The 111181-nt window shown below is 43.7% G+C and overlaps 4 protein-coding genes across 4 annotated transcripts; all 4 read left to right on the forward strand.

Moving 5' to 3' along the window:
• The first annotated feature begins 49764 nt into the window (after positions 1-49764).
• erich1 (glutamate rich 1) lies at positions 49765-56972 on the forward strand. The gene is made up of 6 exons (XM_085343325.1): positions 49765-49864; positions 50197-50337; positions 50418-50564; positions 54398-54784; positions 55205-55402; positions 56785-56972. The coding sequence occupies exons 1-6, from the start codon at positions 49846-49848 to the stop codon at positions 56919-56921; spliced, it is 1029 nt and encodes a 342-aa protein (XP_085199451.1). The 5' UTR covers positions 49765-49845; the 3' UTR covers positions 56922-56972.
• A 3396-nt stretch (positions 56973-60368) lies between these two features.
• Positions 60369-61539, forward strand: LOC146611842 (uncharacterized). The gene is made up of 2 exons (XM_085379209.1): positions 60369-60428; positions 61255-61539. The coding sequence occupies exons 1-2, from the start codon at positions 60378-60380 to the stop codon at positions 61537-61539; spliced, it is 336 nt and encodes a 111-aa protein (XP_085235335.1). The 5' UTR covers positions 60369-60377.
• A 4275-nt stretch (positions 61540-65814) lies between these two features.
• On the forward strand, positions 65815-77804 carry LOC146611843 (uncharacterized). The gene is made up of 12 exons (XM_085343108.1): positions 65815-65955; positions 66501-66634; positions 68453-69049; positions 69289-69341; positions 74033-74574; positions 74829-74925; positions 75039-75102; positions 75643-75703; positions 75870-75966; positions 77080-77196; positions 77278-77337; positions 77429-77804. The coding sequence occupies exons 2-12, from the start codon at positions 66595-66597 to the stop codon at positions 77516-77518; spliced, it is 1818 nt and encodes a 605-aa protein (XP_085199234.1). The 5' UTR covers positions 65815-65955; positions 66501-66594; the 3' UTR covers positions 77519-77804.
• A 1742-nt stretch (positions 77805-79546) lies between these two features.
• LOC146611844 (CD109 antigen-like) lies at positions 79547-98347 on the forward strand. The gene is made up of 32 exons (XM_085343564.1): positions 79547-79626; positions 79759-79913; positions 79998-80026; positions 80124-80357; positions 80459-80581; positions 80671-80710; positions 81485-81566; positions 81658-81748; positions 81862-81985; positions 82065-82174; positions 82251-82442; positions 82684-82785; positions 82866-82928; positions 84841-85011; positions 85105-85257; positions 85903-85969; positions 86054-86138; positions 89449-89566; positions 89703-89816; positions 90013-90231; positions 90360-90501; positions 90939-91115; positions 91264-91345; positions 91448-91679; positions 91786-91957; positions 92070-92260; positions 92416-92565; positions 92652-92717; positions 93160-93296; positions 93754-93910; positions 94124-94226; positions 98160-98347. Exons 1-32 carry the CDS (start codon positions 79547-79549, stop codon positions 98345-98347), a joined length of 4149 nt encoding a protein of 1382 aa, XP_085199690.1.
• The last annotated feature ends 12834 nt before the right edge of the window (positions 98348-111181 follow it).

A 111181-nucleotide genomic window follows, 5' to 3' on the forward strand; every position in this document is an offset into this window, starting at 1 on the left:
ATTTTGTGACCTTAACAACAAACATGCACCAATGACATTTACATTACTTTATGGTAACTTTACTTTATTACTCCTGAGTGCAACAGGAAACACGTTATAGCTGCAGAAGGCCCAGCGTGTATGTATACTGTAAGAAGATCCACTCACACGAATAAATTACAGGTTTCTAACATTTTACTTTCCTTGCCTTTTTATCACAGCCAATAGCACAACATTTTCTATACAAGTGAACATTTATTTAAACTGCAAATCCATGAATTGTTCCAGCGAGCTGAAAGGACCTGAAAGCCTAAAACTGAACGATGCTTCTGTTATCAGTGGATCTCGGTTAGAGCCAGAATTTCTGTGTGAAAATCTGTGTTCATACATGTACCCTATCGAGTGCATCTCTCCGCTGCTGCTTACTCTTGTATCCGCCTGTTCTCCCAGCTACCGTCCAGCACAGAGGGCTGTGCTCGGGAGACCTGCCTTCCTCCACACAGTCTGTATTTGCCCGTTCTCCTCTTTCTTTGCAAATGCTCTGTCTCTCCCCCCTCCTGTGCTTTCATGCCGATCCGCCTGTTCATCTCAGCGCCCAAATGGCAACAGGCAAACCGAGCAGCATGACTCTGACAATATTACAACACTAACGGAGCATTTTTGCCAGAGATCTGGAAGACTCTGATTTTAAGTGAAGGTTGTGGCTTTCTGCAGGTTTTGAAAATGGAGGGCAAAGGTTTGCGCTGCAGGACTGTACAGTAAACACAACATGAGGTGGTGTAGAAATATAGGTAGAAAATGTAAGTCTGCATGAAATTCACAGTACCAACAATTTGCAAAAAGACAAATTTCCCTTTGGCTGAGACAAAGGTCAGAGGAGTGCTGAAATCCACAGAAGAGGAGAGGACAGCCACTCTACGAGGACTTACTATAATCCTTCAATTTCATATTTTAGCTGAGTGCGATAACGGGGCAGCGCTATCTGCCACACGCTGCTGGTACTGTCAGAAAACAAAGACAGATGGTCAAAAGATCACTCTCCTGCAATTAAGATTTTCCTTCAAGGGTCAAATGTGGTAAACGTGAGTGAGTGCCAACGTGAGGCCGTGCGGTACAAATATAGGCACTGTATTCTGACGTTGCTTGGAATAAGAGATTAGAGCTCCCCCATGAGAAAGGACGTTAAAATGACATGAAAGCAAAAGAACATTTAGAGAGACAAAGACGGAGACTCAGACATGCGGAAGCCCGGCTGTGCATCAGTGCATACGTGGAGACGCAACAACAGTGTTTTAAATAGAGAAAAGGGAGAGCCGAGTGGCAGCATACATCTGAATCACGCAGGGAAGGAAAAACCCAACAGCGTGAGGAAAAGGAAGTGGTAGATAAGATGAAGCGCACAAGGGACATTTGAAAAAAGCAACGATTTGAAAATAGGTTTCAGTCCAGGAGCATTACTGAGGTGTATCCCACTGTGAAAAGAGTCGTTACCGGCTGCAACAATGCTGCCGCTATTGTTTTGACCATACCAAAATGTGATTTTAGAGATACTCACAAAGGCAGTTATATCTGTGTGTCTATGGACAGACGTCACAGTGTGCAGTGAAGGGCAGAGTTCAACCACTGAATGCTGAGTACCGGACATGGGACAGGCACATAACATGCTCCTCACCAACGCGATGGCTGATTTTGTTTTCAGCTTGAGCATGTGTGTGTCTGTGTTTACAGTCACATCATGAGGATTTCTTTCCTTCAGTAGAACATGTTATTAGGTTTGGTACGGCCTCAGTCACACAGCCTTAGAGACCAGTTGGCATCCAAACGGTAACCATCAATTACAAGGGAAAAACATTTATATTCCCCAACCGGTTGGCGAGTGAATGCTGCAGGCAACTGTCATTCGCTGTGAAATGAACCAATAAAACCCCATTTAAGTGAGTCTAAATACCTAAGGAAAACCCGTGCATTCATTGGCTGGCTGCCGAGTGGTCGCTGGAGGTTACCAGCAGTCACTAGCTGTGATTATCAGCAGTTTGCACAGTGGGCATAAACATGTCTGCAAATACTCACAAACTCCTGCAAAACAGAAACAGACAGTGTTGGCCTTCAAAGTAAAAGCTGCACATTTTAATGATTGTAGTGGTAAGACACAACTTTTACTTTGAAGCCTAATGTTCTCCGTTTCTAGTTTGCAAACTTTTTCAAGTTCCTCCATCGCTCAGAGAGTAAATGCAGGTGTCTGCAGACACATCGCCATGTTTTATGAAAACTATGTGTGACTGCGGCAATCTGCTAGTGAACAACAAAGCAAAGCAATCAGACTGAGGCTTTTGATGCAACACCTTCTTTGTAACCAATATTACCGATTTCACATAGCCACACAAATTTGCTACCAACTAGTCTCTGGGCCTGTGTGCCTGAGGCCGAAGGTAAGGAAAGACAAAGAGACGCAGTACTCAGATAATACTGAATTTAAATGTACAGACAAAATTCATAATGAGAACAAAGGTTGGCTGTCACACCTACCCCCAAGGAGCCAATCAACAGCTCCCTTCTGATTCATTTAAGGAGCATTTTCAAAATATTTGCCTAAATATCTGTCTAAAGGCAAGACCCTTAATAGCTACAGAGAGACTTTGGACAGCTCAAGTTTAGGTTTAATTTAGATAAGAGTCACAGTTCTGTCAGATAGTCCTTTAAAGTGTTTAAAAATGTAGTAATTACGAGAGTTTTGCACGTGTACTCAGCACGATGATGCGCCCTGTGGCTGATTTTAGCCCACCACAGGAAGGTCCTTTTTTTTAGTTCTCCCAGAAGAAATAGATTTACAGCCCCTAGCCAGACACTTCTTCTTTTCCCTTACACACAGAAAAAAGCCACGCAGCCAAGCCAGCACTTTTCATCCTTGCACCCCTTCTCTCTGGGCCTCGGGCCAGCATGGATGAGTGGCAGCTACAGTCATCTCTAGCATCCTCATGTTCCCCCTGCATGGAGGCTTGTTCCATTACAAAAACTGGCTGGAAATGATGTGAAAGTTCGTTTCTGCAAAGTACTCTTCCTAGAATAAGTCTTTACACCTCAGCAATTTCCCAAATTCCAACACAACACCTGATTTCTACAGTGGGATGAATCTATGGGATTAAATCAGAAAGCATCCGTGCTTCTCTTATCAGCGAGAAAACAAAATGCATTTTGCAGAAAGGAAATGAGTAAAGGCTGCAAGCTGCAAAGACAGAAGTCGCTGCGGGCTTGTACTCAGCCTCTGTCCTCTCATTATGTGCATCTTCTGCCTCGTTCTTTCTTTTTGCTGAGGAAATCCCCGGCTACAGGGCTTAGGCGTAAGACGGCCTATTAATAAAGTATTTAAATGGACTTTCACCAATATACAGTGGGGCAAAAAAGTATTTAGTCAGCCACCGATTGTGCAAGTTCCCCCACTTAAAATGATGACAGAGGTCAGTAATTTGCACCAGAGGTACACTTCAACTGTGAGAGACAGAATGTGAAAAAAAAATCCATGAATTCACATGGTAGGATTTGTAAAGAATTTATTCGTAAATCAGGGTGGAAAATAAGTATTTGGTCACCTCAAACAAGGAAAATCTCTGGCTCTCACAGACCAGTAACATCTTCTGTAAGACGCTTTTCTGTCCCCCACTCGTTACCTGTATGAATGGCACCTGTTTGAACTCATCATCTGTATAAAAGACACCTGTCCACAGCCGCAAACAGTCAGACTCCAAACTCCGCCATGGCCAAGACCAAAGAGCTTTCGAAGGACAACAGGAAAAGTATTGTAGACCTGCACCAGACTGGGAAGAGTGAATCTACAATAGGCAAGCAGCTTGGTGTGAAAAAATCAACTGTGGGAGCAATCATCAGAAAATGGAAGACATACAAGACCACTGATAATCTCCCACGATCTGGGGCTCCACGCAAGATCTCATCCCGTGGGGTCAAAATGATCATGAGAACGGTGAGCAAAGATCCCAGAACCACACGGGGGGACCTGGTGAATGACCTGCAGAGAGCTGGGACCAAAGTAACAAAGGTCACCATCAGTAACACACGACAACGGCAGGGAATCAAATCCCGCAGTGCCAGACGTGTTCCGCTGCTGAAGCCAGTGCATGTCCAGGCCCGTCTGAAGTTTGCCAGAGAGCACATGGATGATACAGCAGAGGATTGGGAGAATGTCATGTGGTCAGATGAAACCAAAGTAGAACTTTTTGGTATGAACTCAACTCGTCGTGTTTGGAGGAAGAAGAATACTGAGTTGCATCCCAAGAACACCATACCTACTGTGAAGCATGGGGGTGGAAACATCATGCTATGGGGCTGTTTTTCTGCCAAGGGGACAGGACGACTGATCCGTGTTAAGGACAGAATGAATGGGGCCATGTATCGTGAGATTTTGAGCCAAAACCTCCTTCCATCAGTGAGAACTTTGAAGATGAAACGAGGCTGGGTCTTCCAACATGACAATGATCCAAAACACACCGCCCGGGCAACAAAGGAGTGGCTCCGTAAGAAGCATTTGAAAGTCCTGGAGTGGCCTAGCCAGTCTCCAGACCTCAACCCCATAGAAAATCTGTGGCGGGAGTTGAAAGTCCGTGTTGCTCGGCGACAGCCCCAAAACATCACTGCTCTCGAGAAGATCTGCATGGAGGAATGGGCCAAAATACCAGCTACTGTGTGTGCAAACCTGGTAAAGACCTATAGTAAACGTTTGACCTCTGTTATTGCCAACAAAGGTTATGTTACAAAGTATTGAGTTGTATTTTTGTTATTGACCAAATACTTATTTTCCACCCTGATTTACGAATAAATTCTTTACAAATCCTACCATGTGGATTCATGGATTTTTTTTTTCACAGTCTGTCTCTCACAGTTGAAGTGTACCTCTGGTGCAAATTACTGACCTCTGTCATCATTTTAGGTGGGGGAACTTGCACAATCGGTGGCTGACTAAATACTTTTTTGCCCCACTGTATGCTGACTCAAGTCAATTCTTGGCACAGTTTAATGGTAATAAAGGGCGTCCCTACCATGATTAATAGCCTTAAATCTGCAAGTGGTTTAGCTACAGCAGCAGAGTAAATTCAAACGTGTGGTCAAAACACTGAATAACAAACAGGGGACAATATAGAGGATTACTGAACATGAGAAAACATTATGACCTGTTAAAAATGATCTAAGAAGCCGTGACATTCGAAATGAGCCTGACATGAAATCAAATCCTTCCTGCCTGTCACTTCTGCCGTTTTACGCCGATCACTCCTCCAAACCTGCACACGACACCTGACAGCGTGCTTAAATTCACTCTTCTGCAGCGCTCGTGTTGACCTTGCAGTGTTTAGGCAGGCAACTAAAACCTCTTCAGGTAGCTGTCTGCGTGCAGCTGGTGGGGGGGCTGAGTTATGGAGCTGATGTGTAGTGATGGCACACAGGTGGAACGCTTCACAGCTCCTATATGCCGGTGCTTTTTCCTCCCCAGTGCTCTGTGCCACGAAAAAGTGATGTAAATCTATTGCAAAGGCCTGTTCGCTGCAGCCGGAGATTCACCCTCTTAGTCGTGCAGACTAAAGATTAGCTGACTCACAGTGCACAATAGGTGAATGCTAAGCAGCATGGGTGAATCTTATTATGGGTCTGGGGGAAGAATTGGGTAAGAGAGGTTTTCAGAATCAGAATCAGAATCAGAATGGGTTTATTGCCAGATGTTGAGGTTTACAACATTAGGAAATTGCTGCGGTGCTTCAGTGCAGACAATAAGAATTAAAGTGCTATGTAGAAAGAAAGATATGTGCATGAGATATACATGAGATATATACATGAGAATAAGAATTATGAGTGCTACGTAGAAAGATATATACATGAGTGCAGGTGGTGATCAGTGCCAAACATGAAATGATGCAGTGACACAGCGTAGGGTCATGTGTTAGTGGCGGGGACAATCATGTGGTTATTGTTCATGTGTCCAACAGCAGAGGGGAAGAAACTGTTCTTGTGGCGAGAGGTTCTGGTGCGAATGGACCGGAGCCTCCTGCCTGAGGGGAGCAGGTCAAACAGACTGTGTCCAGGGTGAGAAGGGTCAGCTGAGATCCGGGCTGCACGCCGCAGTGTCCTGGAGGTGTACAGGTCCTGCAGAGATGGGAGTCTGCAGCCAATCACCTTCTCAGCAGAGCGCACAACACGCTGCAGTCTCTGTTTGTCCCTGATAGTGGCTCCAGCGTACCACACGGTGATGGAGGAGGTGAGGATGGACTCGATGATTGCAGTGTAGAATTGCATCATCGTCCGTGTTGGCAGGTTGAATTTCTTCAGCTGCCTCAGGAAGTACATCCTCTGCTGGGCTTTCTTGATGACGGAGGTGATGGTGGGCTCCCACTTCAGGTCCTGGGTGATGGTGGTACCCAGGAAGCGGAATGAGTCCACAGAGGTTTTTGTCAGCAATGCAGGTCCACATATCCTTGCAGAGTCCTTCACCTGCAGCATGCGCCTATCTAGTTGGATCATATGCAGAAAAAACAGACATGAATCCTGAAATCAAAAACATGTGTATCACTCAACTCGAGCTGGGGATCACTGACGTTATGTGCACCATGTATTTCACTGTGATGACTTTTCCCCCAGTTTAGACGCATAGCACCATCTTATGGTCTTACACAGAAATTCATCTTTAAAGAGAGATGTAATGCAAACAGCCAAGAGTGACACTCGTGTTTAACAGTCTCCTTCTATACTGAACTCGCTAAAGCCAACTTAGCTCCTCCAGCTTTAATCTTTACAGGTCAAATTCAAGAGGTTAAAACTTCCTCCAACAGCAGTTACACACGCTTCTGTTCACCCTGCCATTTACATCCCACTCTTTCATCATGTGAATACAATCCAGCATCTTTAAACAGTCTTTCAATATTTACGATACGATATTAAGAATCTTTTGGTCTGCCATCTCACAGACTTTGAAGCCCTATCAAAGCTGCCTGTGCTCACGCTGCCATGCAGCAACCTCAGACACATACATGTAACCCCTATAGACATGGTTACTAGTATTTTCTTGTTTTTACCTGGTAATATTATTTCCGACACCCCTTGAACACACTTTGATTTTCCGTAGTTCAGTGAATGCAACAAAAGCACGTTGCTGCATTAAGCTAGGCAAAACGGAGCAAGACACCGAGAGCAAATAACAAGCTACACAAGGCCTTTATGTGTTTTACTCTCGACCAAAACCAGGCAGAGCGTGTATTTGTTTCTTGGGAATTCCGACTGGTTTTTTGTGATCCTGGATCTGAAGTGGTTCTGGATATGGATGGCGAGCCAGACCCTGTGAAAACTCTTGGCGAATCCAAAAGCAGTGTGGCCAGCTGTTCTGGATGCAGGAGTAGAGCTACAGTCTGAATTACTTCGAATCGCAGGATTTCAGATAAGCAAGAGCAAAAACTGCTTACTTCATACGGATTGTTTCTCTGGGAAACTATTGAACTCCCAATATCCTGCTCATCAGGAGTCAGGTCTAAAGAGACTACTTATTTTATTTTATTTTGTTGTTATTTTCAAAAGAGCGCTCTTCTCTGTTGATTTTCTGTTAATTTTCTATGCTGTTTACATTGGGTTATTGCACCACTGTAACATTGTAATAAATCTGCCGGCTGTTCAACACTCAATTCTCTCAAATTTATTTTACTCCTCTCGAATCTAGTCTATAAGTTTAACCCTACTATACTAAGCAGGTGTTACATAAAAGTGGCGAGCCAGCCAGGAGGAGTTTGGCTATTTAATGCCTTTAATCCAATCATTGGCACACAGTTGGCAGTTTTATGACAATTTTTGCTCATTTTTCCACTGAAGTAACATGGATGTCATTGAACGTGAACGTATCAAGGTACCAAATGCTGTACTAATCAGTGGGTTTTCTGGTACAGAGACTGATGAAGAAGTTGTTAAGTTTTTGCAACACTATGGTTCTATTGCACGAACAGTGAAAATTGCTAGTTCTGACCCTGACTTTAAAGATACAGTTATAGTTGAGTTTGAGTATGGCACAGCCATTGAATCGATTCAGGGTGAACTACCCTGTCACAGAACAACATCTGACCCAAATGTAGTTCACAGCATCCAACTCTTATCCCCAATTTACAGTGCTAAGCTAATGGCTAGTACTACAGAGTCTTACCTTTCTAATTTAAAGGGTATTGCTAAGGTGAGTGGGGTAGATTATGAGAAAATGCTACTCAGTGAACTTAACAAACTTCAGGCCTCTGCTGGGGAAAGGGAGGGTACAGCCCCCTCTAAGGTCATTTCAGTAGATGACCCAGTCCCTTTAATACCTGGTTCTGTTTTGAGACGACCAAGCAATGAAACTATCCCACCCACTGTGACCACTGACACCATCAATCCTTCCCTTACTGACAGACCAGCTCCTATTTTGAACCCTGAACACTTGACCACACCTGAAGTCCAGAGGGTCATTGTGGAGCACATTGTCAAAAGTACTGACATGTCCCAATCCTATCCAAGCTCTGCGAAATTCAGGTCCTTTTCTGGAAAAACTCCATGCCCTAATACGGAGGTTGACTATGACACTTGGCGAAGTCATGTTGAGTTTTATCTTGCAGATTCTTCTGTTCCTGAAAGACAAGTAGTACGGAAGATCATTGATAGCCTCTTACCGCCAGCTGCAAACATTGTTAAACAATTGGGTCCCTTGTCCAGCCCCAAAGACTTTTTGAGCTTGCTTGATTCTGCATATGGAACTGTAGATGACGTTGATGAGCTGTTCGCAAAATTCTTGAGTACAAACCAAAATGCTGGCGAAAAACCTTCAGCCTATGTGCACAGGCTGCAGACTACCCTTGACAAAGTTGTAAAAGGGGGAGGAGTCCCAGTTAGTGATTTCGATCGGCAGCTTTTGAAGCAGTTCTGTAGGGGATGCTGGGATGATAACCTAATCGCTAGCCTCCATCTAGAGCAAAAGAAATCCAGTCCACCCTCCTTTTCTGAGCTGCTTTTACTCTTGCGAACAGAGGAAGATAAGCAGGCAGCCAAGTCAACTCGCATGAGGCAGCACTTGGGAATTTCAAAAGTAAAGGTGCAGTCCAATCCTTTAAATGTTTATCCAAACACTGAGTTTCAAGCTGCTGCTGCTGCTGACAGCTCCGCTCAAGCATCTGCCAAGAAACTGCAAAAGCAAATTGCTCAGCTGCAAGAACAGTTAAGTTCCTTAAAAGCTTCAATGGAAACCATGGTTGCAAAGAAACCTCAGGCAAAGTTCCCAAAAGCTGTAAAGAAACAGCAGCTAAAGGAGGCACAAACACAGAACTCTCCGTTGAAAAATGAAGGCTTTGGCAAAAACAAAAAGCCTCGCCCATGGTTCTGCTTTAACTGTGGCGAGGATGGCCATATAGCTCCCTCTTGTGACAATGAGCCGAATCCCAGTACTGTTGAGGCCAAGCGGAAAGAGCTAAGGGTAAAACAAAAAGCTTGGGAAGACCAATGTGACTCTGATTTAAACTAGTTCCTGTTTCAGTTGAGGGACAAACTGGAACTAGAAGCGACAAAAGTCCCACTCAAAACCGCCCAACAAAAAAGTGTTGTGCACAAACAAGTATGCGTCATTCCAGCTTTCCAAAGGGCTTAATTGGCAAGAAGTGCACAGCTAATGTCAACATAGCTGGAGTGAGTTGCAATTCTTTGTTAGACTCTGGGTCGCAAGTAACGACTATTTCACACTCATTTTACCAGAGACATTTGTCTGATCTTCCCATCCAGCCAATCAGTGACTTAGATGTTGAGGGTGCAAATGGACAAGTTGTACCTTATCTAGGGTATGTAGAAGTTCCAATTGGCTTTCCAAAAGAGTTTGTTGAGTCTGAGCCCCAAATTTCTACATTAGCTCTCATTGTCCCTGATTTACGTTCCAGCACAGACTTACCAGTTTTAATTGGTACAAATGCCCTTGATGTTTTATATGAGGAACACTGTAGGGATACTCCCATTTCATCAGCTGTCTATGGCTATAGTCAGATTTTAAAAATCCTTGAACATAGACATGAAACAAAAAGCACAGGAAAGCTTGGACTAATGACACTGAGGGGCAACACACCTTACGTAATACCAGCTCATGAAAGGGTTTGCCTAGAGAGTTACGCCCACCTAAATTCACCACCCACTGACAGATGGGCAGTTGTAGAGCATCCAACTTCCTCAGCCCTTCCGGGAGGAATCTTTGTCGATTGCTGCCTTATCACAGTGCCACGTCAAAGTCCTTACAAGCATCCTATTTGGATCAGAAACGAAACCGATCATGACATCATCCTTCCTGGCAACTGCGTTCTTGCTGAACTACACATTGCAGACCAAGTCCTTGAAACTCAAACCACGTCGAGTGCAAACTCTGCAGGCTGTTGCAGCCTGTCTGCAGACTCATGTTCATCACCCAGTGACCAGTTGACCTTTGATTTTGGCGATTCACCTCTGCCCGAGGAATGGAAAAGTCGGGTCACGCAGAGTCTTAGTGCCTACCGTGACGTTTTTGCATGCCACGACCTCGACTTTGGCCATGCCACTAAAGTTAAGCATAAGATCAAGCTTAAAGACGAAACGCCTATAAAACAGAGATCGCGGCCCATTCGTCCAAATGACTACGAAGCAGTCAGGAAACACCTTAAAATGCTTCTCGATGCTGGGGTAATAAGACAGTCAGAATCTCCCTTCTCATTCCCCATCGTTGTAGTCAAGAAAAAGAATGGTGAGGTACGCCTCTGTGTGGATTACCGCAAGCTTAATGTGCAAACGGTTAAAGATGCTTACGCGTTGCCAAACCTCGAAGAGACCTTCTCCGCCCTATCTGGTTCAAACTGGTTCTCTGTCATGGACTTGAAGTCAGGCTATTACCAGATAGAGATGGAGGAGGAGGATAAAGCCAAAACAGCCTTCGTATGCCCACTGGGGTTTTATGAGTTCAATCGAATGCCCCAAGGCATCACAAATGCTCCCAGCACCTTTCAGAGGTTAATGGAGAGGTGTATGGGAGACATTAATCTCAAGGAGGTACTCGTCTTCCTAGACGATTTGATTGTTTTCTCAGACTCCCTCGAGCAACATGAACAGAGGCTAAAGCATGTTTTGGACCGTCTTCGTGAATATGGCTTAAAGTTGTCCCCGAAAAAATGTCGCTTTTTCCAGACATCAGTTAAATATTTGGGCCATATTGTCTCCAAAAATGGTGTGCAAACAGATCCTGAAAAGGTTGCTACTATCAAGACCTGGCCAGTGCCACAAAACTTGAAACAGCTGAAGTCATTCTTAGGGTTCACAGGCTATTATCGCCGATTTGTTAAGGACTATTCAAAGATAGTCCGGCCCTTAAACGATCTCACATGTGGCTATCCACCTCTCAGAAAAGGCCAGAAGCAATCAGGCACTTCCAAATATCTCAATCCTCGAGAACCCTTTGCAGACAGATGGACGCCTGTTTGTCAGTCAGCCTTTGAATGCATTAAGGAGAAGTTAACATCATCCCCTGTATTGGGGTTTGCAGATGCAAAGCTCCAATATGTTCTGCACACTGACGCTAGTACCACGGGCCTGGGTGCCGCTCTTTATCAGGAGCAGGATGGTAAAATGCGCGTCATTGCCTATGCTAGTAGGGGATTGACACCAAGCGAGACCAGATATCCAGCTCATAAGCTAGAATTTCTAGCTCTGAAATGGTCCATTGTCGAAAAATTCCATGATTACCTTTACGGTAACGAGTTCATCGTTGTAACGGATAACAATCCGCTTACATATATTCTGACCACGGCAAAACTTGACGCAGCAAGTTATCGCTGGTTAGCAGCGTTGTCTACCTTCAACTTCCAAATCAAATACAGAGCTGGGAAGGCTAACCAGGATGCCGATGGCCTATCACGGAGGCCTCATCAAACTCTGGCTGCAGATAGTGTGACATTGGAAGAGGAAAACAGGATTCAACAACTCACCTCACGTCTTCTCGGATCCCTTCCAAGCTCTAACAGTGTATGCCCTGACACTGTAGCAGCTATATGTAATAAGCATCTTCTCAATGAGAACAGTGAGAACTCACCTTGTGTCATTCTGGTTGAGTCCTTGGCTATGAGTGCTGATGCCATTCCTGATGCATACAGTGATGCTGAAATATCTGGTCAAGTAGCTGCTCCCTTGTTTTCTGAGCATGAGCTTAAAGAACACCAAAGATCTGACCCAAGCATAAACCACGTCATTCAGTTACTGGAATCTGGTGCTGATGTTCCACGTGAAAACAGGTCTGAAACATTTGATATAAAACTGATGCTCAGAGAATGGAAACGTTTTGAAATGAGAAATGGCCTTTTGTATAGGAAACGACAGTGTGACTCAGTTACAACTTACCAGCTTGTACTCCCTGTCTCTCTTAGGTCTACCGTTCTCAAGCTGCTCCATGATGATATGGGTCATATGGGGTGGGAGAGGACTCATGATCTAGTAAGGGCAAGATTTTATTGGCCTAAGATGGGTGCTGATATTGAGACTAAAATAAAGAACTGTGGTCGTTGTGTTAGAAGGAAGTCCTTGCCTGAAAAAGCAGCACCACTGGTTAACATCAAAACCACACGCCCAATGGAATTGGTGTGTATGGACTTTCTTTCTATTGAACCCGACAGTAAGAGTACCAAAGACGTGTTGGTCATCACAGATCATTTCACGAAATATGCAGTGGCCTTGCCCACCCGAGACCAAAAGGCAACCACTGTGGCAAAAAACCTTTGGGAAAACTTTTTAGTTCACTATGGGTTCCCCGAACGCCTCCATAGTGACCAGGGGAGGGATTTTGAGTCACATGTGATTAGGGAATTGTGCTCAACCACAGGCATTAAAAAAGTAAGGACCAGTCCTTATCACCCAAGAGGTAACCCCGTTGAGCGATTCAATCGCACCCTGCTTGGTATGCTGGGCACCCTGAAGGATGAGCAAAAGATTCATTGGCGTGATTTTGTCAAGCCTCTTACCCACGCCTACAACTGTTCAAAGAGTGAGGTTACTGGTTTTAGCCCTTACGAGCTAATGTTTGGTCGAAAACCCAAGCTACCAGTCGACCTTGCCTTTGGGTTGCCAGTTACAGGGGACTCACCAACATCCCATTCCCAGTATGTGCGCAATCTGAAAGCTAGGCTTGAGGAAAGTTACCAGATTGCACTCGAAAACTCCAAGAGAGTTGCTGAGCGAAACAAGAACAGGTTTGATAAAAAAGTCAGAGAGTCCACACTTCAAGCTGGGGACAGAGTCTTAGTCAAGAACGTTCGTTTGCGCAGTAAACACAAACTTGGCGATAAATGGGAACACATGGTGTACCGTGTTGTTAAGAAACTGGAAAATGTTCCTGTGTATGTGGTCCAACCGGAGAAGGGTGGTGGTCCGAGCAGGACTCTTCATCGAGACCTTTTACTTGCATGTGGTGATCTCTCAGACATTGAGGATGAGGTTGAGACAAAGCCCAAACCTCCACGTCGACCTAAGACTCGGCAGAGCCCTTCTGAACCTAAAGATACAGAAATGTCAGAGTCTGAGGAGGAGTATGAATGCATTTCAAGTCATCCCTCAATCCAAACCAAGACGTTTATCAGAATTTGTGACCAAACTCAAAACCATTCCCATGTGCAAAATGAGACAACAAGCTCCGAAATTCAAAATGATCCATGTACGCTCGAAAGTGACAACTCTTTGCTTCAACCAATAGAGACAATCTCGGACAAGAATGACCATGGACAGGGAAATCAAACTGAACCTGAACTGCTGAATGAGGAATCTCACTCTAACATCATGGGAGAGAATCATAATGTCCAAGTTCCAGGAGAACCAGATGTTGAGATAGAAAACACAGCGCATAGTGAAAATATCACTGACCAACATGCTGAACAAACACCTGAAATAACTCCCGAAACACCTCAAGTGAGAAAATCTGAGAGATTAAAGCGACCCCCAGGACGGTTTCATTACCCCCAGTTGGGTCAACCCCTTATATCCTTTGCACAACGATTTCTGGATAACTTTAACCAAGCTCTTGAGTCGTTTAGTAGCTATGAAAACACTCAAATCTATGATGTTTAGATACATTTTAAGTACATGAAGGGACTCATGTTTATTCAAAGGGGGAGGGTGTAACCCCTATAGACATGGTTACTAGTATTTTCTTGTTTTTACCTGGTAATATTATTTCCGACACCCCTTGAACACACTTTGATTTTCCGTAGTTCAGTGAATGCAACAAAAGCACGTTGCTGCATTAAGCTAGGCAAAACGGAGCAAGACACCGAGAGCAAATAACAAGCTACACAAGGCCTTTATGTGTTTTACTCTCGACCAAAACCAGGCAGAGCGTGTATTTGTTTCTTGGGAATTCCGACTGGTTTTTTGTGATCCTGGATCTGAAGTGGTTCTGGATATGGATGGCGAGCCAGACCCTGTGAAAACTCTTGGCGAATCCAAAAGCAGTGTGGCCAGCTGTTCTGGATGCAGGAGTAGAGCTACAGTCTGAATTACTTCGAATCGCAGGATTTTAGATAAGCAAGAGCAAAAACTGCTTACTTCATACGGATTGTTTCTCTGGGAAACTATTGAACTCCCAATATCCTGCTCATCAGGAGTCAGGTCTAAAGAGACTACTTATTTTATTTTATTTTGTTGTTATTTTCAAAAGAGCGCTCTTCTCTGTTGATTTTCTGTTAATTTTCTATGCTGTTTACATTGGGTTATTGCACCACTGTAACATTGTAATAAATCTGCCGGCTGTTCAACACTCAATTCTCTCAAATTTATTTTACTCCTCTCGAATCTAGTCTATAAGTTTAACCCTACTATACTAAGCAGGTGTTACATACAGTAAAGACAAAAGCAATACGGAGAGCTAAATTATTCACTGCTGTGCCTAAAGTGAGGCAAGGACACAAAGTAATTTAAAAGCAGGAGGTTCAAACCGTCTCCGAGCTGAGGATGTGTCAGCTTGTGGAATTACATAATCTGCCCGGCGCAGCCTGGAAATACTGGCAAAGATAAGATGTCACCTTCTGATGAAAGTAGGCTTGAGTTAAACTTATAATAGTGTAGTAATGTATGGGTTGGTGGTGCAGAAAATTAAATAGATGTTGATGCAGCTTCTTGGGTAACGCATGGACTGCAGACGTGGAATATTTATTTAATGTTAAAAACCTAATTATAAAGGAGCACCATATTAGCTATAGGTGATGATTCTGTGAGGTGCTCAGCGTGTGATCCAAATCGACATTCATCTCTTGGCACTCTCCTGCTGTGAGTATGATGGCAGCTGTACGCCAGGCTGCCTGCTGTCTGTGCCGTCCAAAAAGAGAGCCGTCAATCCCACAGATTGGATGTCGACTGCAGACGCATTATGATGCACGAGCCACTTTCCCATTACCGTTAACTTGGACGTATTTTGTGCATTCTTTACGCATCTACTTCCTCAAGATGTCAGTGCACCATTAGGAGAACACAGTGAGGTTTGAGCTGCATCAGAGCTTCATCTTCAGCATGCGGTAACGTAGAGCCGGGGAGTCTTTCCACTGATTAGCTGTGATGCAGCGCAGCAGACAAACCAAAGCTGTGAATCACCAATAATGAACTCTCTCGCTCTAATCCCCAGCACATTCTGCTGAGGCAGGTGTGCAACGGTGAAACACCATTACTGTCGTCTTAATGAGAGTCCCGTGTGCGTTTCCCCATGTTTTGGTCCCAGCAGAGCTTTATCTGGGACCGCGCCGCTGGACACGCTAGATGGGACAGATAACCTCCATCTGTCTTCATGACTGTCTGGGCTCTATTGCTTTAGAAGAAGTGCTGCTACAAGCTCTTCCTCTGCTTGGCCAAGAAAACCAATATTTGGTTTGTATCTGACCTTGCGCAATTTGTAACAGGAGAAGTTACATCATTTGAGTCTCACTCTCTCACACACACACACACACACACACACACACACACACACACACACACACACACACCTTTAACGTCCTCTCGCCTCATCATTATAGCACGCTGACCCAGGTCACACATTAACTACACGATGATTAAAAAACATGCTTCAAAATGGTCTGTTGCCTTGTTTGTGACCAGAAACATGCACTCATACATCAGTGAGGCTTTAGGCTGCTGTTTCAAACTTCCAGGTTATTGTACAGTTTGTTGATGTTACCTTTCAAATGGACATGCACGTCTGTCCATGAAGGTCTTATATCTTACATCTCTTTTTTTAGAGACATGGTCAGTCTCAGTGTCTGCTGGGTCTGACCGCTACCTCTGACCTGACCTGGACCTCTGACATGTTTGGGTTGATGTTTCTGAAGCATTTTTTATTAAAATGACCTGATAAATAATATGACTCGTAGTGCAGAATGGTAAATGGCCTGTATTTATATAGCGCTTTTCTAGTCCCTAAGGACCCCAAAGCGCTTTACACAACCAGTCATCCAGCCATTCACACACTGGTGATGGCAAGCTACATTGTAGCCACAGCTGCCCTGGGGCGCACTGACAGAGGCGAGGCTGCCGGACACTGGCGCCACCGGGCCCTCTGACCACCACCAGTAGGCAACAGGTGAAGTGTCTTGCCCAAGGACACAACGACCGAACCAGCAACCTTCTGATTACAAGGCGAACTCCCAACTCTTGAGCCACGATCACCCCCTAACGGGGGAGACAGACTACAACTAAAGAATTGTGTTAGTTTCTTATTCAGCACCAATTAGCAGGTATCTGTTGTTGTGCATTGCACATGAATGCAACTTTCTAATCAAGCTTGGTAGTGTTAGCTCACAATTCACCCTGTCATTCAAATATGAGGCACAACTACAACTTTAAGACAAATACAGAGGCATCTATGTTCTCTTTTCGTGCAGTCCACAGAGATCTGTCAGCTAACTGGCCAGTTGCTAATAAAGTGTGAGCGAGGAAGTCTTTAGGGTTCACTCTTGTAGCTAACGGGAGAAGACCTGGTGCACTCTCGTTTTAGAGACCGGAGACAACTGTGCTGGGGAAATAACGGCAGGAATATCAAACTAGCAGCTGTGCAGATCTGCATTTCCCACATCAATGTCTCATCAGATTTAATAAGACTGTTAAAACACAACTTTCAATCTGTACCTTTTCATGTATATTTGAAAACTAACAAACTATTTATAAGGTTTATTCAACAATTTAGGAGATTGTTATCAGATATAATAAATAAATCCAAATAGTTGGTGTTCCTACAGAATATCTCCGTGGCCGCTGATGCTGGCTGAACGTTGTGTCTTTTGAAAAAGGCTACAAAGACATGACTTCACTGTTAACATCACTCACTCTTCAAGACTCTTCTAATCAGATGACTCAACGGGCTGCATTAAATTAACAGCCTAACATAATATACTTTCTCTTTCCCACACTTAATTTGTTGGTAAAAGCTCTGAAATTTTCCACAGACAGTAAAATGAAAACATCAGGCTTTTTTTCTCTTTTGTGCTGCTCCACCTGTTTGGCTAAAAGGGAGAAAGAGAGAGAATAATCAAGGATAATGTAGAGTGACAGACAGAGTCTCATCTACATAACTTTGGGTCACATGTGCTAAATTTCTGCATTAATGCAGAGCAGGTTGTTTTTGAGAGCTAAATGATTAAGACAGACAGAAGAAAACAAAGTAAAAAAGATCCATTAAATGACTGTTTGGATTGATGAAGTAATACTTTGCTCTTTCAGTGATGATGTTTGGATCTTTTTAGCCCATAACTGTCACGGCTACAGCAGCAGACGTGTGGAGTTGTAGAAGGACCCAAAATGCAGCCACTGGCTGAGATGCGAGTGAACTTTATTCCAGAAGGGGTGAAAACACGAACAGAAGCGGAGCTAGAACAGAACTAAGAGCGACCTAGACTGGGGATAACTAACCAAACCAACCGGAAAACATGAAAGCAGAGAAACACGGGATGGTAAGCAGACGATCCGACGACAAACAGAGCTAACCACACACTAAATATACACACAAGGTAACAAGGAAACGGCGCACAGGAGGGAGACATGCCTGGACCTAATTACATGAGACAGGGAGGACGCAAAACAGAACACACGGACGTCAGACAAAACCCAGAAGAAAACAAAGATTAATAACAACAACAACAACAACAACAATAATAATAATAATAATATTATGCTAACCACCGTGCAGCACGGTGGCTAGCACTGTTGCCTCACAGCAAGAAGGTCCTGAGTTCAATTCCACCATCAGGCCGGGGTCTTTCTGTGTGGAGTTTGCATGTTCTCCCCGTGTTTGCGTGGGTTCCCTCCGGGTACTCCGGCTTCCTCCCACCATCCAAAGACATGCAGCTTGTGGGGATAGGTTAATTGGATAATCCAAATTGCCACTAGGTGTGAATGTGCGAGTGAATTTGAGTGTGAATGGTTGTCTGTCCCTGTGTGTTAGCCCTGCGACAGACTGGCGACCTGTCCAGGGTGTACCCCGCCTTTCGCCCTATGACAGCTGGGATAGGCTCCAGCGCCCCCCGCGACCCTGAAAAGGATAAGCGGAAGCGAATGGATGGATGGATAATAATAATAATAATAATAATAATACAAAAAGTCAAAACACTGGGTCACCGGCCCAGGACAGTAACAACTGGAGATTTTGTTATACGATGTTTCATTTGATATGTTAACTGTGACATTTACTTTGTGATAAAGAGACCATGCAGGTACATCATTCAATACATCACTGAAATATCCAATCATATGTCTTGATGTATGCTCAGTCATCCCATACCCAGGAAGTTGATTCTGATCATGTGACTGAATCTCAAGGTGGTGATAAAAGATACCTCCAGATTAACAATCAGCTCTCTGGGATCCAGTGATAGAAATGATTAAGTAAAAAGTTTGGACAACTGTGTGTTTCATAGATATGTAAACACATTTCTGAACTGCAGGGCTTGTGCCAAGAAAACGGCAGCATTCAGTCACCATATGTGATCATGATGACTGCTTATATTCATCTCATTACGCTAACTGAAAAGATAGGAGTCAAAAATACAACTGTAGCTTTACTAGAAGTACCGACGCTTGTGTTGAACCATTCTCTGGTGAGTTTTTGACTTTTGTACTCAAAGTATAAAAGTAAAAAGCTCATTACTCGAATATTAATGTCATATGAATATAATGTGAAAATCAAATGACATTCTAATTCTAATGAATGTGCTCAGCTTGAACATTTTCCTTCACAAGTAGAGAAAAACGAGCAAACAGCTGCGTCTGTTGGTGCCTGCATCGTAGAGAAATGATTTTCCCTTCACACCTAAACAGAACAACGAGTACGGTCAGAGGATAAAGTGGTGCAAGTACGAATCACTTCAGAACCACGTCTGCTGTGGGCAGCAGGGTTAGAGTACACGCTGCATTTACGCACTGCAGCACAGCAGTTTCTCTGCTAACAGTAAAAACTGACAAACACTCAAATAGAAGCACAGATCCCTGAAAATTCTGCTTCTTACATCGTACTTTTCTACTCTGCTTGAACACTCAGAGTACTTTATATAACGTGCCTCGTTCACCCATTCATGCAAACACAAACACTAAATGCTTTCTATGTAACACTCACACACAGTCGCACTTTAGCATGCACCTACTCCACCGCCTGAGCCTCAAACACCCCAGCTCTGAAGTCCAGCCCTACTTAAGAATAGTAACTTTAGAAAGTTTTGGAGTTGTAGATCTGCTTTCAAACTTTCTTGGTGATTCCAGAGTGAAACGTCATAACACCAACTCATTCACATGTCTGCGAAATGACAATATTCCTCATGCTCCCGTCCTCCCAGATATTATTCTGGCCCTTACATATGCAGACATTGTATTCAGGAATGCCAAACTATAGGCTTCTTTTGTCGCACGCCTAAGCCCTCGTGATATCAAAGCCTTCTCCGTGCATGCGTTCATGCTTTTTCATCCCTTCGTCCTCTGATCTCAGCAGGGATATATCACAGTGAGTCTCACAGAAGTTTGGATGGAGGGAACGAAAGCCTGTTGTCAAACATCTGTCGCATCGCAGCAGCAAAGGAAGTGAATTTGCTGCTCCATAATCTTCTCCCAGTTATCTCTCCCAGAGCATTAATAAAGCATCAAGCGAGTACTCTAGCAGATTTACTTTCTAAAGCAATTTGATGAAGTTCAATGCGGCCTCTGAACTACTGAGAGCTTGAAAAGAGCAACTGCTGTCGGTCATCTCTTTGTCCTCAGTGGCACTATAAAAAAGTGCCAGATTATAAGCCTGACATTTAGCCCGTCCACTTTTAACGTCGACTTTGGTGATCCACATAACCGAAACAAGCTCTGGCACTTATATTAAGTGCCACTGAATTTTCTCTAGTACTCTTTATAATCATTTCACTTTCACTCCTTTAATAACGAGCACCAACGTATGTGTAGTTGTCCAGTTTGAAGTTGAAATTTTGGAATCTGATTTGGACGTCCGAATGTCAATTTTTTATTTCGACTGAAGAACATTTTCAAGTCAAACTCTTGAATCTCCCGTGTGGCGATGAGATTACAGAACATCAGTGCTTAATGAAAAATGTCAACACTAGTGTCTTGACGAGATAATGCTGCCGCTCATCACAAAGACAACTTCAGCATTTGTCCCCTACATGAGCATGTCTGAGCTTCTCCTCAATAAATCAATTATCAGAAACATTTAACTTCTGCTTTTCGACGGATTTAAAATAAAGTTGATTATGTTCGATGATGAATCTGGTGTCTATTTCAATCCCAAACTTCCTGCTGTCTCTCTGTCTGCTCCATCCATCCATCCATCTTCATCCGCGGCCGGGTCGCGGGGGCAGCAGCCTAAGCAGAGAGGCCCAGACCTCCCTCTCCCCAGCCACCTCCTCCAGCTTATCCGGGGGAACACCAAGGCGTTCCCAGGCCAGCTGAGAGATATAATCTCTCCAGCATGTCCTGGGTCTGTCCCGGGGCCTCCTCCCGGTGGGACATGCCTGGAACACCTCACCCAGGAGACGCCCAGGAGGCATCCTTGTCAGATGCCCGAACCACCTCAGCTGGCTCCTTTCGATGTGGAGCAGCAGCGGCTCTACTCTGAGCCCCTCCCGGATGGCCAAACCTCTCCTATCTCTAAGGGAGAGGCTAGCCACCCTTCGGAGGAAGCTCATTTCCGCTGCTTGTATCCGCGATCTCGTTCTTTTGGTCACTACCCACAGCTCGTGGCCATAGGTGAGGGTAGGGACGTAGATCGACCGGTAAATTTACACTCAGCTCCCTCTTCACCACGACGAACCGCTGCAGCGTCCGCATTACTGCAGCTGCAGCCCCAATCGCTCTGTCGATCTCCGGCTCCCTTCTCCCATCACTCGCGAACAAGACCTCGTGCCACTTCTTCTCAAATACAGACTCAGCTTTAACCCTGAGCAGTGACTCATCGCGACGAGCTGTGGAACGAGGTCGTCCTTTATCATCTGGCCAGTTGGAGGTCTGACTCTGGCCTTAAGGCCTATCAGGCAGGCAGGACATCATTACAGAAAGAGAGGGTGATGATGCCGCCCAGTTATTCCCGACATTGCTCTGCTTCAGAGCTGAAACAGCACACACCCGTCCTCTCCTATTTAACTTCCTGTCATCACTCTTTAAAGGACCGTCACTGTAAGCTACAGCTTCACACCTTCCTCTTGATGTTGTTATATCGAGAATTTGTCATGCAAGTCTGCTATTAGTTTTTATTGAAGTCCAAAAAAATTCTATTCAATTACAACGAAATGAGAAATGTCTCTATACTCTGTTGTGTCTGGTTTATTTTTCTAAGCTGAAATAAACTGAGCCACTCACCCTGCAACCTTGAAAAAGGTATTTTCAGAGGATTTCTCCAAAGAAGCAAAAATGCTGATTTGCATGTGGAAACAGTTGGAAGATGCGGGGGATCACTACAGACAGAACGATTCCCCCACCTCCCTAATAAAGAGGAAGAAGAAGAAGAAGTGATGACACGTCAAGAAAAATGTGAGGAAATCTTTGAATTGCAAAGACGAGTCCGTCAGAACTTCAGCTGATGTCTTTCTTTCTGTGTCCTTGAAAACAACAAGTGTCTCTCCATGTGTGTTTCTCATTAGTGAACAAACAGCATCAGCTGAAGAAATGCTAATGAACAGTGTGAGGGATGATTTCCATGCTGTTTTCCTGATTATCATTTTCAAGGGGGAGCAGTAGAGGAATGGGCTCGATCTTCTGCTCCCTCTAGGCATAAGCACATTCAATTATCATCAACAAATGGCATTTGGCTGGATGGATGAGGAGTGCCCCGATGGACTGACCCCAAGAAAACATTATGGTCAAAGAGTTAAGACAGGCAAGGAAGCAACAGAGAGTGGAGACTACAGATGGTAGACTCGAGGTGAATTTGGCTGAGAGTATTCTAGAACAGCAGTCCCCAACCCCCGTGCCTCGGACCAGTACCGGTCCGTGAGTCGTTTGGTACCGGGCCGCGAGAGTTGAGGCTCAGGTGTGAAATGTATGGTTTTCAGGGTTTTTAAATCGGTTTTCAGCGTTATTTTGTTATCGTTTTTATCGTTAACTCAGTTTTCCTTGGTCTTTTCACGTGTGTTATGAATAAATCTTTTTTTCGGTACCGGTACTAGTTTTATTTTGTTGTATTTATCCGCGACACCTTAAAGGCCGGTCCGTGAAAATATTGTCGGGCATGAACCGGTCCGTCGCGCAAAACAGGTTGGGGATCGCTGTTCTAGAAGGTCGATGAGAGACAAGAAGGGAACGAGAGAAAGTTTTAAATCCCATAAAATTCAAACACTGCAAAATATCAGCCATATTAAGACCACAAAATGTGGCAGGAGACCTGGAAAATATCCAGATTTGATTCTGTCCATCTGGATGTTTCATCACAGGGTCGGTCTGAGTCTTCTTCCACTGAAAACACAACGTCCAGATGATCAGAATCATCATACTGGGATTTCCTTATCTGGATGATCGAGCATGCATCAAAACACCAGGGTCCTACAGCAAGCTCGGACTGCCAGCATACAAAGGCTGATCAAGCAAACCAAAGGCGCTGATCATGTGAAACATGGAGGGCAGAATCCCCAAAAAAAACTGGTAACTGGTGCCAGCCACGAGGGGTACCCACAGTTAAAATTCAAGGATGTATGTAAGCATGAAAGCATGCCACATCAACATGGATGCTGGGAAGAAGCAGCTTCTGATCGTGCAGAATGGTGGACTATCAATAAAGCTGGCATGAAACCTGCAGAGGAGATAAGGACTAAAACAACACAGCAAAAGAGCGAAAGCAGCAGAAGAGAGCAAGGCAAACCCGATCGTCATTTGAGTGCATCTACCACAACTGCATGAAGGATGACCCTTCCAGGATAGGCCTACTTAGTCAAAGCAGTCATTGCAGAGTCCATCAGACAGGATGGATCACCGACTCATAAGACAGATGGATGTCAAGAAAAACCATTTCTGCTGAAACTTGATCTTAGAGTTACAGAACGAAGCTGGTGGTGAAAGTGGAAATAATCCAGTCGTTAAGTCTGACGTCACTAGCCGTGTCTGGGCCTAAACTCCGCTGCAGGTCCATATATCAAACGATCACTATGGCATTACTGAGAGTTGAAAAACTGTCTTTCATCTTTAATAAAATGATCAGCGTTCTGCTCTACCAGGTGTAACAATTGAGTTTAACATCCAGGCATCCATGAAAACGGAATTTATGACATTTAACGGAGTTAGAAGTTAGCAGGAAGTTAGCTCGCTAGCTTCTATCTAAATACAATATAGCATGTCCTGACTGCGGGGTTTTGGAAACAAATTAAAACATACAGCTCTGTTATCACTTCCAACATAAACGAAGACAGAAAACTAAACAGCAGTGACGTTTGTAGGGTTACTGAAGTTTGGCTAGCTGGTATATAATGATGTGCTACGTGACCGCTAGCGACACAGCTATGTTAGCATAATATAAACAAGCTAACTTGTTTTCCACTCGATAAAAGTTAACGTGAGTGTTCTCGGTGGTCGGGAACAAATGTAATCGCATGGCAGGATGCTGTAAAAGGACCAAACTTCAGCCAGGAGGACAACTGAGATAATCCATCCACAATACGAGGTGAGTCATTCATATACTGCTGCATGGGCTGGGCTGTAGTTACATCCTAAGGTTTTAAAAACTGAGCTTAAATAAATGATTAGCGGTAATAAAAGCCGAGGGAGGTCAACAGTGATCACTGACTGTTTTAGGAGCTTTTTGAGATTACATAGAAGAAAATAGATAACATTAAACATGTTAACAACACAAAAGCCATATTAAACGCAGACTACTTTAGGCCCGGAAGTAGGATTCGTCATGTCATCACTTAACGACCAATTAAGTTAGGAAACCAAAGGTTTGCTTTGTTGGCCTCTGTTTCAAAAACAACCTGAACTTTATTGATGGACAAAAACGTGTTTCATATACCAAATAGAAACATTTTATAACAAAACCAGGAAGCGAAAGAAGATTCACGGATGTAGTGAAGCAGGACATGTAGAGGGTTGGTGTGACAGAGGAGGATGATCTGCTGTGGAGGACTCTAAAGGAAGCAGATAAAAGAAGCAGAAGCAGATAAATGTTCAAAAATGATTTGCTACAACTGCAGTACTGATGGTCTGTTACAAAATGAGAGACCAAAGAGCATTAACTACTGGCACGACATTTATATCTACATTATATCCCAAAAGAAAGAGCAATAGAAGAAACCAAACAAAAGCAAAGTTGTTCTATTTGGTAACACAAAAGTTAATCTATACCTATATTCAATTCTTCACTCATTTATTTTTAATACACACCAGAGAATTGAGGTCAGAACTGTGTAAGGTGTTGCTATTTGACTTCCTGCCTTCTATTTGTTGTGGCTGATAATCAAATCACAGCTCGCAGCCAGTTCACGCCCGCTGGCTACAACTCCTCCACACATAATGTGTGTCCTCTGAAAACAAACCGATGTTGCGGTCACTGCTATTTGTCACAGCAACAGCACAAAAAAAATGTAATTTGAACTGTGGTAAAAAGCAGAAAGATAAGAATGGTGGGCGACAGGCAGAGAAAATGTTTCTTTGGGTAAAAGTTAATAGAGTGAGTTATGAGTACCTGAACGCCTGACAGAGCACACGGTCAGACAAATGTTTGCATTGACATCGACCCGTGTAGCTTTAATATTTCACTTATTCTAGAGCGCTGGCAATGGTTGCACACACATCAGCAAAGAGAGACAAGCGCTCATAAATGCAAAGAGACGAGACTAATAAAACACACTGTGCATAAACAGGAGAAATACAAGTGTTTGCCTGCAGCAGGTTCAGACAAACAGGTGGAGCTCGGTTAGACTCGCTCGCCAGGTTTCGGGGAGCTCCGGCCTGCCAAACGACTGCCATCTATTCAGCATAGCCGCTGTGCTAATAATGAGGGCTGAAATGGATGGCGTTGCTTTGGTGTAATTGCAGCAGTGGGAGAAACATGTTCGGAACATTGGGTACAACAACAAGACGGGCAACAGGGGAACCAAAGAGACAGAAATAGAGGTGGAAAGCACAAACGGGGATTTTTGATGTAACGTTTTCATCTAAGGCTGAACTAGGCAGCTGTTCAAGGCATAAACCTTCAATGACAAAGTAACTGGCAGAATATTTACAGTCCCATCTGGATGTTGTGGCGTGCAACTTTCTAGGCTACAGTAGTTTGTGCTGTAAAGAGGAGGTTCATCAAAATGTCCTTCTTTGTTTTCTGTCTCTGCTTTCAGAAATGATACCATACATGGTATATAAAAGAAAGTTTCCCAGTCTAGAAAGGGAGGTACCTGAAACATGTGTTCTTTATAATCACCGACCCCTCTCAAAAGAGGCTTGATAGTACAGGACTCTGAGAAAATGGCACCAACGCTGACCTCAGCAAACGCATCTCTCAGTTGCTGGATTTAAGTCTGTCTGTCTCGGTCCTGAGTCTGTGGACTCAGTGGTTTTGATTATCTTATGTTTCAGGTTCATGCTTGTTGCCTTGTTCTGTTTTGTATTTAAGCTCCCTCTGTTCTGTGTCGAGCCTGCGTCCCTTTACCTGCCCACATGTTCCTTCCCTGTTGCCATGTCTGATGTGTTAGTGTTAAGCTGGTGTCTGTGTGTGCCTGTTGTATTTCCTGTTTTACTTTGAAGGTCCAGGTCTCATGTCTATGTGTTCTGTTTCGCTCTCCCCGTCTCGTCTGTGTCATTAGTGTCATTTGTGTCTCTCAACTGTTCACGTCTGTATTTAGTGTCTAATCTTTGTAAGGACAAGAAAGACATTGTGGACAAAACAGGACACCCCACCCCCAATAATCTTTAGTTACAATATTATAGTTAGTTAAATTGTTCTGATTGTTCAAATATGTATTTTCTTTGATTGTTGTAAAATAATGTGTGCCCCAGTCTCCAAAAATGACATAGTGCAGGAAGGGTAGTTATTCCTCCGTTACACCACAAGAGGGAGTATCCCATAAAATGAGCAGCTCTAGCGGGAGTAAATAAGCCCAGCCACTAACCATAAGGCAGTGCGCCTGTAAGAGTTGTGTGAGACTGCAGAAGAGTGTAACGTTGTGCTATGTCTACATATATATTTGCAGATACAGTAAAGGTGAACTCACAAAGCCACACTGGTTTCAATTCATTTTAAAGTGTGCAACATCTTCCTACTGCTCGGTGTCGTGTCGTACCCTCAGTTCGCTGTGTGCTCTCTCGTCATGTCCTAGTTGGTTTTTCCTAGCGTGTGACTGTTAGCTTCCGGTTCCTGTTCCCAGTCTAGTTTCTAGCTCTGCAGTTGAGGTTTTGATTTGTTTTTGTAACTTTTGTTTTTAAGAGTTTCCAGAATTAAGGTTAGTTACTAAGTTACTCCCTGTTTCTGAGTCCTACATGTTGGGTCCTTCATCCTGCCCGCCTGCACACAGCCATGACACTAATGCAGAATAATCTTCATCTTGTAAAATGTGTTTCCATTTAGAATCAAAGAGACGATATAAGAGCTTAACCATTGGTTTTAAATTGGCTACAGGTAATGATGTGTGTCCATCTTTCTGTGATGGACTGGTATTCTGTCTGAGGTAGATTACATCTTTCCAATATGTATTTACACTGATCAGACACAAAATTATGACCAGTAACACTGATCATCTCTTCACCAGGGCACCTGTTGGTGGGTGGGATATATTAGTAAAGATTATATCCTCAAAGCTGGTGTTTTGGAAGCAGGAAAAATGGGTGACGCAAGGATTTGAGTGATCTGAGATTGTGATGGGCAGACGACTATGTGGGGTGTTCCCAGTGTGCAGTGGTCAGTATCTACCAAACATGGAACAGTGGTGAACCAGCGACAGGGTCATGGGCAGCCTGGGCTAACTGATGTGCATGGGGAGCAAAGGCTTGACCCTGTTGTCTGATCCAACAGACGAACTTCTGTAGCTTAAACTGCAGAACAAATTCGTGCTGGTTCTGACAGAAAGGTCAGATTACACAGAGCATCACAATGTGCTGTGCACGGGGCTGCAGCAGACCCATCACTGTGCCCATGCTGACAGCTGTCGAGTGCCGAAAATGTCATCAGTGAGCATGTAAACATCAGAACCGGACCACGGAGCAACAGAAGAAGGTGGGAACACCTGGCACCAGGATGCACTATGGGAAGAAAGCGAATGATGCTTTGGTCAATGTTCTGCTGGGAAACTTTGGGTCCTGCCATCAACGTGGATGTTAGGTTAACACGTACCGCCTACCTAAGCACTGTTACGGACCACGTACACCCTTTCATGGAAACAGTATTCACTGCTGTGGGCCTCTCTCAGCAGGATAATGTGCTCTGACACAAAGCAAAAATGGTTCAGGAATGGTTTGAGGTGCACAACAACAAGTCTGAGATGTTGACTTGGCCTCCAAAGTCCCATATTTCCATTCAATCGAACAACCTGCAACATGTTGGATAAACAAGTCTGATCCATGGAGGTGCCACCTCGCAGGATGCAGGTAGCACAGCATATGGATGGATGGTCGTCTCCATGTGTATATGTATGCATGGTTTCTCATTTTGGTGAAAATAAAAAATGCTGCCATAAACTGACAGTCAAGACTTCAAAATTTTGCTAGTTGTGTTTATCTTTTATGTACAGTCTTTGAATATTTCTCATCTCAGCTACATTAAGCAGGCTCTGCTTCCGAGGAGGACTGAAGTTTTCTGTTTCTGCCCCACAATGTGATTTAAAATGATCAGGAGAGTGCCTTTTACATAAATCTTGTTAGGTTCTGCTAACCAAGGATCACGGGTTTGGTTACAGTTAAGTGGAGAAATAATAAAACGTGATTTAATAATTTAAATTAATCTATGTCTGTCACGGCTGGCGGAGGGAGCCGGGTGGTGTGGAGGAAAAGGAGGACCCAAGATGCAGCAAACTGATGATACGAGTGATGTTTTATTTACAAAGGTGGTGGTGACAAAAACAGGCAACGAGGTATGAGTACTTTACAAACGGAAACCTAAACTGGGAGAAACTAAATAGCAAACCTGAGACCGTACAAAGGGGGTGCGGGGCAGAGGGACGCAGAGACAGGACACCATGGAACGCAGATGAATGCAGAGATACGCAGAAATACACGGATGAGTGCAGACGACCCGACGAGGAGCACAGGCAGACACCAACTATAAATACACACACCAGGTAATGAGGAAATGGCACACAGGAGGGGACACAGCTGGAACTTAATGGGCATAACGAGACACAGACCTACAAAGTAAAACAGGAAATCTAGAACCCGAACCGGACACAAGGGGGGAGGACACAGAATAACTAGAACAGAGGGAAATAGTCACAAAACACAAAACGCTGGGTCAACGACCCAGGACCATGACAATGTCAGCTATAAAATAATAAATTATGATGAAAGTAGTTATTATACTTTCTATAATATTGTTAGCGTAGCAAAAAAAAAATTCTGCATTATGTTGCACTAAGCAAATAATTGAGTCAATTAATTTGATGAATGACCTTTTTTCAGTCTCAACAGTGAACTTTTAAACTCAGCTAGAGAGAAAACGATGTCCTTGCAAACAGCAGAGAGGAAGTACCAACTCTAGGTCTTTATTATTTTAAAATGCCAGCCAATAGGAAACCTGCACATAATCAGAGACAACAGGACTCCACTGAGGAGAGAGCTGCACAGACAGACAGGGATGCTGAACGCTACACACATGCTGTGAAACGTTCCATTAGAGCCCAGCCTGGCGGCTTGAAGCTACTTCTCACTATCACCTCCGTGCACACACAGACTCTGGCCGACTTTCTTCGGATGATCTATCTGGTCAAGCACTACACAGATTTCTGATAAGCTTTTACAATCACCCCTCTCTGTCACCGTGTGACCCCAATTTTTTTCTCAAGCTATTCCACGGAGACATGCAGGAAGTAGGCGGCAGCTTTTCCTAAAATTTCCTTATGGAATGAAAAACGTCTATACGTGTTTTCTTTCTTCTTGCATATACAGTATTGGCCATGCTACCTGCATGCATTAAATTGAACATTAAGCATGCAATGATCGCTAATGCAGCATCAAAGTATTAGTAGTCTCACTTGTTTTATGCTTAATTATTCAGTTCATTCAGCTTCAGCAGGTATGAGATGCTCCCGTCTTACAGGGCAACCGGTCTCCATGCAGAATTAAAGGTATAACTGAGTGTCTGGATAGAGTCGACAGCTCCATCTACGTCTCCCATTAGTTAGAATAAGGCTGTGAACTGATGTTTGTGAGTGCAGTGTGTCATCATAAACTATGATTATGTGTGTGTGACTTCTGATTAAAAAGGCAAAGGGGGAAGGAGAGTTTATTAAAAGGAATTAAAGGTTTGTCAGCACAGAAACAGGGAGAACCTCCCATTTCCTTCACTTCCTGCCACCGTCATTCATCCATTAACGAGCAAGCTGGAAGTGAGTACTCAGCGTTAAATCAAAGCTTTCTCCCAGCTTGCCCATTATGTCAGGGACAAGCTGAGACAGACAGTCCACGGAGACCAGCTGTCCTCCAGTCATATACTATACAATTCAATGACAGGAGTCCCCACAGACAGATGCAGCACATACTGAAACACATTCATGCCAGGTAAGTGGGCTGCACACAGCTACACACCGAGAGTGCAACACTGTCCAATGACACAACAAATAGTATTTTTTTTCCACCATGTACATGTCGTGAAAACACGGGAGGTACTGAATAGTCAACATTTTTATATATTTATCTTTTATTAGATTAGAAAAATAAGAATTAGTTTCCACAATTACGGTCTGCAAATCCAGTCCCATAGTCACAGCGATCGTCGTGCTTAGCTTGTGAAAGACATGCACTTCAGTGCAGTCGTTGCTTGTAGAGAGCATGCATTCCAGACAGTCAGGTTTTTGGCTCGCAGTTCCTCACACAGTTAAGTAGAGGTGAGTAGTAACAGCTGGAAGAACCTTCTGCCAGCACAGTTTGGGATTTTTACTGATTTTTTTTGAGATCCTTTAAAGAATCTGCAAGTGTGCCTGTGCACAGTCTGCAGGGTCACCTAGTGGCCACTTCCTGGTGACTGTGTGAGCTGATGCCAGGGTGAAGATGAAGTTAATGAGCTCCAATATGTGAGGTGACAACTGCCAGCACAAGCAGCATGAAGTTGTCTGTAAATATTCAACACCAGAAGCAATCGCCCTGTTGCTATTACGAACACGTTTCCATAATGTGTGCATTCAGCGCACACACACACACACACACACACACACACACACACACACACACACACACAGAAACTATGGCCACAGTGTGCTGAACGGCATCTTGACCACAAGACACTGAAATGTTCCTGAACTCACAGGAACTTAAATTCAGAGTTTGCATAATGAATATTCAACTTGACCAGCATGTCCCACTTTGGAGATCTCTGACACCTCGTGGGAGACCTTCAAACAGTGGAGCAGAGTTTCTCTCTAATACATTATGTTTCTGTGTCACATTTGTTTATGATCAACTTGCTGCACGGACGTGGAGGACGTTGCCAGGAGCTACAGTCTACTCCTGCAACAGTTCAGTGGCTACACTGGGGGGGAGTGCAGAGGAGGAGAGAGCAGGAGAGTGGGAGGAGGCGAGTGTCGAGGGTCTGGACTAACAGTAGGAAGTGGGAAAAGCTGAGGAGGGGAGATAGTGTAGGACTCATTATCATCTTGTTAAGGAATAAACATATTGTTAATGCTTATTTTCTGATTATATTGTTTTATGTATTTTAGTAATAAAAGCTTGTAAAGCAAGGCCAGTTTGACTCAGACTAAGTGCTCAGCCAGACTGGAAAACAGGAAGTTAGTGTAGAGCTGTACAAGCATATAAATAAAAACAGGAACTAGTAACATATAAGGAGTTGTTTGTATCGAGGCTGTGTGTGACCAAAATAACACCTATGAGAGACACATTTTTAGCTTCTAATGTTAGAGATTCTGCAACTGGCTTTGGGCTGTGCAGGGCTCTCTCTTCCCGAAGATGATTGAATAAAGAATTATAAATGTTTTGACCACCGAGTCGGGTTTTCTCTGTTCTATCATGGGGATCAAAGAATCGGGTTTAATAATCTATAGCAGCTGAGAGTTTAGCAGGCAAGAGAAAGCTGCTGATGTCCTCCAGCACGCGCACACTTTCATATCTTAGTGAGGACATCTCATTGACATAATGCTTTCCCTAGCTACTCTAACCCTAAGTCCTAACCCTCAGCCTAAACCTAATTGTAACCCTGACACTAAAATCACATTTTGAGCCTTCAAAGTTGGGTGACGGGCGTTTTGTTACCATAAGTGACCGTTGGTCCCCACAAGTAAACTAGCATGCTACTTTTGTCCTCAGAAAGATGTCCAAACATGTGCACATGCACACACATGCCGTCAGCATTCGCTTATTAGCTCCTTTCAAAATGCAGTATTTGTATTTTTTTCCAAGTAATTTTCTCTGTGAGTTTCCTTCTGATGAGCAGGTGTGATATACAGACCTGCCATCGAGGTATCTGAGAGCCATCAGAAGGAGACAGGCTCTCCCTCGTTGTCTCGCTTTGCTGCAGACTGATATCAAGTGTGTTGAAGGACACCATGTGTGCAGCGGCCGGCTGTGCATGTGTCCAGTGTGTGCGTGCGCGCATTTAGGAAAACAGGCCGGGCACACTCACACGGAAAGGGACAGCCTGCCCGTTAATTACGAAAGCTAACAGAGCAGCTGCTGATTCACTCCGGTGTCAGTGAGATTCACAGCAGGACGGAGAAGCTCAGGCGGGACAAGAAGCATTAAGATGGACATGCTGTGACTCACATAAAGTGAAGAGTAATGCTATCAGCTCATGTAGTTCAGGGACTTTAGCTGTTTTAGACGGAGACGCATCAGAAACTTCTCATGCGGTGCAGATAGCTTGAACTTGAAATGTGCCCAATTTCAAGTGTACGCATGAATTTACTGTTTAGAATCTTCTCTGCCAATCGAATAACATCTTGAGACCAAAACACTCAAAGCACTGTTTACAACAAGCCTCATTCACCCAATCATACACACATTCATACAGGTGCTGTTTGTCTTCATCTTTCTTGTACTTAGTCTGATATTTGAATACACATCCACACTCTGACGGATGCATCAGGGTTCAGTATCGTGCTCAACGATGCTTTGACATCCAGACTGGAAAAAGCTGGGAAATCGATCCTTCAACCTTCCGATTGGTACATGACCGTACATCACCCATACATGTTTTCTATCTCAACATAACACCTGCTGTAAAGTTGGTCTGTTTTATACATGCCATGATAACAATGATTTTCCTTACTGCTCTCATACAAAATATGATGGGCTTGTGTGTGTTACTGCTATCAATTCATGCATTTAAAATTGTGTTTAATAAGGTAAGTGAACATCTATATGTAGGAATATTTATTACTATTATTAACAGCTAATTTTCTACTAATAAAATGCAGAAGACTTGGGGTGAAAACTGAGAATGAGTAGTGGAAATGTGTGTGTGTGTGTGTGTGTGTGTGTGTGTGTGTGTGTGTGTGTGTGTGTGTGTGTGTGTGTGTGTGTGTGAGAGAGAGAGAGTGAGAGATACTGTTAGAGAGTCTCGTGAAGCTCGAGGAAACTAAATATGAATGGATGCAAAACATTAAGTGTCCAAACGCTGCAAAGGCTGATAGACGTTTGTGTGTTGTGACTTTTATGTATATATTGTGCTATTCTTAGTTAGTGTATTGTCTGTCTTTGTTAATGTTTGTTTATAATGGAGCACTGTAATGAAAAATTATTTCCCCTAAGGATCAATAAAGTATTCTGATTCTGATTAGACGGGCTTCCCAGAAAGAAAGCTTTGCACAAACCTCAGCGATCGTAAAATGTTTGCAAAAGAGAGAAAAGCGAGAGCAATGCAAGACACCGTAAACATGCCATCTACAACAAAATCATCCTAAAACTCATTCAGTGGATGTGAAGATCGAACCAGTTTATGTACCAGTTGCTAAAGTCAAATATGGAGGTTTTATAGAGAATCACATAAAAGGAGCGTTTAGTTACAATGCCAGAGTACGAATTGGCAAGTGTCTTTAAACCTGGGATAGTACGAGATGATAATAGGAGTACAGATATGAATGTTGAAACAGTCTCACGCTAATTAATGTCTATAAATAGGACAAATCTGTGAATGTGTGGCATAGAAATGCTGAGTGCTCATCAGCACAAGGGCTTCTGCTCATGGAGTACTGCAGGAGCAGAGGGACACGCTGATAACAGTGAGAGTCTCAGATTACGATAAGCCTCATCCTTCCAGCTTCTACGCACCGGCTTTCACCGAGCAGAAGCCGGGGACAGATGAGAAAAGTGTTTCTGAGGACGAGGTGGATTTCCACAAGGAGTGAAGCCGCCCAGGAGAGGGCGCCCCTCGCTCAGTGAAGTATACCAGAGCTGAGCGCATGCACCAGGACACGAAAACACACATACACACAGTGCAGCATCTGTGTTGGAGATATCAGTCTTTTTATGGGCATTACTTCCTCCTCGAAACATTCGCCCTTCTTACTCTGTGCTCTTCTAATCCAAGCCCTACACCGAGTGTTTCCACTCACGCTGCACCTCAGGCGGCCCGACTCAGTACGGACGAACTCGCTGGAGAGCGTCCTCACTCAGTGCCTGTATTCATTTATGCCATCTGTTTAGCATATGCAAACACACTAGCACTACATCGTCCTGTCGCTGGAGAGATGACAAAATACAGTATCGTCTACTGGCACCTTGTGTTGCCATGGAAACAGGATGCCAAGGTAGACATTAATCTGCAAAACCTCTGACTCGCATTTGAGATGGAACCTGTGGCTGAATGATCGGTGAACTTTGGTGGAGGTGCTTCTCAGAAAATCAGAGGTTTGTTGATGTGGCGCCGCCGAGGATTCAGGAGAAGCGCTCTGCACTGTGTCTTCTTTCAGAACGAAGACATTTGCAGAGAAAGGCAATGACTTTTTTTCTGTGTGTGCATTTTGTTTTGTGTTTTTTTATGAAATGGAGTTTTTGGGGGGGAAGTAATACTGTTGTCAAGGTACTGTAGACACACAAACACAGATGCAAACATCATGAAATGAACTCTGTATCCCAGACAAGTGTCTCTGGAACCCTCAGTGGAATGGTTTCAGAGATATCCATATTAATAAGGTTATTATACGGTTATTTTAATGTGTGCTCACTCTGTCAGGACACCTTGTTCTAAGACCAGCGCATAGGTGTGTCCCGGGGGTCCTCCATATTCACGCGGTGATTGCAAGCAACTAACAGCAACTTATTAAGATGTGGACGTTGACTCTTTTTAAAAAAAAAAACATTTCCCTAATATAAAAAGAGGGCTGCCACATGCCTGCAAGCATCACCTATCTGGCATCCTTTGAGCAAGGAGATCCTGTGGATGAGAGTGGAACATTTATGCTCAGAATAAAACTACAACTAGTGGTTCACAGGTTTGTAAACTTCCTTATCTGCTTAAGTGCAGATAATCTTGTCTATATGGACCATCAAACATTAATTTCACGCTGCAACAAATCACTCACAGCGATCAGCTATAATTCAGGCCATCAGCTGAAACTTGTACGTTGCCAGGTCTCTCTTTCCCCAAGGTTGCTGTGCCCTCGCTCTACTCTTAAGCACATGTGTCCCACCCAGTGTTGGTCAAGTTACTTGAAAAAAGTAATCAGTAACTAATTACTGATTACTTCCCCCAAAAAGTAATCCCGTTACTTTACTGATTACTTATTTTCAAAAGTAATTAATTACTTAGTTACTTTTTAAAAACACGATTTACAACCTGAATAGGTGATAAAGTGATAGATCTCTCAGCCCAATTCTACTTTTTCTACATAATCCATCATACAAAATGTAATCAAATGGAAAAGTCTCCTTTTAAAACTTGTTTTATTAGTTTTAATCTTTTAACTTTATGCATCAAGCAAAAATTTAATTATATGCAACATTCTCTGACTGGAAGAAATTTGTTTAATATTTAAACTTATTTTCTGCACATTCCAGCACATAAATTTTATTTTTTTGTGTGTGTGTTTACACTCAGTCTTTCAAATAGATGCAAGTAAAACACAGCAGAAAATAAATAAAGTCAAAGACTCAGCGGTCCTTTTGCTCTATTTTCACCTGTAAAGCAGGAGTGGGGTAGGCGGAGGTTTACCCTGGTGCAGGTGTGCCGCAGCGGTCAGTGGAAGGATACGGCAGTTTCTCTGTGAATTTCCCATTACATAATAAAGTATTCTGATTCTGATTCCGATTACGTGGTAGCGCACTCGGAGCTTGCTTGGAAGTTTAGGGGTTTTTGTTGCTGTAAAAAGAAGTTTTCTTCCCACGCACAACGCACGCTAATGTTTTTGTCACTTTTTATGGAATCAGACTTAAAGTAAGGTCAGTACTTCCACACTTTAAACGCTGCACGCTCATACTCTCTCCCGTACTCGATATATGATCCACTGTTGATCTGCACACAGCTGTTGTCACGAACGTCACACTTGCTTACCTCACTGTCATGAGACATTCTTGCAAAAAAAAAAAAAAAAAAAAAAAAAAAAATCACGGTTTTAGTAACGCAGCGTTCCTACGGGAAAGTAACGGTAATCTAATTACCGTTTTTGCAATAGTAATCCCTTACTTTACTCGTTACTCGAAAAAAGTAATCAGATTACAGTAACGCGTTACTGCCCATCTCTGGTCCCACCTTGAAAAGTCGGGCAGGTAGCTTTCGAGCCATGTGTCAGACAAACAGAAGGTACAAAGTGCATAACAGCAGAGGGAGTTGATGTTAACGTGTCAAAATGTCCACGGCGCTGATAAATTCACATCAGAGTAGCACTAACGAGCTTTTGTTAGTGGGATGCATGTGCATGCAGTCTCGGTGCAGTCGAAGGAAAAAACGCACACAGAGGTAGAAGAAAAGTCATTATTGTGAAAGCTGCGGCCAGGTACCTGAGTATATCTCCCTGCTCTTCAATTTCATCAGCAACCTCTTCACACCTGCAACGATGTGAAGAAGCCCATCACCATCACACGTTCCAACAACTGCTCCCCCAACTTTTCCCTTCCCTCAGGCATGTAGGTAGAGAAAGTTAATCCACACAGAGAACCCCATCAGATCTGACACATGTTAATGTTGCTAGGGGTAGCAGTGAGGTGGGAAAAGAATAATTTTATGTAAGAAGGATAAAGTGAGCAGTTTGTGGCCAAACAGTGAGGTCAGGGCAGGTCAACACTATGTGAGAAACATGGTCAGCGCCGAGATGTAGAGCACGCAGACAAATATGACCCCCCCACTGAGTCGCCATTCCCCGGGATCACAGCCTGCTCATTACTCTCACAGACTGGCTCTCGCTTTCCATCTCAGCACTGTGTGTGAGTGGTGTCATTAGTGGAGAGGGGGACATCTGTTAGGTCCTTACCTGCGTTCCTGTCTGGTAAGATACAGCAATGCTTCTGCAGTATGCCTGGCAACACCTTCCAGGAAACAACAGAAGAAGAGCAGAAGAGATGGAAAAACGTTAATATCACAACAGCTCAAAGCAGATAAACAACTCAGGGCTCAGCGGAAATGCACTGAGCCATGCTGAGACCCACAATTACAGAGAAGCAACAGATACCCATTTCTCACATCATTAGCATCAAAAGGAGCAGTTCCCACCTTTATCTGCAACCTTTCTTCTGCAAACTGTGGGAGGTTCATTTTAAGCTCTGAGTCAACAGTGGAGGTGCAGAAATATTAAGGTAAAGAGTGGCAGTGGGATCGGTGAATCCGACACAAATAGGAGCTCTGCTCCATCGACGTCTGTTCCACAAAGTTTTAGCAGCCATTGCTATACAACAGCCAATTATTAGATTGCTCCAAAGCCTGAGGCTGTTATCTAATCAATAATTTATGCCAACAATCTATTCTGTGAGGATTCACCACAAATTTAATCGATTCAGATTTTATCTGAACTTCGAATGTTTTGCTATCATCTCCCGTCCTCTGTCAGTGACCGTTTTGTTCTTGGGAAACGCTGCTGAATCATTTGTGTGCAGACCTGAAAAATCACTGGGTTTTGTAATGATAACAGCTTTGTTCAGCTGCGACACTGAATATCATTACAGGCATTATTATTGCATGATTTCTATCTGGAAAAAAAGCTCTTGGAATGTAAACAAAACCTGAGATTCGGCGGTGACTCAGCAGGTCCCATCAGTCTCTTTTTGTCTTTGCATCTGACTGACAGGCTGATTGTTACCTGAAATGGCTTTAACAGGCCTCTTCTTTATTTCTTCAGCTCCATTTTTTCCTTGTCATTATGTTAACATCCCTTTACATTTGCGCTCACTCGTTATCTCGGGCTGCTCTGTCTCGCAGAGTTGTTTCACTCTGCTTTGGGACTGAACAAGCCAGATCAGATAAATGTTCTTTTTAATTAAATGGGGGACCATATATAAAGGTACTTGAAGAAAAGCGAGAAAAGCCTGAAAAATAAAAACGAACCCTTCTAGCTCATCTGTAGGAGACATTGAATGAGCTAGCAAGAAGACACTACATCATCCATCCAAGAGCAGGGCAGCAGACATACTCTTATCTTGGAAACTCACTTACTGCTAGCAGAGCAAAGGTAGGCATGTCCTAATTATCTGCATCATTAAAAACACTTAATTTTGGATTTTCATTCAAAAACATTACTTTCTGAAATAACCTGAACATGTATCTCCAAAAATAAACATTTCCAGTCCACCAACACCAAAATTACTGTCATGTTCAGCGATTCTTCACACAAATTATTTAGAAACAGAAAAATGAACAGTTAACATGTGAGAACTGAGGTTTACATACAGTAGGCAGAATAAGTATTGAACACCAATTTTCTAAGGAAATATATTTCTAAAGGTGCTGTTATCATGAAACTGAATGCCAGTAACAACTCGACCAGTCCACACAAGAAAAGAAACCAAACCACAGATAAAAATAAGAAATGGCACAGGGGGAAAGTGCTGAACACAAGAGGAAAGGGACATCATGAATTCTTTGAGCTGTTAGAACACAATCCTGCCACTTAGTGCAAATGACTATAATCTGGTTCAGTCCTTAAAACAGGTGTTTCATTACCAAAAAACATCCCACGATGGGTAAAACCACTGAACTCTCTCAAGACCTTTGCAACTTTATTGGTAAAAAGCATACTGATGGCACCAGTTACTGGTTTCTAAACTACTGAGCACTGCTGGAGCCATAATCTGGAAGTGGAAAGAACATCATTTCCCCTTAAACCAACCACGAGCAGCAACTCCCCGCAAGATTTCAAACAGAGTGAAAAGAATGATCAAGAGAGTCCAGGAGCCGGGGAGCACCTGTGGCTACAGAAAGACCTCAGTCGGCAGGTACAATTATTTCAAAGTAAAAAAAACAAAAGAAGTAACACACTCAGCCACCATGCCTGTACGCACACTCACTACACAAGACTCCACTGCTGAAAGTAAAGCATATGTTTAAAGTTTGCTGAACAACATTTAGACATGCCTGAGAGTTTAGTCTGGTCAGATGAGACCACAACTGAACATTTAGATGCAAAATGTTTGAAGGTGAAAGGGCGCTGAATACCACCCCAAAACACCAGCAGGAAAGCTTGGAGGTGGGAACATCATGGTGAGGGGCTGTTTTCCAGCATACAGCACTGACACGCTGCGTATAATTGAAGGAAGGATGAATGGAAAAATGTACGGAGACTAAAAATCTGCTTCCATCTAACAGGATGATGAAGATGAAACGAGCGTGGATGTTTCAGCGAGACAGTGATCCCAAACACAGCCGAGGAAACTCTGGTTTCAGAAAAATGAAAATAAAGCTGCTGAAATGGCCGAGCCGATCACCTGAACTGACTCCAACTGAGAATCCATGGAGAACTGCAGCAACCTGCAGACTTTGTGGAAGAACGAGCCAAAAATCACAGCTGAGCTGAATGTGTGTGACTCGTTACTCCTTACAGGAGGGGAAGCTGGTATGACCAACAAAGCCTTTTGTGCAAACACATAACTTCATTCATGGACATCTATGGTTTGATTTTTTTCTATGGATGTGGATTAGATGGGTTGTTACAGACATTTTAACGTCAACATCAGCTTTAGAAATATATTTACTTTGAAAATTGGTGAGTTGTTCAGATAGTACTTTACCCGTTGTAGATGATGGATGAGGAATGATTCATCAAAGAACTATGACAGGGCTATAAACACACATGGTAATTAGGGAGATGGGAAACACCAGGGAATGCAGCTGCAACTAATCAGACAATGGAAGCAAATCCAAACCCAACAGACACAAGAGGGACAATGCACAGGAAACACCGGGAGGCTGGGTAAACTGGAAGAATACAATAAACACAACAGTACGTGAAATGACAAAATAACTGAGAACCCAACAAAAAATGGAAGATCTAAAAGACCAGATACAAATAATAATGACGTCAAATAAAGCATAAGAACCTACAGAAGCACTACGAAAAATAACAAGAACTGAATAACCTGGAAACGAAATACTGGCAAACCAGGGATGACCTACAAACTGTGGACTTACAAACTGCTCATGACAGTTATTTTACTGTGTACATGCGACTGTAGTTTGTCCTGCTGAACATATATTCTGCTCAGTCTGAAGTCTCCGTAATTGAGGTTCTGCACGTAAAAGTGGGAAAGAAAGTTCAGATATAAATGGATAGCTCTGCAGAGATTATGACAGAATTATTGGTTTGCATTACCCAAAACAGCTGCATGACGCACAGATTTAACTAATGCTGGGAGCTGGCTGCCTGGCAGAGACTCGCTCTGGAGGAGGGTGGAAAACAAGCTGTCAGGGACACTCTTGGTACTCGCTTCTCATTTACGCTTTAAAAGGATTGGAGTCGGGAAACAAGTCATCGAATTTCACAAACCAAAACGCGTTAGGCATCTATTTGTTTGTCTTTTTAAGCTTGTGTTGAGATGAACGCAAGAGAGGATTTATGTTCTGTGTTTTAGGAAGACAGATTTACACACAGCAGAACAATCCCACGGACACGTGTAACTGGGGCAGCTGCAAAAAACACACGATCGATAATCAAGTTTCGTAAAGCAGACTTGCTTTCTAACGTACAAACATTTGACTAGCCGGTCTGAATTCATGCCAGCGCCAAACATACATTATAAAAATAACCTTAATTAGATAAAAGCCAGGTAATTATAATCACGTGTTACATCAATTATTTCATTTGTTTTACAGCTTGCTTCAGTCAGAGGAAAGACGCTGTCCTCAAGACTAAAGGCCTAATCCTGTGCATGAGTCCTCAGTCCCCACTGAGACATAAAAAGCCTCAATTGGCTCAGTTTTTATAACAACCAGCTCTGTGGAGATGATTTAAGCTCTAAAATCAGTCGATGCTTTCACTTGATCATTTTTTTTCATAAAATCATCTAAAACTCCACGAGATAATCAGGTTATAATAACAGAAAAGAGTGAATTTATAGACAGTAGAAATCCTTCTTACAGAAACACACTGTGCATCTGTTCGTTTTGGGAGGTTTTTCTTTGGTGTGTCTGTTTGTTTTCATGTCTGCATGATGGGAAAAACAGAGCTTCTCTTTAAACCTCAAGCTTGTTGATTTAAATATAGTTTCACGTCTAGGACAAAGCAGACACAGAGCTACGTGCCTCCTCTTACAAAGGCATACTTTACAGTGTTAAAGCACTGATGAGACAGTGGCAGAAGAAGAGAGAAATAACCAAATGCATGCTCATTAACTGAGATGAACAATCAAGTAGACCAACTCAGGTGAGTCACTCACCACCCAGCATCCGTGGAGAAACGTTCTTCTTTGATATCAGCTCTCTGTGAATGACCCCAGGACTTAAAAGTACCGTCATTTATCTGGGAGATTGTTTTGTCTGATGCTGATGGAGCCTACGTCACGAGAACAGAGGATGTGAACTAGCTTTCATAATTGACTAAAAGTATAGTTATGAAATCAGAAAAGTTGACCTAAACAAGTCTTAATCTAGCCTGTGACCTGGATGACTCAGAACCTGCACAGACAAAAACAAGTCTGAGCTTTACTGCTGAACTTCTACTTTTCTCCTCCACACTGGGAGCCGTGTACCCTACAACCTGTCAGCTCACAGCGGCTGAACCGGGCTGGTGTACGTGCCTCCAAACAGGTCAGGCTCCAGTGCACCACTGTCATTTCATTCTTCTGCTCGTGATCTGAGGCTGACCATGTCAAAGAGCACTGAACTACTCTTAACCTAATGCTGCAAGACTCACTACCTTTAGTACAGACAGTTATCACAAGTGGCAGTATATAACAAAAAATCTTGCCGCCTGCTGCTGAGGGACAGAGTGCAACCCATGGCGAGCTAATGGAGATCTGAGCAGATAGACGGGAAGCAGACTCACTCCAGCCCATTTCAAAGCGCTGCCTGAACACTGTCTGCTCGCTTTCCATCTGGTTAAATGCAGCGGTGCACAGGCTGAGCAGATGATAAGGTCTGCACCTCCCAGCAGTGGCTTTTAGGACACACACAAACATGCAGCATATTTAAGACTCCTTCCAGTGTAATGAAGTCCAAGTAAACAACACAAAGTCAGGTCACAGAGCTGAATCAACAGCAGTTTCAGCAGAAACGATTCCTTTTATAGCAATAGTTTTATTAGAGGAGAGTGCGGCTGTTTGAACAAAGTATGAAAGTAGCTTCATTCTGCTGATGTTTTTTATCACTGGTGGTAGGATACATCAGATTTCATTATACATAAATAAAACATAATTGTCCCCTTGTTGAGCTAGTAATAATTCTTATTATATTATAATAATATATCTATTTATTACTACTACTATTATTATTATCTATTTGTTGTTATTATATGTTTAAGACAGGATTTACCACGGTTCAGAATATCTCTGCTTGTTTGCCCACAAACTCGTCCTACACCATCAGGAGCTGAGCTACCAAACTGGGCACACAGGTGCATCATCTGCCTCTGACGGTTCTTATCTATAGCAGACATTATTACATCATCATTATGCCTAACAGCCACCTCCCTCTTCAGCTGCTCCCTTAAGGGGTCGCCACAGTGGATCACCTGCTTCCATCTCACACTATCTCTGGCACACCAACACTCTGCATGTCCTCCATCAACACATCCATGAATCTTCTCCGAGGACTTCCTCTTCTCCACCTGTCTTGCAGCTCCATGTTTAATATCTCCACCAACCCTCCTCTGCATGTGTCCAACAATCACCTTCCAACAAGCTAAAATGACCTTTGAATTAAGCATGACATCATCATGTTGCCTAGCAACCACCTAACAAATGGCCATGTCCACGTTATGTTAATTCATGTATTCAGCAGGTTACTTAGTCACTTCTATCCACACAAGCCTGATATGGTATAAACTGTAAATATTATAGTTAAAAGCTCCCTGTGATCACATCAGTAGATATCACATGAATCATATCATACACTCAGATATTTCAGCTAAATTAACAATAAAGCACTGTTACAGCAAAGCGACCTTCACTTTGCTTCTTCAGGGTGAAGTTAGTGGCACCAGAGAGGAAAACATGTAAATGAAAAGTAAAAGGCGGGGCCAGAAAAACAGGCACCAACTGCAGGGATGTGTTTGCAGGGTCAGATGAAGGACAAAGCTTTATATAGATATATAAAACAGGCTTTGATACTTTTACGTGAAATGTAAATAAGTCGGTATACAAGAGCAGATGTATGGCAAAGACTTCTGATGGAAAAGCACAGAGTCAGCCTGTGCGTGTCAGAAAGCCCGACAGAAAGACGCCATCCGAAATATCATAAAACTAGTCTGACAAAAAAAGATTATAGCTTTGCTTCTGCTTACTTTAAATCCAGCTTAACTTACATGAGATGTTTCTTTTACTTTACACTATAAATTTCACTGTAAACATCAGACTAAACTTTTCTTAGCATTAAGTTATCATTTAAGCACCGAGCACCTGGAGAACAACTCTCCAGAGGTGAAAACAACACGATGCACAGTAATCACGGCATGAATTGTCAGGTGTTGCTGTGTGCAGGCAGGAATAGGACCCAAGGTGCAGACACTCGGAGGGAGAACTTGAACTCAAAACAGCTTTAATGCTAAACTAAAAAGTAACATAACTGGAAATATCAAAATAAACTTACACCAGAAGACTGACAGAACACACAGCTAGATAAACGGTAGATCACAACACAGACACAGAGAAACACAGGGCTTAAATACACAGAGGGAGCAAGCAGGGAATGGGTAACAGGAGGGAAACACAGCTGGGGCAAATCAGGCCTAACGAGACAAGGGGAAGCAAAACCAGATACATTAACATTAGACATGGACCTTCAAAATAAAACAGGAAACATAACACAGACTGAACTAAAGACACAGAGGCTGTATCCCAATTCAGGGTCTGCTGCCTTAAAGTACGCATTTCAAGGCCGATTACGTCGCAGCGGCGCGCCGAAGGCTGTCCCAATTCAAAGGCTGCTCGAAATGCGGCCCTGAAATGCGTCCTTCATTTCCCTGAATTTTAAGGCTGTGGCAGTGTAGACTTCGTAGCCCAACATATCCCAGAATGCATAGCGCGGCGATGGGTGTGGATAAATTTGCTGAAAAAAAACGGCGGATGAGGGGCGGCCGAAGAGTAAACTTTAAGTAAGTACTGAATATTATGTCACTTATTTATGTGCAAATGTGTAATAACGAAGACCATTAAAACATTACTGTTGGCCACATGTCGGCAAAATTATGTGACATTAGTGACGTTTGTACGAACTTGGTTTTAAAGCCTTTACTTTAAAATATACGCCGTTCAATAGCTGAGCTTAATCTTACAGAGAATGATCAAAGATCATGTAGAAACAAACAAACAAATGAACAAAAGATTTTCTCCTTCATTTCTGTCAAACAAAGCTGTATGACACGTTTCCAGCTGTTAGTATCATGGTTGCTAGGCAACCTGGGCAGCGCAACGGAGACTAGACCGTCCCATTTCACAAGCCTCGCACTTCCGGCCTTAGCGGTCTTTGAGTACGCGGCCCTTGAGGATCGTTGAGCCTGCGTACTTTAAGGCTGCAGACCCTGAATTGGGATACAGCCAGACTCACATGCAGGCACTTCAACAGAGGGAACAAAGACATGGGACCAGGGCAGACAGACACTGACTGGACACGGGGATATAGCAACTAAGGATAACACAGAGACATAAGGCAAGGCAAGTTTATTTGTATAGCACAATTCAACAACAAGGTGATTCAAAGTGCTTTACAGAGACATTAGAAACAAGAACAAATAAAAAGCATGATTTAAAATTGATTAAAACAAGCAAATAAACTAACTAACTAATACCATTCAGAGCTTTATAGGCCAGCATCAGAACTTTAAAGTCTATCCTCTGACGGACAGGCAGCCAGTGTAAGGACCTCAGAGCTGGACTGATGTGGTCCACTTTTTTGGTCTTAGTGAGGACTCGAGCAGCAGAGTTCTGAATGAGCTGTAGTTGTCTGACTGATTTTTTAGGTAGACCTGTAAAGATGCTGTTACAGTAATCAAGCCTACTAAAGATGAATGCATGGACTAGTTTTTCCAGGTCCTGTTGAGACATCAGATCTTTTATCCTTGATATATTCTTGAGGTGATAGTAAGCTGACTTTGTTATTGTCTTAATGTGTTTTTCTAAGTTTAGGTCTGCATCCATCACTACACCCAAATTTCTCGCCTGGTTTGTGGTTTTTAGATGTATAGATTGAAGTTCTCTGGTGACCTGTAATCGTTTTTCTTTGGCGCCAAAGACTATTACCTCAGTTTTGTTTTTGTTTAGCTGGAGAAAATTGTGGCACAACCAGTCATTGATTTCCTCAATGCATTTACCAAGAGCCTGTACAGGGCCTCGGTCTCCTGGTGACATTGTGATATATATTTGTGTGTCATCTGCATAGCTGTGATAGTTTATTTTGTTGTTGTTTATAATCTGTGCCAGTGGGAGCATGTAGATGTTAAACAGAAGGGGTCCCAAGATGGAACCATAAGACATAACTCTAACGAAGAAACCAAAGAATAGAAATGATAAATAATACAATAAACTCAAAACCCTGGGTCAACGACCCAGGCATCCTAACATGAATAGCCTACAGCATCCACTGCTCCTCTGTCTCGCTCTGTCTGCAGACCTGCGTTTGGAGTATTTGCAGCAAAGCAACTTAAAAAGAAAATCTGAGCAGCCCGGGTTTAGAAACATATCCTAACAGCTTCACCACACGAAACTTTTTCTGGCTCTTAATCAAAATCCTTAAACTTTGTCCCAGTTAAAACTCGCTCTGCCTTGATTGTCCTTCATTAAGGTCGGGTGCTTTTTTTGCAGCTGATATATTCAAGTTCACTGCTCGGTGAAAAAAGGCCCGATAAAGATTTGGTTGTAAAGAGCTTTGGCCAGCTGTAATGGTTCCACACTCCACAGGCGAGACCAGTTGAAATGGGATGGTGTGATGCTCTTGCATTACTGTGAGATTTTATATTATGACAGAGTGTTAACACAAGAGGTCTTTGAGGACATATTTATAATTCCATTTAGAGCATGAGATGATTTACCTTTGTCTCTAGTCAAAGAGTTTCAAAGGCGCACAGCTGACAAGAGACACAGCCGCTCGACTCTCTGCTCGGCAAACTCTCAAAGGACAACCTTTAGAAATCGTCATCAGTGCTGATATCAAACTATTTCTATTTACCGCTAGAGAGAAAAGGTCACTCAGGACACCGGCTCGCCATGCCTGAGGGCTACGCATCGGTACAGTAGCACTGGGAGAGTTCAGGGACCCCCGTCTGTACGCGTTATCCCACCACAGCACAAAGGTGATTAAATGACTGCGGCTGCTTTGCAGGTATGCACAGATATCCCCAGACACAAAGGACTCACACACACAAACACACACACACTTGGATCTCATGCCTCATGTTTTATATTCATAAAGCAGCGTCTCATCCATCCCCTGCACTCACTCTGCATCCCTCTACTCAAGCCAAAACTATTACAGGTTCATTCACAAAATGATCTGAGGTATAAAAACTGAGGCAAACACATGGAAAGAAGTTGGATTTGTGTGCACGGGCTGGTAAGAGAAAGTCTTAAAGTGAGAGAAAATGCTGGGACATGCAGGGGGAAGCGGAAACACATCCGTCACAGAGAGCGGATGAATAAGAAAAGAACCTCCTGAATGTTTCAACGTTTACTTTCAGTCACACTGGTCTACATTCATCGCTGCTCTTCTGCCTCTGCGTTCACCAAAATGACATCACTGCATGCAGAAATGCAACGTCTGAAGTTTGTGCTGCATCTTCAAATAGATTATGAGAGCCTTATCGTGTCACTGCCAAGGAGCCAAAGTCCACACGAGCCACTCTTTTGTGTGGGCGCAGAAGCGGGTGCACGCTTGTGCATGCAAGAAAAACAAGAAAAAGCGACCTTCAATTTTCAAAGTGCTTCTGGGAGGAAAACAGTATCAGTTTCCAATTACTTTTTTAAAAAATGCAGGCAGTGGATTTTAATTAGGCACCCTCCTTTTTAAGTGAAGAAATTGCCTGTTAGGATGAGTAAAGATTTCTCAGTGAATCATCGAGCTCTCATTGAAGGGCTGAATTGTCGCCGGGGAAAGCAGAGGTGGCGGTGTGAATGGGGTAAAAGGTGGGGAAGTGACATGTCATTTTTCACTCCAGGTCTTACAGTGGCGACCTTACATTTCTCATCTGCCACCAGCCAGGACGGACAGGTAGGACAGACGAATTATGGTTATGGTTAGATACTGCGATCCACATGCAAATCTGCACACAAACAGATACTGACACTTGCATTTCATGCAGTTAGTTTGGTGTCACACCGCTTGCTATTTTCAATGAGAGAACACGGGGCGGTTTGCAAAGACCCCACATAAAACATTCAAAAATCACATTTTCCACATATGGCCTGCTATACTATGCAATGCACAGACCTTCAGCTCTTTATCTTACACATCAGTGTCTCACCCAAGAATTTGTGTCACTGAAGGAAGACTAGCTGACCGCTACTGTCTAAAAATAAGTGCTTTTGTATTATTGAGCAGGACAGGAGCGCAGCATCGAAGAGTATCCTGGTAAAACTTTTAGCCACTTGTGCGAACAGCAGTGACTCCATTGAGCTTCTGAAGCATTCCAATGAACATGGTCCCCTATTTTTAGCACCTCTGTGATTATGATGTCTGACTATGTGAGCGCTGGCAGCCAGCACTTTGTCACTCACAGCGCGTGCTGAGTAGTCTGCATTTGCTATGGATTCAGCAGCAGTGTCGAAGCGGGCGTCCTATACAACTTTCCTTCTTTTTGTGCTGCTCAGTCAGTGGAATCTGTCAGAGCTAAGACGTCAATACTTGCGGCTGCACTGAGTCTTAAACAACATCATTTGTCAATGTACACCGAGAGTGATGACAAGCTTCTTTTTTTGCACAAACATGCAGTTAGCAAGTTCTTTTTTCAGCATGGCCAGCGCTGTTAGAGGATGACTGCTACACCACGAGCAGCCTGCAAATCTTACTACTTGTTCATTAAGAGGGCTTGCAGGAGGTGTTTATGTGCTATTCAGTGTGTTGTTCACTGCAAGGAATTATGCAACATGTTTACCTAAATCAGCATAATTTACTACAGAGTAAACTCATCCATTGGCTCGTTTTTTGCAAGCTTTTTGGAGCTTCACTATCATTCAGGGTTGCCAGTGTCGGGCTTTGGCTCTGTCAGACACAGTCAGTGAAGCTCATCCACCCACAGAGATGGCAGTCAGCATGGCACATACAGTACTACGTGACAGTGCACAAAAGGAGGAGTCTGGCTGAGATCAAACCTGACACAATATCTCTTTGAGAAGTTATCCTAAGCTTTTCTTGCCTGAAGTGCTCTTCGTGCAAGCCTCCTCAGGGATAAATGCAAGTGGAATGACATGCGAGAGCTATAGCAGAGGAGCAGTGATCAGATTCCACATGCAAAGCATGCAGAAATCATATTATACTTGGGCAACTGTAATCAGTGGTCATGATTAAGCAAACCAGCACTGTGACACTTAATATACTTTAAAAATAAGAAGAAGAAAGAAAGCCAGCCGCTTAAAAGTCCCACACTTCTAAGAAAACCTTGCTACTGAACTGCTCACACACACACACCTATTTGTCATCACTGCATACATTTTCCCATTTACTGTAAGATGACTGTATGCCACGTTTGAATGCTGCACATTGTCACATTTCATGACTTCAATGTGTGCTGAAAGATTAAGAAAAGAGAGAGACAGGGAGGAAATACCTTTTTCAGAGCTGACATTCTAGGTGGATCCTCCTCCTGCAAAGCCCGTTCACATGCTGAGGTCCCAAGCCAAGTTTGATGGGTGCGCAAATCTGAACTCAGCCCGGTGCTGATGCTGAGCCATGAGGCGCCTGTTTAGTATTCTCATCTCGCCTGCACCCCGTCCTACAGCTGGCTTGGTGTGCGCACGCCCAAGCCGCTGTTATTACAGCTTTCAAACGCAGGGGGCGCTGTAGCCCCTTGGAAAGAATAAAAGTGGACATTAAAAAAAACCGTATGTTGCTCTGGTAGTATGATACACCTGCTCAGATAATTAATAATGGTTTTATAATAATCATTTTAGCTGGAGTCATTTTTAAGTTCGCTCTACAAATCCAGACCTTCTTGAGTCTTTTTCCTTGAAATACGCAAGGCTAATGAATATTACACTATAAACGAGGTTGATTCGTCTGCCGATGTGAAGAATAGATTCGAGTAATCCCGTAAATACATATCATTAAGTATATACAGAGAGTGTTTGTTTGTGAGGACTGCGTGCATTTTAAATTGGCCGGATTTTGAATAGAAGTTGGCGCAAAAGGAAGCGGAGTCTCTTGGTCGTCACAGTGCGCGTGTGGTAGCCGGTGAAGTGCGCGGTTCAGCAGTTTTGCGCATTACTCTGGGTTAGTGGGCTTTGCTGAAGAAGCTGGAGCTCTGTGGCGATGATACTGACAGATGAATATCTCTGATCTTTAAGTTGAGCGGGACGTGCGCGTCAAGCTAGCTCATTTAAAAAGCTGCTGTAGCATACTTGCTAGCTAACTCAGCTAGCTTGATAGCATAGTAACTTCCTAGCTGAGTGCAGAGTTGGAATTCATGTTTTCTTTGCTTCGACTGTGGTGGATGTTTGAATATGGCACATAGGAAAGAAGGTAAGGACCGCCAGAAATGACTCATCTCATACAAAAACACACACAGAGCTCGTAACTCTTTAGCTCGCTAAAGTACCCAAATAACGTAGCTAGCTAAATCTCGCGTTGGTTTCTGTGTTGTAAACAAAAGCACGTGCTCCTCTGTCAAGCCCTAAAATCACTCCTTCATTGTTAGGCTGTGTTATTGCAGTCACAAACAGCATGAACATCACCTGTTTCAGTTTTCAAAGTCAGCGGGTTACATCCTGTTTTCATGCTTCATTCCCACATGGACTAGATCACATGTAGCCTGAATATGCGTAGTTAACACAGCTTGTCTTTGTGTCACTCAGTATTCCAGTCAAAAGTTCTCCAGAAGCTTTACCCTGCCATCCAAGAAGTGGTGACGGAACAGAGCCCACCACATATTGTAGAAGCTCTAGGCAAAAAGAAACATCTGAAAAGCAAAGCTCCTGGAGAGGACATGGCCTCGGGTAAAGTCATGATAATTACTAACACGTTCCTCCCTCCTTTGTGTTTCAGTGCCTTACATTATTTGCCTTATGTGTCTCAGGAGATGCAGTGAAGAGACAGAGCGCAGCCAAACCAGGCAGGCGGATGTACACGGTCCTTCCTCCTCCTGCAGACTATGATATACATTCAGAGGAATCGGTCTCACTACAGCAGCTAAAAAGCATAAATAGCGTGGAGGAACCAGCTGGTACGTCACCCATAATCTTACATTTATGGACTTGGCGCTGTGCACCATAAAGCTAGGAGAGATTTATCTCATGGGCCTCCTCCAGGTTGGCGCTCTGTAGTAATAAAGTTACTCTTTCTGATTGTCTCTGCCACTGTTGTTGGGGAAACAGACAGTGAAAATCAGTCGTGTTCTTTAACTGAGGAGAACTTGTGCAGATGGTGAGTGAGCCTGGGTGGCTCTGTTTTCACTCCGATAGGCCGATTAAATGTGCTTGTCGGGGCAAACTTGCATAATTTATAAAGGAGATATTTAACTATTATTAATAACATGTTGGAGGCTGAGTTGTGAGCTGATTTATGCCGAGCTAAAATCTTCTTGACCTGCGATGAATCGAGCTGTCTGGCAGCGGTATTCAAGGATGAGTCACATGCTCTGCATTTGATATGGATCATTTAAAGACTGTTTGTTTTATCTCCTCTCTCTATTGTCATGAAGTACCAAAGTGATGAGGCTGTAATAAAAGCGCCGGCTCGTTACACTCATCATCTTCTGTAACTCAGACCGTCGTTTAGCTGAAGAGCTTCTGCTTTACCTCAGTGAAAAAAGTGATTTGCTGGCTTACACAGACCATCGTCTGAGGGTGGCCGCTGGAATGACTGACAAGGTTAAGTTTGATTAATTGCACTCGTAAGTGTAGCAGTTCCTAATTGAACACATTTTCGATTTAGTGGGTAGCGAGCCTTCAAGGGAACTGCAACCCAGAGAGCTGTTTAAGGTCAACTAGAGTTTGGGTTCTGCGGAGGTTCATAAAGGCTTCAGTGTAATATTTTACAAAGAGGAGAGTTGATGTAGTTGATGTGGTGTAGAAAGAGAAAAGCTGTCCTAGTCTTGAATGAACAGATCTCTCTTCACATTCACGTTAGCTGCAAAATGTAGAACCGTATTTCTACATGTTTTGAGAAACGGACATCTATTTTAGTTCATCTGATTTTGGGTTTTCTTTGGATCCTCGAGAAAATCTTGTTTCTGAACAATCAAAAGGAAAGTTTATCGTAACCTGTTTTTTTTTCTTTTAATTGCATCAAATTCTTGTTTTTTTTAAAAGGTTCCTTCATGTAATGATCTGCTAGAGGGTGTGGGGGGGCCACAGCCCCGTCCTCCAGGGCATGAAGCAGGTATGGAGGAGATCAAAACTCCAGACATCCAGAGGCCCCCAGAACACAAGAGACCAAGGAAGACCAACAGAGGGGCAGCCGCGCCACTGTCCCAGAAAGAGCTGAGGAGAGTCCCAGATGAGGGCTCACTCAGCAGCCGCGGAGCAGAAGCCAGGGGGAGTTGCAGTGACGCGCCCGTGAGCTCCGCCGGCAGCCAGCCGTGCCTGAGTGACCGAGCCCCAGGCCGAGAGGCCGGGGGCACCCCACCTCCGAAGTGGCCCGAGCGAGCCCCAGGCTCCAGGCCCCGATAAGCGGCCGCCAAGGAGTGAGCCGGTGTGTACCTGGACGCCCATCCCCGGACACAAAGAACCACCAACGCACCGATGTCTGAGGGAGTCCGCCACTGGCAGGGGAAGTGGTGGTAGGGGGAGATAGGCCTCCAAACCTTGGAGGGCCTGAGATGTCCCCAGAGAGGTGGCGTCTGACACCCAACCTGACATATAGACACAGACATACAGGCACACACATATACAAACATCCATTCCCACCCTCATGCTCTCATATGCACTTACTCCACACTCAACCAACGTGGAGACAGACATAAAGAGACGCTGTACACACGATCACACTCCCCAAGCGTACTCTACAAACCGGGTCTAGGTACCCTTGCCCCTGGAGGGGGAACTGCACCCAGACCCAGGTGGTGTTACCCTTTTCCCTGCGGTGGGGGGAGGCAGACCGCCCCGACTCCGCAGCAGCAGGGAGGCCCAACACTCCAGACCGCAGTCGGACGGCCAACTCCTCCTCCTCCTAGCCCCCCCGCTCCAGCAGGTCGCAGAGAACGGGGGTGAGAGAAGACTCCAAACCTCCCTCCACCCGCTCATTGTAGTGTTGATGCATGTGTGTTCTAAGGTGCATTTAAATCTTCTTCTTAAGCCAGTCACTTTCTGATTGGTTGACTGTCACAAACAGAGGTTTGAACAGCACATGGGTGGGGCTGCTATGCTCACAGACAGAGCAGTGTGCCTCCAAGCTTGGGTCCTCTACCACAGTGGTCCCCAACCCCCGGGCTGGTCCTTGAGTTGTTTGGTACCGGGCTGCGTAGTTGTGTGTCTTATTTTGAAAGAAATATTTACGCGTTACCATAGCGACCAGAGAGCATTAAGGGGCAGAGAGGAGGATGTTACTCTCAATGTTGTTGGCGCATTTCATTTTATTTAGTTGTATTTATCTGCGACACCTTAAAGGCCGGTCCGTGAAAATATTGTGTGACATTAAACCGCTCCGTGGCGCAAAAAAGGTTTGGGGCCGCTGCTCTACCAGAGGCCTGGGAGCTTGAGGGTCCTGCGCCGTATCTTGGCTGTTTCTAGGACTGTGCTCTTCTTGACAGAGATGTCCGATGTTGTTTCTGGGATCTGCTGGAGCTGCTCGCCGAGCTTGGGAGTCACCGCACCTAGTGCTCCGCATCCTATTCATGTAACCTCTTCCGCTGGGGTTACTTGCGTAGTAGCATCCCAACAACACCCTGTTTTTGTATCTTGCCCACCGATGCCTTCTTGTTCCAGTAGCTCACTTCTCGTCAGGGAGCCCTGGTTCCTCAACACCTGATGCAGACCTTGTTGATCTGGGCGGCGTCCGAGCCGGCCTGACTTCATCTGTCTCGCTCATGGCTGCAGTTGGCTGGCTTTTAAATATATTTATATAACAAAAAACATAATGACTTGAAGTAGTCTATCATTTCAATCTGTCACAAAATAATAATTTAAAATGTCTGTGAAGGTTCTCAGTTCCTTTGACAATAATTTAAAATGTTTCTAAATGTAAAAAAATGGATAAATGGAGTATTTGCATGTCTGATATGAGCAGTAGCTTCCTTGGTTTGTGTTTTCCTTGCACTATGTCGGTCAGTTCTGCACTGCCACTGTCACTTCTGCTGCTTTGTGTTCTGGCTCCAGTCCACTGCTCACAAACGGGTCGCTGAGAAGTCAGCGCGAGCTCGTTTCTTTGACCTCTCTGTGCTTCGTGGGTTTTTTAAGGAAAGGGGAGATGTGGCAAGCTAGAGAAGATCCAAGACTGCTGTTTGTGGACGGGTTCTCTTTTGAGGTTTAGTCATTCGGTAATGTGACAGCAGAGAGATTTTAGCAATGTGATAATTGCAAAAGAGAAAAGCTGAAAAATGGAAAGCCCAATGAAGCTGCTAAACTAAAGGATGATTTCCATAAGGTGGGAGGAATGTGTTAATGTTCTTTCACTGTTAAAGCTCGTGCATCACCTGAGCACTGTTCTGTTAAATGTTCCCTTTTATTTAATGGAACATCTCAAATTGCCGGGCTCAGAACGAGCGATGGTCGCACTTGCAGATTTGACCGTGTCTTTTCAATCAGAGGCCACACCAGATGATTTTGCTGATTGAACTGCAATCAGTGAAAAAGAGGGAACATCTAATTAGTGGAATTAGATTGTGCAGTGATTGGCTGAAAGGAAAGCAGCCGTCTCCCAGCTTTCACCATAATGGACGATGCCCACCTCCTGTTTTAGCCATTAGGCCCAGAGTGCAGGTGGATACACGATTCATACTTTAACAATGTGAACACAATCTGACCTTTTGAAATCCGATCTGTCCGGATCACGGGATCGTGAATCAGTTAAAGACTGTTTTTAAAACTAATGAAGAGTTTAATCTGTTGTTGCTTATAGAGGGGAACAACCACGAGAGCGACAAAGTGCTGGATGAAGAGCAAGAGGCAGAGGAACAACGGAGGAGGAGGAGGAAAAGGAAGAAGAAAGCAACCGTTTGTCAAGACTCTGGGAATGACGAGGCAACTCTAGGGAGCGAGTCCGGCACAGGTCAGAATCAGACGGCGGGGGATGAGGGGGCCGAGCGAATTAGCAGGAACAAGAAGCGAAAGCTGAAGAAGAAACGGCACAAACAGAAGCTGCTCTCCATGGGTCTGATGCCTCGGGCCGCTGCGCTGGAGTTCACGTATCAAAAAGATGGAGAGGAGGAGGAGGAGGAAGACGAGAGGAGAGCAGCTGAGGTGTCAGACTTCCTCAGGACAACGATGGAAATGTATTTGTCAGATTGTAAGTAGGGACCACTTGTACTTGCCTTCTTGGATGAAGCTCATGTTCTCAGTATTACACCTTGTAGGCATTCCTAATGCTCACGGTGATTTTAGTTTCTAATGTTTTGTTTATTTGGATATATTTTGGATGCTAATGTGCAAAAAACCCTACACTGCATTGTTAAATGCCCATTACTGAGAAATGAACATGTTTTCAGTGAAAATGAAAGCCTTCCATACGTGTTAGAAAAGCACTAAAAATGAGAGAAACTAGTAAGTTATTTTTTAATGTAAATAAAGTTGAAGAGTCTTCTTTATATTTGGTCAGTGCATGAGTCACATTAAAGAAATAGGCATTTATTGGTCCTTTTGATGTTTTATAAAATGCTTAATTTGATGTTGAAGGCTTCTTTTTAACAGACCACTTGTCCCTCCTCAGCCTCGTCTCATGCTTCCACGATCCCTGACCTGTCTGCTACAGTGGACGGCCTTCTGGGCGCCATAGACAGCGGAAGCAAACCTAACTCAGTCCTGAAGCAGCTGTACAGTCTCAAGACACGTGTTCAGCAAACGGATACAGAAAAGCTAGAAAAAGCTCTGAAAGAGCTCTGCAGCAACTCCTCCTGCATGTCTGCAGGTCAGTAAAAATTCACAAATAAAGAGCTTTTTTCCTTTGAATGACAGGCCTGTGTTTATTGTTGTGTCTCGCTGGTTCATGCATCCACGCCTACAGTAGGCTCTTCTTGCTGGAACCTGCCCCGAGCGCTTCGTCGGGCCCGTCCCAGCAGATTAACGCTCGCCTCCCAGTGTTAGGGGGCAAACGCCGATTAGGATTGTTTGCCGGTTACCTGCCCTGACTTGTCTCATTCAGCCTTCACCTGTGCGTACCTGCCCCTGACTTACTCGAGCTGACCGTGAGTAACGAACATGTTTTAACTCGCCTCGACACTCTCAACAGTCAAAATAGCTCCTACGTCCCCCGACGCGGTTTCATCTGCCGCTGGCTGCATAATAGGATCAGCAGGGACTTTTCTGCTGTCACGCGCACAAGTGCAGGCATGTGAGAATGAGACTGAGAGACGAGCCAGGGGATTCAGGCCAATGCCATGTCGGCGGCCACAGAGTGACGCTTGTCTGCCCCTTCCCGTAACCCTGACGACGCTGTGTAAAAACCAGTTTGCTAGAGTCCACCATAGATCCTGCCGTCCCCTCTCCATACAGCTGCTCCACAGCTGCCTGAAAGCTTTTCTAACCCCCCCCCCGGTACTCCCAGCTCTCTCATAATGAGTCATGCTTCAGTTCACTGTTTTTTATTTGCTGCCGTTTTTAATTCCGGCGTGCCAGCAGATCGTGTCGGCGCAGACGAGTGTTTGTCGCACGTTTGATTCGGCTGCTATGGGTCAATTCCACTCAGCTTATCTGAGTGTTGGAGGCAAAGGCCCCAGCCTTTCTGCTGCATCTCGCTTCACATTTATCAGTCCCCACAGTATGGAAATTTAAAATAATTAAACTTCTTAATAACATCCACCTTGTTCAGGGAGCATTTGGTATTTTAAAGTAACCTACATTCAGTGACTTGCAGGAGCTAATCCATGTGCATGCGTGCTTTTAAAGCCCCTCAGGTGAATTCACTAAAGCTCTCCTCACTCTGTCTACCCTTGTAGTGGCAATCAATTGGCTGCAGGAGCAGCTCTAAAGCAGATTTCCCTTAAGCATATTTTGCTGCACCCTGGAGTTTCTCACAAATGACATTGGATTGACTGCTCCGCCTTTTGTATTGTCCATTTTGCTTTCTGCAAAGGCTAAATATATTCTTCTAACAGTAGCGAGTAAAAGGAAAGAATTTGTCTTGTTAGGGGTTTGGATACGTACATGCGGGGAGAAGGAAGCAGATTTTGATGCATTATGCCAAAAATACACCAGCAAGTGAATCTCTTTTGTGAAAATACTGAGTGTTCCTGTGGTTTTGTGTTGTCAGCAGTAACTGAAATGTTTCGCTCTGTCTCCTTGTGTTTGTAGAGGAAACCACGGCAGTCGTTACACTCTTCCAATACTGGATCACAGACATTCTTCCCATGCAGGGAGACAAGAAGACTCGTGCTTTCTCCAACACACCCATGAGACTGCCAGTCGAACAGACGCAGAGACACTACTGAAGAATCATTTCTACCAAGAATTTTCTTTTTGCTCATACACAGCGTTTGTAAATGATGGACTTGCTTTCAATGCATGAAATGTTTTATTAAATTCTAAATATGTCAGTTTTGGTTCTGTGCCCAGTCTATTCTTACACCCCGTCTCCTCCGTTTGCAAGAGGAAAACAAAGCCGGTTAATCCTGAGCCAGACAAATCCTTCCGCCCATCGTTAGTAAGGCCAAAGTTGTCTTTATCGACCAAACTTTTACTTTCCTACGCTTGTTTAGCGTTTCTGTATGCATTTTAAATAAAGGAAACATTTTATTGGTGTTAGCCTGACAAACCCCCATCACATCTTACCCCCTAATTGCCAGAAGAGCAAATGTCAGTTCTACCTCGAGCATCAGTATTGTTTGCAGATGTTACGACATTTAAACCCAGCCCGTTAACCTAATAGCTCCTCAATTATCTCCAGTACACTCCCCACCAATCCATTACTGCTCAGCTGTGCCGTGCGCCTCTTCATATTTGCACTTCTGGATAACTACACTGAAATGATGGTCTTCAGGGCAGTTCTACTAATGGGGTGTATGCATATATTCATTATGCTGGTGAATGATAATGGACAGTAATTAGTGCCATTACATAATCCCCAAAGCTACTCTCCTTTATCTAACTATATGCTAAATATGCCAGCACATTGTTGTTGATGGACCTTTTAAACCAGTACCACCTAGGGAGGTAGCTTAACCTTCTGCATCATAATACCTGTCTGCAGCTCAGGTAGCCTATTTTAATGCATTAACCCATCATGCAATGCCAAGGGACGAGTTCAGGAAAAGGACAAAGATTTATCTCAGCTGGACAGTGACTTTTTGATGGCATGAGGGAGAGCTGTCTGCCATGTTCCGGCTTTAGAGGAACAATTGCTCCAAACCGGGAATGCACCAGTAGATACCGACAGGTTATATCATACACTGTAATACACACCCTGAGTGTATGCGTGTATGACTGAACAATTAGCACGAGGGCTGCCATCTGTGGCCTCCATTCATGGATGGATGCACCAGGTGCTGCATCCGATGGGAGCTCATGGGCTCATTATGCAGACATTAGCTAGAGGAGAGAATAAGGGCACACATGCTTAAGATAATATAACAGTGATCATTCAGAGATTAGTGCATTTCTTCAGCCATGCTTAATGGCTCCAAGGATTGCAGTCCAGACCCAAACATCTCAAAGACTGTAAGGTGGATTGTTTTTAAGTTCAGCTCAGTATAAATCCTAACATCTTTGATAATCCGCAAGGATTTCCTGCACTTCTGAAAGCAGGTTACTTTTTCCACACATCCACAGAAAAGTTTAAACTTCTAAAGAATTGAGAGATATCCCTGGATTCGAGACAGCGAGGCTTACCATTTGGCTATCCTCTCAAAAGTGGCCCGTGAACCAGTTGCAGACCTTTTAAGGGAGTTTTTGTGAAGGTTGCGTGTGTAGCTACTCAAAACAAGACTGAGGTAACATTTGTGTTGTAGTCATCAAAGCAGAGCTAACCTTAATAATATTCATAAATGCAGCTGATGTGAAGAAAATGGGAAGAGCAGGACATCTGCTAATCAGAAGGTTGGTAGTTTGATCCGTAGTTGCTCCAGTCTGCATCCTCCTTTTCCCCAGATTTGAAGGATGGGTCGGGTGTATCCTTCGTGGCCCAACCTTTCCCAGAATTCAGCCAATTCCAATGGCGGCAGCTACTTAGTTTTAATATTACTCTTATTACTCTTTCTGGGTCACAAAATAAACTTTTAAGATATTTTCAGGTGCGAATGTAGCTGTAAACTTCAAATATCTGCTCGATTTATCAAGACATCACATATTTGCAAAAGTGCTCCGACGTTTTCGGAGACGTCTGCTACCCACTAGCTCGATAGCTGACAGGGAGGTCGAGGCTCACTAGAGATGGTGAGAACACCGGACATCGTTTTCAGACCCCCCGCAGTCTTTCGCTACTCAGGTTAAACATGACATATAAGTCACTTAGATAACTTTAAAAAGTTATTGTTTGGCTTTTTCCAGTGTTTTAGTTGTTCCTGAGTAAATCAGTTTGGTGAGATTAAAGTTATAGTTTTTACACATCTGAATAAACGTCAAACAGAAAACTGATTAAACAGAAATGTGAGATGGTCGAGAATTTACTCCAGTGTCCTGATATATTTTAGATAGAAAGGAGCAGATGGCTGAGTTTATCAAACTCCACCAAGAAAATCTGCAAATTTCATTAAAAGTATAATAAACTATCATCTTGTCTTTATTTTCAGTTAGCAGTCCTGGTTTAACCCCATCCTGACATTCATATTTGAGGTTTCCTGGGAAATGTCTCTAAACTCTAAATATTCAATAGAATATCAGTTTGTGATTTGACATTTTCTCACACAGCATTTTAAGTGGTATATTGTCTCTGTGCTTAAAGCCCAGTGGGCATCACAAGTTTCCATGACATCATGACTTTGCAGTATTATTGCCAGAGTTTGAGATTATTCGCGGATGCGTGAGTCAGGAGGCACAATTGGTTCCTGTTACTAGAGATGGGAAGAAGGTCATTGTTGGTAACTCTCACCGGAGAGAATTCCTCCCATCCACCGAGAGCGACGTTATCAGCACAGCTACCTCATTATAAGACCTCGCTCTGCACCCGGGACCCCGAAGCCAGGAAGGATATTAAAGCTTAAAGAAAGTTGCTGACACAGCTAGAGAGGCCACTTTCAACATCAACACACAAAAAACATTCAAATCAACTAAGTTGGCAGATTTAAATGGGCTCTGGACTGTAAATGACTTCACCTCTTCAGTGTGGGCCTTTTAAAGGAAATGCTGAAGTCAGAAGTCCTTTACACCTGATGCTAATGTGCCTACATAATCAACAAGTTCTTATTCATCATTTTTGACTTTGTTTTGGCATCAAACTGGAAACAACTCTGAAATTATCCATACATATTCTGCATATAATTCAGACACATATCACTACACTCTATACATTTTATAAAAACCTTGATTATGTTTATAGTTTGATTGAGGTGCAGAAATATGCAAAACAATCGCACATATTTAAATATGATTTCGCTCAGTTTGTATTCTTTGGCAAAAGAAGAAGCGAGGATCACCTTTCCCTACACGTCCACCCTTCCTTCTGTGTAGTCTGACTTCTTTGTCCCTGTGTGCCAGCTCATGTAATCCCCTTAGGCTCACCACCTGCAGCTGTCCTATTATGTAAAGTCAGGAAGGAGACGTTATAAAGGCTGACCAGACTGTCCTACCTCAGACAGCTGAGCTTAGGTGTGCGAACACCCGGACGAACCCTCTATCTCAGTGGGTTTCCCGTCCTGGGAGTCCAGGGAGAGGAGCTTTAGATAGAGACTGCCAAGAGTCATCTGGCCTTTAGTTCATCTGATTTAGCAGGAAGACCAGCGTGGGAAGCTCAGATGTTTTTCAGGCTCCCAAGACTCACTCCTGGCTACATCAGGCTGCTGCAGGTGAGTGTGAGCCTTTGGTAGGTTCTAAAGGTTTCAGGTGAATATTTAAGAAAATAAGTTTTTCTTTTCTTAGATTTTAAGTTTTACTGACAAATGCAAGACCTTTAAAATAAAAAGTAGTGCTTTAGTCTGGGATTCATACAGGGGTTAGCATGCTCTGTCTCTGCTGAACCACTCCAGAGGGAGGCAGGGGAGAAACTGCTGATAAAATGTTTGCAAGGTGCTGTTTTCATGGGTACGTGCAGAGTTTTATTGACAGTTACAAATCATACAGCACACTTGCTTCGCTAAGCCTCGTGCTGCTATTGTGCAGCCATTTTTCTGTGCATTGTCTCAACAGATTCGGTTGTGACAAGATGATGAAACACAGTGCTATCTTATTATATACGCACAGACCACAATATTTCCAGGCTGCTGTTCCAGTAATTGTAGAACGGCTTATATTTTAGCTCAATAGTAGTAGCGTTTATCACAAACAATAGAGAAAGCCTGCGACAGTCCATTGCATTGTAAGTGGAAATGGGAACTGGTTGAGCGAGCTGCAGGAATGGCTTCTTAACTGCCTGGGACACAGCTCCATTAGAAACTATGAAGTTAAGTTTCTATTATTTGCTCCTCCACGTGCTTTATAATTGTCAAGGGCCCACGGAGGAAATTGTCCATGTCGCAAAATTGATGAGCTTTTTGTTTGTCAAAAGAGACGGGCCACAATTTAGTAAATGAGAAAAGATGGGGTTTTAATTTCTCCAGGATTGCTGGGAGCACCAGCTGGAGCTGAGGTGTGCATGTTGTGCCTCGCTTATCGCATTCGTTACTTTTCTTTCAGACGCAGGCCTACCATAATGTGGCCGTGACGCCTCCGGTGGAGAAGACCGTGCCTGGTATGGCTATGCTGCTGGGAGCCGTTGGGATCGGGATGTGTGGCTACAGCTCCAAGCAGTTGGCCCTCTACCATCGGCCCTCTTCCCGTGTCCTGCAGTGGATCGGCACGCACACTGATGCCAGTGCAGTGGCACACAGGATCCCCGTCCTGGATGCGACTCGCCGGGCCGGTGCCTGCCAGGGGATCCCACCTCCCTCGTTCGTTGGCGACAAAGTTCCCTCAAATTAGTCTGTGGTGATAGTTTGGCCGGCACCATAGGTTGAGTTCCGGTAACTACGCTCGGTCATGTCTAAGATTGTAGCTATGCCGGCCCATTGCACCAATGCGGCCCATGTGCTCTCTGAAGACATGCTGCTGTGGATATCTGACTGAACCTATGTGTTGGCGCGAAATAAGAAACAGTATCATAGAGATATGGAGTTCAGTAACAATAGTTCACATTCTACTGGATTGGTTCACTTATTCACTAATAACTAGGCTGTTTAATGCACAGAGAGGGCACTAAACAGCATGAATGATGGGATGAGTACGTAACTGGTGCTGGAACTTCCCAGAAACTGTGGCTGAATGTGGCTTGAATGAGCTAGCATGACTAATTTGGAGGCATTGTGTGTCTTTTCGAGTACTGAGGTAAAAAGAGAGTGATGCTTGGCAGCGCTCCTCTGTACACAGATGGTTGGCATCTCTCTCTCTCTGACCTCCTTTCCATCTTTTCCCAGGCAGAAAGCCATGTGTAAGTGCTTGAGCAGCCCATCCTTGCCCATGACTTCAATTGATTTCCTCTGAGGAGGAGCAGGTGCCATCCATCAACAAGCCTTGGCATCTTTTGGTGTATTCTGCATTGGCTGTCAATCGAAAGAGAGCAGTCGAAGACATAGGTTGGCTTTGGGGCTGAGTCGAAACCGGTGCGTCTATTCTGAGGACTTTAAATTCTCTGAGGATTCGGTCAGAGTGGTAAAGCAGAGGATGCTTTTGTGGCTTGAAAACGGCTCTTTTATCAGAAGAAAGTGGATCTGTTATCAAAGCGTGGGCCGTGTAAACAACAATTGCACAAATACACTTTGATGAGACACCGCAGGTGGCGGGTAAGCAAGGTAAAGTGGTGATTTCTGCAGGATAAGTCTGTGCCCTCCGTGGGGATTAACCCTGGTGGAAAACCATTCCTGGTGCACACACTCATTAACCTAATCTGGTATTAGAGGGTCAAGGACCCGTAAACAGTTCCTGTGCGTCCAAATATTGTGCCATTCCCCCTGCAGTGTCCACCGTTTGTCTCGCTGTCAGATATGGATGGACGAGTCTAGACGTGGTGTTTTCATTCGTGTTAACACCAAAAAAATGTACCAGAGAGAGCGGAGCTGAGACTCGGCGAGACACTGAGCGTGGTTGAGAATGCGCGCTGTGCCTTATGGATTGCACAAGGTTATACTGTCGCCATTGACCGGCTATTAAATTGAGCCAGTATACTTGAGATTTATCAGATGTGGAGATGGTACAAGGTAGGCAACAGAGGGATTCTCCAAAGGAGGATGTAAGAAAGTTTAGTGTTTCGTCAGTTAGAGGTCAGCCAGACCTTGCAGTCCACATTCTCATAGCCAAAAAGCCGTCCTTGTCGCTCTGCCAAATTGGACAAGTGGCTAGTTGTGGCAGGTTGGGAGTTTATAATGGCCCAGTAGTGACCCACCAGTATTCTAGCACAGAGGGTCACCAACAAAATGGTCGTAATCCACTCAGGAGCGGGCTAATGGCTCCAACTGGCATCGGATGTTGGACAGTTGCTCACCTTATTCTGGACTGAGGCTGACACCTATAAACAATTTCATAATTGGGTTATAAAGAGCAGGAATGCTCTGGAGGAAATGTACAGAGTAAACCAAACAGATAGCGCTCAGAATTACAGACACGTTTGACTAAAATGTTCTCCACCTGTTTGAAAATTCGGATCGGAAATAATTGGCCGTGCTTTCACTGAACTGCAGACTGCGGTCGCATTCAGGCATTGCCCTCCTGGGAGTTTCAGAATCAATGTGGACATGGGCTGGAAGCTGTGTAATGCACCTAGCTGCTTTTGATGGATTCTCTTTATACTGCAACAGTGCACAGTGAGCACAGAGAACTGCGAAAACCTATTGATCTCAATAAGAGAGTGAAGGAGGAGAGCTTGTCTCCTCGCTGCAGCCGGTTCCTGTTTCACTCGGCATTGTGCAGTCTATGAGGAGAAACTGCCGAGATAGTGCACTGAATAATGGCGATGCTCGAAAACACGTTAGCTCTCGGATTAAAAATGCAAGGGATGTTTGAAAGCACAGTATTCATCTGTCAGTGTGCTGGATGTCACACATCAGCGCTCATCCATTAGCGTCTGTGAAGCTCTACAAACTTGACTTTAGCTGTGCCCATTAAAGGAGACTTTTGTTCTGTTAGTAAAGTCATTAATATTTAATGAAAAGATGTTGGACTAGATTCATGAAATAAAAGCACTTTAGTCACAGCTGTGGCTCAGATTGTTTCTGTGCAATTATGTGAGATGAAATTGTTCTTTTTGTACCAAGAAATAAATGTTTTAGTCAAGATTCAATTCATGCTGTTTGGGTGTAATTATGCTTCAAGAGATGTGACAGAATTTTACCACAGGAATCACGGCCCTGATGACCTAATCACAAGATAAACTTGTAAGACTGCAGAGAGAGGACGGACGCTGATATCCTGGTACTGTGACAGACACAACGTGCAGTGCAAGACCAGAGGCTGTAGACAGACTCACACCGACCAGCACAAGCTGCTTTTAAATATTTTAGTCAAACACTTGTGCAGATACGTCACAGGGGCTCAACCCGCAACACAGCCGTATTAAATGTCTGATGAAGCCAGGCTCTTCCTCCTGTTTCATCTTCACAAACTTTATTTGGAGAGAATTGTTGTTTTTGACTAAACACTGAAGCAAACTTGTCATCAGTGTGTGGTGGATTTTGGGGATTCTGCTAAACAACTAAGATCAGTGATGTTACCCCCCTGGCAGTGAGAGAAGGGTTACCAACAGATATCTCAACAATGTCATTTCATGTGGAGTCACGATAAAAGTCAAACTATAGTTGGCCTTAAAAGCAGCTACGACCTACTTACAGATTATACAAATATCACTTTTTTATTACTAATGCAACAGTTTATCAGTGGGGCTCATAGCCCGTCCACGTTTACAAGCCACATTGTAGCATCAGTGTTGTGCAGGCTGAATGTTCAATAATGTGATAAAGAGTTCAGTTTTTTTTTTAAATAATAAAGAGTTCTTTGTTTTTCTGTCACCGCAGGAGGAAAGTGACAAAAAATGAATAAATGAATACAAAAACAAATAAATAATCAGCTAAACTTCCATTTAAAAAAGTAGCATCAGCTCAGAATTTCAGTCTTTGTATCTCTGCTTACTATGAACTAGCCCATCTAAGCACATGCTGCTTACATGTGTTTGCCCAGCATCTGTAGTTGTGGTCAGAAGTTTGAATGCACTCGTTAGCATGAATTTCATGGTAATTTTGGGGCATTTAATGATTTCTTTAAATTACCATTTTTCCACGGTGGAACGACTGTACAGCAACTTTCATGAGTTAAAGAAAAAAAACAATAATTAACTGCACAAGTTTGAGTTTATTTGGGATTTTTTCTGATCCACAAAACCTCAAATATACAAGTACACCCCACTGATAATATTTGGTTAAATGCATCTTAGCAAGGTTGACACAGGTTAATTTAATTTGAAAAAAAAAATTATATATATATATATATATATATATATATATATATTTCAAAATTTATAGATTCAAAGATTTGGCCATATGGGCGATTAGTTTAATTAGTAATCTCCTGTGTATGCCAGCTTTTAAATAAATATGTCCAGACCAGAGCTGCTGTGTCTACATATGTGATCTTTTAATGTTTTTGTCACTAATGTTTATGCGTAACTTTAGTTTTGCGTAACTGTGGTTTATTTCTTATTGTGTGCATGAGTTAGTCAGAATTAAACTATAAAAAATGACTGCATTAGTGCAAAAGCGTAACCAGGAAATAGTTTGAAACACTCAGAACTGAATCATCCCAGGACTCACCGGAGTTATGTGGGAGCTAAACTCTCACCGGGACCGCGTGAATAGTTGGAGAAATATTGGTATGTAAAGTCGGTTCACTGTTCAGCCCGGGGCTGTATGGCACAGCAGGTCAGTGGGTCATCCGCTCGAAGCAGTGAGCGGACAGAAACCAACCCATCCCAGAGGCGACAGCAACAGGTTTGTCCTTTCACAGCCTAACTGTGCCCTCCAGTGGACACGTCCGGTGGATATCGGAGACATTGGTCATCTGCGGTCAGAGTTCACTTCGACTCTTTCTGAGGACTAAAGCCACACGTCTTTGCTTCTTTATCGAGAAGCTCCCAGGAGTAAAATGTTGCTTGGACCTGACTTTGTCCAACAGCTGCTGCTTTTGCGTTTGTCCATCTGCCCTCGGCGCCTCTCCGTGAAGGAACAGCGGGGCAGTGCGCTTGGCTGAGCAGCGCTGGAGAAAGCGGGTCGTGGAGAAGAAGAAGAAGAAGAAGAAGAAGCAGAGTTTCCAAAACGCAGAACCGGACGATCTGGGATTGATTCTAATCTGTCCAAGGTTTGTACCCACTATTGTTGCCTTTTCACATTGAAGATGACTTTTGAGTGACTTTTTTCCACCCTCAGTGAAGAACTTATATCGAGTTTGTGGCTGAAAGTTTTTCTCGCGCGTCTGTGGCGCAAACCTGTGACTCTAGAAGAACGATGTTACGTCTTAGTGAACCTCACTGGTTTAACTGCCAGTTTAAACTCGTGGGTGCTTCTCGGTGACTCGGTTTGCAGTTTCTGTGGATCTGGGGCGCGTTTCTCGTCCTTTTCCACTCACCGAGCACTTACACCGACGTGCCAACAGCTTTCTGCCTCATGTGGCCACACTGTAGCGTCCTGCCTGTACGTCTGATCTCACTCTGGTGTTTCAGCCTCATTATGTAAAGGTACTGATTTTACTATCATTCAAATGAGACTCCATGTAAACTTCCTCAGTCCGCCATCACTGTGAGCGAGGTTGTGTTCACTGGATTATTTCTCAGCTGGATAAAAGTGCACGACTTCATCCTTTGCTGGATGTACTCTCTCTCTCTCTCACTGTGTGTGTGTGTGTAGGTCACCTCCTCTCTCTCTCTTTGGTCTGGTCTGAGTGAAAGTGCAACAAGCACCTGCAGGGCCACATCACTGGCCCCATCCCTATTACTGCAGAATGGGCAACTTTTCCACCAAGGACAGCCATGGACCCACAGGTAGGTCATCCCTCAAACACACACACACTTAATTTACTTTCTTTAAACCAGCTCTGGCGGAATCAGCTCCCTTGAACTTTCCATGCTGTGTCTGAAAGGTTTGGCAGTGCGCACAGATGGCTGTGTTGTGTTGGCCTCGTGTTTTGAATTGTGTTGAGAAATTTCCAGGAAATCACAAACATCTGATTCATGAAGTACACGGAAGTCGGAAGCATGATACCAGAAAAGTGCACGTACTAGAATTCCCAAAAAGTGAAGGTGGATGAAGAGTAATCATGAAACTGAAGGCAGCAGAGAGAAGAAAGTGGAAAAGCTGTAGGTGTGTGAATGTGTGTGTGTCTGTGTGTGTGCTGAGTTGCAGCAGGAATCTTGGCAGCTCTCCTGTGTTGCTCAGTGAGTGGTCATTCTCCTCGCGTCCCCGTGTGATTCGTTCTGGCCCTGCCAGGCCAGCTGTGATGAATCGGCAGAATTCCCCAGCTCAGCACAAGGGCAGCGGATTAATCATAGGAAGTCTAATGCCATCTGACACACACACACACACACACACACATCCACTCTCATTCAGTCAACTTGCCACCCATGCACATGGTTGGACGAGCGCATTAAGGTCTGGAATGAAGAAATAAAGAGAAGGGTTGGCTTGAGAGTCCTATTAGACAGTCCTGTCATTCTTTCTCGGTGACTTGGCCGTGCAGCAGGTGGTGCATAACTTTGCAAATGTTCAAGTGCTGATCTTACATCACTAAAGAAAAACGAAGGAACAAAAAACATTCATTTTGTTCATAGTGAAGCTTTTGTCCAAACAAGAAAAATGAGCGGGGAAGAGAAGGAAACGCTGCCTACGGGTTCCCACAGCCTCTGGAGTTCTTAACGCTGGCGTGCTGTGACAGGCGGGGAATGCCAAAAAGTGGAACTCATCATGTGTCAAGTCTGAAAATGAATCGGTAACTGAGTGCTGCAAATACGTGGGAATTGTTTGTCCTGTGTCTGCATGTGTTCCTGAATCGGGAGCAGTGGTATGGATGAGCAGCGCTAGAGGAATGCTTGTATTACAGCATTCATCGTCAGGGGCACGGCCCGGGCATTGTGCTGGTCAGCATCTAGCGAGTTCCATCAACTCGCTAGATGATGTTTTCAGCGTCAGCATGCCTGACTGCTGACGACTGACTGCTTTCTTACTTCGTTCTGTGTCCGCTTCAGTTGTTCAGTGTATTCCTTCAGTCTGTGTGACCGAGTCACAGATGGAGGCTGTTATTCTGTCACACATGTATGCGATGACTGCTCATGGTCAGAGTTTCAGATACGGAGGTCGTCGTATGTGCAAATACTCTCTAAGAGCTCTAAACTGCTGTAAACACCCATACTTGGACTTGCGTGATGTGAAGAGATCATGATGTGAGGACGTGTGCTCCACCCACCTGTTCTTCAAACCTTCTGTTCACAATCAGGAGCAAAGTGTCTTAAAGAAAGAGGAGTTAAAACTGCTTCTTTCAGATAGCGGGTGAGCTAAGCAGCTGCACCAAGGCTCAGTATAAGAAAAGTGGACTATTTTAAACAAAGTTATTTCAGTACGGTCCAAAAATAAAAGTCGGGCCTGGAAATGAGCACAAACTTTAAAGTCCTGCTCCACTCATGAAGTTAAAACCAGAGACCAGGATATGAAATTATTTCAAGAATTGTTCTTAAATTGATGTCTTGTGTGGAAAACGTCTGACAGAAATGATTATTCAGCTCAGTTTTTCCCCTTTTTCCCATATTTAGATGCAGTCTTCAAACACAATTTGCTTTTCTCATTTTCTCTCAAATCTGTTTTTTTAGGGGCTCAGGTGGACAGTTTTCACACTCCACCTACTACGCCACAGAACGATGGTGCTGTTTTCACAACCAGTGCTCCCCAGCTTCCGTCTTCCCCTACGATCTCAGTTTCGTCTCTACCTCCAGTACCGGCGACCACTGGCAAGAAATCGCAGCACGGCACGCCAACTACTCCCAGCGCTCGCAGTCCCCCTCCAGATTGGAAGCCTTGTCCGCCGGTCAGCGCAAACAGCTCCACGGTCAGCGCTGGAGTTAACCCAGTGAACAGCAAGCCAGCCGGTGCTGTGGCCGTGAGTGAGAAAGCTACTGTAGGGAGGAATGGTGGTCCTCCTACTTCTACACCCAGGATTCCTGTTACCCCAGAGAAGAGTGTGCCTGTCAGTCCTATAAAGAGCCCCTCGTCTCTGTCTAGTGCCTCGCCTGTGGTGGGCAGCTCTTTGGGGCAAAACTGGAGAGAAAGGGACAGTGGTCTGAGTCAGTCTCTGCCGCAGTGTCAGGAACCGAAGGATGGCCAAAGCGAGGAACTGGAGAAGTTGCTGGAGGAGTGTAAGCTAGCTCTGGGAATCCCTGCCAGTGAGGACGGGAGCACAAACACAGCAGGTGAGAGTGAAATCAGTCTTATTATTATAGTACTAGTATTTGAAATTTCAAAATATCCCCTCCCTAAATAAGCACTGCAATAACAACCCCAGCAGGCTTGTTGTTTGAGTGCTACAACTCTGCATTTCAATGTGGGCCAAACGTTTGTCTGTTTTAAGAAGGGCAAGTCAATTTCCTCGACATTTTTTGTGTTTTATATGCATGTGATGCTGCCTGACATTTCTTTGACCTTCCTTCAGAGATACTGAAGCATCTGCTGACAGAAGTGAAGAGTCTGAAGAGTACATTAGAGGTGAGATGAGCTTGAAAGTTTTCTCCTCAGACACCGACCGTGCACTTAACTCTTCCCCCCCAAAGAGACGTTATCCGGTCATTCTCTATAAACTAAAGTTTGCATATGAATGTGGCAACATTTTGGAGTGAGGAGCTTTGGTACTGGATGCCTTCTAGTCGTAATGACCAGGTTCCAGTCCCCGTGAAGGATGCGTTTGCCTAAACCCCAATAAATTGACTTTTTAAAATTCTTGTATGATGACAGGAAGTCTTTGCTTTGATATACACCGGCTAGATTGTAAGCTGTGACCGTAAACGTTTCATCTGGGGTCCCACTGCCAGTCTTGTGTTGTTTAAAGCCTCTTTTTTCATCAAACTTCATCCTGTAATTAGTCCTGTGTTTTATATACACGACGCACCTTTGTTGCAGCATAACTGAACGAGTAAAGTGCATGCATTTGTAAACAGGAAGTGATGTACAGGTCAGTGTAATATGACCTGTGAGCCGAGAGGTAACAATAACACATACTGTACCATCACAGCCCACACTTTGTTCCCCTTTAACAACAACAGAGTCTTCAAGTGGAGTCTGCTTCACCCCCTGGGGGCTGCAGCTGTGCTAATGAAGGTCTTCCTGTCCTTCCACAGGAGGAAAGTCGTTGAGATCATTTTCTGTCCAACAAGATAGTTATCAAGGACGCTCGCCTTTGGTATCACAGGCAGCTGCACCTTCTGATGAGACAACATGTGACTGTTGTCGGTGCTGTGTAAATAAAAATGAACTGAACTGAATGGCAAACACAAAAGGGTTAATAATAATGAAGAAGTGACTTTCAACCTGAAAGGTGGTGCTTGTTCACGAGAGACTCTCCGGCTATGTTCGATATGGATAAAATCAAATTCTGCAGCACTTCTTTAGTTCATTTTCTCCTTCATTCTGCGATCTTAGGAGGACGGTGATATTCTTGAGTAATTTCCTGTCTGTTACTCGTTCCGATTCCTGACCCTCCCTTATGAGGATTGTAGCCATAGGCTTCCAGCTTCCTCTAGATCTGCCACAGATTACGACAGCTGGACTATGACAGAACGGCGCCCCTCCCCGTCCCCGTCCCCATCGCCTTTTCTTCTCTTTCTTCTATCCTCCCCGTCCTCTCGTCTGCTCTTTTATTTTTCTCATGTATTTGAATTATTTTAATTGAACTGCGACTGACGCACGTCGTCCGTTTTTATCTTCCAGCTCGTCTATTCCGCGCCTCCTTGATGTCAGCTCTGCCTATTTAATATTCAAACTGTCCAAACACTCCTTTCTTTACTTTGTCTTTCTTCCACTTTCCCACATCCTTGTAAAAGACCTAGAAATATAAGCCTCGCACGGTCCAGCTGAAGCTCAGAGGGACTGTGGTATAACACAGCGAGAGGGCTCAGTGTTATGGAAATCATGGCAATCCAAACCCGTGTTTACATGAGCCCTCTGTAGGACGATATAAGCTAGCCGGAGCTCAGCTTTATGAACCCTCCCTGCCTGCTCTGCAGTGCCGAGATCCTTTGTGTGGAGAGCCGGAGAAGGGGAGTGCAGGGCGGAGGAGGGGGTTCACATTCGGCTGTTTCCAAGACAAAACTTGTTTTGTTTTGTGCTGTGGTGAGGTAGAAGGGCTGCAGCTTGCAGTGACCCACTGGCCATGTTTTGTGCGTGTGCACACGAAACAAAAGACTTACAAACACATGCACCAAGAATTCTTCAGAGGCCTCCCCCCTCCCCTCAGCCCCCAGCTGGGCCTGTTGACCGCTCCACCCCGAGCACAAGACTGAAATGAGCGATGGCTCTCCCTCTCTCTCTCATCTCTTCCTTCCTCTGGATGCCTTCAGCCCCCCCTCTCCTCTATTCTGCATTCACCATCCATCTTTTCGTCTGACCCCACCTTGCTTAAGCCGTTTCCTCTTCAGATCTGACCCCATTTTTGACCCCTTTTTTTCTTGTAATTTAAGTAGCTGTTATTTTTCCAGTCACACTCAGACAGATAAGCCTCCCTGATGTGCTTTCTTCATCTGTCCTCAGCACTGCTTTTCCTAATGCTCCTTATCTGTCTCTGTCTACCCGGCAGCAATAATGTATTTTCCATTTCTTTGTAGTTAAACTGAATTCTAAAGAAAGCCACATGATTGCCCATTGTGCAATGAACTGCTAAGGATGTTATCAAATGTACCATCTGTTTGTGCTTATGAGCATGACAAGCTTTCAGTTTTCTTAACCAGCAAAAATGAAAATACTCCAATCGTGGCTGTGTTGTGGGGGTGGATGGTCAGATTTGTGTTCCCTGCTGGAGTCGATCTCAAAGCATTTGGAATCAGTTCCAGGTGAGCGCTGGCCGAGATTTCCTGAAATGATCTCCAGGTTCTCTCTGTTCTCTTTGCTCCTTGACAGTCTGCTGCAGTGAAACAGGCCGTGCATTTGGACGCCACAGATCACATGTAGACTGATGGAAGGATGGGAGAAGGGTTCCCGACTCCATTGGGAAGCTTTTCTTAAATATGCAACTCTCTTGTTAGCTTATGGTTAAGTTATGTTTGAGCATCATTTGCAGAGTTTTTTGGCCATTTTGCACTGCACATCTGGGAGGCAAATGTGTCTTAATAAATATATTTGAATTCACACCACAGCTTGGAGAGAGCAGTAATCACTGAGTTGGGATGATTCCCCAAGTTAGAGTGGGCGTGGAGGTGAAGTAGGGACACATAGTAGTAAACACAGCACAAATCTTCAAGTGTGTGCTGAACTCTTTCCAGGAATTGTCAGGAACGCAGATTTGCATCTAGAGTATAGACATGTGTATGTATGCCTGTACTACATCTGGTCCTGCAGCGGGGCATGAGGCCGGGTCCTGGGGTCCTGACAGTCCACACCCTTATCTCAGTGTTAACTGAGGAGCACCCCTTCCTGTTTCCTTAAACAGACACGCTCCAGTTGGTGTCCACATCTAGATAACAAAGACTCTGCAAAGACAAGATTCTTTAAGTCCACGCGGGTGTTTTTAATAATCCTAAATATAGACTCGGAGAACTCCAAACAGGATTCACTATCCTGCTGATTTCCAAGGAGAGTGTGCTTCGGCTTAACCTGAGTATATGTATGCGTGTTGGAGAATGAAACGGTGTGGTTTGATGTTGATGTGAAAGAACAGGGGAGGTGTGTGTCTGTGGGAGAGAGGAAAGCAACGTGATATGCATGTGTACGTGTGCGCGCATGCATCCAGAGTAATCAGGTCCAGCTGTGGTCTTGAGTCAGTGGTCAGATGAGGGAACGGCTTGGCTCAGACTCGCCTCCTCCTCCACATCTTCATCCATTCTTCATCTAATTACCACCCTTCCCAATCCCTCCACTCCTCCACACTCTCGCAGTTCCCCAGCTTACATTTCTCCACAGTCTGTGAACTCCCTTTCCTTAAATCTGTGTGTGATTCCAACAACTTCTATTGTCCTCCCTGTCTTCTCTGACGTTTTTCCACATCCCTCTGTTTTTCTTTTATGATGTTGGTCGCTTAACATTTTTTAATAGTCTGGTATCGTTTACCTCTTGGCTTCATTGGCTCTGAGTGCCTGTTTTGATGTCTGGGGGTAGTGTTTGTTCATGTCTGCTGCTGCAGGACTATAAGAATGAAAGCTGGAAGCGTTTTTTTACATCACGAAGATATGAAACTGAATCCGAGTTGGGATTTGGTTTTCCCATGTCCAAAAAAACTGTTTTTGGATCACAGCCACACCGATGGTGTCGCAGAAGGCAGTTTCACAATGTAATCTTTGGTCCGGCTCCCAAAACGTTGCTTACATTTGCTTTGTTTTTCTGTTTGTGTCGGAGCTTGTTCGGCTTCGAGTCGTTTTTTTTCCCTCCAAGAATGATTTTTAAAAACGAGCAGACCACTTTTTGTTCTCATGATCGAGTTTTGCCTCATTTGAGTTGGCTTGCCAGCTCCACTCCCCCCCTCGGCTTGCTGAGGCCTGCTGCTCGCTTCAGCTCAACTTGTCGTCTAATGAGGGCGAAATGGATATTTGATAGTTTATTTGATTGCAGTCATTCTCTGCGGAAAGCTGAGCTGTTTCTTTTTGTCTGTCTGATTAACTTAAAGCCAACTTTAATCATCTGGATTCTTTATGGCATTATTGTGAAAATAATTTTGATTGCGTGGATTATCCGTTACATTTTTATTATATTTCTCTCAGTCCTGATCAAAGGTTTAAGGCCACTTGAAAGATGGCAAAAAAAACATATTTTGCATGGTTGGATCTTAACGAGGTTCCAAGTCAAGCTTCAACATACAACAAGAAGAAAGAGTGAGACAAAACATTTTGTTGAGCATGTAATTTATTGAAACTAAAACAGGCTGTTTTACAGCTGCTCAAAGGTTTAGGGCTACATGCCTTTAAAGGGCCAAATCTGTGCAAAAATGTAGATTTATTGTCATTTTCTGTCATGACATTCTGATGGCAAAGGCAAAAAATCTTTCCCTTAAGCTCCCCCCTGTGGTTTGAACTTTTGATCGGGACTGTATGACAGATTATTTACAAAATTTATAGTCAGCTTCTGCTGCACTTGTGTTCAGCTTACCAGTCAGCTGTGCTAGCGTATGCCCACACAGAACATGGGTGCTGTTTCTTAAATTAGTTGGACAAACTGAGATTTTCCTGCTAATAAAGTATCCTCTGTTTGCTTTCCAGTCAGAGCGTGGCGAATGGCTGCAGTTCCAGGGTGACCTGCAGGTGGCGGTGGCGGTGGCAGATCGCCTGAGAGCTGAGGCAGAAGAGGAGTTGACGGCGATCCGAACAGCCCACAAAGACATTGAGAAGGAGCTTTCTGCTGCCCAGCAGAGACAGAAAGAGGCTGATGTGCAGCTGGTTACTCTGAGGGAAGAGTTGAAGGAGAGCAGGCAAAAACTGGCTAATCTCACCAAGGTCCAGGGCAAAAGTGAAGCCCAGGAACCTTGTCATGAACCTGAGAAGCCAAATGGAGAATCTAACAAGTCTGAGAGCAAGGAAGAAAGCCACAGAGGCAGGGAGAGGGTGGTGTACAGGTTAGGAGGAGAAGGGCTGGATAGTAAGAATCAGAACGAGGTGGTGAAGAATGTCGCTGACGAAGAGGCGAAAACAGACTGTAAAGATGTGACTAAGCGCTACCTGAGAAATGTGACCAATGAGGACAGGAACAGAGAGGGGGTGCGATCCAGTGAAACACGCAGGATGGTGACTACAGAGAGGTCAAGGTGAGAAAACGGTTCGAGCCTAAGCGTACGTCTGTGGAACTGGACAGAGATTTGAAAACAAACCTTCTCTGCTCCACATCATCTCTGCTAACAATCACCAAACTTGGTCAGGACTGCGGCTGTGCTTTCTCTATAACGTACTGCATTAAGTCGACCACTTGAAAAGAATTTAAACAGTCCAATCTACAAGTGGAGCGTGAAGCAGCTGTGTGAGGAGAGTTGATTTGGTTTGTTTTATCCATTCTTTGCTGCAGAAGCCTGTCCAGATTACCCAGCTCCTCAGAATCCAACACCATGCTGAACGGAGCCTCCCAGTCCAGTTCTGCTGCAACAGCTGCTGCTGCAAACAAGGTGAGACTCATACACAGGAAGTGGCTTCATTAGGGTCTGCTTGTTAATGAAGACATGCATACTGTATGCACACACAGCTATACCTAATTAGATACTTTTTTTTTCTTTAAAAGAACTTGTTGCAATTAAGAGGTCGAAATCTGGACTGGCAGGACGGCAGGTCAAGTAGTGACGCAGGTGAGCCCACCCACGCCTCATACTACTAAGGAACTATGTTTTTAACCATAGTCTCCATGTAGACGATGGGATTAAACCTCATTTTGTTAATTCATTCATAATTTTTAGAGCCAAAAGTGACCATATTGTAAATTTGTAAATTTGAGCGTCTTAGAGATCTGAGAGCGAGCCTGAAGTAGTGACTAGTTTTTTGGTTGTCGAGGTTTGGTTTGGGAAAATAAAGGCGGCGCTGATGTGCTGCATAGTGTTGTGGTACAAACTAATGACATGAAAGTACAGCCCTGTTGTTGTTTCTTTTCAGCTGATATCTCTTCCACACAATATATTTATGTGTAAGTCATAGCTGTTCTTTCTTCATATTCTAATTATGGCGTTAGGTCGTTTTAAATTACTTTTAAATGCACACATTTACAAAAAGAGCCTTTAACCGTGTAGATGTTTGTGTTAAGTTAAAATGTGTTGTGCTGTGACTAAGCCTTCCTGCACTGGATGCTCATAGCTTGCTGGTGTGTAACGCAGGGTTGTTTCTTGTCTGTGCAGGAAAATGCGAGGAGTCTTTAAACAAGTACAATTCAGCCCTCACCGAGTTGCCGCCCACCAAGTGAGTCCACAGCGACGCTCTGTGAACAGTCACATCCTTTATAAATCGAACGACTTGTTTGGACTGAAGCAAAATAGATCGTGAAGCTTAAGTAGAGGAAACACTTCTCGTGCGACGTTCAGTTTGCTCTACTGTAACTGACTCGAGCGTGCGTGCACGTTTTCAGGTCTCAGGATGGATTCAACCTGCTGCTGCGTCGCCATGGAGGCTCAAAGAGAAACTCGCTGCTCCGCTGGTGTCAGAGTCGAACCCAAGGCTACAAGGTGACCCTCAAGATGCTTTTATATGTAGTTCAGTTTACAGGTGTGTGTGTGTGTGGGTTCTTGGTCATTATCTCTAAATCTCCACCAAGTATTCCAAACTCTGATAAATTTATTTTTTTATTTTTTTATTAAACATTCAAGAAACCTGGAAGGCTGCACCTGTGCTCCCACTCCACAAAGACGGGGACCTGAGTGATTTAAATTATTATTGCCTGTCTCAAATTGTCCTCCCCTTGCTAAAATATTAGAGCTCCAGCTGACACTGGTTCTGGAATCAACTTTTACCCTCAGGATTAAATCATGTGACAGATCAACAGCTCCATTGAGTGTTTCCAGTAATATAACTGAAACTCTCGGTAACCATTAGTATTGAACCTGTCAAAAGCATCTGATCTTGTCATTTTAGTAGAAAAAGTGTTTTTAGATTTTAGATTATCTTTCTGGTAGAACTACAGAGGTGTCACGTAACCTCTGCTCACTGTTTGCAGAGGTGTTCCACAGGGGTCCATCCTTGGGCCCTTTGAATTCACTCTGTATACAAACAATATTATATCTGCCCCTCATAAAAAGTTTTGTATACATTCACTAGTCAAAAGATCATTGTAATAATTCATAATTTGTGCACACTTAAATATGGTGATATTATTGATATGCATCTTTCTTCATCTGCCTTGAAGCCTCTTGATTCTGTGATTATGTGAAAAGTGAATGGCTCGCCTTAGGTGAGAGACGAGAGCTGAACTGTATGTTTATCTACAGCTTACTAACTTCTGACTACAGTTAAATACATGTTTACAGTATCAGGTCACATGCATGTTAACATTAGCTGGCCCTTTTATTCACACTGAACTTGAAAAACTAATTTAAATAAGGGATGAGCTGCCAAAACCTATGAGACTACCCTCTCTGGTTTCATTCAGACATTTTAAAAAGGTTGTACTTGGACGTGCTTTTCTTATAATAATCAGTGAACACGTGTAATGTGTTTGAGCTTTTGCACATTTGTTTATAGACCTGTTTAAATAAAGGACTTAATAACAGTGGTAGTCTAACAGGTTTTAACACTGAAGTAATGAACATAATAGATTTTTGTATCCTCTCCTCTTCATGCAGAACATTGACATCACCAACTTCAGCAGCAGCTGGGCCGACGGCCTGGCGTTCTGTGCCGTCTACCACACCTACCTCCCCTCACATATCCCTTACAGCACCCTCGGCCCCGAGAACAAGGTAGTGCCGGTTTCTGTGTGACTGATGGGATGAAGCTACTCGTTTGTGTTAAACTTATCGCTTTTACTTCCTTCGTTGTAGAAAGAGAATCTCAGTCTAGCGTTCAAAACAGGAGAGAGCGTTGGGATTGCGCAGTCTCTGGTAAGACTTTGTGTTTTAACCAATTTCCCATTTTACACACACACGAAACAGATTTTTGTTTGTTGTGCTCATAAATGTGTCTCTTTAACAGACAGTGGAGGAGATGCTGAGGGCGGGCGGTCCTGACTGGCAGCGGGTTCTGAGCTATGTGGAGAGCATGTACCGCCACTTTGAGATGTAACTGTTGGAGGTACTGTCAAACGGCCCCGCCGCAGATGACACTTCAGAAACGCTGTCAAAGAAGCATAGTTCATCATAATTGTTCCCTGAATACTACTTTTGCTGGGTGGTTAAAAGCGGATGACTTTCAAAGCTACAGATTGTAACTGAAATAGACTCAGAAACAGCTGTCACAAAAGCCTGTAACCAAAGGATGTAAGCACAGATGGGTGTGAGCTGCGTGCACTCGTTTCTGTTCAGACAATAAAACGGACATGCAAAAGTCACATTTTAGCTTTTAAAGTGGATATTATCGTGACCGCCTTGTGGAAATTTCGGTTATGTGGAACCTTTTTAGCATCTTTCTATTAAAGTGTGTACACGAGTTGCTGTAAATGTCTCCACACTGGTACTTTACAGTCAAAAAGTACTGTATTAGGTCTTCCATGAAATCTATAATCTTTGGCTTTTATATGTGATGCTTTGCAAAGATTCCACATGTGTTTGGACATTTGAGCACTGTGTAAATACGCACTTTTGTCAGCACTTTGTTGATGTCAGAATGTAATGTGCAGTAGTTTTGTAAAGGCTGTGTGGGCATTCAGCTGCAAGGCCTCAGTCCAGGCAGAAATGTGTCTGATGATTTATCTTAGATAAAGTTTCAGTTTTTCAGTAAAAGTTGGCGTTTCCTCACATAAAACACATGTAATCAAAATTTCAAAGCGCTTCCGTGATGCTAACGAGAGAGCCGGTGCTGTTAAGTTGCTCAGGGATGTGTGTTAAAGAAGCGACACAGCTAAAGCAAATACAAGCCTCCACAAGACTGCACATCCGGTTTCAACATCATCTCGCATCACACCTGCATCCTCGCTGATGCGCATCTGGTATTTTTACGACATGTTGGAAACTGTTGACAAAGTTGTACGTGCCAAAATGAATCAAGTGCTCCTTACATTGTAAGATATGTTTGTATTTAACTAGTGTGAAGAATTATACCAAAGAAATAAACAGTTTATTTGGATGAAGTGGCGCCGTGAGTCTTGTTTACTAACCCCACTGTTAGGATTGAAAAGAACAGACACGAAAATCCATTTATGGGCTTTTGGCTCAACATTCTCATCTCTTCTGTTTTGAACTGGGAGGAGCTCATGTTTGAAATTGGCTTAACCTTGGCTTTACTGCCACCTGCTGGTGAATATAAGGTTATGCATGCTTCTGTTTGCCTGCATCATGCTGCTATTCCTCAGTAAAAAAATTTTAATTGCCACTTAGTGGCTACAGCACGGTCAGTGTTGCACCCATCATGTCAACTCATAATCACCGCGATGCTATTTTTACCTCGTTTTCTTTGTCCAACCTGTATTTATGTCTATAAACTTCTAAACAAGCAATTATAAAGACAAAACTCAATGTTTGAAAGCGCCTGAGATCAGCGGAGAGGGAGGGTTTCAGACAACTGTCGGATCAGTCTCATCACTTCCTCCAGAGACGCAACACCCACTGCCAGCCTGTCGTCCTTTGTTGTCACGAGATAATTAAAATGTCAAGCCTGTTTATTACATAGCTGAATTGTGCTAATATGGCTTTGTATTCAATTAGTAGGCCACAGAGTCCTGTAATGTAGCAAAATATTTCCTAAAACAACAGATTTGATTGGTGGTCTCAGTTTTCAAATAATATGGTCGTTTTGTGTCTAATACACATGCAGTTTTCTGTTCCTTGTGACATTTAAGATGATCTCTCCTAGTTATGGATACAATAACACCTCGGTGTGTCTCTCCGGGCTTTGGAAGTGGATTGGAATTGTCTCCACGGACAAATGATGCTGGTCTCTCCCCAGGCAAAGGTGTCGAGTGTGTGCACACCCTCCTGCTATGCTTTGTGTGCTGCGTGTGATATGCTTCCTAATCTTCCTATGCGTGTGAGAGGAGCCCCCTGGGGCCCTGGCAGGAGGACAGGAGGAGGAGCTTGGTCACTCAGGTACAGGTAAAGTGACGCGTTTGCTGTCAGTTTGGGGTCAGAAGCAAACATTCGAAGCGTGACTGTGAACATGAACGCGATCTGGACCCTAGCTGTTTGTTTCAAAGTTGTGAGTTTTGCCGTTTCTGGTCGGACGCAGAATTCATCCAGGTAAGTGGTGGAATTTGGTATGAAGGGAGTCGCATTCGTTTCCTGAACGAGAACGCCTGCATTCGTGAATGAATTGATGGCGCACAACCACCTCCGTTCGTCAGTAACGCACCTTTCTTTCCTCTGTGCCAGTGCTACGTTGTATCTGGTCTCAGGTCCAGAGGTGGTGCACGCTGGCACGCCGACTCCTCTGGCCGTCACCGTGTTCGGAGACTTCCCGGGCACGGTGACAGCTGAATTGGGACGTGGAAGCACCAAAGTATCGCTGACCGAAGACTTCCAAGAAGGTGATGTGCAGTCACAAGCCGATTCAAGCTTGAATTAGTTTCTTTTAACTTTCGGGAGGGTTAAAAGGTCATTCTGTTTTAAAGGTTTGACGAGTGTCCTCACGCTTCCTCCTGTAAGTATAGTTTTTATTTCTTCTCACGGCAGTAGAGGGGGGAAAAAAAGTCTTTCTGACTGGGATCACAGTGTTAACACTTATGTCATCGCTCCAGATTCCTGACTCCTTAACCCAGAATTCCCTCTTAAACCTGACGGTGCGGGGCTACAAAGGAAACACTGTCATTTTCACCAACACCACCACCCTAACCTTCAGTCCCAGGAATGTGTCCACCTTTATCCAAACTGACAGATCCCGCTACCATCCAGGGGACGCAGTCAAAGTCAGAGCCGTGTGTGTTCAGCTGGATAACCATCCATACAAGGACAGAGTGGATCTCTCTGTACGGGTGCGTCTCTATTGTCTGTGTGAAAGAACAAAGCCACAGGAACTCTGTTCTTTTTTCATTGCTCACTGGGACCTTGACTGATATTCCTTTCTTACATGCAGGATCCCAGTGGGAATATCGTTGACAGGTGGGAGTCCACGCCCAATCTGGGAATCGTGTTGCGAGAATTCCCTTTGTCCCAGACGGCTGCTCTTGGACGCTGGGTGATCGCAGCTACTGTGAATGTAGGGTTGTTGTTGTTTTCCCCTCTGCACGCTGTGATGGACTAAGAAGGAATATCTTCTCATCCGAGCTTCCCTCTTCTTACATGCAGGGTGTGGCTGACGAGAAGCAGTTTGTTGTGGAGCTTCATGGTAACGTGCATATCGATTTATTCCAAAATAACGGTGATGGTTTATGTTCGATCGGTCAGTTTGAGGATAGACGGCACTGGTTGACCTGAACAACATCAGTGGTTCAGAGTGAATCATTCTGACAACAGCTGGATGGATTCCTATTACATTTAATGCCTAGGATTTATCCAAATCCTTTTGCGATGCCTTGACTTTCCCTCTAAAACGGGAATGTCAAACTCATTTTGCATTGTGAGCCACAAACAGCCCCTGAAGTGGGTCGGACCAGTGAAACTCCCCTTTCTGTCGGTGTAAAGAAGTTTGACTGCACATTTGATCCCTGAAATATTTTGATATAGGAAAAAAAGACATGCAGTTTCAACTACATGCTGCTGTAGTAAATGAAGGAAATCTGTCAGCCTGATTCTTTGGGCTTAAATTGATTCCCTCTTTCATATTTTCCATCCTGTCGGGTCAACTGTAGTCTTCGACGGGCCGATTCTGGCCCCCAGGCTTTATATTTGACACCCCTGCTGTAGAATCGCCACGTACTTCAGCTCTACATTTTCTAAATGACTTAAAGTCACAGTTCCCAAATGGCAACGTCTGTTCCCTTTGGCGATCTTCCTGTCACGCCACTCGCTGACATTTTTGTTTTGACGGATCTTCTAATCTTCTTGTTGAGTCTCAGGTCAGCTTGTAATTTTCCCAGCGTCCACTTCTGCAGTGCTTTGTTCTTGGTATCGAAACTAGGATTAAACTGAGATCTACCAAAATGACCATCCTGTCTCACAGAGCGCCCACACTTTGACGTTCTGATCAAGACGCCGTCACACATCCTTGCTGGAGATGACGTCTCAGGATCAGTGAGAGCACTGTGAGCTCATCTGGATCATTTCAGCCAATAACATATTTTCATACATATAAGTGAAGCAAGTGAAGCAGCATTAGTGTGTTTTTCCATTTAGGTACCCTGGTGGACGACCCTTAGGTGGAACATTAGTTGTTTCTCTGGAGTCTGCTATGAGCAACACGACCTCTGCTATGCAAACTAAAGAGGTGAAGCTCTCCATGTCCCCTTTTCTTCAGTTTTTCATATCTTTAATCATAAACTGAAACAGCAATAGAAACTATAAGAGACACTATCTGTCATTTTTAACCTTCGCTTTCAGTTCTACGGATCAACACAGTTTTTCTTCAGCAATGATCAACTCCAGGCTCTGCATACTTCATCAGTTAGCAGTGACGGTCGTCCCACTGTGCACGTTACTGTCTCTGTTAACGACAGCACCACAGGTATGACGCATTTTAATAAACCAGCGTTGCTGCAAGTATAACTTTAACTTCACCAAACAACATAATGTTCTTTGTTAAGGGTTTAAAGTGAACAAAACCGTGAAAGTCCACCTGATGCAGAATGTATTCCAGCTCACATTCCACGATTTTCCACCCACGCTAAAGCCGTCGTTACACTTCTCTACAAACGTGAGTTATTATTATTATCATAACTCACATGTCAGAGCCTTTTGGACACAGTATTAGTGCCTCCTCTGTTTCACAGCTCAGGATCTCAAGATACGACAGGAAGCCGCTCAGCTCAGTGGATCTAAAGCACTCTGCTGTGGTTCAAATCAATCAGATAACGTCTGTGAAAAACGCAGAACCCACAGCTCTGATACTTCCTGTGTCTGAGGACGGGGACGTCCGCATCAGGTTTAAATTACAGGCTCAAGTTGTGACGCTCTTTATTCAGGTCAGTAATGTAATTCTCCAACACGCAAAGGTGGACTTGCAGAACAATCACAGTTCTGTACTTTTGTTGCTTGTAAGAGTTTCAGTAGCGTAAAAGATGACATTAAATTTAAGAGAAATGACTGAAATTAAAAACACGACCTCTGATGTGTTATGTTTTCAGAAGAACAAAGAAAGATGGAGAACATCAGTTCATAAGTGCACATTTTCTTTATCTTACTGCTATAAATACTGATTTTTAGGCCAGATTTCAGTCCAGTGAGGAGACTCTGAAGATTTCCAACAACTTCTCCTCTCCGAGCGACTCGTATGTTCAGATCGCCCCCGGCAACACATCTGCACAGGTATTATATACAAAGTTAATATTTTTAATATATCACAGCTGCATGTATCCAAAATTTAACTATATTTATTTAATTTCCAGATTGGCTTGCCTCTGCAGATAAATGTAGAGAGCACCTTTAACCTGACCAAGCTTCACTTTGTGGTATGTTTGGTTAAATACACAGTGTGTGCATTTGATTTTCTGCATCTTTTCTGCATTAAGGACAAAATGCAACATATTGTAAAGTAAAATTAATCTTATGAATTGCAAGAAAATCTTACAGTGGCCAGCACATAAGTGTCTAAGCTTCTAACTGTAAATCATTTCTGTGGCTTTGTTGTGTTACACACAATTACTCATTAATGCAGAGTACTATGTGTGTGTTTAAACACTGTTACCGGAAGTTGTGCACCTGTCCGTGACACTTCTTCAACCCAACAATGATTTAGTAATGTATGTACAGTGGGGCAAAAAAGTATTTAGTCAGCCACCGATTGTGCAAGTTCCCCCACTTAAAATGATGACAGAGGTCAGTAATTTGCACCAGAGGTACACTTCAACTGCGAGAGACAGAATGTGAAAAAAAAATCCATGAATTCACATGGTAGGATTTGTAAAGAATTTATTCGTAAATCAGGGTGGAAAATAAGTATTTGGTCACCTCAAACAAGGAAAATCTCTGGCTCTCACAGACCTGTAACGTCTTCTGTAAGAAACTTTTCTGTCCCCCACTCGTTACCTGTATGAATGGCACCTGTTTGAACTCATCATCTGTATAAAAGACACCTGTCCACAGCCTCAAACAGTCGGACTCCAAACTCCGCCATGGCCAAGACCAAAGAGCTTTCGAAGGACACCAGGAAAAGTATTGTAGACCTGCACCAGACTGGGAAGAGTGAATCTACAATAGGCAAGCAGCTTGGTGTGAAAAAATCAACTGTGGGAGCAATCATCAGAAAATGGAAGACATACAAGACCACTGATAATCTCCCTCGATCTGGGGCTCCACGCAAGATCTCATCCCGTGGGGTCAAAATGATCATGAGAACGGTGAGCAAAGATCCCAGAACCACACGGGGGGACCTGGTGAATGACCTGCAGAGAGCTGGGACCAAAGTAACAAAGGTCACCATCAGTAACACACTACAACGGCAGGGAATCAAATCCCGCAGTGCCAGACGTGTTCCGCTGCTGAAGCCAGTGCATGTCCAGGCCCGTCTGAAGTTTGCCAGAGAGCACATGGATGATACAGCAGAGGATTGGGAGAATGTCATGTGGTCAGATGAAACCAAAGTAGAACTTTTTGGTATAAACTCAACTCGTCGTGTTTGGAGGAAGAAGAATACTGAGTTGCATCCCAAGAACACCATACCTACTGTGAAGCATGGGGGTGGAAACATCATGCTATGGGGCTGTTTTTCTGCCACGGGGACAGGATGACTGATCCGTGTTAAGGACAGAATGAATGGGGCCATGTATCGTGAGATTTTGAGCCAAAACCTCCTTCCATCAGTGAGAACTTTGAAGATGAAACGAGGCTGGGTCTTCCAACATGACAATGATCCAAAACACACCGCCCGGGCAACAAAGGAGTGGCTCCGTAAGAAACATTTGAAAGTCCTGGAGTGGCCTGGCCAGTCTCCAGACCTCAACCCCATAGAAAATCTGTGGCGGGAGTTGAAAGTCCGTGTTGCTCGGCGACAGCCCCAAAACATCACTGCTCTCGAGAAGATCTGCATGGAGGAATGGGCCAAAATACCAGCTACTGTGTGTGCAAACCTGGTAAAGACCTATAGAAAACGTTTGACCTCTGTTATTGCCAACAAAGGTTATGTTACAAAGTATTGAGTTGTATTTTTGTTATTGACCAAATACTTATTTTCCACCCTGATTTACGAATAAATTCTTTACAAATCCTACCATGTGGATTCATGGATTTTTTTTTCACATTCTGTCTCTCACAGTTGAAGTGTACCTCTGGTGCAAATTACTGACCTCTGTCATCATTTTAGGTGGGGGAACTTGCACAATCGGTGGCTGACTAAATACTTTTTTGCCCCACTGTATTTTGTAGGTGAGCTCTAAAGGCCAGGTGGTAGCTGCTGGGACCCAAAACTCCTCGTCCTTCTCTGTGACCCCAGCGCTGTCCTGGGCCCCTGCGGCCTGTGTCACCGTTTACTGCATCCTGTCTGACGGCGAGATCATCAGCGACGCAGCACAAATATCCATCAGTCGAGACAGCTATGTACAGGATCTCGTTTTATTATATTGCTCTAATGAATTCCCAACAGTAATCCTCTTCATCCTGTGCCGTACTCTGTGTGCGTGCTCCCCTCAGGTGTCATTAAAGTGGAGCAGTGAAAGCGCCCAGCCAGGTGAGCAGGTATCGCTGACTGTGACCGGTCTTGAATCCAGGTCTCAGCTGGCAGTCACGGTAATGGGGACACACGATGACGCCCTGCAGCCCGATCTGAACTTTAAAGAGGAAGGGGTATGACCGCAGTAACCATGCTTCCTTCTGTATAAATGCTGATTATGTCTGCAGACAAAAGCTTAAAATTCATCTGTGAAACATGAGCTCCTGCGAACCTTCGTCAGAAAGTCACCTGTTTTAGATACCGCACGATTTCCTTCATATTGTTCTCCCAGTCACCTCAGTCCCCCGGCACACTGTTCCCAGTTAGATACTGCACGGAAATTGAAAAAGTGATCACTAAACCGGCTCGTCCAGATATAACATATCTGTCTGCTTTGTTAGGAGGTGACTCCTGTTTCTAAGAGCTGGTAACCTCAGTGCTCTGGATTCAGGACCTGAGGCTTAAGGATCGCTGCAATAGAGGAAACCAAGTGTCACCTTTTCTCACCTCCAAAGCTCTGACAGTCTGTAGAGAGTGTGTGTGTGAGAGAGAGTGTAGGTGTGAGTGTGTGTGAGAGTGTAGGTGTGAGTGTGTGTGTGTGTGTGGTAGAATAGATAATTTAAAAACTGCGATCGCCTCAGATTCCTATAAAGACGCTTAGACTTTACGTCACACCTGACTTCTAACTCATGTGGTGATCTGACAACAATCCATTTAAAAACTTTCTCGCCCAAACAGATTCACTGTTACCCATTTTTCCTCTTCCTGTCCCACCACAGGACTGTGATCTTCAGATCCTGACCAATACGAAATTATACAGGAAAAACCAGCCTGGACCTAAAAATGGTAAAACGGCTGTTTTTTTTGTAGTTACGATACTGACTTGACTTTGCATCTTCAGTGCTATAAATACAATCTCATGGCTTTCAGAAGGACATGCCCCAGAGGTGCACAAGGACTGGCACCACTGGATGGATGGTGCTGAAGCTTTGCTGTGGTTGAACACTAACGTTAGGTAAGGGCTGAGAGGGGAAGGTGATTCATCTGATCCACTACAGGGAGTGCAGAATTATTAGGCAAATGAGTATTTTGTCCACATCATCCTCTTCATGCATGTTGTCTTACTCCAAGCTGTATAGGCTCGAAAGCCTACTACCAATTAAGCATATTAGGTGATGTGCATCTCTGTAATGAGAAGGGGTGTGGTCTAATGACATCAACACCCTATATCAGGTGAGCATAATTATTAGGCAACGTCCTTTCCTTTGGCAAAATGGGTCAAAAGAAGGACTTGACAGGCTCAGAAAAGTCAAAAATAGTGAGATATCTTGCAGAGGGATGCAGCAGTCTCAAAATTGCAAAGCTTCTGAAGCGTGATCATCGAACAATCAAGCGTTTCATTCAAAATAGTCAACAAGAAGCGTGTGGAAAAACCAAAATAACTGCCCATGAACTGAGAAAAGTCAAGCGTGCAGCTGCCAAGATGCCACTTGCCACCAGTTTGGCCATATTTCAGAGCTGCAACATCACTGGAGTGCCCAAAAGCACAAGGTGTGCAATACTCAGAGACATGGCCAAGGTAAGAAAGGCTGAAAGACGACCACCACTGAACAAGACACACAAGCTGAAACGTCAAGACTGGGCCAAGAAATATCTCAAGACTGATTTTTCTAAGGTTTTAAGGACTGATGAAATGAGAGTGAGTCTTGATGGGCCAGATGGATGGGCCCGTGGCTGGATTGGTAAAGGGCAGAGAGCTCCAGTCCGACTCAGACGCCAGCAAGGTGGAGGTGGAGTACTGGTTTGAGCTGGTATCATCAAAGATGAGCTTGTGGGGCCTTTTCGGGTTGAGGATGGAGTCAAGCTCAACTCCCAGTCCTACTGCCAGTTTCTGGAAGACACCTTCTTCAAGCAGTGGTACAGGAAGAAGTCTGCATCCTTCAAGAAAAACATGATTTTCATGCAGGACAATGCTCCATCACACGCGTCCAAGTACTCCACAGCGTGGCTGGCAAGAAAGGGTATAAAAGAAGAAAAACTAATGACATGGCCTCCTTGTTCACCTGATCTGAACCCCATTGAGAACCTGTGGTCCATCATCAAATGTGAGATTTACAAGGAGGGAAAACAGTACACCTCTCTGAACAGTGTCTGGGAGGCTGTGGTTGCTGCTGCACACAATGTTGATGGTGAACAGATCAAAACACCGACAGAATCCATGGATGGCAGGCTTTTGAGTGTCCTTGCAAAGAAAGGTGGCTATATTGGTCACTGATTTGTTTTTGTTTTGTTTTTGAATGTCAGAAATGTATATTTGTGAACAGAGGTGTGGACTCGAGTCACATGACTTGGACTCGAGTCAGACTCGAGTCATTAATTTTATGACTTTAGACTTGACTTGAAAAAATGTTCTAAGACTTGTGACTTGACTTGGACTTTTACACCAATGACTTGGGACTTGAATTGGACTTGAACCGGTTTACTTGAAAAGACTTGATATTTTACCCCAAATACAAAATTTAACATGCATATTATATAGAGATTGAAAATGTGACGTCATTCACGGGTAGAACCGCAAAGGATTCTGGGAACTCGTGGCAAGCGGTACTAGCGCACGCAGGCTTTCAATTAAAATCAGTTATACAGCGATAAAAAGAAACACAAGAAGCCGTTGTATTATTAACTGCAATAGCCGGTCGCATGACAGCCACGGGAAGCCGACGGGTAAAGAGATCGGTTGTTATCGGATTACCTCGTTGAAGAGAAATTGTTCGAGCCATGTTTCCGAAGTAACAAAGAGGCGACGGGTGGCCTGGATTGCAGCCATTCAAAGGTCAAATATAACGTCCCAGAACCCTCCAGCTCACATGTTAGTCTGCTCCAAGCATTTACACAAAGGTCAGTGTTTTTTAGTAGTTAATACGTCATTTTCATAACATAACTGGTGATATAGGTTACAAGCAAGTCTGGCGCTGAACAGGAATTGTCGCGCTATGCTCCTTTATTTATTGTGCATAAATAGTGAATTGTCCTGACACAATATTGCGTTTCGCCTCTGTTATTATGGTACATTGACAAAAACATATACTTTTATTCACAGGATAAAACAGGTTTTTTGTATCACTAATTGCCCAGTACGATTACAGCATACAGTATTATTGTCACTGCTACATTTCTGTAACGCGTACCAGAAATTATTTCCACTACTAATTAATTACCGTTGAGCTCAAAGGTTATATTAATAAACGGTTAACGAATGTGTATTTATGACGACGATTTGTGAGACTGGTAAACTTATGATACGTACGATGGTCTTTCGTTCTACACGGTGCATTTCAAGGTCCTGCACCCATCCGTCGGTAAACTGTACCTGGGCTTGTTGCAGTGACCTGAAGTTACTAAACTTCATGAGTGTATGCGCTCACTCCAAGAACCGTATGATTATAAATATGCATATAAATATGCTACGATGAGATAGCTGACTTCATCTAACTAGCAAATGTTGTCCAGGCTACGTTGGTGATACAGTTTTTTTAATGTGTATGATATTTTTGTCATGCGATTTTAAAGCCGGTCCTACAACCGCATCCAAGAATGACATGCAGCTTATCTCAGAACTGTCGGTGAAAACTATTCTTGGAGCTAGGTTTAATTGAGCTGCATTTTAAAGAGGTGCAATTTCACAATTTGTGTATATTTTCTAAGTTAACTATTTTGTCATGTGTTGAGAAAAACACAGATTTTAAAATTACATGGTCTAATATTTACATTTAGCATAACTGCAACATTATTTTTTCGTTGTTTTTTTTTTTTAAAGACTCGAAAGGACTTGAAATTCAAAGTTTCAGACTTGTGACTTGACTTGGACTTTTACACCAGTGACTTGAGACTCGACTCTGACTTGCCTGACATTACTTGAGACTTGACTTGAGACTTGAGGATAAAGACTTGAGACTTACTTGAGACTTGCAAAACAATGACTTGGTCCCACCTCTGTTTGTGAATGTGGAGATGTTATACTGGTTTCACTGGTAAAAATAAATAATTGAAATGGGTATATATTTGTTTTTTGTTAAGTTGCCTAATAATTATGCACAGTAATAGTCACCTGCACACACAGATATCCCCCTAAAATAGCTAAAACTAAAAACAAACTAAAAACTACCTCCAAAAACATTCAACTTTGATATTAATGATTTTATTTGGGTTCATTGAGAACATGGTTGTTGTTCAATAATAAAATTATTCCTCAAAAATACAACTTGCCTAATAATTCTGCACTCCCTGTAGTTCACTGAATATTGCTGCTTTTTCCTTTCTCTCAGCAATCGGACTTGGACAAGTGAGAAAATACTCGTGCCAGATGGCATTACTGCTATGGGAGCTTTAGCACTGGTGATGTCGGAGAACCTGGGCTTGGTCTTCACTCCTGTGCTGCAAAAGGTAACAAAACACTCTTCACATTTCTGGTATTCGTGCTTCCTCCTTTTACGAACGAGGAGTTTTACGAACTGAGATGCTGAGGAGTTATCTTCCCCGACCTTCTTAATAACTCTCGCTTATGTTGTTTCATCGACAGCTGACTGTCTCCAAAGATTTTTCCTTGTCTCTGGGCGCCCCATCACTCCTCATCAGAGGAGAGGAGATTGTGTTGGAAGTGAAGATCATCAACCATTTGGAGCAGGAGATGGATGTATGTAGGACGCACTTTGTGGTACATTGTAGCTGAATAAGGCTGAGTTTGGTAAATAATCTGACATCTATTGACAGAGATCCGAGTCTCTCCCTGTTGCATGAATTATTGCTCACTTCCATCATTTCTGGCACGGCATATTTTCCCTGTTTTTAAAGATTGCGCTTTGCTGTCATACGTTTCTCTGCATATGTAGGTCATCGTGCTGCTAGCACAGAGCAAGTCCTTTGAGTTTGTTCTGACGCACCGAAAAGATGCATCTGTTATCAATGCTCAGAAAGTCACCGTGGAGAGTCACGGCTCTGCTTCAGCTCTGTTCCCTGTGAGGCCTTTGGCTCTGGGTGAGGTGGAGATATCTGTGGATGCTGTGTCTGCAGAGGCCTCAGACAGTCTTGTTTGGAGAGTGATGGTGAAGGTATGATAAAGCAGGGAGATGTCTGAGCATAGGACGGTGCCTGCAACACGATGTCGCTACAAGATGTGCTTTTGAACTTATGCGGCACAGTTATTCCTATCATAACACTGAAATGCTTGTTCCTGAAGCCCGAGGGAGTTGAACAGTACTTCTCTCAGACGCTGTTCCTGGAGATGGAACCGGAGAAACGGAACAAATCCACAGCCCTCTCCTTCTCCTTCCCCCCAAATGTGGTGCCCGGCAGTCAGAGGGCCCGTGTGGTACTGGCTGGTAAGTCTGCCGTTTGTCCTCTTACTGTTCGTGCATGCAGTTTGTTTACTTTGAGTCATTTAGGCATGTATCATAGCAGAAAAGCAAGCGTCGGGATTTTCCTCAGCTATAGATTTCAGGTTCAGCTTGTCTTGATAGTCAGCTGCAGGATAAACGTTTCATCTTGCAGAACTGCGGCTTCCTGCTCAGTGAGGCTGTTTTTTTTCCCATCCTTCTGTAACGTGTCATTTAAGCCACTTCCCCGACTTTCAAGGTGCCCATTTAAAAAAAATACTCTTTATATTCCATTCAAAAGTTACCTTATTTGAACACTCGTCTGGTGAAAGAGACACTTTCTGTTCCCATTCCGGTCTCACCTTCCAGCTCAAATTGCTCAAAAACAAACATGTTGTTCATGCGTTAAATCTTTCCATCCTCTGTCCTGCTGCTTCTCGCAGGCGATATCCTGGCTTTGTCCATCAACAACTTGGGTTCACTGGTTCAGCTGCCGCTTGGATGTGGGGAACAGAACATGATCCACTTTGCTCCAAGTGTATATGTTATCCAGTACCTGGACACTTCAAACCAGGATGACCAAGAGCTCAGGAGAAAGGCTCTAGCTTACATGATGGAAGGTTAGATGGACCTCGGTCACTCATAAAGATCACTGACCTGGAGAACTAGTTATCACAATATATAAGAACGTCTTCTGAGTGTTAAATTGAAGGTTCTCTGAGCCCATTAAGGGGTTTGTCACAAGCATTTTTGCTTTTTTGCTGTAAGGTTATCAGAAACAGTTGTCCTACCAGAGAGAAGACGGTTCCTTCAGTGCTTTTGGAAACAGCGACACCTCTGGCAGCACATGGTAAGGTCACCCGTGTGGTCCATTTTCATAAATGTTTTCTCTAAAATCGCAAATTTTCTGATGCTCCTTCTTCTCTCTCCTCTCTTCTTTCTCTGGATCCAGGCTGACGGCCTTTGTGCTGCGCTGCTTCCTCCAGGCTCAGCCCTACGTGAAGATAGACCAGAGCATCCTGGACAGGGCTGTGTCTTGGCTCTTAAAACGCCAGGGCCCCCAAGGAGAGTTCAGTGAGGTGGGCAGACTGATCCACACCGAGATGCAGGGAGGGCTGGATAAGGGCCCGGTGGCGCTGACGGCTTATGTCCTGATTGCACTTATGCAGGATGAAATCTACACAGTGAGTTAGGGCAGAAATCTATTTTTAAGCTTTCTAGAAGCTGATACTTAAATGGACAGGATGTCTGCGAATGCTAATAATACTGTATTGGTTTCTCTGTATGAAGGAGATACACGAAGCCAGTGTGTCTCTGGCCAGAAAGTACCTGGAGGACAAAGTGTCCAGTGAAGTGATTAGTAACTACAGCCTGTGTCTGACGGCTTACGCTTTAGCTTTGGTCAACAGTCCCGTCTCTTTCACCGCACTGACTCAACTCGGCAAGAGAGCGGACTACATCGGTGACTCAGCCTTTTTTTCTATCTGAAGCTTTTATAAAAACAGCAACATCCCATCCTTTACTTACCGACTTATACAGTGGCTGTGTCAGTTAGCCTGTGGTTATTCTCTTAGATGGAGTGATGATGTGGAGTTCGTCTGCAGGCCCGAGGTCACGTAACCAGAAGCTGCCCTCAGCACAGATCGAGATGGCCTCGTATGTGCTGCTAGCTCACATCAACCGTGGCTCACTCTTTGATGGCATTACACAAATGAAGTGGTTAAGCACACAGAGAAACCATCTAGGAGGCTACGGAACAACACAGGTGAGACAAACCTCTTTTCCTCTTACTGATTCTCACCTGTGTACAGATATACAGCATATTTCAGCTCCGCCATGGATTCTCACAAATATTCCCACATTCTGCCCCTAAAGTCGATATTTATCCACGATGGCTGCATCTTCTGTTCCCTTCCTCAGGACACAGTAGTAGCTCTCCAGGCTCTGGCTTCCTACGCAGCGTTCAGCGGTGCCAATGCCATCAACCTCATGGTCAGTGTGTCTTCTCCAGAATCTTCATCACTGTTTCGAATCAACGCCACCAACTATCGAACATATCAAAGTCAAGAGGTGCATCCGTTACCTGGCGTTAGATGGTTGATATGTACAGTAACTGAAATTTATTTAATCTCCAATTTTCATTTCATGTTTCTCAGATTCCTGCTGAAAACAATCTGCATCTAAAAATATCCATGGAAGGCAGAGGCTTTGCCACATTTCAGGTGCAGTTGTACGGCTTCTCTGTTTCTGTGTACCGCTGTGGTTCCATTTCAGGAATTATTTGTAAGGTACAGATTTGATGAGAAACTGGAACTCGCCCTTACACATCAGGAATGTTTCCTCCATCGTGTTGAGCTCGACAGATGGTTTAACCACCAGCGCGCGAGCAGCATAAACTGCAGCAGCAGCTGTGCGCGATAGCTTCTCTTAGCACAACGTTGTGCATCATAAATGAAAATGCTGCATCATAATGGATCCCAAGCAATTAACGTCAGACAGCATCTGTCTGCACTGCAGATAAAATCGCTGAGAGGAGAACTGAGGTGAAAGGTTAATCTCTCCGTTGTGCTGTTAGTTTTTGTATGAGACGTGTGTTTTCTTTTAACTGTATACTTCAGCTTTTAATCGATAATCAAACATTTGTAACTGTTTCCATGACTACAGCTGAACGTCTTTTACCACTTGGAGAGGGAAACTTTTGCAGAGAACCACCAGCAAGCTGCGGACGAAGCTTTCTCATTACGCATCGATGCTGCTGATGGCAGCGACCGCAATCACATGATGTTGTCTGTATGCACAAGGTGAGCGGTTCACACATGGACAGTGCGTTTCTATGTACTGTATTTATTTTTATTTGGTTAACCCAGCCTGAAAGGATGGATTAGAAATGAGTAGATCAGAGGGACAGATCGGATTTTGCTCTTCTGAGTTAAAGTCAGAAAGGCACAGCTGAGATGGTTTGGACACGTGCAGAGGAGGGATGGTGGACGATGGAAGACCTCACAGAATATTCATGAATGTGGTGAAGGAGACCATGCAGAGGGTTAGTGTGACGGGGGAGGATGCTGGGACAGGGGGAGATGGAGGAAGATGATTTATCCAAGGAGCTTGAAAACAAAATCAAGTTTCTTGAAGACGTTTTGAGGTGAAACATCCATTACTATGAGCTGGATGACTGAGAACCTACGCAGACAAAAAGATTTATCATCATTTGGTTACTATGCATGTTAAACACTCTGAAAATTTTGTCCTCTCCAGATTAAAGGACAGTCAGCTGATACCTCACACAGGTATGGTTATATTGGATGTAGGCCTGCTCAGCGGGTTCACACTCTCTCCTGAGGCTGCTGTCCAATCAGCTGTTATCAGGAAGGTGGAGACGGCACCCGAGAAAGTCATCCTGTACCTGGATTCAGTAAGTGTTTGAAGCAGCCTAACGGCAATCAGCGTGAAGCTTTAAAACCCGCTCTATGCGTATTATTTGGGTGTGATATTAACCCCTTTTCATTTGCCCTGCAATGCTTCACCAGCACTGGTTTCCTACATTAAATGAAAATGCATGTTGATAAAATAGCAGGAATCCGATTACATCACGTGCGTAGTGACATTATTCTGGTGTCATTTGCAGCTCAACAAGTCAGAGGTTTGTATCAACCTTCCCCTCGTCAGAAACTACAAAGTGGCCCGCGTGCACGACGCTGTGGCACGCGTTTACGACTACTATGAGCCAAGTGAGTACGACTGTGAATAGCAGAGGTGTGGACTCGAGTCACATGACTTGGACTCGAGTCAGACTCGAGTCATTAATTTTATGACTTTAGACTTGACTTGAAAAAATGTTCTAAGACTTGTGACTTGACTTGGACTTTTACACCAATGACTTGGGACTTGAATTGGACTTGAACCGGTTTACTTGAAAAGACTTGATATTTTACCCCAAATATAAAATTTAACACGCATATTATATAGAGATTGAAAATGTGACGTCATTCACGGGTAGAACCGCAAAGGATTCTGGGAACTCGTGGCAAGCGGTACTAGCGCACGCAGGCTTTCAATTGAAATCAGTTATACAGCGATAAAAAGAAACACAAAAATGTCAAGAAGCTGTTGTATTATTAACTGCAATAGCCGGTCGCATGACAGCCACGGGAAGCCGACGGGTAAAGAGATCGGTTGTTATCGGATTACGTCGTTGAAGAGAAATTGTTCGAGCCATGTTTCCGAAGTAACAAAGAGGCGACGGGTGGCCTGGATTGCAGCCATTCAAAGATCAAATATAACGTCCCAGAACACTCCAGCTCACAGGTTAGTCTGCTCCAAGCATTTACACGAAGGTCAGTGTTTTTTAGTAGTTAATGCGTCATTTTTCTTAACATAACTGGTGATATAGGTTACAAGCAAGTCTGGCACTGAACAGAAATTGTCGCGCTATGCTCCTTTATTTATTGTGCATAAATAGTGAATTGTCCTGACACAATATTGCGTTTCGCTTCTGTTATTATGGTACATTGACAAAAACATATACGTTTATTCACAGGATAAAACAGGTTTTTTTGTATCACTAATTGCCCAGTACGATTACAGCATACAGTATTGTTGTCACTGCTACATTTCTGTGATGGGTACCAGAAATTATTTCCACTACTAATTAATTACCGTTGAGCTCAAAGGTTATATTAATAAACGGTTAAGGAATGTGTATTTATGACGACGATTTGTGAGACTGGTAAACTTATGATACGTACGATGGTCTTTCGTTCTACACGGTGCATTTCAAGGTCCTGCACCCATCCGTCGGTAAACTGTACCTGGACTTGTTGCAGTGACCGGAAGTTACTAAACTTCATGAGTGTATGCACTCACTCCAAGAACCGTATGATTATTAATATGCATATAAATAAAGAAGCTATTTTGTGCAAAGATGTCAACTGTAAGAATGCTGTGCATAAACATTTACTCTGCTCCATGTATGATGATATAGTGACTGCTCTGTATAAAAGTGGCACACTGCTTGATAAACAATATAAGCATAAGAAACCTAACATCAGACCTGGCTGGAAAGAACATGTATCCATGTACCATGATGAAGCTCGCATAGCTTATAAATGTTGGGCCATGGCTGGAAGGCCTAAACAAGGCCCAGAATTTGAACAGAAAAAATGTGCGAATGCCAGATATAAGTACGCTGTTCGCTTTATAACTAAAAATGAGCAAATGCTAAGAGCAGATTCTTTGGCCAGGAAAATGCTGTGTAATAATACGGCAGATTTTTGGAAAGAGGTGAAAGCTCTTAATAACTGTAAACCATCTCTACCATCAACTGTTGAAGGTGTTTCTGGGGCAGATAACATTGCAGCATTATGGAGACAGCATTACAGTGCGTTGTTTAACTGTATAAAAAGTGAACCATATGAGGACAATCTTGACATGAGTAATGACACAATAAGTGTAAGGACACATGAAGTATATGAAGCCATTCATAGGTTGTCTGATAATAAATCCTCTGGTTTGGATCACATCACTGCAGAACATTTAAAACATGCTAGTGTAAGGCTAGCTCCTCTTTTAGCACTCTGTTTCACTGGGTTTATGATTCATGGCATATTACCAGACTCAATGCTGTGTATTTTACTGGTACCAGTTATGAAGGACAAAGCTGCAAAAGTGAGCTGCTTGGATAATTACAGGCCGATTGCACTAGCCAGTATTTTATCTAAGGTGTTAGAAAGAATCTTGTTTGACAGAGTTAGTGTGTTCATCTCTTCTCTGGATAATCAGTTTGGCTTCAAAGCACGGCACTGACATGTGCATATATGCACTCAAGGAAATAGTCAGTTTGTACAGGGCTAAAAATTCATCTGTCCTCATGTCTTTCATTGATGCCTCTAAGGCTTTTGATCGAGTGAACCACAGAAAACTTTTTGATAAAATGAAGAGATGGGGAGTTCCTCAGTACATCGTGAGGATTCTCTCTTACTGGTACGCTCATCAGAACATGAAGGTTAAATGGGGAAGCAGTATTTCTGCCCCCTTTGGTGTCAGCAATGGTGTTAGACGGGGTGGGATTTTGTCTCCAATTTTATTTAATTTGTATGTTGATGATTTGTCCATACAACTGAGAGCCTGTAACACTGGGTGTATATTAGGTAAAGCACTGATAAATCATCTTATGTATGCAGATGACCTGGTTGTTTTTAGTCCAAGCAGTGCTGGGTTACAGGATCTTCTTAATGTCTGTACTGAATATGGTGTGCAATATGACATTGAGTACAATGCTGCTAAAAGTGCTGTTTTGATATGTAGAACCAAGCAGGATAAACAGCTAAATTTCCCTTTGTTTAAACTGGCACAAAAAACTCTTGAAGTTCATAAAAAGGTGAAATACCTCGGTCACTTTATTACTGAGCAAATGAATGATGATGATGACATATACAGACAACGGTGTAAGCTCTATGTGCAGGCAAATACTATTGCACGCAAATTCAGCTTTTGTTCACTTCCAGTTAAAGTGGCTTTGTTTAAAGCGTATTGCACACCGCTATATACTGCCCCCTTGTGGTCATACTACAAACAATGTAGCATGCAGAAGCTGCATGTTGCATATAATGATGCGATGAGAATCCTTTGCAGGATACCTAGAAGTGGTAGTGCCAGCCAGATGTTTGTAGCTGTGGGTGTTTGGACTTTTAAAGCACTTTTAAGGAAGCTAATGTTCAATTTTAGAGAACGACTGGATGGTTCGAGTAACAGTATAATTTTAGCACTCACAGATCCGACAGTGAGTGGTTCCCGTTACTCATCCAGTCTCAGAAAGCACTGGTTAAAGTGTTTGTGTATTTATTGATTTATTTTAAGTAATTGTGTTTTATGTATATTATGGTTTTATATTTTTACAAATGTTTTAGATACTTATTTATATACATATATATATTTAATGGTGTATACCTTGTGTTGGGGGGGGGGAGTGTTGTGTGTGTGTGTGTGTGTGTTTTTTTTTTTTTTGTCTTGTTTTTATGGACATGAAGTCTGCCAATTAAGATTGAATTGAATTGAATTGAATTGAAATAAATATGCTACGATGAGATAGCTGACTTCATCTAACTAGCAAATGTTGTCCAGGCTACGTTGGTGATACAGTTTTTTTTAATGTGTATGATATTTTTGTCATGCGATTTTAAAGCTGGTCCTACAACCGCATCCAAGAATAACATGCAGCGTATCTCAGAACTGTCGGTGAAAATTATTCTTGGAGCTAGGTTTAATTGAGCTGCATTTTAAAGAGGTGCAATTTCACAATTTGTGTATATTTTCTAAGTTCACTATTTTGTATGTGTTGAGAAAAACACAGATTTTAAAATTACATGGTCTAATATTTACATTTAGCATAACTGCAACATTATTTTTTCGTTTTTTTTTTTTAAAGACTCGAAAGGACTTGAAATTCAAAGTTTCAGACTTGTGACTTGACTCGGACTTTTACACCAGTGACTTGAGACTCGACTCTGACTTGCCTGACATTACTTGAGACTTGACTTGAGACTTGAGGATAAAGACTTGAGACTTACTTGAGACTTGCAAGACAATGACTTGGTCCCACCTCTGGTGAATAGTGTCGTTTTTAAAAAAATATATAATGTGAATGATCGTATTTTTAATTTCAGCGAGAAACGCGATGAGCACGTACAATTCGCGAGGTCTGCCCGGCATGGACTCCTGCTTCTTCTGTGGTGCAAACTGTGATCTCTGCAGGCCTGGAATCACCATCACCATGTCCGCTCAGTCGATGGCTGCCTACAGCTTCAGCTGCCTGTTTCTCGGACTCACTGTTTTTCTTGTTTTCGTCGGTTAGATGGACTTGGACTCACACATTCATATGTACTGGATATATATGTGTCTTTTACACAAAACTCATTTTGGCCTCGTTCTATCCAGTGGACTGTTCCTTTGTTTAGTGCTCTCTGCTGTTAACAGTGTCTTCTTTTTTGTAAAGATGTGAATATGAAATGACTGGTAGTGGAAACGTGTTAAATTTCTTTTTATCTAACACATACTATCTAAAACAGATGCATTTCCATTTAAAGCTTCTTTAAAGCTACTATGATTCCATAAGTTGAGAAAAATGAACCATTAAATGAAGGAGCGCTGTAGCCGATAGTAGCAAACAGAAAAATTAAGGTGACGTTTTCCCTCATTTGCACACATGCCCTGTTGTGTCTCTGTTGGCAGGAAATGCAGATGTACTGAGCTGCCCAGAGTCATATAAATGCTAAAAAGGATTATTGTACAGCTCTGCAGACTTCCAGCAAATGTCTGACTTGTAGCTTTGATGTTTTTAATCCCTGTTGGTATTCAGTTGAATAACCTGCTGGATTGAAGCAGCACTCACCTCACGGAGTTTGCAGGTACACTGAAAAAGGGGAAGTAACCAGGTTTGACGTTACTGATGGAATCATTAAAATAATTGTTACTGTATCTCAGAACAAATGCATGTTTAAGTTTGCACCACATAAACTCTCTAATAAACTTTCTGCTCATCTGTTTTATAGTGGCAATAATTCACACCACTTTAACACTTACTGGATTGCATAAAATCTGAAGCTGAACATGACCTTTGACCTCACACTTGGTGACTTGTTCTTTCTTTTAATAAGCTATCGTTGTTTTTTGCATTTTAATGGAAATGCACGTCTGGTTTTTATGTAAAATATTTTTTGAAAGGCTCATTGGCAAAGTGGTTTCCCTCCAGGGACAATGAAGCTTTTCGGTTCATAAGTAAAAGCAGACATGGAAAGCAGAACATTAGATGTCCCACAAAAAGGAAACTGACTCACATCTGGACCTTCAGCTGTTGGTTGTGCAGCCTGTGAGAACATCTCATAAATTCTTTCCTTGCCTTAATTACTCCCAAGCTAAAGGTAAAGCTCCTGTCGTTCCATTTTTGTGCAGTACATTACATATCCTTAGTGTCTGCACGCTCTTGTGCTTATCCCACCGGCTCCTCCCCCTAATGCTCACATATGTTGCTGTTTTTAGTCATCATATAATCCAAAATTACTGAAGTGTGGCAGCACACCAGGAGCTTTCAGCAGTTTAACCTAAACTTACGTAAACCTCACCAGTTACCATCACGTTAACCTGAAAGCTGTTCCATAAAAAGCTCCAAAGCTGCAGTTGTGAATGTCAAACACTAGATGGCAGTCTTGGTATCATAATAAAGATGGTCTCAAAGTTCAGGCTGGAGCCATAAAAGCTACATTTGTCTTGTTTCTTTAACATTTAATATTGCCAATAAAGTCAGCAGTTCTCATGATACAGAGAGGTGATATTAGATATAAAACTCCTCTGCTTACAATAAATGCACCCGTGAGCATTTTAACAAAGTTACAGGATGAAATGTTGATGCATCGACCCTGCTGTGTCGTGGGTCATGCTATGAAAACAGCGTCGGGAGCGCATGCGGTGCCCATGATGTCATGCACGTACTATGCGTCAGGCCTGACGAGTGCCTAATGTCCTTAACTGACAGACAGCTTAGGATCAGCAAAGCATTCGGTTTTACATTAGCTGCGAGGAAAGAAGCACTTGGTATGGGAGAGAGCTAAGAGGATTTATAGCTTTAGGAGAATTTCCCCACACCTGGTTGTGAGCAGAAGCAGAAGATTAAAAAGCACACCTTTCCCCCTGAAATCCCTCCTGTCTGCTTTTGCAGAAGTTTCTGGAATCCATATTTTGGTCTTATCATACCCAGGTCAACATCGAGCCCCAGACTCATAAATCAGATTCGTGCTGATTCCTTCTCCTCAGTGTGGCTGTACAGAGGTATAACGCTGACTACGCGCCTAGGAGATGCAGATGGGTTAAACTCAGTGAAGGAGATGGTTATTTATGAGCTCCATCTCCTGATGGGAGCTAATGCAGCTGGTGCTAGACAGAAGCTGAGTGTAGCTCCGATCAGCGACAGATTTTTTGCATATGAATCTTTCAAACTCTCCCATCAAAGTGGAAAAGTTAGATGACAGGGATACACACATTTAAGTGCAGTAACCATGTTGCTTTGTATACTCAGCAGCGGTTGTTATATGATATACTATAATATTATAATGATAAATTACACGATAACCGCTGCTTTTGTGACCGCAGTTATTCACTTTGGGATGGCGCGGTTAGGAATCGCATCTGGTGAGTTTGATGCTTTAATCCGGCACAAGTTTTCTTCCAAAAACAGGCAGATAATTGCTCCCCGTGGTCCAGCTCCAGATGACATCAGTAGGAAACAATTGCCATCCAAACAAACAACGGCATCATATGGAAAATCGCTGCTGTGGGTGTTGTGACTAAATTCGCGGTGGAAGCAACAACAAAGATGAATGGAAGCTTGGTGTCCCTGGTGATGCTACCTCAGTGATTCCCCGTCTGCGCGGAGAGGAGGATGCTGCGTTTGTTTGGCAAGGAATGCTTCATTCACCAGAGTAGGTCATGGAAAATCCCTCGGAGCTTTCTTCCCACCCGTAGCGAGTGAATATTTACACAACCCCCACGCGACCCCGAACAATCCGGCTCAGACAGACAAATCCATGCAAGAGCGTGCAGGAGAGGTGGGGGGATCCCGGGCAGCAGAGCAGAGGTCCACTTAGTCAGCCTGCCCGTGGCCTAATCTGAGCATACCAGCATGATATGATCCAGGTAAAGATGATATCAGACATCAGAGGAGTCTGGTTCATACTTTGTCACCACCAAAGATTATGTTTGGCTACTCGCTCATGTGAATCATTGTCTGTTGATGTTTGTGTCTGCAATTCACTCTTATTTGTACAAATACGAGCTGCCACAAGCCCAGTGAAGCCACAAGCTATTGCCCAAATCTGGGGCTGTGGATGCATGTCTGGGCATTCTGCAAGTCTAATAAAAATTCTTAATAAAAACAAATCTTGAAGCAACTGACCGGAGGGTAGAAAGATAAAAAAAAATGTTTAAAATATGTGCACAATGACAAAAGATAATCAGTTCCATTCTTTTTATGTATCTTTAATAAGACACAGAAACAATTCTCAGTGAGCTGCTCATTTGATGACAGTGGGGAGAAAAACATTCCTGAAAGAGAGAAACGTCCAGCAGAACCAAACAGGGAAGGAAACCATCTGTCTGGTCTGGTTGGGGTGAAGAGAAAGTGGAGATAGAAAATATAAGCAGTGAGAAACAACAGACAGAGCAGGCAGATTAAAGCCAGAGCTGCGTTACTCGCACCAGGAAAAAGGAGACAGAGTTAATGACTGCTGCCTCGTGAATAAGCAGACTTTTAGTGTCTCTGGACATCCAGAGGAATGAAAGGTAGGAGTGTTGAGTGTTGGCTGGACTGAGAGGCCGAAGTGATGGGATGCTTAAGCAGACGGGATCAGGAAAGGTGAAAATGATGATGAATGATGCTGAAACTGTGACTAAGGTGTGAAGAAAGTGGGTTGATTTTGGAACCACTGATTTACATTTCTTTACTCTGACTGTGAGAGAATAACCTCTTCAGCTGGTTCCAGACCTTTTAATATCAAATTATGCTACAAAAGTAGTATTTTTTTCTTATTGTGGTGAAAGAGCATCACCGGGAAACGCTTCAACAAGACTAGCTTCTGGATTATGATTTATTGATTCAGTCTGGCTCACAATGACTTCTTGACTCATCTCCGGACTTCTGTTAACTCTTTGCGTGTGAGCTAAAGAGGCAAATGATTCAAATTAAAAGCCAGACATAACTTAACCAGTCATGCACACATGCAAGTGAAGCAAACCCAAACTGCAGATGCTGGTGTGACCTCAGGCTCTCGGTTTTCAACTCAGTTTTCACCAGGGTCGGTTTAGCTACCCTGTATTCAACTGTCGCACATTTCCTCAAACTCTCTGCCCAATTAGAGTAATCAGAAGCAGATGGATTCAGGTTTCCACCTCGGCTCCTGTATGTGCGTGGGCTAGAGCCTTTGTATTCTCTGTGGACATGAAGGAGAGCCGGACAGAAGTAAAGTCAAAGCAGTATGTGTATAGTACAAATGTATGTAAAAGCCCCTAGAAAGCAGCACTGTGTTTGCACAGACATATCTAACTGACACGGGTTATTTATGTGTCTAACCCACAGAAAGAGCGGGAGTTCCTGCAATCTGACGAGGAACCAAACACTGTCTGACTGAGCCGTCTGAATCTGCGCGATAAACTGCTGTGATTACTTCACACCGAGGACACACACATGCACACCGGCCGTGCATCCCTCAGCTAAACACACGTACACACATGCGCATGTTCCTGCAGAAGCAGGGATCACGGGACCGACGAACGGCACGAGCTGAGAAAACCCCCACTTTTTTACTCACATATGACACGATGATAATGAACGCTGGAAATGCTGCTGGAAATACTCCAGTCAGAGTTGAGATGGAGTGTACAGAGTCTGATACGAGCTTCTGTGTTTCGTCGTCTGACAGCGCCTCATTAACTGCACTTTGAGTGATGCAACCTCACATTTTCTCTCAGTTATAAATCACTGATTAAAGTCAGCCTCACTGAAGGATGGAAAGGGACTAATGTCTTTATCTGACATATTTCTACTTTTAATTTACTGTAGCGAGGATGTGCTGTGAGAGAATTCTATACATATATACTTGTTTAAGCAGATTTCAGAGGTATTGCTGTACTTTCGCCTGCAGGAAGGTGCAAAGGTGACAAAACATGTGTCAGACTTGTTCCTTTGTCCATAATAGTCCACGATGCACTTTTAGCCCTGTTTTTGGAATCTGCCATCTTCTTGTTTTGTTTTGTGCCCACAAAAATCTGCTATCAGAGTGATGCACTAAGCCCAATAAGCAAGAAAGAGCTGAAACTCAAAGCTGTTTACGGCTTAAAACATATGGAAAGGTGCTTCAGCCCAAAGATACTTGTGATTGATAAACCGCAGCAGCTACCCCACAGTTTTTATAATATTACCTCTAAGGGTTTCCATATTATTAATACATGGCCTGGACAATATTTTTAAAAGTCAAAAACTGGAGTTTCTTGAGGGTCTACCTAAAGTTAGCTCCAAGTATAATTTCCCATAGATTCCCACATTAAAATGTTCACCTGTAATGAGCACCAGTTCAGCTTGCTGGGTTGACGAGTCGATGCATGTTAGGTTACTTGATGATTCTAAACTGGCTGCAGATGTTTGATAAACTGCTTTGTGTAGAGAATAAAATGGTTAAAATGTGACTTTTAGTCTAAAGTGTTTAAGTGGTCATTAAAGAAAAGGAATATGTAAGTAACAACAATTATTGGGGGTTTGGCGACTTTCAGTCACTTTGGTGCCCCCAGTGGTTGCTTTGAGAGAGTAAAAGTGTTTTACCATCTTTTTTTATATGTTGGTGCCTATCAGTAGGGATCTGTTGGTGTTGGCATCACTGCACACTGTGACTGAACTCTATGCACCGTTAGAGAGAACATCATCCCACCTCTACAAGTACAGCAAAGCAGAAATGCAACTTTGGGAGACATCAGTCAACTCCCATTTGCATATTCCCAAACTGCCTCAAAACTTTGGAAACTTTATATTTTGTGGTTGTGCAACTGATTCTTACACGAAAGAAAGCCCAAAAATCCCCCCTTAAGATCTCTCTGTTGTCTTTTTGTGTCAGAAAGGCTAACAGAAAATGTCAAACTCTGCCTACTATGTGTAAGCTCTGCTGCAGACTTGGCTGGTCAGTACCAAGGAAAACATTCTTATGATTTCATAATGTAGCAGTCCACAAATTACTGTGCAGTGTCCACAGCTCTGTCTGGTCTCACTGGGGCTGTGATTTCACCAGAGCTGATCTCGCTGTCTAAATATTTCCTGTCAGTTTAAAGACTTTTCCTGCAGGGCAGACGGTATAAAAGTCAGACCCCGAGCGCCGTGCCCCCACATAACAGTCAGTCACAGCGTTACGGGGAGGCCTCCTGAGCTGACACAGACACGATAAGCAAAACGGACTCTTTAAAGTGTAAAATGTTATCACTCCACTGCGATTAATGAGCGTGGACAGACTTGGGTGTAGATGTTATTAGGCAGTGGCACTCAGACACTTTGTCAGCAGGTCATAAAGGGCATGAAGTCCAGACACATCTCAGGTGTAATCTTTGCGAGTCTGCTTGCCTGAAATGAACGGAGCTCCAACATTATCTTCAGGCTGGAATCGCCGATGTCCACATTCAGAGTCAGGGGTTCATAAATTTTACAGCCTGGCCTGAGACCTCATTGCTGAGGCCGCACCGCAACTTTAGCCATGTGGCGGTCCAGGAAAACAGCAGGAAAGGAGAAAAGGAGATTATGTGACAACCGCCGGCGTTATGATCTAAAGTGCGCGTCCATATTTTTCTCTTTACAACCCTAATGGAGCATGTAATGACAGTCCTCGCTCATCTCGGCTCTTACGTCCCATTAAAATGTATTTATTGGAGATAAAACACAGATTCTGATCTCGGGTGCAGAATTTGCTGCTTCCTACGGCTAAATTGAGGAAAATGTTTTTCTTATTGTTCTACTGGTAATACAAGCTGATTCAGTCAGTCTCTGCTTGATAACTGCTGTCTGGGGTGCTGTTTTTGAATCTCACTGACTATCTGTGATATTCAGCCTGGAGCAGCTGAGCAGTAAAGAGTCATATAGGAATCACTAAACAAATAATTACTCTGTTCTTCTGCTTTGAAACGTGATATTTATTCCTTTAGCCGCAGACAGCATGTGTGTGTACATGTACGAATGAATGAGTAAAGGAAAACTCCACCCACGTGGACGCTACTGACACATCAAACACCTTAGAGGTAAAGATCACACCCAAACTCATTTTTAATTCCTCCTTTGTCTCGTTGTGCTGCTTGGAGACGAGCTGAGCTCCGGCTGTGACAGACAGCCCAGGAATGTCTGTCAGGACAACATATGGGAGCAGCTGGAAGGACACCAGGCTGGGGGCCGGCACACCAAAATTAGAATCCTCGAATTCCTGTTTCGGAGTATTCCTGCACTCAGGTTTGAAGCACACATTCCAAATAACAGGATTTATGTGACGTGTGCTATATAAATGTCACAATATATAAAAGTTCCTGTCATGTAAAAATACTATTCAGCTGCCTTTAAAGGGCCACACCAGTGTGTCTGCAAGCAGTTTGTCTTCAATTAATAGAAAACATGTTCCCAGTACACATTTTGCTGACCCGTTTGAGTGCATTCAGTGCACTTTTACGATGCTGGTTTTATTCTTCCCCACATTCAACAGACTCTCGCATTTTCAGCTGTGTGATTGAAAATCAGCCCTGCATTAGCTGCTGTCTGCATTACAGGAGCTTTGTGTGGAGCTCATTTATTCTTGGACGCTGAAAATGTGCATTGCATGACATTTATGATATTGATCTAATGACACGGGAGGAAATAAAGTTTGGAGCAGTGGGGAAAATACAGAAAATTGTCAGTTTATAAGACGATAAACAACAGATAGGTTCAAATGTAGTGTTTCCCAGACTCTTTTTCCACCATCAGCAATTAAAAGTAACACAATAGGCACCGTGATAGACGTCTTAAAGCCACAATTGCCACTGTGGCTGCATGCACGCTTGTTAGCCGTGTTAGTGCAGTGCCCAGACTCTCAGTCTGAAGCTCCTGGGTTGTGTTGACAGGTACAGCCTGCACTTAAATCTCTGTATTTCCAGGATGGATGGTCCCAAGTTTACGATAAGACTCTGACCTCTACGTGCCCGCATCCTCCACATCTGAAGTGGCCTGTCTGCTGAAGTCTTCACTTCAGATGTCAGAAGTCCCTACTGACTCCTTGTGATCTGCCCATAGCGTACCCTACATGTCAAACTGCTGCATTGCTGGCTGGTGTTGTGGAATTTTACTTTTTCAAACATCTGAAGTCCACATGAAGCCGTCCGCTGCCGTGGCTCTTCTCCAGAACTGCGTTTCTATAGATGCCTACGTAGCTGGAAACACTCGTGTTGTGCATGCACGCTTGACTTGTGCGCATGAAAGCACACTCGGAGGATATTTCTTTTGGAATAAGCGCGATGGAATCATTACAGTCGACTGCTTCGGCACAAGGTATCCAAAATGGGATGCTAGCACCGTGACAAATTGCAGCAAGTGATGATTTCTTGTGATTATGAGCTCAGCCGTAAAAGTGAATAATTTGTCATAGAACAAATATAACTAGGCTGTGTTATGTTAACGATGTCATTTCCGTCCAAGCAGTCAAAAATGAAAAATCTGCATGTAAGAACTGTGCTCTTACCTGTTGCTGAAGCATCTAATTTACGCTAAGATTCTTTAAGCTAGTTGTGCATACTGAGCCAACCTTTAATGCTTAAAACCTTTTCATTTCTGTGTTGTACCACTGTCCTGCTTGTGTCCTTTAAACAGTTTTTCATGCAAAATATAGAAACATCTACTGGATGGAGACAAATGGAGTCGGGGTGCTCGGAGCCCCTTAAATTGCCGAGACAAAGAACAAGGCTTGAAATGTAATAGGTCTGACCTAAATAGATTTTACAGTCGCTCCGTTTGAGCTCGGGGAGCCGACATGTGCAAAAAACATCGAGCAGAGGTAAGAGGCACGGCACATTATCTTCCTCCTCCTTTACATAGCCTCCCGTGAAATATAGCCAATGCCAATGCCAATGCCATGCAGGCTGCAGCCTGTGGAGACCAGGTGGGAGCTGTGAAACGCAGTCATGCAAAGTCTTACATAACCCTGCACAGACGGGCTGTATTTCAGCTTGCACAAACCTAAAGCCCAGCCCCTTTCATCCAGATAACTTTGTAAAAAACAAAGAATGTGCAGAAGGTAACTGTGAAGGAGGCGGTAAATTACAGATGAAGTGATGGAAAGTGAGAAAGCTCAAAGGAGAAGAGCGAATGAAAAAGGTGAGGATGTATGGGAGAGGAACGTGAGGCTGGAGATAATGAAAAAAGTCTGAGCATCGTTTATCCTCACTGAAGCAGGAGAATTTATGTTGTCTAGAGATGTATGATGGATGCCTGAACCACCAAACCCCGGGGAGGTGGGATGCGCATCCATCTATGTCAGAAACCACCATCTCCCTCTCTCGGGCCTCTTTCCAGGAGACGCTGCGGAGCCTCCATAGTGAACACAGAAGCTGCTGAGATTAAGTCATGGAAAATGCGGGACCCCAAAGTTTGTAATTGCTTAATTGTATAGCCTCTCTCTCCCCTCCACTATTCCTCGGGCTGCTCTCTATCACTGATGCGAGTATGAACTAGAAGGCTCTGCCTGAGAGGTGTGCATGTATACATGTGCCTGCACATGAATCCTAGCAGTGATTGTTGGAAGTCAGCTGTAGCTCGCCTGTGACTGGCGGTTCTCTGATTTAGAGCCATTTTTCCACTTCAAACCACAGGACTCACATTCTGGTGTGTTGTTATACAGCCGATGGGGGTGGAGTTGTGTGTGTGTGTGTGCAGGGGGCGATTCGTATGTTTTCTCTGGTGTGTAACACATCCAGCTTCTCTGTACACTGACAAGAACAAATGTGCAAAGAGCAGCTCCATCAGCACAGGTTTGGTTGTCAGTTCTCAGTTGCAGTGACTTTATTTGCCGTGAGCAATAAAAGTCGGTTTTATTGCCTTGTAAAGCTGTCAAATTATCATTCTTGAGTAGACTTTAATTAATTTTCATATGCCAGTGTGGCGTTTAAATGATTTTTAAACATTCTTTGGCTTTTATAAACCCACAGAGGTGCTCAGCCTCACAGGAGCCCACCACAGAGGGAAACGCCCAGGTGAGCATCTGCGTTTGCCAGGTTTCCGTGCCATCTGAGCCCTGGATGGCTGTGAAAGTCAGCACTCCCTGGAGTGTAGTCCAGCAGAACAGTAAAGAAATGGGAAGTATTCATGTTCGCTGGCCTGTGAGATCTCATGATACATACGATTGCTTGTTCTCAAAGACCGAGGCTCACCAGGAGGAGTGTTTTTTAAATCAATCTCCCCTCAGTGTCTTAACGTCTGAAGGAAGATGAATTCTTTAATAATAATCAGCCTTCTGTGACCGTTGGGACTCTGCTGGGCTCATGAAACGATTAGAGGGCCTTAGCTGTCTTATAACACAAGAACATCCTCGCTCATCCACCGTGCAGGCTCTGAGCATTTAAACAGATGCACGAAGGATTTCCTCTCGTCCAAAATTTCCGCCATCCCTGTCAGTTCGGACAAGAGTTATGATGACACACGTCGCTGCTGATGTCATGATTGTGTAAAGATTCCAGCAGCAGATTGAAATACCTGCTGCAGACAAACAGCAGGGCTTGCCAAGAACATATGACTTAATTTCATAGAATAATATTTACTCTCACTGTGCTCTTCACTTAAATGCAACCTGCAGGCTTTTTAACATGCTTCAGCCCACACGCCAACCAATTACAATCACTCTTTTTATTAAAAGCACAGATCATGTAACTGCTGGATGAACCGTGATGGGCTCTGAAGTACCAATAAAATCACAGCTACTCTCAAAGCTGCTCTGCTAACAGTGATAATAAGCTTTTGGGCTTCAAGTAAGCAACGACAAGTTTAATGCCATCATGCTGCAGATTGTAAAACGGAGAATTTTCCTCTGCACATAAGCCAAGGCAACATTATTTTTGGTATAACAGTGTCGGGATGCATTTCCAGCGTTTCCACAGTAAAACGATGCGGTCAGCTTCATCGCAGACAGATTAACATCTCTTCTGGGAAACAAGGTGTCAAACCTATCAGCATCGACATGTGGAGTAAAAGCAAACAGCCTGAGAAGGAGCTAACAGCACGGTGAATTTTACGAAAGAATAACGTGAACATTCAACACTTGTGTTCACGTGTGGTCCCACGGGTCATCGTCTTCTGAACAGACTAAACAGAAACCGCTCAATAACATCAGAGACAAACAGGAAGTTTGAATCACATGAGCATTTATTTAAGTGTGTTTGTGCAAGTGTGCGAGAGGAATTACTCACTCCCTGGGAATAAATGGACTAAGCACAGATGTTCGTACCAGTAGTTTCACTTTCATATTGAGGGTTTTCTCATGACTGATTTTTTTATTGGATTGGAGTAATATGAGAGGATGAAGGGGCAGGATGTGATGAGCCGGAAACACTGCAGACCATGGTGCAAATCACCTTTAGTCTGACGCTTTATTATCCCCGACTGGTGTACATGTTACCCTGGTTCATGTTTCAGATTTGCTCCAAACCAACATTTTATGGTGTGATTTAGTGCTTTTTGTGTTTTTTCTACTCGCAGTGGCTTGCAGAGCTGGTAGTGTTACGATTAACTAAACACAGCCTTCTCCTCAACAGGAAATATAATATCTTCTTAAATGACAGCAGGTATTAAAACTGCATAAAATGTTACTTGCGTTGCATATCAGCAAAGGGCAACATTTTTAATACACTTTCCAGACTCGTGGTGCAGTTTCCAGGCCTCAACATCTGGAAACAGTCCATCTATTTTCCACATTTCACCTTTCAGACCAGTCAGGAAAATTCTTGAGTTCACCATTAGCTCGTAGCACAAATGGCTGTTTATCATTTAGGTTAAGAACCACAGTCAGACAGACGTGTAGGAAAAAGATCTCTTTCAGGAGATCCTATGTAGGCCTCTGAAAAACTTTTTAAGAGGTTCATTAGCAGCGAGCATCGTTAATCGACTCTTCTTCATTAACTGATCATCATCAGTGTGAGACCTCTGCATTTATGTGCATTAACACAATCCTACAATCTTCTCAACTATCAAAGTCAATCACTCAAGAAGTTGTGAGCTCTTTCAGGAGAGGGCGTAACAGCAAATTCAAATTGTAGAAGATGGCAGCGTGGTTTAGATTTGTGGAGATGTTTGTCCATAAGGCTCATCACCATCAGCCACCTCATTCCAGCTGTCAGCACGGTGGTGTAGGGCTGATGATTTGGGCTTCTTGCAGTCACTGAGTGGACCGTGAGCTCCTCTCTATACCAAAGTATACTGAGGCCATCTGTCCCACAGCTAAAGCTCGGCCTAATCTGGGTCACAGCAGAGTTAAACCCTTCCCATCGCAGCTAAAATGCTGTGATGGGACCTTCAGAGAGCTGTGCATGAACAGATCCCCGCAAGCCTCAATGAAGTGAAGCAGCACTAACACTGAAGGAGACTGGACCAGAATCCACAGCGATGTGAGAGACTGACAGTCACACAGAAACCGTAACTCACTATTCAAAGGCAGCAACCACTTTAAAACACAACATATTCACTATAATTAAAATTCTAATTATTATACTCAAACCTTTAAAGCTGTGCCGCATGTTTGAGAAGTAGCAACAGAGAAAGTTACGGAGCAGTAAATCGTTTCAGGGTTTAATTTGCTGTTAGCGACAGCTGATGCTTATCTGAGTGCCACCCCGCAGCCTTAATGTGATTATGAGTTTAACAGGCTGGTGTTTTCTCTGCACAGCAAAGTATGCAGGGGTGGGGAAAAGGTGAAATCATGATGTCAGCCTGACGGAGTCTGCCACATTAACGGTCTTTGCTTCTGACACAATCCGTCTGCTGAAACAGTGACCTCATACTTAATTTAACACATGGTGCACAAACCCAAACGGAAGGTGCCGATAGCACCGGCGCAGATGATAAAACGGCCTTTTCCAAAGCAAAGTGATGAATTGATGCCAC

Source organism: Diplotaxodon limnothrissa, linkage group LG19 (assembly GCF_057381915.1).
Source record: "Diplotaxodon limnothrissa isolate DT_005_m linkage group LG19, D_limnothrissa_male_GT1.1, whole genome shotgun sequence".
NCBI classification, from domain to species: domain Eukaryota; kingdom Metazoa; phylum Chordata; class Actinopteri; order Cichliformes; family Cichlidae; genus Diplotaxodon; species Diplotaxodon limnothrissa.

Excerpts from the sequence above, each read along its gene's own strand:
- erich1 (XM_085343325.1), top strand. Across the intron at positions 50,565-54,397 it reads TAGCGTGGAGGAACCAGCTG|AGGGGAACAACCACGAGAGC; the intron begins GTACGTCACCCA and ends TGTTGCTTATAG. Across the intron at positions 55,403-56,784 it reads CTCCTCCTGCATGTCTGCAG|AGGAAACCACGGCAGTCGTT; the intron begins GTCAGTAAAAAT and ends TTGTGTTTGTAG.
- LOC146611844 (XM_085343564.1), top strand. The coding sequence starts at position 79,547 with ATGAACGCGATCTGGACCCTAGCTGTTTGTTTCAAAGTTGTGAGTTTT. Across the intron at positions 81,567-81,657 it reads TCAGGATCAGTGAGAGCACT|GTACCCTGGTGGACGACCCT; the intron begins GTGAGCTCATCT and ends TTTTCCATTTAG. Across the intron at positions 92,566-92,651 it reads GAACATATCAAAGTCAAGAG|ATTCCTGCTGAAAACAATCT; the intron begins GTGCATCCGTTA and ends CATGTTTCTCAG.
- LOC146611843 (XM_085343108.1), top strand. The coding sequence starts at position 66,595 with ATGGGCAACTTTTCCACCAAGGACAGCCATGGACCCACAG. Across the intron at positions 74,575-74,828 it reads GTGACTACAGAGAGGTCAAG|AAGCCTGTCCAGATTACCCA; the intron begins GTGAGAAAACGG and ends TCTTTGCTGCAG. Across the intron at positions 75,103-75,642 it reads CAGGTCAAGTAGTGACGCAG|GAAAATGCGAGGAGTCTTTA; the intron begins GTGAGCCCACCC and ends TTGTCTGTGCAG.
- LOC146611842 (XM_085379209.1), top strand. The coding sequence starts at position 60,378 with ATGTTTTTCAGGCTCCCAAGACTCACTCCTGGCTACATCAGGCTGCTG. Across the intron at positions 60,429-61,254 it reads GCTACATCAGGCTGCTGCAG|ACGCAGGCCTACCATAATGT; the intron begins GTGAGTGTGAGC and ends CTTTTCTTTCAG.